The following is a 121,896-nucleotide window of genomic DNA, read 5'->3' as shown; positions in this document are numbered from 1 at the left end:
TACAGAACCAGAGCCACTGAGCACGACTCTTCATAGGACCAAATAGTTTCGATAACCATGATTCACGTTCACCACCTCACTTTTGGCACAAGCAAATTGTCTGATAATAATAATGATGTTGTCATTATTATTAATTTAAGTATTCTACACCTCAAGTGCCTCAAGTTATCGTAAAACAAAGGAGCTTTAAAACACTTCTCTGCCCATAGAACCGAGTCAAACAGGCATAAAACATATAGGCTAAATAAACAGTCATAACTGTCATAACAGCCCTGAAACATCAGAAGCATTTAAACCACCAAGCAGGAAGAAAAGGGTTATAACTAACATTTAATATGTATATGTATGCACATAAAACCTTGTTTTCAGTTTGTTTTGAGCTACATGAGCAAACACGCTCACAGCACATGAAAAACTTTGCTGATGAATTGGTAGACAGGTCAGCTGCAAACAGACTGGCCTAATCCAAGCAAGAGGATTACACCATACACCACAGCACTGTCTATCATCATTTAAAGAGACAAGAGGAAGTGATGGATGAGTGGATGAAATTTTATACCTCAGATTATTACTGCCGCTCTCACCCTTATTGCCATATTAAAAAACTCATCTATACTTGAAGCAAGGATTCCTTATAGACAAATCTAATTGGGGGGAGGGGGTGGCCATAACCAGTCTGAATGAGACTGAAAATCTCATGGCAGCAGGAATCTAGGTTAAGCTGAAGGTCTTTAAATCAGTAGATACAGGTCAGTGTGAGTCCGTATACATGTTATACATTGTATAGCTGCCAAAATATTTATGTAGACAACACAGGACTTTGCTATCAGGTTACACAACAGCTCCATCCACATCCACAGCTCCACACATTGTAAATAAACTGTTTGCCATTTATACTGCTGTTTACAGTAAATATTGCATCATACTACCTCTGCTCACTGTAAATACCAGATCCTTATTTATATTTATTTCTATCTTGTATTTAATATTTCAGCACCTGGAGGATGGCTTCAACAAAATTTCATTGCATTGTGCAATGACAAAGATATCTTCTGCCCAAAATGAAAACTACAAGAAGCAATGCAAAGATTCCTCTGAGAACAGAAGGCAAATATAGTCCTCATGGTGATTTACATGTATATCAGTGAGGATGAAAATCCTTCCTCTGTGAACCATAAACTGATATGAACAAATTCCATAAGAGGCCAAGCTGGATAATCCTATGAAATCCCAGTGGAACATTGTTTTGGGTCACCCATTTACTGGATCAGGTTTTGAAATATGTCCCACAAATTAAAGCAAGGGCTGAGACAGGTTACCCTGATGTGAGCTTGAAGCACCTACAAAGCAGGGGTTATTAGAGCATTTTTTTATTAGTCTACTAGTGCAATTAGGCACTAAAATAAGCAATATAGTCCTGATAAAAACATGATTTCCAGGTTAGAAGAAATGTGTGATCAAAGGTTTACAAAATACAAATTTCAATTTGATTAAATTTTTATCCCAGGAAAAATTTGTGCATTTAAAAAAAACAAAAATGATCCAGTCAGTCTGCATACTGATCAGATATGCACAGTGTGCCCTGTTAAACATGACATGCATTACTCCTGCACTTTTCAGTACGCCATTCCTAGCTCGAAAGGCACAAGATCAAATGTACAATGTACATGGAGTTTACGGAAATGCCTGCAATCTGAAAACTAACTGAGAGTGACACCTGGTGGAAGAAAGCTGACCACTAAGTTTTAAAATGGAACCAATACATTAAAAAAAAAAAAAAAAAAAAAAAACCAACTCCTGACTGCAAATGAGAAAAGTGTGTATTACGTGTAGCCGTTGACAATTCCAGTGAGTCACTAAACAGAGAGCGCAAATTATTTATTGACAGTTTATTACAGCCAGTAGTTTACGATACAAATCACCTTTCAAAATGCTCAGTTACCACCTTCTTAAAGTGGGTGGATATTGAGCACTGACACAGTAAAATGACATAAAACAGGAATGCATTCAAATTTAATCATCTCAATTTTCTCTATTTTGCTATTTTTTTTCAACAAATTTTTGTTTATAATCAAGGTCTAGTCAAACCATTCCTAGACCTGGCAAAGTCAATCGTTTTTCTTTTTTTTTAAGAAATAATTTATCATTTTGCAATGTTTTCAGAGTTTTAGGTTTTTCAATGTTTAAGTTTTTTTTTCTCTTTTTCCATCGGTGAAGCAGGTTTCAAAATGCTCGATCTGCAAAAGAGAAAAATAAAGGGCTTAAATTCACACACTGGCTGTATCATTTTCAGTTCTCTGAATTAGCCACAGTTTATGAATTTAGACAAAAACTCTCCTGAGCACACACCTTAGACGCTGGGAACACCAGCAGGGGTGGAGGACTTCTGAGCAGCCTCCTTGGCCTGGTGGGCCTGGAGCACAGCAACAGCCTCATCCACCTACAAAAACAAAAAACAAAAAATTCTGAAACTGATGTATATGCTGCAGTTTCCATTAAACACTGATGATAGAGTGCATAGATTATGTTAAGCACATTTAATCTTTGGTATGATGCCACCACATGTAAAGTCAGAGATACAAATATTTTATAATAACCTTTGAGCGCAGTGACTCAGGTGACTCAAGCATGTGAAGCAGCTCTGAGTTGTCAATCTCCAGAAGCATACCGGTGATCTTGCCAGCCAGGCTGGGGTGCATGTTCTGGATCAGGGGGAACAGACGCTCACCTAAAAAGGAGAAGAAGTCAAGAGAATATTAAATATTGAGTTCGATTACAAAATTTTTGTCAAATGACCTCATTAAAAATATTTTCCCTTGTTTTCTAAAATACTTTTGTTCCTTATAAATCTGAGCGGATGATTTACCCAGCATCTGCTTTTGTTCCTGAGGTGGGGCAGCAGCCAGCATGGAGGCAGTCAGAGGCTCCTGTCCTTGGACATGGACAGCCGGCTAAAGGAAAGGAAGAGAAGGGGGGACAAAACAAAAAAATGTTATTCACTTACACTTTTTGCAACTTGAAGCACACACACTTTTTTTTCCTCTCCTTTTTTTTTAAGCAGCATGGCACTGTGGCAGGTTCTGAAGCCTGAACCGAACTGGGCGCCAAAAAAACAAACAAAAAAAACCAAAACAGTAACACTGCATTTTTTGTTGAATTTTTTGAAATTGTAAATTTTGAAAGTTTGCTGTAAACATGTTTATGAATGGCATACACTGAGAAAGTGAACGTCAGCGGTATTCGTACCTGCTGCATTGTGACCTGTGGCTGGGAGGGCATGTGCTGCTGAGGATTGCGCACGCCAGCAGCATATTTGTACTGGGGCATGGCACGCACTGGGGCCGCAGCAGCTGAAGCGTTGGCAGGGCGCTGGCTGAGTGCCTGGGTAGCTGGAATGAGAAAAAGAAAAAAAAGCCTGATCAAAACAGTATCAATACATTATCAGCTCATGACAAAGGGACTAAATGCATCCAATTCTGTGAAGTGAATGATGAGATACTCACGCATACGTTGGGAAGCCATCATGCGAGGGACCTGGGTGTTGGTGGTGGCAGTTGCACGGATGGTGTTTAAGGTCTGGGGCCTGGGTGCTGATGGGCGCATAGCATTGGGCATGTTCTGGAAGTCTGAAGAAGAAAAAAAAGAAGCAACAGTCATTAGACATCAGTTCTTTTTAAGTATTTGGTTGCATACATACACAATCTACATGTAACCACTTACGCTGAGGACGCACTCCTTGAGTGGCCCAACGAGGGCTGGGGCGGAGCTGGGCCAGCTGGTTGGCAGAGTAGTATGCAGCACGGTTCTGGGCCTGAGAAGAATGAATATCTTTCATTAGTTACTACTACTACTCACATTACACAGCACAGTACACTGGTACAATTTACAGAATGACTGTAAGAAAGGTGACAACATGTTAAGTTTTATGTCACACACACACGGCAAACATGACGCTGTTGACTCACCTGTGGGATAGCCGCCATGAAATATCCTGAGGGTGGAGCAGGCTGGTATGGGTTAAGGACAGGGTTGGGAACAGCTCGGACAGTGGCCATCCTTTGCATGTACTGGTTGGTTAGATGAGCCTGACGTTCCTCTTTCCGCTGGGCAAGGGCCACATACAGTGGCTTTGTAGCCACAATACGCCCATTCATCTCTGTTACAGCTTTAGTGGCCTCCTCTGGGGAAGAGAAGCACACAAAGCCAAATCCTTTGCTGCGGCCACCCTCCATCATCACCTAGGGGAAAAGAAATCGATTAGCATTTAGCCGAATTAGTGTCTTGTTATGCATCATGAAATTGTAAGAAAATCTGATTTTTCATTTCAAGATCACAAATGAAGTCCTTGAGTTTTTACCTTAGCACTTGTTATGGTTCCAAATGGAGAGAACTCTTTGCGCAGACGCTCATCATCTAGGCCATCATCCAGGTTCTTCACATACAGATTGACACCCTGATACATTTACAATGACAATGAGATTGTTAATACACATTTTGGAGGAGAAAAGTAACATTTCAAGAAGAAGACATAACTTATTCTTGTAGAATCAGACAAAATGAACTAAGACTTTGGATGGCAGCTTAATATTGCTGCTAATATTCCTCCTAATTTGAAATACTGCACCAATTACATGCAAGACAGACAAACAAATCATTCCTGTGACGCAACATGATGTATGAAAATGCTCCAACAAACCTGATATCTGGTCATGCGATCCTGCTTCATCTGCTCAAATTTGCGCTTGAGCTCATTCTGCCGCTCCCCTTTTTTCTGTGCACGGCCCACATACACTTGCCTGCCGTTCAGTTCTTTACCATTCATGTCATCTACTGCCTACAACAAAGGAAACAAAAATCATGAGAAAAAAACGAAGAAAGAAGTGGAGTGAGTGATTTTTTCTTTTTTAAAGCCTCTGCAGAGATTTAACAAGAGCAAAAGTTCCCAAAAGAAAACTTGAGTCGCTGTTAACCTTCTGGGCATCTTCGTGCCTCTCGAAGCTGACAAAGCCAAATCCCTTGGATTTGCCACTCTCATCAGTCATAACCCGGATACTGAGGGCAGGCCCTAGAAAACACAAGAACTAATCAACACATAACACAGCAAATCATACCACTAACATGCTTAATTATTAAATGTTTGTCTCTAAAACCTTGCCATCTTACCATATTTGCTAAACAACTCCTTCAGCTTCTCATCATCCATGTCCTCGCCAAAGTTCTTGATATAAACGTTAGTAAACTCTCTGGCTCGTGCCCCAAGTTCAGCTTCCCGCTCTTTACGTGATTTGAAGCGTCCAACAAATCTGTTAATTATGGACAATATAATAAGAAATTACATTTCAAAATTGACATCTTAAAATAACTTTCTAACTGTATCTAAATATAGTGTGCATTATGAATTAAATGCAATGAGGTGATAGTCCTCCTGTGCTGGTAAAGTTCAAAGGAATATATTGGAAAATCGTACAAGCAAACAATATACAGCTTGTGTAATGGGGAAAGAGGTCTTTGCAGCTCCTACAATAAGTAAACTTCACTGCTTCAAACCAAAATATAATAAATCCTACCAGCTCATTTCTCTCAGATGTTCTTCATTTATAATTAAGCGTTATGACAAACAGAAAGTACATTAGGCAAAACAGAAGAACAAGATGCAGTCACACACAAAAACTTTGATCAGACTCCTCCAAACACTGACTCGTACAGCAGTAGCCACACTTACACTTTTCTGTCATTGAGCAACATGCCGTTCATTTTCTCAATGGCCCGCTCAGCAGCTTCATGGGTCTCAAAGTGCACAAAGCCGTAACCCTTTGAGCCATTTTCATCACAAACCACCTTGGAGAAGGGAGATTTTAGCAGGTCAAAACCATTCACAAACAACATGCGTTCCAAACACTTAAAACTCACCCAGCTTTAACTAGTACAATCATTAGTCATGCAAATTAGTCACTTTAATGTACAAAACACAGGCAGGAGAAATGCCATCACGGCATACCTTGCAGGACAAGATGTTTCCAAATGCAGAGAAGGTGTCATACAGGGCCTTGTTATCAATGGACTTGTCCAGATTCTTGATGAAGATATTTCCCACTCCACTCTTCCTCAGTGAAGGGTCACGCTGAGACCACATGATACGGAGAGGCCTGCCTTTGATTACATCAAAGTTCATGGTGTCCAGAGCTCTTTCAGCTAAAAACAAAAAAGATATGTTGCAATGCAACATATGCAATTACCTCTGGTTTCCTCATTTTCTATATTCTAATGTATGGTAATAATTTAACAAAGTACACGTTCAAAATTAATTGTTATCAACATACTGACTTGAGCACTAATTGTGTTCATAGAGAAAGTAAGATAAAACAGGCAATATGGTTCAAAATGGAGCCTGATGCTACCACACAACCTCTTACATACTCCTCTAGGATTGCAGTAAACTTACCATCAGCTGGCTGTTGAAAGTTCACATAGGCATAGCCTAGGGAACGGCGGGTGATCATGTCTCTGCATACTCTAATGGAGAGGATAGGCCCGGCCGGGCTGAATTTCTCGTACAGCATGGCTTCGGTAACGTCTGGATGCAGGTCCCCCACATACAGGGAGGCCATCGGGTAGCTAGGCGCGCTGGGATTCATGGCTGGCAAAGCGTGTTCTCGGACTACGGCTCAACTGCAAGTTCAATATTTTGAGGACAATCGTCAATCAAAATTAACCTTCTAAATGGAGAAGTTACTTTTCTCGGTCTCTATGTTGTCTACACCGGTGTAGACACAAATCTCTTAACTGCTAACAACGTGGGCTAGTCAGCGTGATTAGCAAAATGTCGGAGCGTGGCCTAACCGATGTGACTGGCCTACTTTGAAATTTCAACTTTCACACTCACTCAGAAAGCTGAAATGCTAGTAGTTTACGAAACAAATATTCTAATTTACAAATATATCTGAAAGGACAAATGCCTTAAGCGTAAAAGATAAGTGGTTAAGGATATACCTTGCTAACGTTAATCGCCCACGCTTTCAACAATGACGCTAACAGCTTAGCTTGCTAACGTTCTTCTCGTTCCGTCTTTCTTTCTTAACCGATGGCAGCGTCTTCTTCGCGTTGCTTGAGTTGGCAAATCAAATCCTGCTTCACCGATTTTTATTTTTCTTATAAAAATATGTCTGCGTGTGCTCTCTAGCTTTTGGTTTGTTTCATAATAAAATGTGTGCCGAGACTAGCCCCAGAGCACACCCTACGCAGACGGATTACGGGATTGAAAGAAAGGTCGGCGGAGGTTGTTTCCCTGTTCCACTCGAAACCACGGCGCGTTTGCCACTGAGTGTGACGTCAGACATCTCGCGATACTTGATATTTAATTTACTACGGTTTAAAAATTTTTTTTTAAATGTAATTAAAAATTTTTAACAGTCACTGTTTCCACATTTAGTTGTATGTTCCACATTGTGTGTTGTATTCCTGAACAGTGTGCATTCAAGAATTTGTTGTAATTATTCTTCTATGAAAACGAGAAAAGCAACTGGTATGCAGTTATTCCTGGACTCCATAGTTATGCTACAGGTGAACAAAATTTTACACGTGCTGATAGTCTGCTCATTCTCGCGACTGCCTGACTCTAGTCATTGGTTCTTATCCGCATGCATGCGGAACACTGCATGTCACGTATAGGGGGTGACAAAGAGCACAGACCATGGACGTTTCCGGCAGACTACCTTCCCTACCAAAGGACACTACTTCCATCATGAGCCAGACAGCTAATGTTGTTTGCTATTACTAGGGTAGTCCTGGAAAACACAGTAGTTATATCTAAAATATTTAGGGTAATCGCAGTATGCATTACATACAGCGAACATGTTACCTTTGTCAGTGTGCGGATAAAGTGAGGGAAAAGTCTAGAGAAACATTCCTGTCATTTACCGTACTTGTGTTGAATGGACGGTTTGGTCTACGAGAAGCCACAGCAGCAACATTCCTCTGACATCACTGTCAGAGTGCAGCAAAGGCAGCAGGGCTGCAGACACACCCAAGGAGCTGTGTACAACTACTTTCTCCTTTGTTTTTAATGGAAAATTTATTTTCCTTCAAGCCTTTTCAGTTTAACAATCTGAACAGCTTCTTGGTTTTGAATCTTGTGGCAGTGGTGCAGTGGGTAGGCACTCGCCTTGCAGCCGGAAGGTTGCTGGTTTGAGCCCCTGTCCTTGCGCTGCATTGTGTCCTTGGGCAAGACACTTAAACCACATTGCCTAACGGTAGCGCCTGTCTCTGGCTGCATGACCGCAGATGCTCGTCTCTAGATGAGTGATCTGGAACGATCATTTCATTGTGTGCACAGTGACAATGAGTTGAATCTAACATCTACACAAAAAAAAGCAAACTTTTGAGTCCCACAAACCTTTTAGATGTGTATGAGATGTTTTAACATTTGACTTTCCCAATCTCCAATTCCCAGATGTGATCCCTGTCCTATCCTGGTATCTTTAGCTAATCCACCAAAATATTCTGTGTAATGTAGTTCAGTGATGCTGCGTGGAACAAATAAGACTAGAGGACTTGTAACATCCCACTCTTTGGGGTGGGGGGGGGGGGAGTGTTGAGCCTCCAACTACAAATATAGCAACTGAAATGGACACATGAAACTTTTAAATTATTTTTTTATTCCACTTACATGAAATTACACATTTTCCCCCAAAATTACAGTTATGCTTGGGTGTTCTGTAAGAGAATTCAAAGACAGACAAAGCTAACCAGCCCAACAACAACCTTCTTTACACCTCCACAAACTACTTCTTACCACCATGCAGTATAGGCAAGTACTGAGGAAAAAAAAATCTTAATTTGAAAAAAAGCATTAACTAGATAAGCACATGGATTCATTTTTACTGCTGTGCTTACACAAAACAGCAACAAAACAATCTTGTGTGCTATCTTGTTCAAAGTTTTCTATACCTCATAATTGATGCATAAAAATACAAAAGCAGTTCACCCAAAAAAAAAAAAAAAAAAAAAAAAAAAAAAAAAAAAAAAGCAACAGAGTAGAAAGCTGAGCAACAGTATATGGAATGTAACCTTGTGTTCCAACTAAATCTTGCCTGCCTTCTCCCCATTACACCTCCACTGTCTCTACTGTTATTCCCCTTGAGACTACAAAAATCACAGTTGCAGTCCCCTCAGGTGTGAAGAGGCAGCTCCTCTTTTTGTCAAAGCACAGATGTGTCATCAAAAGATGGTGTTGGTCAAAAACAGCACCGTTAATGAGTAGTAATACACATAGCTTAAATATTTTCTTACTACTACAAACCTAACCTGCTGCATGTTTCAAGAGTTGTGAACTTGCCCTTTCACCCAGCACCTTAATAATGCAACACCCAAATAGCTCAGACACAGAAAAGAAGTCAACAGTTAGGCATCTAACCCCAAACGTGTTTACCCTCCCCACCACACCACTTAAAACTTCCCCTCCCCTCCCCATCCCCTTTCCCCACTGTTACTACAAAAGAAGGAATAGTAAACCGTTAGGAATGAGATGAGTACTGAGAGACCTTAGATAGAAAAAGATGGAGAGGTGCATGACAATGATCAAAATGAGGTGGTCTCAGTGTTGATGATTATGATGAAGATGTGCGAGAATGATGGCAGGACAACAGGGTTGACTATGGGGGTCTGGCTCAATCTCTTGGCTCCGAATCCTCGCCCTCACCCTGGTTATCCGAGGTCCACAGCTGTGGAAAGAGAAGTAACAGTGAGTGGAACGTGAGGGTTTAAAGACAGGGCAGAGGAGAGGTTTAATAAAAAAAAAAAAAAAAAACAGCAAAATGCATTAAATGCAGAGAATGAGTTTCCATACTGGGATCAATCAAGGATAACCTATCTTTTGCTGTGATAGTGGGAAAATCTGCAACAGAACACTTGTCTTCTGTTGCCTTTGCTCATGCAGTGGCTGATATCTGAAACAACTCTAAAAATGTTAAACCCTATCCCTAAGTTCTATGGTCACAGAGTGTGTAAGCATTTTAAGGGCCAACTGCGGAGGCAAACATTCCCAGAACTGTGAGATAACTGCTTTATATGTGGGTGCCACCTCAATGAGAGCATAGATCAGCCACAGGTCTAATTAGTGAGTCACAAGCAAAGTACTCTAAAATGACTGACAAATCTGCTGAGCTGCTCAAACGGTGAATATTTTCTGCCTTTCTTCCTCTTCTAGGGTCTTTTGATTTTGGACTAAAAATAAGATACTTAAAAAATATCACCATGGGAACACTGGGAAGCTGTGATTCACATTGTATAAACAAGAAAATTTAAATCAAGTCAGCTAATCATAAAAAATGGGTGTAAATTTTAGTTTCAGACATGAAAATAATTTTGTGAAAAAAAATGTGCAATTTCAGAAGCAAAAGATTTATGAAACAGTAACTTACTGTCAAGTTATCTCTCAATAGCTGCATGATTAGTGTGCTGTCTTTGTACGAGTCTTCACTCAGGGTGTCAAGCTCTGCAATGGCATCATCAAAGGCCTATAGGGTTCAAAGCACAGTTAAACAAGATTTTGATAGCCTGAAATAAGTAGATATGTATTTGCGTACACAGGTTTTTATTTGCGATGTTTCTAAATGTGGAGTTGTGAATTTACCTGTTTGGCAAGCTTGCAGGCTTCTTCAGGCGTATTGAGGATCTCATAGTAGAAAACAGAGAAATTAAGGGCAAGACCAAGACGGATTGGGTGCGTGGGCTGCATTTCTTTTTTGCTGATATCAAAGGCGGCTTGGTAGGCTTCCTGTGAACTTGAAATGATGCCTGAGAGGAAAGAAAGAGCATTGTAGCTGTGAAACTCACAAACTTTGGAAACATTACAATTGAGTCAGAGTGTAAGATTTGTTTTTAGTTTCACTACTGTACTCTCATGTATAGGTTACCTAAATATAGTCCTGCAATAAACCTGAAACCTATATAAATGACACTGACTGGTTTCTGCTGTTTTAGAGAAGCACTGAGTGGAGAGATGTTATGGCAACTTTGTAGACTTGCTGTTGAATTCACTTTTCATTATACTTACATCCATATTTATAGATTCTTAGTCAAGTGAAGTCAAGGCTGAATCAACCACATTTTTTGCTATGTTCTAGTTTTATATAAAGCTGTGATTCAAGAGGGGGGCACACTACCTAGGCTACTTTTGTGCTTAATTTGACTTCTGTGTGTCATTGGATATAATGTGTCATCATCATTGCACTAGAATGCTGCTGTTTCATTAGATTCACACACCAAATAGTGTCATGAATGACAGCAGCTAATTGGAAACGAAGGATGGAAATACTCTTCATTTACTTACACTTACATATGCTGCCATTAGAAAGCTGCAATAAAACATTTAGGTTTTCTTCTACATATCACCAGAAATATCACTTTAATTATCATGATAATTTTGAGGCTATATCTCCCACCCTTACTACAGATAGGCAATGCCTTACTGTGGCATTAAGACCTTTTTTGGATCCTGTTGGATGGTTGCATTTTGGACAACTCCTCTTACAATTCTCCTGTTCACTGACTGGTTTAATCCATGTGAAAAGACAACCCATCGCTGATTGAGATATCCTCCCGCGATTAATCAAAATATCAAATACATGTAAAAGTCAGGATAACATTACAGCCCCATTTCATAACAAAAGTCTTCAGCAGACATCTCATTACCTTCTGCAAAACTATTTTGCCCTAATTTGGAGGCCTTCCTCTAAATTTCTGTGGATAACAATTTCAAATGCAAGGGTACATAATATATAATACTACATAATGTCTAAGTATATCATCTATAACAATAATCCAGATACAATGCATAATTACAAGTTATTCACATCAGATACTGTACAGTTGACTTCTGTGAGAAAAATCAGCTTGACAGTGATACACACTGGCAAACTTCTTCATGCGTTTCAATAAGTCAAAGAACCTAAGACTGTCTAAAAGTATAAACTATAGGCTTCTGTGATGTTCCTAGTTTTTGTAGAGTTTAATAGTTGCAGAGGATCAGAGTGATAATGCTTCAGTCTCATTTGTAGACACCTGCACAGCTTCTTCTCCCCAACCACTAGGAGGCAACTGGGTCCATGAGGCACTTGTTATCTGATATATATCTGAGGAGACCACAATGATTTGATCCCAAGCAAAATATTCTTGTGGCTTAAGATGGTCACTACAGACCATAGACAAGTGTACACAAAGTGTACTTTAGAAAAATAAACTTCTAGGCTTAAATTTGACTTTTTTCAAAGTTGTTTACAAACTGACAGAGTATAAAACATCCTTTAGCACTCAAGTAGGTTTATCCTCTCTTTCTTTTAATATGATCTTATCTAATGTCTTTTCCAGTTCATCTAGCAACTGAACATACAAGCCAGTCTCTCAGTCAGCAAAGATTATATCACCAAAGCAAAGATGTTGACTTAAAATAAAGCTTACTTTTCTTGTCATCTCCTGTAGCCACCTCCGCTAAGTAGCGATAGTAATCTCCTTTCATTTTCAAGTAAAAGACTTTACTCTCTGCTGCTGTTGCATTTGGAATGAGATACTTGTCCAAGAGACCCTATTAACAAAAACCAAAACAGACATAGCACATTTTTAGGAAACAATTGAATATAAGAGAAAAATCAAAACTAAAAAATATAATATATAATTTTTTAAACTATGCACAGAAAATGCATACACGATTTATTGACAGAAGACATTTTTAAATGCTAATATTCCATTTGAAATCATCCCTTGCTCACTGACCTCACAGGAGCAGTTGAAGTTATTTCTGCCGAGCCAATAAAATTTACAGCCATCACTTTAAGGAGTAATTTGTCATCAGACCTAATTAAGGGTAGAGACATGCTGGCTACCTTCAGTAGCCTCTAGGCTTGAGCCTGACTTTGGCTGAGCAACATCACAGATGCTTCAGGGACCACTAATGGGAAAAGGGGTGGGGTGGGGGGGTAGATAACATGAAGAGCATGGGGGAGGAGAGGGATGGACTGAACAGGCAAGTGGGGAGTGAAGATAGTTGAGATGGGAAAATGGTGGCAGAGGAAAGGAAGATGTGGATGAAAAGCAATAGGGGTGAAGGAGGAGGAGAAAGCCAGGCTGCTGAACTCCTGATGAGCTTTTGCTTAGAAGTAGGTCACCGAGAACCCAGCTTGGCTCTTTACAACACAAGGATGCACCACTTGGTAGCCTATTTCTGTGGGGAACTTGAACACTAGCAGGCAAGGAACAGCATACCTTACTGTGGTGGGAGTGTGCTTCAACACATTAAATGTATTGTTAATCTGCTATATTAAAGAGCTATAAGCCAAAGAAGATTAAACATGAACTATAAATTAATGCTTCCTTTTTAGGAGCACATCTGATCTCTTCATAGCTTAACTGTTCATTTTAATGTAGTTTCCATTGGGCATTTGTGTTTCTCCCGAACAGCTATGGAAAAAGAGCTGTGCAATAAAGAGATGAACGATGTCAAAGAAGCAAAATTCCTTGTAGTATTGGTGACAATATGTTGAACCCCCCCTTAAAATAACAGAATCTTGATTTGTATGGTTTTATAGCATGATATATGGGCCTGAATAATGCTCTCCAAAAAAATGTGATGAGCTGAGGTTGGGTTCTCGGGAAGAATAAATGTTCCAAGTTGGAAAATTTGGGGTCTGGGCCACTGACAAAGCTAAAATCAAAACTACAAACATGGCAGGAATGTTGGGAGTAAATGAAACTTACATTTTCAGTAACTGTGGTTGCATTACATTTCTATCCTAATTTCTATCCTTAAGTTCAAAGAACAGAGTGACTAGTAAAATAAGGAATAATTTACTATTTCTAGAAATGGCCAAAATAGCCCAGCCAGAAACACACAGATTATGCTTGTATGGAGATTTCTCCCTGTTTCAGACATTGCTTCTGAAGGACACGTGATCTTATTCATGCCAGTCAGAGTGAGCATCAGGGTGTGTGCACACGTGTATGCACAAGCAGCATGGGGCAGCAACACTCACGCTGCTACAATTATATTATGTAACAAGTACTGAAACCACATTACTTAAAACTTACCTTAAAAGGAGAGATTTAAGTAAAATGTTTTGCATTTTTTTCCCCATAAGGAACATTATTAGAAGTCAGTACACACAATCTTGCTTCCAACAGGACTCATACCACAACCAAAGGAAACCCTATGCCTGCTGCTGGTTTGAACACTCAACAGGTCTCCCATTTTTCTGCAGCTATATCCCAGGTTTACCAAGGTGAGAAAGAAGGCCTTTTATTTTACTCAATGGTGTCCGGCCCTCTGTGTGTAAAGCCAAATGCAGCAGAGTGAATATCTTTGTACAAAGACTGACATGTTTGTTATCTCCATTTTATTTAAGTATGTTCCTTTCTCTCTGACAACAGCCTATTTGCCCTGCCATTAAGAACAGGAAGAAACTTGTCTTTAGACTTGGCCAGATGAAAGCTCACAAACTAATTCACTTAAAGTATACACTGCTATTGCACTTGTCCCACACCCCCCATCCGCCCATTTGGCTCTCTTGGTACCCATAAGGCTTTTGGCAGAAGTGAAGAGCAGCATTTGTAGCTCTGCCTCTGTCATTACAGGATTAGGACTCAATGAGTTGCCGGGCAGATAATGCGCAGGGTAAGAGACAAACAGAAGCAGAGATCCTACAGCGAGTACTTAATATACTCACAAAAATCTTTAAAAAATAACTATCAACACAAAAAACAACCTATTAAAGCAGTTAAACTAAAGATCAGTAGAAAAAGTGGCACCTCTGCATCTTGCTTTGCTGTGTGGTTAACACTAATCACTCCAAGCCATAATGGGTTTCAAAAAGCCTGTAACATTTCATCTGCCAACACAATGTGGATACAGCAGATAGATAGACAGAAGAGAGATAAGGACTTTTTAATCATCAGTTTCCAAACAGATAACCATATGTACTTTTACATGCATCCTCACTGTCACTATGCCGATACACTCAGCGGCCACCTATTACATTCATCGATGCAGTCTAATGCAAACAACTACTGCTGGCATGATCCTTAACAATAACTCAATTATGTTCTAGCACTGAGGTCACAGCAGGGTCAGCGTGCTGTTCGACTGAATTATGCTGACGTGTTTCTAATGTTTTTTTATCTGCAGTTTTTCCATTTATTAAAAGGAACAGTTCACCCAAATTTTTAAGCAATAAATTCCCATGATTTTTCTGTACCTTAGGAATATTTAATGGCCATACATAGTTTAAAAAAATAAATCACAGCCTTGACACTTATGATTAACACACTGTTGATTTAAGCACAATGATGCTCTTATCTCATCAACACATTATTAAACGTGTCTTAAACTATGACCTCAGTAATTAAATTTTTAACTGAATTTGAAAAATCAGTACTGTATGAGCTTCATAAAGACAGATGCTAGAGCGGGATCATATAGGACTGTGTTATATTGTAAAAATAGATCACTTGAAGAATTACCATAAGTCAGGCTGACTTAATAGGCTTAACACACTCACCACATACATACTGCTCCACAGTCTCAACAAGTCTTTTGACTATGAATAACGAAGCACAATAAAAGAACAGAAGCTGATTTAAAAGCCCAACATATTTGAAATATTCTCACCCTACTTAAAAAAACATTTTTCACAGACAGCTGGTAATCTTGTTCTTCTTTCGACTGCTACCTTTAGAGGTCGCCACAGTGGCCTCTGACTCACCCCTATCCCTAGAATCCTGTCATGCCAACCCTCTGCATGTCCTCCTTCACTAGATTAATGAACTTCCTCTGTGGTCTTCCTCTTTTCCTCCTGTATGGCAGCTCCATACTCAACAGTCTTTGTCCAATATATCTACTATCCCTCCTCTACACATGTCCAAACCCTCTCAGCCTTGCCTCTCTAAACAGCCAGTACTCTCAAAGGAAAAACGTCTACAATTAGTATTTAATCAACCATGATCAGTCTCACCAGCACATCATTGCAGATTTCTTTCAGCTCTTTCTCAATCTTCTCCCGGTACTCCTTGGCCATGGCTCCCTTCTTTTCAGACCCCTCGGTCTTCTGCTCAATGCTGGATATCACACGCCATGAGGACCGACGGGCGCCCACCACATTCTTGTAGGCCACTGACAACAGGTTGCGCTCCTCGTTTGACAGCTCCTGGCCTTCCTCTGTCACAGACTTCATCAGCGCAGCCATGTCGTCATAACGCTCAGCCTGCTCGGCTAGCTTGGCCTTTTGCACGAGTTCCTGCTGAGGTGCCTCCGACATGACTGTTCACTGGAGGATGGGAAACAAAGAAAAGACAGGCCGAGGTCAAGTAAGACAGCAGTGAGATAACATTTTCCTCCACTAGAAGATACAATTTCAAGGTCATTTAATGAGTCAGAGTGGAAATATATCAATGAATGTGGGCCCTAAATCAAACTCTACACTACGCTTAACATGTTTAACTGATGTTGTGACAACTATAGTTATGCTTCCCCTTATCTTTCAATACTTTTACAACAATGATGATGTATAACATAGCATGGCAGTTATGTTTCCCTGTCATTCATATATTATATATATATATATATATATATATATATATATATATATATATATATATATCTGAAAATTTTTGTTTTGAGCACATCTTTGGTTAAATGAGAAGAACAGCAACCAAAGATGTAACTCTATTTAGATAAAAGTATGCCAACGCAACCTGTATGCTTAGCAACACTACAAGTAGCCACCTAAGCATCGTCTTGTACAGTATAAGCCCTGCAAGTTACAGTGCAGTGTTGGGCCTGTAGGTTTATAATAGCAGCAGTAGTTTACAGCCTAAAGCACTCTATGTAGACTTTACACACAACACATAGGAATTCTCATTACCACGTCAATAGACTACATCCGTTTGACCCATCAAAAATAGCTAGTGGGCTTACACAAAAGTCAATTACTTTTTTCCATTCTAGAATGCATGTAGTGTGTTTCTGATGCATCCTTAGACACAGAAAATAATTCATTTCTTTTTTCAGTTCAAATCTTCGGGCAAACAAGCTAGGACATTTTTAAAATCATTATTTGTCGTGTTTAAAGTGTGTGGAGGAGGTTAGATAAATAAATGTGCAGCAGGGTGAATTTACACAAGAGATTATTCATTAGTCATTGTACTGATAAATATAATAAGAACTTGATCCTGTATTGCTGGCTCGCCTCCAGGACCGACTCTGCTGTGCCTCTGTCTCTCCGGTGGACACACCACACCCATCCCTGTACCTGTGGCTTGCCCAGAAAGCGGAAGCTAAAGTGCGCAAAGTAAAGCGTGTTCGGACATGTCATACTATGATTAAAGTCACTACTGTAGTCGACACTGGTCTAAAAACGATTCTCGTAAACTCAAATAGACAATCCCAGCTTAGAAACCCACTTCAGTAAATGAAAAACAACCGCTACACTCGGGGCCGCGTGACTCGTTTCAAGTATGGCTCCGGCTATTTCCTGACACAGAAACGCCAAGCAAACGGCTTTCGTAAACGTGACTAGTTGTTTATACCTATTTTCACTGTTAGCCTGCCATGTACATAATGTCTAACAACAAAATATATTCACAGTGTAAACTGCAAGATGAAAAACAGAAGACTGCTGGGTTAGGCGCGACGCCTTTAAAAAAGGTGTGTACCGCAGTGGAACTGAGCTAGCTACCCGCCTGGTGGAACACAAGAAAAAAAATCATTTACTTCGTTTTCAGCTTCGAATGTGCGAAATAATGGAAACTATTCATTTATTGTGACAAGCATGCAACAACTAACTAATAAATACCCCCATCTGAAAAAAAAAAATAGCGTTTGTAGTAAGTACCAACATTTCAGAGCTTAAACCTTCGACAGACACGCCTTCCCCGTCTGCCGTTTCCTTTTGAAACCAGGTATTAGCCATATCCCAAACTGTAACGTTAGCTAAGCTAGCCATTGTTCTTTAGATTGATGAGCGTCGCCGATACATGCCACCCTGCCGCCCACTGGAAACAATAAGCCTCTATAGCTACTCTACTTAATGATAAGTCAGAAGACCTTAAGATAATAAATACTAGGTTTAAAAAAAACGCACTTTTAAAAGCAGTAAGTCATTTCATACCTGAAAACTAGCAAATGTCAGCGTACCAAGCCACAGCTGATTCTCCCAGCCGTCCGACTGAAAGCAGTGCACGGGGTTTCCTTCCAATCGCAGCAGTCCAAGGCACGGCCGGAGAAAAGGAGCGCTGACGTCAAGCGTTACCAGGACAACCAAACGTGATGTACTATGGAAGTTGTAGTTTACCATTACTTCTCCATTCTTTGTGAGGCAAATGAGTGCATGCAATGTGGTCAAGAAAAGCAACCTTTGATGATTTTGTAGTTAATTATTTCACCACTATGTTACAGGCACTGTGATTCAGCTTATTTTCACTGCTTTAAGTAAACAGAGAAATCTAATAATTTCTCTTGATAAGAAAGTCAACATCAGTGGTAGATCCAACATGCAGACCTTTGTCTTGATGTATATCATCACTTTGTATAAGAGTGGACACTATGGATACCAAACACTGACAGGAAATGTCAGTCACTGAATGACACTCAAGCTATGGGGCTGTGGCACTGATCATTTATGATTTTTAATTGGAAGAACCACGTACCTTAATTACCTGTGTGATATTTCTACAAAATAAGAGTATTTGCTAAGGATGCTGATCGCGTCACAAACTAGAACACAGGACTCAGCTACAGCACATCTTGCCTAATAGAAACTACTATTTCTGCATTCTGGTTGGTTTCCAAGGGGAGAGAGTAAAGCTATTTTTACCCTGTCACATGTTTTCCCCTTGGGCTGAGATTTCAAGCTTGTAACCTATTTAAGGGCAGATCAGATAGTATTGGTTGTAGAAACTCATAGGCACCAGTGCAATGGGGAAAAAAAATCTTCACAGTTGTCAATGTGTCGTCCAGGAAGGGCGTAGCACCAAACCAGACACATTTCACCAAAGGGGAAAAAAAGATTAAACTGAGTGATCACTTATGTGTAACCGGTTGGGTGAGTTCTCGGTCCTTCGGCCTTATTCAGAGAACTTGAATGCACATGCACACACATGCATAAGTTCAATGGGTGTGCTGTGAAAATTCAGTTGTCTCAGAGCTGCTCAGCTTATGCAAAATAAGAAACCTTGACGTACTACAATAGGGTCAGTTGGATGTAATCAAGGAATACAAACTGATCTAAACTTAAAGGTAATTAGGAATAAGGGAATAAAAATACTTTCTTTGATCTTGAATCTGAATGTCATAGTGAACATAGATATTCCTAAAAGTCCTAGAGGGTATTTGGGCTTCATAACACTGAAATAGTCTTTCAAAGGTAAGCACATTGGAGGGGCAAAAAAAAAAAAAAAACACTGCTAAATGTATCAAGTCATATTATCAGCCTAAGACTTTTTTTTTTGATAATTCATAAATGATGGGAAAAATAATGCAAATGTCATTAAAGTCAAATGAGTGGATAAGCCCTTTTTTGTGGTTGTAGTGTGGGGAAGAAACAAGTGGGTATTTATGTTGAGTGTAGAAAAACAAAAACTATTGTGAGGGCCTGCTCACAAAACCTGTTGGTCCAGCAGAACGCCAATCTGACCCCAGTGTTTAACCTGCGGCAGTCACAAGTTAAGCAATAGCTTTCCTCATCATTCCAGAGTGTAAGAATACATACATGCAGAGAGAAAGAGCGCAAAGCAGGCGAGGTTGCCTGAAACACCATTTCACTGAGGTTCACTACGGCCTCGTAGAAACTACCCTGGAGTAAACCAATAACCAACCCCTCTTAGAGGAAACAAAGAGTATGAGCTGTAATAGCCTCCTCAATTTTCTAGTTCTAATATCCCACTGATATTTTCCACCTTCATTACCAACAGGATGTGAGCATTAACAAAGCAGTATTAATAAAAAATAAGAACAACCTGTTTGCCAATTTATCCAACATTCCCGCTAAGTGAGGAATTTATTACCCTTGTGCTACATTTCTGGCACATAAATATAGAATTAGTTTTACCATCAACAGTGCAGTTGAGCAGGTCTTTGACTCATAACATGGTATGAACTGACAAGTTAATGAAACTAATTATGCAGATTAAATTTATTGGTGTAATTTGAAAAGAACGGAAGAGCAGAGATAGATGAAGAACCGTTATTAAACTTGCTTTCCACCTACCTCACATGATTTTTAACTGGTGCATGTATGTTCACTGTAAGTAGTTTATTCAGACATACCAAATAGGCCACAGGATTAAAATAGTGGAAATTTCCCCACCATGCTGACTTTCCATAAGGCGAAAGTAATAGCAGCTAAGAAAAAGATGGTCCAGATGACACACCTGTGGAGGTATGGAGATGTCTAGGAGACAAGGCAGTATTGTTTGTGAGCTGATGGTTTAACACAATCTTGGGGAGTGAGAAGATGCCTGAGGAATGGAGACGTATACTGGTACCAATTTTCAGGAAAAACTGATGCGCAGAGCTGCAGTACCTACAGGGGGGTAAAGTTGATGAGCCATACTGTGAAGCTATGGGAAAGAGCTGTTGAAGCCAGGTTAAGAACAGAGGTGACGATCAGTGAGCAGCAGTACAGCTTCATGCTGAGAAAGAGCACTACAGATGCAATATTTGCTTTGAGTGTTCATGGAGAAGTATAGAGAAGTTCAGGAGGTGCAGTGTGTCTTTGTGGATCTAGAGAAAGCATGTGATAGGATGCCAAGAGCAGAACTGTGGTGCTGCATGAGGGAGTCTGAAGTGGCTGAGAAGTATGTGGTGCTGGTGCAGGACACATATGAGGACAACAAAATAGTGGTGAAGTGTGCAGTTGGAACAATAGATGGGTTCAAGGTGGGCGTGTGATTACATCAGAGATCTGCTCTGAGCCCAGAGAGAGCAGGTGGAAGCAAGCAGCTCTTCCACCTGCTCTGGAGAGCATACCTCCAGAGCCAGTGAGAGGGAGACAGATAAAAAGGTGATACTGCAAGGAGTGGTGGTAGTGAATGTAGACAGATTTAAATACCTGGGGTCAACCATCCAAAGCAACAGCAACAAAAGAGATGAAAAGAATACTGGCAGGGTGGAGTGGGTGGAAACAAGTGGTGATTTGTGAGAGGAAGATAGCAGCAAGTGAAAGTTTACAAGATGGTAGTAATGTATGATTTTGGAGACAGTGGCACTAACAAAAAGACAGGAGGCCGTGTGAGCGGAGGCAGAGTTGAATATTTAAGATTTTTATTGGGAGCAACCAGAATGAATAAGATTATTAATATCAGGGAGAGTTCAGTTGAGTGGTTTGGAGACAATGTTAGAGGCAAAGCTGACAGAGTTTGGAGATGTACAGGAGGAGGATAGTGGATGTACTGGACAAAGGATACTGCATATGGAGCTGTCAGTTAAAAGGAAAAGAGGAACCCCACAGAGGAGGAGGACATTCAGAGGGATGGTGTGACAGAAAAAGATGCAAGGGATAGGGTGAGATGAAGCAGATGATTTGCTGTAGGGGAGCAGCCAAAAGAAGAACAAACTAAGCTTCCAACAAGTTTCTGTGGGGAAATCTAGGGTAGATTTTAGTAACTTTCAGGAATAAAGTTAAAAACAACTTGGTAATGTTAATATAAAATACCTTTATTCAAAGGCTATACATTACATTTTGTGGTCAAAGATATGATTATTACAAAAAGTAAAAACATGGCTGGTTGTCAGTCCAGACAGCACAGTGATTCAATATCAGTGGTTAATGACCAGCAGGTCCAAATGTATTGAAAATAGTTCTGTCTTTGCACACTACGATGAAATCATAAAACAGGAACCAAAATTAACGTACAGCGTACTTTAGTTCAGACCTTGAATGCAGGTTCAGAGCTGAAATACTGCACCATAATAATGAGATAACACTACAGCGTGCAAGACTGCACTTCGGACTGTTTTCACATACGCCACAGAGATGGGAGTGAGAAGTTACACTGCAGAATAAATACTACAGCTGTGCACATTTATGCCACATGATTATTACAATGACAAACTTTTGACAGGAGTTCATTAGTGTTGACACTAATGAACACCCAGTGCAAACCCATTTTCAGCCCATGTACCTCTCACAATAGGATCAAAGGCAAAACGTAACTGTCCAGATGTTTGATGCAGCAGCAGAGCTGGAGTGTGGAAAGGTTTGTAGTGAGTAGACTTGCAGTGCCCTCTCTGGTCAACTTTTACAGATTTTGCACAACAAAAAATTCCTGGACATGAACAAAACCTGTTCAATGAAAATCTGAGGGGTAAATGTAATGCACAATTTAGCAACCATGCAGGACAGTGCATCTGACATTTTTCACAGCAATAAAAACATAAAAAATTATGGAGGCAAGCAAAAAAGAAAAAAAGTTAGCGCAGATTAGAAGTAAATCTGAATCTAATAAAAAGGACACAGCATTAGTCATTATGAATGTGCCTTTCTGAGCATGTTAATGAACTCCATTTTTGTTCTGCATAACTATTATTATGACATCAACCCTTCTGCATCACAAATTAGCCTCAGTCAAAAAAAAAAACATAATGGATTTCACATTGCGCTGAGTTTGGATGCAGATGACTTCCCATGATGATGCTGATCATCATCATCAACTTTGTTCATTTGAGCCAGTGCCAATTCATCTTTTATTTAAAGCTGGCAGTGAAACAGTGGGAGACCTGAGATGGAGTGGTGGTAGAGACCATGGACAAGATGGGTCTTGTGAGAATAACATTTTGAAATGATCAGATTTTGCAAATATTGCATACAATCAAAAGTGGAACATGTACATTTTGTTGGCACAAGGCCAAGAAAGGGTAGCCATCTTCAATCCAATCTGGAAAAATTGTGTAAAATCCCTACATAAACACATCCATACATCAGTTAATCAGCATGAGCAATAACTGAAGCTATACTGAAGATATTTTATCTGAAACACCTCAAAATGTAGAAGCCCGTCATGAGCCAGCTCCAACTGCCTTACAGAAAGAGAGGTTAATGCGTTACGCCTCCACACCAGCCAACTCTGGGGGCATTGGAGACTTCGGATGTTTGCTTTCAAAGTGCTGTTTAAAGGTCTTCGGGTCAGGCATTTGCGTCTGGGAAACAAAAAAGAAATAATGATGATATTAATGAGAATTACTCAGATGCATCAACAGCACATCAACAGGAGATGCACATATTGCCAAAAGTATTTGCTCGCCTGCCTTCAAACGCATATGAACTTAGTGACATCCCATTCTTAATCCATGGGGTTTAATATGATGTTGTCTCACCCTTTGCAGCTATAACAGCTTCAACTCTTCTTGGAAGGCTTTCCACAAGGTTTAAAAGTGATTATGGAAATTTTTGACCATTCTCCCAGAAGCCCATTTGTGAGGTCAGACACCGTTGTTGGATGAGGAGGCCTGGCTCACAGTCTCCACTCTAATTCATTCATATCTTTATGGACCTGCTTTGTGCACTGGTGTGCAGTCATGTTGGAACAGGAAGGGGCCATCCCCAAACTATTCCCACAAAGTTGCCATAAAATTGTCCAAAATGTCTTGGTATGCTGAAGCATTAAGAGTTCCGTTCACTGGAACTAAGGGGTCGAGCCCAACTCCTGAAAAACAACTCCACACATAATCCCCCCCCTCCACCAAACTTTACACTTGGCACAATGCAGTCAGACAAGTTCTATTCTCCTGGCAACTGCCAAACCCAGAATGATCCATCAGATTGCCAGACGGAGATTTGTCACTCCAGAGAACACGTCTCCACTGCTCTAGAGTCCAGTGGCGGTGTGCTTTACACCACTGCATCTGACACTCTGCATTGTGCTTGGTGATGTAAGGCTTGTTTGCAGCTGCTTGGCCATGGAAACCCATTCCATGAAGCTCTCTACACACTGTTCTTGAGCCAATCTGAAGGCCACATGAAGTTTGGAGGTCTGTAGCGATTGACTTTGCAGAAAGTTGCCGACCTCTGCGCACTATACGCCTTAGCATCCGCTGACCCCGCTCTGTGATTTTATGTGGCCTACCTCTTCCTGGCTAAGGCGCTAACAGTTGACTGTGGAATATTTAGCAACGAGGAAATTTCACAACTGGACTTGTTGCGCAGGTGGCATCCTATCATGGTACAATGCTGGAATTCTCTGAGCTCCTGAGAGCGACCCATTCTTTCACTAATGTTTGTAGCAGCAGTCTGCCTGGCTAGGTGATTGGTTTATACACATGTGGCCATGACTGGAACACCTGAATTCAATAATTTGGTTGGGTGAGTGAATACTTTTGGCAATATAGTGCATGTGGTGTTTCACAACATGATCTTGACTGACCAGGCACCAGATTACACTACAAATACCAGCTTGTTCTGTCAGAGCACCTTCCATCATTGGCAGAGTGTTGAACTCTGCTGTTCTACAATCACTTAGATAAGAGATACTGTAACTGGCTAAAGGAAATACAGCAACATATTTACAGGTAATACATAAAGTCACATTGCCTAGTGAGTATTCCAGTTAACAGGGTGTAGCATGAGACCTATCTAAACTTCAACCCAGTCAGGCAATTCAGCAGGAAACAGACAACAGTAAAGTGGTGAATGCATTTCTCAAAGCACCTTGAGTTCTGACAAACTTCAAAACTGTAATATAGACTCTAGAGAAATCACTGAAGAGAACATGACTGTGGCATGGTCTCAAAGATAGAAAATCCAAGGACACAGGTAACATTGTGGGAAAAGGTTGTCTAAAAAGCTGCATTCATAACTTCATTTCTCCTGAAGGAGCAGAAGCTAATGTCATTCATGCTGAACTTGGCAGTGCTGTGTCAACCAAGCAGCAATGCACGCCTCCACTTGAGTGTCAGATGGCGGAAGTGACAAGAAAATCTAAGTGCCCTTGGCACAGGCATGGAAAGAGAAGAAACAGTGCATGAAGGTTTCAAAAAGGGCTTTTAAACACTTTCAGAGTGTCCCTTCATCCATCACACAGATTTGGATGAATCTCAAAAGAGGAAAAAGGGGGAGCTCTAAGAGCACTGTGTTCTGTTAGCTTGGTATGAATGCAACAGTAGTTTACATTTTTAAGATGTCAATTATGAACCTGTACAATCCAATGCTGTCCTAGCCTTGGAATGAATCCTACCCTTATTGTGCCCTTCTTTCAGCTTTTGACTCAATTCTCAACTAAATGTTTTATGTTTGTTTGTTCACAAAATACAAGAAATACTGAGCAATTATAACTCAGTCCAAGACAGCCCAATGACCTAGACTTTACTGAATTAAGAATATACCTACCAACTACCCAGTTGGTGGCAATATGAGCACTAACTTCAGGGCTACAGTGTTTAGTGAGATCAGGTTTCGTCATTGGCAAACAATTTCATATTATCAAAACCACCCCAGTGATTTGTCAGCCTCCTATGTAGTGAGTTCCATCCTAACTCCATGGTTGAATGTTTGCTAATGCTGCTAATTTCTGCTTAAGCACATACCCGACACACAGTGCATGTGTATACTAAAGCAGCCTTAGCTGCAGCCTTCTGGTCATGGCCTTTACTCTTCTTGATCTCCGCCTGCTTTTTGGCATTTTTCTGCTGGGACTGGAACTTTTGGTGCCCACGGGCCATATCTGATGTTCCACCTGCATAAAATATACAATTTCATCAGCACAGCGCCAGGAAGAAGATGACCAAAGACTATGAAATCTACCTCTAATGCAATGACTTTTTGGAGAAGATGATGGAAATGCAAACCACCAAGGGAATCAAAGCCACACCACCAAGAAATGCAAAGTAGTGACACCAGTTGAGGGTTTGGATAAAGCACTATTGATTATTTACAATTTAAGAACACCTGTCTCCTAACAGAACTAGTATTTAAAATGTGCAAGCCAGCAGTGGCTGTGAAACACCTTTCAGAAGTAGGTTAATTGTCGCTTTTTGGGTCACACAGATGAGGCAATTATCTCGGCAATTTCCCCAAAGAAAATCAGACCGCAGATATTGAAAGTTATTAAGATCTAGGTCAGTGTTAGGGCTGTATAAACACAGTTTCTGAGTGACAGTGTCAAGGAGGGACTCATTCACTATCAGCACACTGTAATCAGTCAGCTATCCTCATTTTACACGTCACAAAGGAAGCATTAATGTCTCCGTTCACTCGCGACATTGTGTTATCTCACTCAGCAACTATTTACATCACAACATCGTCTACTGCTGACCACCGCGGGTGATGTGAGGGCAGTCCTCGCCATTCAGTGCCCACACAAGACCAGCACTATGTGAGAATGCCGCTTTGGCTTTAACATTAACTAACTTCAACTAGCCTTGAAAATTCTTACTTTGAAAGATGTCTTAATAACACCAAACAACATCTACAGAATAAAACTATAACTTACGCATAAATGTGACCATAAACGTCATTTCCCACTAATTCAGTGACACTAGCGTTCAGTTAGCCGGTTGCTATCGGTTAGCTCGTAGCTTGGATAATACATTGACAGATACAATGAATACGACTTTAAGTAAGACTTAAAACTTCACGTTTTGTAAACGCCTTACCAGTGGAAAAAAACCCACTCGGATTCGTGAAGACAGTCACTAAAATACAACTGAAGCAGCAATACGTTGAATCCCCTACTCTTCTCGCCGATCCTACTGATTTCCGTCACCGCGATACTGCGCATTCTCAAACCCATACACTATGATGCGTTCAAAGATGACAGAAAATCGTGTGAGTGCCAGTTTGGCATGGACCAAGGAGGGTTTTTCTGGCAGCATATCACGTTTTCCATCCTTCTGCGCTGCAGGAAAAGTTCCCAGACAGAAAAATAGACGTCTAAGCTGGTGTAATAAAGCGCAAAGTGGTAATTTATCCACAAAAACACATTTCTAAAAGAAACAAGGCGCATAGCCAACCGGATTTGAAGTCTGCATATACACAGCGTTTTCCTCAAGGTGCAATATTAAATGCGTGCCACAAGGTGTCGGGATACAACAACAAGGAACAGCCACCGTAGTTTTCCCCGACGTCAATTAGCAACTGAACCTGGAGAATAAAAAGATGTCCAAAAATATTCTCTTTAGCGTAGCTTGCGTAAATTACAGAGAATCTTCTCATTTCCACTGCGCGGTTTTATTAACGTGGATTACCTTTGAATAATCTGCCACTTTCACTATTACCAATAAAGCCAATTAAATTAGGCCCAATTGAGCCAGAAGAGCGTCTGTTGTTTTATTTTTTTTACTTTCCTGCTCACGGACTCTTTCTTAGCATAAAAACAGTATCTATAGTGCGACAAATATAATTTGACATTGGCGTGTCCACCTTTCCCCTCTTTTTCGAGTCCCGCCTTCCTGCTCTCCGTTCACCAATGGGAAAAGTCTGTGCTGCGACGCTTAGACGCGTTTCACCAATCACGACGTTAACTTTCGTTTCCTTATTTATCCTGCCTCTCCAGGTGCTGCACTACCTAACTCTTAATTGATCAGTTTTTCCAAACAAAATACACCTCTGGACCCGATCAGTTACAAGACTTTTTTTTTTTTTTAATGTTTTTATTTATTTATTTATTTACTTTTTGGACGGACATTTCCTCTTACCCTACGGACACCGGGAAATGTGTTAGTTCGTCATAATTTCACTGGCTGTTTTTTTTTTTTTTTTTTTAATAGCGAGAACTTAAATAGCGGCAACCTTTCACGCCCCCCCTCCCCCTTTCCAAGTATCCCACCCAAGCTTACCTGCATTAACTAGAAAATCCAGTTTCTCTAGCAATCCTAGAAAACAACAGAGACCTGAAGGCAACATGGACCTAGACAGGTAAGAAAACGTTATTAACATAAGTTTTAGTCTAATTCCTTTTAGATACATTTTTGTCTGCTTGCTATCGGCAGATGTGCAGATGCATTATAAAAACACAAATTACTAAGTTAATATAATTCCAGTATTATATTGCTTTTATTTTAGAATAATGTCATTCATGTACGTGCAGCTAAACTTTGCAGGTTTTGTATGTGCTTTCATTGTTGTGAAAGATTTCACAAAACTGTGAAAATTAGCAGCGGAGCTGTGTGAGCCCTTACAAAACTAAGATGTTGCACACAAATCTTCACACCTCATTTCCATTAGTGGATTTTGCTGGTTATTTTTGAAAGCTACACCAGCAGAAGTTAAATAAACATACTCCACATGGAGCAGGCAATTTGAGTGAAGTCTGGTGAGAAACAGCCTGGGGCACTTCCAGTGGCTTGGCACTCACTCCTGTTAATGAAAGGTTGGCTTTGCAGTGACAACATGGCTTGCTGTCTTTTTCCCATCGGTCGCCCTCAGTAAACGGCTGGTGGTGGTGGTTCCGAACGAAGTGTCGGTGGCCTCCCGCAGACCTCTCAGCAGTGAGGATGAGGCGTGGAAAATCTTCCTGGAGAACCCACTTACTGCTGCCACCAAGGCCATGATGAGCATCAATGGAGATGAGGACAGTGCAGCAGCTCTAGGAGTGCTGTATGACTACTATAGGGTATGAAAGCCATCAAGTTGAAACCAAAATAATAATAAACAGACATTTCCACAGAATATATTCTGATTTGTTACAAATTACTTCTGTACTTGTCGTAATCCTTTCAGGTTCCCAGAGAGAAGAGGCACACACCCAGTGCTGTTAAGCCCACAGAGCCTTCTGCTAATGGGTCCAGCAACTGTGGGAAGTTGGACACGCTGGATCAACAGTTTCAGGCTATGGTATCCATGCCCGTCAACCTCTCCTTAAACAACAGCACCACTACTGAACACCAGCAGGGCTTCAAATACGGAGCTGAGAACTTCGCAGGAGATTCCAGAGGAGATGGTAAAGGTGGAGGCAATGCACCGCTTGCTCTGGTCAAGACGGAGGGCCATACCTGCATGTCACGTTCTTTTTCTGGTGGCGCCTGTCAACAAGAACCTGGAGAGCAGATAAGGAGGCTATATGAGCAAAGCTCCTATGATTTGTCCCTCACTGGTTATTTGAGAGATGAGCAGAGAAGCAGTCCAGACAGCACATATGAGGAGCCAGTGGAAAAAGAGGTCAGACATAATCTGAATATAATGTTTTTGTACTTATACTTGATACAAACTGTTTTCCAGTGTTCTTTCTTTTAACATGCACAGTATGCTGAATAGTATCTCTTTTCACAGATGTCCCACAAAAGCTCTTCCTCGGCAGTTGATGAATTTCACCATAGTCTACCAGCGTAAGTTGAAAATGTGGAGAAACTGCAAAAAAAATTAGATTACATTTATGTGCACACATCATGTTCTGATAGAAAAGTTGACTATTAATATATGGTGCTTGTTTTTTGCCAACAAATCCCATGAAAACTCCCAAAAGAAGAGTGTCTCAGTCTGTCTACCAAGTCACTGTGAATGTTCTGTGGCTCTGTGAATCCACGACCCCATTCATTCCCACTGAAGAAGTAAATCTGTAAAAGTAAAAGTAAAAAAAAAAAAAAAGGCTCAGTGATTTCTTTCAGGAGTTAGGATTTTAGCAGACTTTAGCGTCAGGAAGGGCATCTGTTGTAAAACTCTGCCAAATCAAAGCATGCAGAGGCTGCCTGCTGTGGTGACCACTTGTGACAAGGGAACAGCCAAAAATACCTGTAATAGAAATCAGATTTAAATAAAAAAACCCACTCACTTCCCACTTTATGTATAAAGTGGCAATGCAATGTTCTGCTGCTTGGTAATAGAAATATCTGATCAGCCAATCACACAGCAGCATGCAGACATGGTCAAGATGACCTGCTTAAGTTTAAAGTGCGTATCTGAATGGGGAAGAAAAGTGATTTAGGTGACTTTGAACATGGCATGGTTGTTGGAACCTGATGTGCTGGTCTGAGTGTTTCAGAAACTGCTGATCTGCAGGGATTTTGCTGCACAGCCATCTCTATGGTTTACAGAGAATGACCTGAAAAACTGAAACTATCCAGTGAGCAGCAGTTCTCTGGGTGAAATTGCATCATTGATGCCAGAGGAGAATAGACAGACTGCTTTGAGCTGATAGGAAGGCAGCACCAGTAACTCAAATAACCACTCATTATAACTCAGATAGGCAGAAAAGCATCTCTGAACACACAACACATTGAGTCTTGAAGCAGATGGGCTACAACAGCAGAAGACCACGCTGGGTGCCGCTCTCTGTGCTCAAACGGCCTCCACAGTCACCAGATCTCAATCCAATAGAGCACCTTCAGGTGGTGGAACAGGAGATTCACATCATCCATGTGCAGCAGCCAACAAACCTGCAGCACCTGTGTGATAGAATAGAATAGAATGCCTTTATTGTCATTATACAGGATGTACAATGAGATTGATCCTGTCATGTAAACATGGATAAAAATCTCAGCGGAATGTTCCCAGCTCCTTGTTGATTCTGTGCCATGAAAAATGAATGCAGTTCTGAAAGCAAAGGGGAGGCTAGCAATAAAGTTTTTGGTGAGTGGCGCAAGATGCAGTTCCTGTTAAAAGGCTCAAGTCAAATATTCAGAGCCATTAAAGAATACAGTTTAATGGTCAAAAATGAAAGGACTTGGTTTGGATTTGGTTTTGAACATGAGGCACATTCAAACTTTTGGGGAATATGTATTTGACTTCCAGATTTATATATTGATATTCTTTGTTTTTAAATGGTTGTCTTAAGTCATTAATTTGATCAATTATTATTTTGAAATGCTGAAAAAAGCAAATGTGCAAAAGTTCAATGAATATAGTCAACTTTCCTTATTAGCACTCATGAGATTTAGACTTATAAGCCTTGGGAATAGTCTGTATTTAATAAAAATTCATAGTTTTAGATTTTCCCTTTACCAATAATTGTTTTAGTAATTGCAGCAATATGGCAATGGCAATAATGTAGCCTGTTGTAACTATGTAGCTGTATCTTTTTGGGAGTTGCCAGACATACCCATGTGTTTATGTCCTTACAGTGGCAGCTTTCTGTACAATCTGGAGGCCACTATGTCGCTCCGGCCCCGACAAGGGGAAGGACCCATGGCTTACCTGAACCGAGGCCAGTTCTACGCTTTGACACTCTCTGCAGCCGGCTTCAGATCATCACTACGTCAGCCCAGAGGCAAAGTTGGGGTGACTGGAGGGACAGCATCTCGTGGAGCTGACGGGAGTCCGTCCGGTAATGATCAGTGTGCCACAGGAGGCTCTGAGCTGCCACCAAACAGTATTGTGCAGGTGAGGGAGGGGAGATGGAAGAGGCTGAGGACTTCATCACTGAGTATTTGGTCTGATTATACTTTATATTTGCCTGCAGAGTGTTATCATGGTTGTCTTTGGGGAAGACAAGGGCAGAGATGAGCAGCTGAAGAATTGGAAGTACTGGCACTCACGGCAGCACACTGCCAAACAGAGAGTCCTGGACATTGGTAAGATGATCACTTTTCTCCTCACTAGCCCTGGATAAATGGTGCAGATGGGGGAAGAAGTATACACTTCTGCACTGCATAGCACACCTACGAGATATTTTCACCTAAGCCACTAAAAACCATTTGGGTAAGGAGAGAGTAAGTAGGCAGCAATCCTGCAGGAGGTTCCAGGAGAATCCTGTCACATGTCAGGAGGTGAAACCTGATAGAATTTGAATAACAGTCAAGTCTGAATTCCCACAGGAGCTCTGTGAAGAGACAGCTTATGGGTCTATGTTTGCAAAGACGTTAACAGGAGAAATAGGTGGGGGCTTGGACTGTAGCCATAGTGTGCAGGATCAGCAAAAGACAAGCCTCAACCTGTGGTTTAAAACTGAAAGGAATGATGCAGATGTCATAAACTGGTGAATTTTCATTGCAGGTATTGGCATGAACATGCCACAGAGATGGGGTGGGAAGGTGAAAATTAAGCATTTGGATTTGGAGTTAATGGTGGCCCTTGAACTGTTAGTTGAAAAGATGACTTACTGAGACAGATGCTGCATATTCTGGTTTTTAAAGACAAAATGCTGCTCTAGGAGATAAACAGCGGTGCAATGTTACCTGTTATTGTTCTGAAGTAATTTTTTAGTAATGCGACATTACACTTGCAATATAAACTTTATCTGGGGTAAGAGCAGAGAAAGGTGAAAACATGGACTACAGATTTGTATAGCACAGTGTCTTTACTGCTGCTTCTGTTTGTGAGGGGGCCGATCCCCCCCAAAAAATGTGCCTCTAGTGTGGCAGAATGTTAAAATGAGATCTGACACCAAACCTCTCCTGTTTCCTCTGTTTAGCTGACTACAAGGAGAGCTTCAACACGATTGGGAATGTGGAGGAAATTGCCTACAATGCTGTGTCTTTCACATGGGATGTCAGTGAAGAAGCCAAGGTGAGGGAGACTGTATGAGTCACAGCATGTAATCTAAACAGGCCAAAATGAGCACACACTCAGGCAAAATCTTGGCTCACTGTGGGGAGGATTGCTTAATAACAGCACAAGTTTTTGTCTTGAGGACTCCGTCTATGCTTAACCATGTCAGTGGACTGTTTACACCTCGTACTCTCACAATAGTCGAGGGATCGTATGGCAGGCCCTTCCATCCTCCTGGAGCCTTTTTGTCCTCATGACAAGAGGAGCGACTCCTGCTTTGTGTCAGGTTATTTGGGGTTGCAAAGATGTCGGGCATAGGGCAACAGACCAGGGGTGGGGGAGGGGAGGGGGGTGCACAAGCAGCATGTGAACACACTCACCAACACACTGAGCCAGGCTTTGGGCCCTGTGGTTCCCATTCAGCTCGAGTTTTAATGAGAACTTCTCAAACTGCCTCGTTGACAGACAGGTAATTGCAGCTTTGCAGGTTTGTGGCTAAATATTTACTGTTTGGCGCACACTTTCACAGCACCGTAATTGCTTTGAGTTTGTTCAGGCGGCACTGTGATGGGACTGCATCAAGCTGTGCATACTTGTACACCTGACCACAATCATGTAACACAGTGTACCATCATTCTGACAACAAGGAAAGCAACTGTACACATGGCACTTTTTTTTTTTTTTTTTTTTTTAAAGGTTTCATTAAAGCTGTTAGCTGCAGATATGAGCACTGACTACATGAGCATTTCAGAAAAGGGACTGAGCGGCTGTGCTGTCAGTTGTGAACTAGGTGATTATTATCAGCCTTAATGCTGCACTCTGACTCATGAGCCTCAAACACATGAGCAGGCCCCTCTGGGAAATGAGACAAAACAATAGGGTTACTGTGAGGAAATGCGCTCCCTCACGTCACTGCTGTAATTTCTTTTTGGAAATGTAGTTTTCCACAGATTCAACCAAATTTTTATATATATATATATATATATATATATATATATATACACATACACACACACAAAAAAAACCTAACATTCCCACCAAAAATAATTTTTGGTGGGAATGTTAGGTTTTGTTTCTACATGGTTTGGCTGTTGCCAGGTAACAATTGGCAACCTCCGTGTAATAGAGTGAAATGTGCTGTTTGTGGAGATGAGTGGCTTCCTGCTGCACAACTCTGTTTTTGTGTTTGTTTGTTTAGTGCCAGCCGCTCAACCAGCACAAACAGCCACTTTACCGTGCCCTCGTGAACTTTTCGCTTTTTAGGAAGGTATGCTTACACATGCTGTAAGCACAAACACAACAAGCCTCCCACACGTGCACAGATACACATGCTGCTAGCAGCAATGAGCCCAGCGCTTGCGGAGAAATTGAAATGGCTTGGGTCTGTGGAGGTGTGAATTTGTGGAGGTGTGTAGGAGGCTCATTTGTGCTGCAGGCTTTTCCAGCAATCAGCCCTCACCTCTGCAGGTTCAGACACGACGCTGTTGATGCTGCGTAGTGGGAAAATTGGTGTTTAGCCGCAATGATGAATGCACTGTTATCCGTCTCTGCCGACCTGTTGCTCAAGCTGCCCGTCCTGTTTAGCTGGAAGATTCAAGTGGAAATTCTGTCAGTTTAGATGATTTGGCAACAATCATGAGAATCTTTTCCATCATGCAATTAAATGTGTGAAGATAATGACATGTAGTATTGTTTAAAGAGCACACTGAATGATTAAAATAGCAGTAGGACTGTACTGTTACTTGGGTGACATTTTGTGAATTATTTTCACAGGCTTTTGGTAGGCAGCAGCTCTGCAACATCACTCAGCTCTGGGAAAGAGGGATTACTGGAGTAGAGCCACATATTTCTAAAATCTGGGCCAATTATATTATTCTGCTGATAATTTCTTTATGAAAATCCCGCTTTCTTGTAAATCTTCAGTCTATCTTTTGATCTCAATTGCATTTTAACTTGACTTGTGAATTTGAAGGTTTATGGGAATGGGATGCATGACTGAGTGTTGCTGTGGCCTGTGAACTGCTACTGCTGTTGTGATTCATGACTCTCCAACCTTTCAATCATTACCACACAGTTTGTGAGTCAGATTGAGCTTCATTAGAAAACAAACTGCTTAACCCCATGAATATAAATCTGCCTGAACTGAGCTGACCATGGCCACATGTGTATAAACCAAGCACCTAGGCATGCAGACTGCTGCTACAAACATTTGTGAAAGAATGGGTCGCTCTCAGGCACTCAGAATTCCAGCGTGGTACCGTGATAGGATCCCACCTGTGCAACAAGTCCAGTTGTGACATTTCCTGACTACTAAATATTCCACTGTCAACTGTTAGTGGTATTATAAAAAAGTGGAAGTGATTGGGATTAACAGCGACTCAGCTATAAAGTGGTAGACCACGTAAAATCACAGAGCAGGGTCAGCGGATGCTGAGGTGCATAGTGCGCAGAGGTCGCCAACTTTCTGCAGTCAGTCACCACAGACCTCCAAACTTCATGTGGCCTTCAGATTGGCTCAAGAACAGTGCATAGAGAGCTTCATGGAATGGGTTTCCATGGCCGAGCAGCTGCATCCAAGCCTTACATCACCAAGCACAATTCAAAGCATTGGATGCAGTGGTGTAAAGCACACCACCACTGGACTCTGGAGCAGTGGAGACGTGTTCTCTGGAGGGATGAATCACACTTCTCCATCTGGCAATCTTATGGGTGAGTCTGGGTTTGGTGGTTGCCAGGAAAACAATCCTTGTCTGACTGCACTGTGCCAAGTGTCAAGTTTGGTGGAGGGGGGGGATTATGGTGTGGGTGTGTTTTTCAGGAGCTGGGCTCGGCCCCTTAGTTCCAGTTCCACTCTTAATGCTTCAGCATACCGAGACATTTTGGACAATTTCATGCTCCCAACTTTGTGGGAACAGTTTGGGGATGACCCACGACTGCGCACCAGCGCACAAAGCAAGGTCCATAAAGACATGGATGAACAACTTTGGAATGAATTAGAGCAGAGACTGTGAGCCAGGCCTTCTCATCCAACATCAGTGTCTGACCTCACAAATGTGCAAAAATTGGGTGGACCAACATCATATTAAACCCTGTGGATTAAGAATGGGTGTCACTCAAGTTCATGAGAGTGTGTGTGTATTCAAAAGAAATTAAAAAAAAAATATATATATATATATATTTTCCTATTAATTCCTATTCCTATTAAATTTTTTTTCTTGTTAATTATTTTAATTGTTTGAATTGCTTCACACTAGATTCCAACTGCAGAATTACATGTAGCAGGGGAAGTCAGTGATTTATCAGTGTAATTTGATAGTCATCACTGCCTCATTTTAAGTCACAAAACTCAAAAATTGAGTCCCGTCTTCTGTTTTATTTCTGCTTCCTAGGTCTTTATCTCTGTCAACTGTCTGAGCACAGACTTCTCCTCTCAGAAAGGTGTGAAGGGGATGCCTCTGATTATTCAGATTGACACGTACAGTTACAACAACAGCTGCAGCAGCAGGCCAATCCACAGAGCCTTCACTCAGATTAAGGCCTTCTGTGACAAGGTTAGGAATGCTGCTGGCACAGTTGCTTTTCACATTTGGTCAGCAATGAGCTAATAACATGGACATATTTTACCCGGTCTTTAAACATATTCTGCCTTTTTTCTCTGTTTGCAGGGTGCTGAGAGGAAGCTTCGTGATGAGGAAAAAAAGCAGCTGAGGAAGAGTATGAAAGGTGAAAATCATTTTTGTTTTTCATTTTGGCTAAGTAATGATTAAAATTTATTTGCAGAAATAAAATGAGTCTAATTGGTTTAAAATCTACTGGAATGAGACTTAAAAGGCTATGCAAATGTAATCAGTTCTGTATTTGGGGTGGTCGCCTGTTGTGTTAAGTTCATATGACCTCTGGATTAGGGAAGAACGGCAGATCAGGGCCGACCACTCTGATTAAAAGGGCGGCGTTCAGAAGCATGGTAGACCTGGACTCCCAGCCTGTTCTCTTCATTCCAGACATTCACTTTGGAAACCTGCAGAGAGCGGGGCAGGTAAGGGACCCCCCCCCCCCCCCCCCGCCCACACACACACACACACACACACGAAACTTAATTTGTCTTGCATTACATGTTGCTTTTTAACATTTTGTTTGCAGGTGTTTGCTTTCAACACTGAAGAAGCTGATCGCAGTGGGTCAGTACCACAGTGGCTTTGTCTGAACTCTTTGTGTTACAGCTTAGACCTCGAGTGGTTTATTTTTGAGGGTGAAAATATTACAGAAGGTTGGAAAAAGGTTTAGGTGAATTTTGCTTTAGCCTCATTATACCTTAGAAGAAATAAATCTGGCTCTGTTGTTTGGAGAAATCACATGTCTGGGACCCTAGCATTCCCTTCAGTTGATGTGTTTCTGCGTGCGTGTTCTTCAGAAGTGTTTTGATGAAGAGGGTGTCATGTGTTGGCCAGGAAGACCTCTGTTCATCTCCACTAAAGAAGCCCAAAGCGGAACCAGAAAGGAAAGGTAACTTATTTCTCATTAAGAGTTCTTGTCCTTCTCATTATTTGACTGAATATTGTTTTCCTGTTCCGTGCTTCATCAGTTCTACTATATGTGAGGAAAGAGTGTGATGAAGTGTTTGATGCCCTAATGCTGCGCAGCCCAACCCTCAAAGCACTGATGGAGGCCGTGAGTACTGATAATGATAGCTGCTTGAGTAACCGTTTCCAAAAAATAGTTCAACAAATGTAAAACATCAGCTGTTCTTTGCAAAATAGCTTGTAGATGGGCATAGCTGTTGTGATCTATTGGTTTGCACAGTCCCATTTTTGAAGCCTTGACTTGAGCATGTTGGCTCTTAACCTTTTTACCTTTTCCAAACCAGATGCCACAAACAAGTGGTGAATCTGACAGTCGCAAGATAGACCTCTGCTAAATAAATATCTTGGTTTATTGTCTTTTTAGACAATGTCAGTCATGAATTACATAATAAACAAAATGTTGTGTTCTATAAGATGTGAAAGTAGGGACTGAGATCAAGAACTCATCAGGAAACTGTTTACTGAGATCGGAGATGATGTGAGCAGTAGTTATGTTCTCAGACTTCGTTCAGAAACCAGAGTAGTCGCCCCCTCCTGGCCATTAGAAAGAATTTAGGTTCAGGCCACTTCTGCTGAGGCTTCACTTGTTACACCTTAAAGAATCTCTGTGTACAGAGCAGGGAGTCAGTCCTGTTAACATGTGCTTTGTCTCCACAGATCTCTGAGAAATATGCAGTGCCAGTTGACAAGATAGCCAAAGTTTACCAAAAAAGCAAAAAGGGGTGAGTCAGACTCAATAAAAAGTAAACCGAGGAGGATTTCAGAGGCTAAAGAGTTTTTTTGGTTTTGTTTTGTTTGTTTTTAGAAAGGTGAGAGAAACATTCTCCAAATGCTGAAGTGATTTTAAAAAAATGAAATAAAAACACAGGTCACTGGAATCCAAAAATATGAGCCTCATGGTGACAGCATAAAAAAAAAAAATTACCAACATATTAAGGTGCATTATATGGGAATCATTACTTGGTTCCAATTCATGTAGCCTGTGCTGAAATATTTTCCTCTGCAATGGAAATGTGAGCTCAGATATCAGATGCTGCCATCAGCAGCAGCTCTCAAGACTATTACAAAATGTGTTTACTGACTTCCCCAGGCTCCTGGTGAACATGGATGACAATATCATCCAGCACTACTCCAACGAGGACACCTTCATCCTGGCTATCGAGAGCTCAGCAGACTGCTTGCGCGTGACACTCTCAGAGATCTAATGGCTGCTAGCCACGGCACTCATGATCCTCCGGACTGAGGTGATCGGTGCCTGGTGACGCTTTACCCCTTACCTGTGCAGAGATTCACGAACTCCGTTAGCAGCGTTGGGTGCTAGAGCCAAACTGTTCTTTGAAGTCACATGGGAGTCTCAACAGGCTTTGCTCTGCTGCATGGATCATTTTGAACATTGGCCTTGGCTCTAAGGTTGAAAACTTACGGATTTGTTTTTAGGTTGGGAAAAATCTTTTGATTTCTCCTAACTACCTTACTAGCTGGCAGGAATGCACTTCTGAACTCTTATTGCCCAACTTTCACTGAAAGAACTGGATTCATCTCGGTCACCACAAAGGCAGCCAGCCAGCTTCCTGTGGTTTCAGGATGGATTAACAGCACTTGGGGGCCTCTCCTTCCACCCCCATCCCATACGTCCTCATGTCATTGACACTTTGAAATGACTTGACTGGACTTTTTAAAAAGTGTGTTTTTAGATGTGTCTTGACTTTAATCTGAAATGATGGTACTTTAACTCTTATTGGTCATCCACGTTTTAATTGTTTTTGGATTGGTCATATTTTTAACTGCACACTAAATGTTTGTTATTGGTTCTAGTAAAATAATACTTATTTATCCCAGGTTGTGATTACACGAGGCACCATTATAGGACAGGGTTTCCGGTCTTCAGGTTAAATTGTTCTGCTTCCTCTGTGTGTGTTAATTGCTTTTCCTCTCACTAAAGAGACTGTAGTGAGAGGAAATTACAGTCTAATAATAAATACAGTAGTATTTATGACATTCATTAGGGGCTCACAGGACCCGGCCTCTCCATCCGATTAGTCCTCTTCTGAGGCTGCAGCAGACCATCAGAGCACAGCAGTGGAATGAGTTAATTCCAACTCAGTGCATCAGTCTGCACCTGATTTAGTAGCACCATCTGTGTCCTTCATATGCTTCACACGCAGTAAAGTACGGTCTTTAAAATGTGCTAATAAAAAATAGTTTTGTATGTAGCTACTTGTTTCTGGTCGTGTGCTGCAGCTTGCATTTTTATGCCTCAACACTGGCTACAACTGTCGCCAGAAGCGTGATGTTTTCAGGTTTTCTTGTCCCATTTTTGTGAATATAACATTCAGGAACTTCACCCAGACTCAATGACAAGTGCTCTGGTCATTCCATATAAAATCAAAGTATCCCAGACACTTGTGTTCAGTGCAGTGTTCTCATCTGCTGCGTCATAGTCAGATCATCCACTGATCCTGAGATCTTCTGTGATACTGGTACTTTGAGGAGTTGTAATTTGGAAAGTCAACAAATTGTGTAAATCCAGTCAGGTGGGAGGAGAGAAAAACATGACTTAAGTCTCCTGAAATTAAGAAGAGAACCTCTGTATGTTTATTCTGTATCCTATCAACAGCTTCATGGAGAACGTCACGTGAAACTTCAGCTGTTGCAGGTGGAATGTACACAAGTATTATGTCTGAATTCTCTAGGTACATAATATGGTCGTATACCAACTGCCAATAACATACAGTTGAGTAGTTATAGGTAGTATTGCTTCAGTACCAATCCTACCAATAGGTAGTTAACTTATATCACTTCCACTTTTACCCAGTGCTCTGTCTTGAGATAAACATTCCCAAGTTAGAAATTGAGGGAAAATGGAATATGTTTGATATATTTGTAACTGCAGGGGTGGGAATGTATTACTAAGCAAGTCAATAGCTAATATGTAAGCATGTGTAGCCAATTTATTACAATGCTGGGTTTACCATATACAATAGTTTTCACACTGAGCTGCCTAAAAGCCTTGTAGCATATTTCTGACAAAGTTAATATGCTAATTATGCTCAATGATGCGTTTTAGGAAAAAGGTCAACATCACTGTGGCACCGTAATGTTTTGTGAAAGCCTTTCTCTTGAACAGAAGGAGATTGTGACCATGTTTCATATTTGTTTGGATACTGAATTGGTGATACTAATCTTTGGGGTCCACCTTGTGAGTGTAATGAGCGAGCTTCTCTGGCACCGAGTTAAAGATGTGTGTGAGCTACCTGGATTTTAACATTTGCAGGTGCTTTGAGAACCACAAATATTTGAATTGCTGTCTTCAGTCATGGCTACAGAGTGCAGGAATGTGAGTGCATTAGATTTTTACATGCATCATTTGTCATTATAAATGTATTCCTTTTAAATATTCACATTTATCCTACATTCAAAAGAAGGCATTTTTATTGCCAGATTGTGAACCATTCTTTCAGTCAGCATTAATCCATTTTGTTTGGTAATAAAGCAGTTATAAAGGTTGGTATCTATATAAAAAGGCTGAATATTGCCCAAAATTGAAATATGAGGTCATGTACCTTAGCTTCCAGTAAGTCCAAGATTTTTAAAATGTAGCACAAATCCCCAACACCACAACATTGTTAGTGGCTTACACAGAACCCTTAATATTTCTATTATTAAGATGTGTGCAGTGGTTTCAAATAGCATTTAGCAGTTATCAGCAAAAACCTCAGACACAGACAGCTTGTATAGTGAGTCTCCCTGTGTACACAGACCAACACATCATTTAAGTATTGTTACCATAGCAGTATGAAAATGTCCTAATATTAAGAAAACATGTTGGATCTTTTTAACTTTTTTTTAATTTTGTTTCCTGGATTAATTAGTTCAAAATGTGATCTTCTTTAAATCATAAGCAAAGACAGTGTACTTGTAAACAAAGCCAGACAAATGTATACAGATTTATAAGATTTGCTTTAAAGTTTTTGTCAAAATTTTTCCCAAGTGTTATTTTCTTTTTAACACAGCATTTCTAAACATACTAGTTTTCTGTAGAAAACATAAATTATTTCTATTTGCACACAATGACAGAATTATTTCAGGTAAAAAAAACAAAAAACAAAAACAATTTACCAAGGTTGATATTATTAGCCCCTGAACTGACCTTTTTATTGAGCCACAGCACAACCCACTGCTGTGCAATGATCTGCTTTCAATTATAATGCTCAAAGATTGTAGCATCAAGTTAAAACTCAGGATTATCTTCCACTTTATACACCGCATTAAAAACAGCAATGATTTGAGCCGTCACTTGAGAAAACAAAAGAAATCAGTTTAGACTTTAGAAAAAGAATTTCTGATGCTCACAGAGCAGGAGATGGAGATACAAAGTTATCACAGCGTTTCCAAGTGCCAAGAACTGGAGGGAGAAATATCAAGTAATTCAAAGAGAGCCGCGCAGGATAGAACAAACCTGGCAAAGGAAAGAAGCGAAAGATTTCAAAGACCTTGGAAAGAGAACTAGTGAGAGATGCGTGTAACAACCCCAGGACAACTGCCAAGACACCAGTGAATAATCCAAGAGAGAGAGACAACCCAATAGTTAAAAATTAGAGAGAAAAAAAAAAGGATTGGGGGCTGGGGACAGATGGGGTAGTCTATTTTAAATCTGTGGTTCATCAAAAATAAAATGAAATCAACAAGTGGAACCCCCAAAATAGCAATGAAAGGGTCCATGTTTATCTGGGTCCCTTAAACAGTAAACATAATTATGAAGTAGTCAGTTCAAAGATTATGCATTATTAGAGCAGAAATCAAACACATGGCTCAGATTGCAAGAGGAGGCATGAAATCTGTCACACTGGTCAGTTATGTTGGAATAAATATTCGACAGTGGAGACTTACTGTTCCGTGTTATTTCAATCCTGGCGTCTTGGGCAGACCCTTGTCAAAGCCAAGGCTGTCTCATTGCGTTGTAGAGGCCATTCAGCATTTTCAGGTACCCTCCTTCCATCCAGAGTATGGGGCCACTCGACCCAAGCCTTGTGGAGGGCCATTTGTGCGGTTGCAACATGGTCATGTGAGTCCACATTTCCCAGATTTTACCGTCTCAAAGTGGGAGCAGTCCTTCCTTTGAAAAGCAGGTGCTGGGTGCATCTCAGTGGTAGCCAACTGGGCCTTGTCTCTACGGTTGATTGAGCGTCTTGTGGGTCAGTCAGAGCGGTCCCTCCATTATGGGTTTCCCTCTGCATCTTTGCAGGGTCTTCTTGGTGCCAGACTTGGATTTTGCAGAGTGATATCCCCTCTGCCTCTCAGGCTCGGCCTTGATGTGTTGCAGGGTCACAACCTGGTTGGCATGTAAATATGTACATTTGTAAATGGCTTGTTTACTTAAGCTGTGGAGGTTGGGATATTGGGCTGCACCGTCTCCTCTGGGGGTGTCTTAAAGAGTTCCCCCATACATATGGAATAAGTAATGGCGTTTCACATATCCTGACTAACAGGGGGTGCAAAATCCATCCACAGTAAGATATCACACATTCTGTCGCCCTATGGGGTGTTTTTTTGGTTTTTATTTTGTATCGTTGGTTAGCGACCATAATTAGTTAAATGGTTCAGTTCAGCTGTTTGTTTTGTATGAAGATCGTCCTGTTGTCCACTACAGTGGACATGATGAAAACATTAAAAACAAATTTTAAAAAGTCTAATTTGACCCCAAGGATGTAGAAAATTAGAAAGAAAAGAAATTTGATGACACTTATTTTTCTTGGGTTCCAGGAGGATGTAATATTATACTACAGTATATTGTTGCCAAGAAAAACAAAGGCAGCAGAATTTTAAGCACAGTTTTAAAGATAAAAGACATTTAATGAAAGTTTGACCTTGAAGAAGAGGTCAGAGGTCCAAAGTACCGCGATATTCAGAATCCCGTTATCATTCCCCAATATGCAAATATGCTGTCTATACATACAATAGCAGTAAGAAACATAGTTATAAATGGCTCTATATAGAATTATTATCACTTCGAGCTTCAGATGAATCTGCTGACCTTTAAGTAGAGGTCACAGGTCAAATGTGACATATTTTAAATCTTTATTTGGTGCTTACTATATGTTGGCAATACACACCACACTTGTAAGAATCATAGTTTCTAAGTTATGAAGCATTTGTCAGTTTTCAAACAATAAATCATGACATTGACCTTGAAGACCTCGGTGGACGTAAACCAAATGTTAATGGATTGTTAACATGACCCCACTCTACACCCCTTCATTGTGTTTACAGAGAGGATGACATGCATGCACACACTACCATGTCATGCGACGCACAACAGGCTAACACATGAAGACTGCAAAAATAATTTTTAACATGTTTATCAATCATATGATCAAAATTGCAACAAATCAGTTTAATAGATTTTTGACAGTGGAGACTTTGAGAACTGGACGCAGGGTGTACTTAAACTACGGACAGCTTTATCCCATCATTGATCCGTCATTACATTCTTCCTCCCACGTAGTTTTGTTGTTGACTGCAGTGTGAGTATCAAGGGTGTGTGTGTTTTTATATATATATATATACACACACACACAATTGTATACATCTTTCTACAGGTACATATTGTACTGCAATATTCATTTTCTGACATCTCCCACCTAAAGAGATTATGTAGACAGAAGGTTCATTTTTTCCTACCACAATGGCCAGAAGACCATGCCCTGGCTTTTCAGCAGGGAGCAAGAAAAACAAGGAAAAACAGGCCACATGTCTAACCTGAAAATAAAAAAAGCAAGTGGGAAGTAGGCAAATTAAAGTCAGAGGATAAGTTGGAAAAATGTGCAAATATAGAGATCTCTTATAACTTTAAAGCCTTTATTATGCCACAGAAGATAGGAGGCATTAGTGAGACAAGGGAGAGATATAAGATTATGGCACCCTTTTGAAAGGTGACAAAAACTTGAAATGATGCCTAAACTGGGACCAAATCTTGATTAAAGGACACTGCACACCATGTCAAGATATCCCAGGTTTTTGGCTAATAGCTCACTGGGAATCATCATGTTAGTGATCACCTTGTAATAATAATTAATAATTTTAAATTGGGGCAAATTACATGTTTTTGCAACAGGCTGCTTGTAACAAAGCACCTAAAGATTCATTTTAAACTTGGTTCTTTGTCAAGTTGTCTGTTATGCGTAGACACAACACTGGTTCATCCCTTGAGTCAGGTGCCTTTGTTGTGCTTTATGGTAGCTCAATGTTAAGCGGCTTAACAAACAAAGACATTCCTGTGAAAATGAGTGTACCTTTGAAAGACCTTCTGGCTCCTTGGAAGCAAAATCTAAAGAAATGAGGGTGGGCTCAAGACTTTTGCACAATACTGTAGATTTTAAAATTCTCCTTGGAGTGTTTGTCAGACAATAACAGTGTGACATTGTGTGGAGTGGGACATTTCACCATTTAAAATAGTGCCCTTGTCTCTGGTGGAGTAACTGCTGTGGTGACACAGTGTCTACTTTTCCATTTCTTGTCACTTATTAGCCAACATGTACACAGCTAGCAGTTTGTCTTTAATCAGCTAAATCCACAACATTCCACAATTAAACAAGCACCACATGATTACTCGCACACAATATATTGTAATTTAATTCTTGCCTTTGAAATTGACCAAGAAAACAGAATCCCGTGTTCCAAATCCGTAGTCACTAAATACAATATACCATACAAAACCTACAAAATGCAACAATTACAAACATTTTGTTCAACATTGAACAATTGTACAGTATAAATTTATACAATACTGTTTTTGATTTTATTTGGCACTTGACCACAAGATGCTTTCTTTACTTTTGAAACAGAAATCTTCCAACTGACAGCTTTTTCTTTAAAAAAAAAAAAAAAAAATCATAAAATCATAAAAGTGACACATTAGGACAGTATCATCGCAGTAGTTGTGATTCTGTTTGTTACTCTGCATCTTTTTTTTTCCTTTACATAAAAAAAAACAAACAGCAGTTATTATACTGAACATTCAAAGCTTTTCTAATTGGAACCCTTTGCAGTTACTGAGACGGCTCTGCTGAGGCCTGGAGGAGGGCTGGGTTACATTCAGGGGTGCATTATGCTGGAAAGGTTTTGGTTTTTCTCTTTTTGTGTTTTCTTTTAAAGCAGAGCGAAGAATAGAAAGACATAAAGGGGCGATCGTTTGAATTTAGCAGGCTCGCAGCACCTACACTGACTTTTAATCTGTATGTAAGACTTTAAACTGTGAGCTGCTGCTTGCAGTAAGCCATGTGAGGTCATGCGGGAGACACAATTGGATGGCGATTTAACGATGGAGCTCTCAGCTTTGATAACCCGGTGTCTTTACAGTTGCCTCGTTGATGTCGTGCACGGTCGCCGTCCCGAAGAGCTTCTTCCATAAACCTCGATGTGTCGGCTCTGCCAATAACACGGAGCACTGACGACACAGAAGCGAGCACAGAGCTGAATGACGCTACCGTCTGACATCCATAAACACACATTAAAAACACACACATGCGCATAAGTCACATGCATATGTGTTGTTAGTCTACGCACCCCGTACCCGACAACTGAATCAACATGCTGTCTTTAAAAAACACCGAAAAGTGAAGAAAAGTTTGTTCTTCACACAGTAGAAGTTAAAAAAAAAAAGAAAAAAAAAAAGAGGTTTGCATGCTTGATATCTCGCAACAGCTTAAATAAACAAACATTTTTTTTCAAATTATTATTATTATTTCACATTGTTTGTTCAGCACTGAGCGTTCCAGACTATGTGGGTTTGCTATACAAATGTAGGTGCACTTTAAAAATATCTACACAGTACTCAAATACATAAAGACTACTTTTCTATTTTTGCCTTAAGCTAAAGCGCCGCAACAGCCTCACTGTCGCCGCCGCTGCTGATGTGAAAACAGATGACGGATGGATGGAGGGATGCTTTTATCCTTCATTACATCAGTGAGACCTCACAAAATTAAAACTACCAATCAGGGTGCTTATGCATAGTAGCGTAATATCACATGCTCCTGTTGCCCCAGCGCAAAATGTGAAACAAAGTCTATCAAGTCTGCAAAAAAACAAAAAACAAAAAAAACCCCCACAAACACACGTACACATTCTCACAGTAGAAAAGAGGAAAAGCGGTACTCGTTCTGAGTGAAGGGCAAACTTCACAGGTCCTCTCTGCTGATAAAATGACCTTGCCTACAGTACTCAACACCATCATCTCTCTCATGGTCTTGTGCACACTCCGTCTATTATACATATTAGAGTGATGGAGGCTCTGTGCGGCCCTGGTCGGAGCCTCAGGGGGTACAGAGAGCCAAGCAAAGACACTGATACAGAGACTCCAGTTTATACTGTGTATATACAACCTACTGTAAACTTCTTTAAACTTGGACATGCCTATAGGAGAACTGAGGAATTCAATTACAATCAGTGGGGTTTAATAACCTTATTGGACATGAGTCTTAGTTGGAGTTTGGAGGGTTTTAGACAAACAGCTTGACGGGGGTGGTGGAAGGGGTGGGGGGTGGACTGGAGAATGTGGCTCCTGTGCCCATCTCCCGTGTGAAAGTCCTCAGTGCACACTGAAGGCCTGTCTTCTTCATCGTCGTCATCCTGTCAATCTTCATCATCAGTCTGCTCCATGGTGGAGAGTTGCGGGCATTTAGAGTCACCCCAAAGAAGCACTGTGGAGATACAAATGAAGAGCAACAGTCACAAACTGGTGTTGACATGTTAAAAAGTGAGGGGGCTTCTGCTAACTCATTTGCAGAATTGCCCACAGTGGACTACAACTACAGGCTGTACTCGGTCACAGTACATTTTGTGCTAAATTACTGCATTCTCTCAATGGTCAGTATAGAGAGCTGATCAGTTGGTTTGTTGGTCCAGTCCAGTTCTAATGCACTGCCACAGATGATGTGGTGTTTCGTATGGTGCTGAACCTGGAATGTTATTAACTGGCAATAGCACAGGAGTTCAGAGGCCGGGTGTATAAATGATACGCATACACAAAAAAAACCCCACAACAACAGCAGCATGTGCAGCAACATGTTTCTCACATGTTTCATTATGTATTTTTCTTGCAAACACACCTGCCTATGTTAACACGTACAATCTGCCATTCAAAAACCTGACTGCAAAAAAAAAAAAAGTATTGTCTCTGCATTTATTGGGCCTCTTATTATTGCTGGTAGCTGTGGGCGCTACAAAAAACTGCAGTCGTGTGTAATAGTCTGCTTTCTGAGTGGGAACTGATGTGCTTTTTTTTTTGCCTCTTATTTGCAGACTGAATTGTTACCCCAGCCAGCGCCTTTCGCTCTCATCTCCACGATTGATCCTCTGTTACTTTATTCCTTCAGTAATTTTTCTTCTGTTCACGACTCCAGACTGAGACCAACACGCTTCTTTTTCACCATTTTACGGCTGAGGCTAACAGCGCTTTCTTTCTTTTTGACGTCATCTTAATTGCCTTGTCTAATAACCTGATTTTGAGATGAAAATGACTCCTCTTCAGTTGTATGTCTCTGTCTTCAGGATTTCTTTGGCTTCAGTGCTCCATTTTGAGCTAATGTATCACAGTCAGTCATCAATCACAGCAACAACTACATTATGTCATTATAAACAACACTCAGTGTTCCTCCTTTTCATACTGACCCTGGTGAAATTTACACTTAAATTAATTTTCATCTGAGTGATTAAGATAAAGTCAACAGTCTCTATTCTGTGTAAAATACATTTTTAGCGTCTTTAGCATCTTTAGCTAATCTAACAACAACTTACTGCTTTTGGCATAAATAAATTCTGCTCCACAGCAGCTCAGTGAGGAAAGACTGTCCCAAATCCTCATCATCAGCAGCAGCTGTCAGCTACAGGGAAGAGCGCAGAGGTGATGGTGACCCGACAGTGATTCTTGCGGATGCTACACACATACACTGAGAACAGCCGGGGTTCTGTTTGCCTCTTTCTCCACTGATTTCAACAAACCACAACCTCATCTTGTGACACATTGCTGCCAGATTGCTGTTGTAACTGATTTGTTGACTCACAGATCTCCGGTCCGCATTATCTGATTTGCAGCTCTCGAAGTTACGAAAGGTTTATCTAGTAGCGCTGTGGCTCATAGTGAAAACTCAGAACCATCAAGACAGGAAAAAAAAAAAAAAAAAAAGCTTAAACACTAAAAAAAGGTGCTCGCAAAAATGTCAGAAACGGCCGTAGCTATCCTACGCATGGGGGCTTTAAAAAGAAGAAGCTTCTGAGAATCAGCACCTCCAAAATACCAGGCCACCTCCTACAAAGTCTCTCATATCAGTCCATGAATTACATACAGCCACAAAGCCAGTGACACTGTGGATGACCCATCCCACATGCTACACCGCGCACACGGCCTCAGAATAGATTCCCTCCAGCAGTCGTCTTCTCTGCCTGCGAGGCACAATCGTTCGTAGGAGAAGTGCATTTGTTCCTGAGGCTGAACCTCAACCCTCCACAACTACGCAGCAGCACTTTCAGAACGCCCAGCACGACTCTAAGCTGAGCACATGTTGTTGGACTGGTGTTTTTTTTTTTTTTTTTGACACTTTGAGGTTTAACTTCATTTACCTCAGCGACAAAGTTAGAGATAGAAGGGAACTTGAATGGGAGCCTTACAGATGGTGTTGATGCCTCAGGTTTAGAACTGTCCAGCACTGCTGGGGTCGCACTGCAACAGGCGCACGATGGAGGGGTCGCTCTTTGCTCCTTTGATGAACTCCTCCAGAGACAGTTTGCCTGAAAAACACCAGGAACAGAAATTAGCTTTTTATAAATTATATTTAGGTGCACAGCAGAAAGCTGTGATGAAGAAAAAAAGTGTATATATTAGGGCAGCTCAAGATAAAGTACTGCATTTCAAGTTACTGTTCATTGGAGAAGCAAAATACTTAAAATGGAAATGTACCAGTTTGCCTCAAATCTGGGGGTTAACGATAACTGGGATGTGTGACTGTGTTTTTAGTAACATTAAAATAATTTGAATAATTTGAATCTCATGATTCTTTGGCTGCATCTTAGAAGCTTCACAGCCTGAAACAGTGCATCCTAGTGATGTCCCACTTCTCACCAAAAGGTGGCAGTGTTGAGACAGGTCTTCTTTCCTCTGACCATTTAACAGAGACTGAAGCTGTCTCCCCAGGAGTTGCTCTCCACTTGTGATTCTCATTAAAAGAAGTAAACGACACTTACATGTTTTGGTCAGTACGCTCTGTTGCTCTCACTTTATCTTGCCATCTTTGTTCTGCTGTCACTTTTCTCTCTATTCCTCTCCTCCGATTTCTCCTCCAACCCACTCTATCACTACCCCACCCCACCTCAACAAAGTACTCACAAATTCATCATCAGCCAACTCTCTTTCTCCAGTCTTATTTGTGTCTTTCCTCTACTGAGGGATAATGACATAGAGCATTAGTGTTGTACCAGAGAGCTGCATGAGTGTCCATAGTCTGTGTGAAACCTGTGTGTTGTGTACAGTCAGGTCAGTTGTGAGCTGGCAGTGAATGGCTTCTTCAGGCTGGAGCATTGGGTAAAGGAGGACTATGATGGCAGCTAACAAGGTAGTAGTTATAAACTGTGTGCCTGTTGCTCTTCCTTTCATGGAATCAATCAATAAACTTTTGTAGCATGAGAAAATTTAAAAGCCTTTTCATTTCAAGTCAGATCACAAACATTTGGTTTATGTTGCGATAAGAAGGTATAACCTGCACACTAGTAGATTTAATACATATGGAACGAGGAGTTAACTTTTCATCCAGGGTTATAAACGTCTAAAAGCAATTATCAGTGAAAGAGAGCCATACACGCCATACAATACATTAAAATAGTCTTTGTGCACTTCACAGTATGTGTGAAGTATGGATCATTTCATCTACTGGGAGAGTACTTCCTGATGAGGCCAGCCTACCGTCTCTGTTGGTGTCCATCTGCCTGAAGATCTTCTCTGTTCTCTTCTCAGGCGTCGACTCGTCCTCAGGCATCTTCATCACGGAGGACACCATCTTATATATTGCCTACAGACAAAGGCACAGTGAGGTCAGATATATTTGGTGTGAATATCTGAGAGGTCACAGCTCAGCAGACTTTCACAGATATTTCAAACTCATGGTAGCTGACAGGCGTGACTCTGGCTATCATTTTTGTATTGGATGACTTTTCATTGTCACTGTAATTCTAATGAAACATCTTGTCTCCGTCTGCCTGCATGCATCTCAGATTATGTGATATGTTATGTGACTATAAAGGCCTTTACACACCGGACGCGTAAATTCCGTGCGAATGTTTCGTGCGTTAAAAATATTTTTCGGACTCGCCTGTTTTTAATGCAGCCATTCACACCAACCGCGTCATTTCACAGGACGATTTTGCGGCATTTATTTTTTTGGATCAAGTTCGATTTTTCTGACTTTTGCAAGCGAACAAACTCGTCTGACCAATCAGAGCGCTGCATTTAGTAACCTGTGCTCATAGCTCAAAATGTACTGAATATACAGTGATGTGGGAACAATAAACTCGTACTCTTTTACCTCAGACACACAGCTACACGCTGTTCTGAGTCAGTCGGCTCGCTGATATTATTCTCTGCCTCCTCACATGTGGTCCCAACTCTGCCAACAAGAGCTCAAACTGTCCACTGATAACCTGAAATATGCGTGAAAGCAGCCGTGATGCAGCTTCAACTCCGGGATCAAGCCATGAAACTCTGCCTGCTGCTGCTTTGTTATGAGTTGGATGAACCCAGAATCTCTGTTAATTCCTTCTCTTGTTTAACAACCTCATTACATCATCGTTTGATGTCGACTTCATTTCTTTCACCGTGAGTTTTATGAGGGCGATTTATTTGCAAAAACGCAACGCGTCCGCTGTGTATGTAGGTTACACGACAAGTTCGCATCCGAAAGATTCGGAATTTCGTGTCGTTTTTACGCAACGCATCCGGTGTGAAACGGCCACAATCTCTTCCTATTGACTATATTATGCATCTTTAGTCTCTTTTTTTATGATGATCGTATGTTTTATGCTCTGTATTCGTGTATTCACTCTCCACATTTCTTTTTAATGGGACCACATTTGCAACTACATTATCTTATTTTTGGACCGCACTAGAGTAGCTTTGCATGATTCACAGTTCATAATAATGCTTATTTATCTTAAACTGGACACTGGTGCAGTTCATCTATTCATTCAATGTCTGAAACAAGACATTTTTCTTGTGATTGGCTGATTGGCTGTCCCTCAGATATCTGCTCTCACTGACATAATATAGAACCAAGAGCAGAAAGAAACAGCCCAAAACCAACCTGAACCCTGAGCTTTTGGCTCACAGGGATTACTTTCATTTACGCTGGCAATGAGCACTCATGGCTGTAACACTGATTAAGGAACAACAGATGTCCACTTAAACCAATATCAGTTCTGATCCCACAGCCTCAACAAGTTTTTCCAACATTTTTAAAAACATTTTTTCCCCATGAATTTTCCCCATGACACATTTATGATGGTTTATCCATGATTCAGCTAGTTTTAACTATTTAACATCTGGACAGGCTGCCAGTCTGTCATACGGCATGTGTGTTAGGTAGACAAACCAATGTGTTTAATGTGGATCAGTCTCATCATCACTGATTCTGGATCAACTGAGTAAGGTCAGCAGCGTAAAGTCAGCAAAGAGTATTATTGGAAAATTCCCATAACATCACATCAGAAACACTGTGATTAGATAACAGAATACACAAACACACGTTACCTTTACCAGGCTGCAGGTAATCCCACCGGCTCATTATTTGTTTTATCATTTTTCTTTCTAAAGCTGAATTCTTAGGAAATGTTAGCAGTACTTTTCTTTTCAGCCTTCAGAATCTCTGCTGCTTTCCCTCTTATTATACTCAAGATCCATTCAGACCAAAATCAACAAGGTCCTCACTTTGCCCTGTTGCAGTGTGGCTTGACAGCAGTTAACAGAAATCACCGTTTGGAAACCACTCTCAAGGAGAGAGCACAAACCCTGAGGGATCCCGGAAAGCTCACACAGTTGCGTGTGAGGTTTTCTGCACACAGATTATGTAAAGAGTCCCCTGTGATATTTCGTTTATTGATATTAGGGACATTTATTCTGACAACCATATTTCTACAGTAAGTCCACCTGTTCAGAGCTGATTCCAATATGCCAGCTTGTTGCACTGCTTCACCGCTCTGCGACTGCATATTTGTGCTTTAGGTAGGGAAGCTTGGAGACAAACATGCACTCTATTTATCAGTGTTGTGTCTCCTCTGCTTTCTGTTGCATTGCAGGCTGTTTGGCAGTAAACAGTGAAATCACAGCCCACTCTATCTGTCTCTAATAAGGAGGCGGCTTTGAGGGGAATGGGAGCTGACATGTGAACAGAGGAGGGCTGATTGTGATTACAGTGCAGAGAGAGCTTTATATAGGTGCTGGGATGGCCGCCTATTACAAAGTGGCAGGGCATCTCAGTTTCCAGGTCACAGTGGAGCTCGGTGACAAGGAGCAGCCACTTTGGAGCTGGGCCTGGTATTAATTGACATCCTTCAAAGTGCTGTGAGTAAAGTTAGCTGGTTATTGCATGCTAGGGATTTAGCTGCTTCTCAAATCCAGCAGAGCAACATACAATAGAATAAGCTCACATTTCTAAATCCCCAAATTACAAGCAGCTGGTAAGAAGTGAAGCGATGACTATCCACTGTCAATATTCTAGTGGACAATCCTCTACTTGTTGTTTTAAAGGTTTAGTCACTGCTGACCAACAAGCCTCAGCCCTTCCTGTCTCGCTGACCAGTTCAATAATGAGGATATCATTCAGCAGCTCGAGTCTCTTAAGGTCCAACAATATGTGTGTTACTGGATGCTGCTAATGCCAAACTGCAGAATGAGGACTGCCGACAAGTGCTTAAGTGTTACTGGGTCTTTTAGCAATTACAAATTTGTGTTTAGTCACTGGTTCTGTCCTGACATATTTTAAACATTCAACTGTGCTTCCTCCTTAATCTTAACCCAAACGACCTGTCGGACTTTAGAGCAATCTCTACCCTACCTTTTTTTTTGTCTAAAGCTCTGTAGAAAGTCGTCTTCCAACAAGTGCAGTCTTATTTAAGATTGAATGGCACTGATGAGATTCTGCAGCCTGGATCTGAACCACATCATAGCACTGAATCAGCACTTTTATAAGGTTTTGATGCTCTTTTGTGTACTTCTGATGCTGGTCATTCACCCTGATTTGGACTACTTGAACTTACTGCTGCATTTGACACACTGGATCATGAAATACCGATTTCCCATCTTCAACATTATATTGCCCCGTGCAACGCCGAAGGTCAAATTCAAGTTGCTTTATATGAACAAACTTGACTTGAGAACTGCAGTCGGGCTCGTTCTGTGGGATGAAAGACTCAGCGGGGAGTCAGCTGATAATGTCTTGTTATTTATTTGTCACAATGTAAAAAGTTCGTAGATTTGTGCAATTTGTAGAGTATTTATCATCATGTGCCTCCTTTGGAACGCACTCATAGATCGTTTCAATAGGTTCACATTAAAAATTAGGAAGTGTGCCATCAGTGACAGTATAGCATTGGAAAAGAAGGATGGAAAAGGCCATACATTTACTTACACTTATAATTGTTGCACTAATAAAACATTGTCCAATACTTTTTCCCTATATTGTCAGAAATATCTTTAATTTTTTTTTTGAAATATTGTGAAATAATTTTGAGGCTATACTGTTAGTGTCCTAAACCAAAACTAAAGCCAACTCCTCCTTTCTTCCCCTGCATCCAAAGACAACAATCTTTGCCTTAATTAGTCGAGTCTTTCTGTGGTTTTCTCTTCACATATGACACTCTGCCAAATGCTGTATCCTCCCTACAGTAATTGTCTATCTCCATCTCAACTCTCACTTCCCACTCTCACTTTGGATTCTTGTTATATCTCCTGGATATTTTTTGTTTGTCTGCCAACAGTCTTCTCATAATTGATCTGTACCGCCCGTATAGGTTTTTCCATTTTAGACTCGAGCTTCAGCCATCTAAGTAGTCTACAACCTGAACGTCACAGGGAGAAGGAAGGCTCTTTCATAACTGTTGAGCAAGTACACAATATTGTCTCCCGTGAAGCCAGAAACAGAGTCACAGCTGTGTGAGGGCAAATAGAGAGAAAAAGCACTCCAAGCCAATGCTCTAGACCAGGGATCCTCAAATCCAGGCCTCGAGATCTGGTGTCAGGTCTTAGATGTGTCCCTGATCCAACACACCTGATTCAAATGGCTGAATTACCTCCTCAGTATGCAGTCAAGTTCTCCAGAGTCCTGCTAATGACTTCTATATTTGACTCAGGTGTGTTGGATCAGGGACACATCTAAAACCTGCATGTCACGGGACCTCGAGGCTGGATTTGAGGATCCCTGCTCTAGACTAAAACCTTATAAGTGTGAGGGAGAAAGAGAGCAGGATCACATCAGGATCTTGGTTTTTTCCATTCCCTCAGAAAGAGACCGATGTGGAAAAGCACCACTGACAGAGGAAGAAATGCAAAGAATGAAGGAGGGCTTCAACTTGGTGATTCGTATTTGCGGAACCAGCTGGGCATCGTTTGAGTTGTTCTGTAGTAAGTACACAAGCACAACGCAAAGTCTCTCGCCTCACCCTCACACCATAGTTGAATATGTTTCCCACGGCGACTTTATCCGCCCGAGCAGCGATCTATTAATGCACCCTGCTATTCTGTTCAATCCCCTAAATTACTAGTATGAATACTCTCTGCCATCTTCTTTTTTTTTGCCAGTTGAGACAATGGACTTCCCCGTGTGCCTGTCTGCTCTGCTGAAGGCACCGCATTTCAGATGAACAGTAGACAGAGGTTAGATATCCACTGTTCAGATTTTGTCATTATCTGAAAAGGATGATCCAGGCTGGCTGTGATCCACCCAATTACTCTGACAACAAAGCTAATTATGAGCATCACCAGCATTTACACACTCTCTGCAGGAGAGAGCATTAACTGGAAAAAGCCTGAGCTCCCAGTCACTATTGCAAATAGAGGTGAGCATGCACAGAAATCATGAAGACCACTATTGGAAGAATGACTCAGTGTGAAGCACTGGCAAGTCACACAAGATGATATGTAAGATTATTCTCTCACAGGAATGTAAAAGGAGAATATGAACTGCTTTGAAAAGACAGTAAGAAGAGCTCATTTGATTGTTGCACTAGTGTGAACAAGAAGTAAAAGACAAACACAGAAGTATTTACTGTACTCAAGTGCATAAAACGTTCTCTAGCTATGAGGATTGCTTCTATTCCTTAGACAATGCACTGGCTCTGTTAGGATGATGTTTAGCATGCAGTGTTTAGCATGTTTACTTAGTTTTAGTATGCTAACATTTGGATAAGTGAGGATGTCACAACTTTGGAGGTATTTGGTAAAGTATTAAACATTTAAAACTTGATAATAGCGCTAGATTCAGTCAGTGGACCAACAAGGCGATTGCAATTCATCCTCAGCTGGACATTCATGAATATAATAAACTAATACCAGGACATTTCACTCACACAGCAATACATGGGAGCAATATGGTGGTGCTGCAAGGAAATATCAGGTAATCAGAAAAGTCAGCAGACATTTGGAGCGATAAGGTCAGAGGAAGACTGCAGAGCTACTACTGTTAACCCGTCAGCATCATCAGAAAATGGTTGCATTCACCTTTAAGAGTCACCTGTCAGATCTGCCCTCTGATTCTTCTGGAAGCAGTGTGTAACTGTGATCACACTGATCTGTAGACTGTAGTCAGATTCAAGACCTTATCCTCAGGATTCTTTTTAACTTTCTTTTAAAGGTCTATCTGAAAACCGTTTTCTAAAGTAAAGAAAAGCTTTTAAAAGTAAAACGGGTGGCAGAGCCTTCAGCTTTCAGGCCCCTTTTCTGTTAAACCCTCCTTTAGTTATGCTGCAACATGCCTAGGCAGCGAGGGGCTTTCTATGATGCACCGAGTTTCTTCTTTACTCACCTCTTTTCACACTCTCTCTCTTTGTTTATACCCCACTCTGCATTTAATCATTAGTTATTATTAATCTCTAGCTCTGTCTCCCCCCTCACCACGAACAGGCTCAGGGAGTGGCAGATGACTGCCACTCCCTGAGCCTGGTTCTGCCGGAAGTTTCTTCCTATTAAAAGGGAGTTTTTCCTTCCCACTATCGCCACCGAGCACTTGCTCAGATGGTGTCGTCTGATTGTTGGGGTTTTCTCTGTAAGCAACTTGACGCAGCTGTTGTTGTGAATCACTGCTATAAATAAAATAAAATTAAACTGAATTAAAGCCAGCCTTTTCTCTGCTTTGAACCATAGTCCACAAGCCAAACATGAGCACAGATGAATACAGCGTGTATGCGTGTGGGTCTGAGACAGAGAAATTAAGATGGCACTGGGGTCTTCATAAACATGCACTTTAGCAAAGCATTACCTACTGCAACATACTTGCACTCACACACATTCCTTCAGCATTCTTTATATCTAACTCACTTCAGCTGAATAGATGTGAGCATCTGAGTCATTGCTTTCAGTTCTTTTGCCCTTGTGCACAGGGCCACCTTTTAATGGAAAGTGGGCAGACGGTTTATGGCGTCAGTCTGTAGAAAGAAGTGTCAGAGTGAATCAGAATCATGGTGGTCTTAAAGTAATGAGACTAATTTAGCCTCGAAGCAATTATAGGTGAAGCAACACACCCCGGCTCAGCTCAGGTCTAAACAGTGGTGCAGATTGTGGTGAGAGAATGTAATATTTAAACACAAATCAAAGCTCTGTGCATTGGTGAAAATAAAACCAATTATTTATTACTGTTAAAGCTGCTAAAATTGATATATTTTTTAGAGCGACTAAGGGTTAATCTACAGCATGTATTAGGGGATGACTCACAGCAACCACCCCAAACACATTAAACACTATTCAGACCATTTTAGCATCTTTCAATTTTTATTTGCTTACAATTATCCACCAGTATATCACTGCTTAATTCCTTTTAGTCACCTCCTCCTCAGTCGTATACACTCATAGTAACAGACATAGATGTGTACTAACATGCACACACACTTACACGCTGCATTCCTTTTGGCTTAATCTGCAAAAATAATTGCTTCTTCTCATTGCTTCCTGTTCCGTCTCCATCCCGCCTTCCCCTCATTATGAGCAGACTTCACAAAAATGGCCTGTTTTGAAAATGACTCCGATGCTGAAGATTTGACGAGTGTAATTTAAGTGGAACTATAGCAGGAGAAACTGGAAAGTACGTAAATGTGAAGGAAGTCAAATATAAACTGAGTTTGTGTGTGTGTGTACATGAAATAGTCTGTTTACACGAAAGGCTTTTGCAGGAAATGCCACCCACACTCGGCTTTTATCCTGGTTTTCTTTCTTAAAGGTGAGCTGTACCTGGCTCCACAGGAAGCAGAGAAAAAAATTATTCCAACTTATTAAAAAGAAAAAAAAATCCTTATTACAAAATGTGCAGAATTTAGATAGAGTTGTATATGTTTCTTTTCTTTTCTTTTTTGAAGGTTTGAAAGTCTGCCTAGTGTGCCGAGTTTTTCAGCCTGCCTTCATTATCTTAATAAATGACAACAGGTTAGCAAAGGCTTTTAACACAGAATGTGGATTAAAACAGTCGTACCTCCTCATCTGCCCAGCGTAGGGCAGTTTCTGGCAGCTATGAAAGAACCCGAGGACTTGCAAAAAATGTGCTTATGCCTATTTTGATAAAACATGCAAACGTGACAGGGGAAGAAATAAAAGAACCTGTGAGCCAACAGCATACAGTAGGTAGTTTAGCCAGTGTGGATTAGACTGAGCCTGAGTTGCATTTGTTCCTGTAAAAGGTGTGGAGCAGATGGAAAATCTGCTCTTTTTCTTTCATGATAGGGCTGAAAGCCACATTTAAGATGGAGTTGAGCTAATGAATCTCTGACTGTTTCCAAAACTGCTTTTACTTGGCAGGACAATGAATGTTTCCAATCAATCCAAATGCACCTTTTAAATACACTGACATTTTAATGTTGGCAATAAATAAGGCCCTGAATGTTGAATGACGTATATCTCTCAGAAATCATGTGAATGCGGAGGCACGTCCAGCTCCGTGTCTATATGAACTTCCTTTCACCCTGAAGCTGAGCTGTGGGTCCTGTTTTTAAAATGCCACCACAGTTTTTTTTCTAGCCACATGAAGAGTGTTATGGATTCAGTGGCAGCAATGTTAAGTAACGCTACAGTTAACGTTAACTATGCCACCTTGAGGATGTGATGTGAGATGTTCTTCCTGGTAGGGAAGATTTTCTGTATATTAGACCCTTATCCGTAATATAGACAGAACACTCACCTGCACGATCTCCAGCATCTCAGCTTTACTGATGTACCCGTTCCCGTCCAGGTCGTACATACTGAAGGCCCATTTCAGCTTCTGTTCCAGCTTGCCGCGTGACGTCACACTCAAAGCGATGATAAACTCCCGAAAATCTATTGTCCCATCACCGTTCGCATCAAATGTGCGAAAGACGTGCTCGGCAAACTTCGAAGCGTCTCCGTAGGGGAAGAAGTTACCGTAGATCTTCTTGAACTCCTCCATGGAGAGGTTCCCGCTGGGGCAGTCCCTGAGGAAGCCCTTGTACCACTCCTGGATCTCATGCTCTGTGAAGTCAGTGCTCTCCAGCAGATCCTGCATCACCTCAGGACGGAGCTTGCTGTTCTGCTTCCCCATGTCAGTCGGTCCTGTCAGTCACTTAGCTCACAGCTGGGAGACAGAGAAGACAGCGGGCATGATTTAGGATGTGACAAACATGAATAAACAATGTGCTGTGGTTTCCACTGGCACGCAAGTAATTTTCACTATTTTCTAGTGTTTCCAATGTTACCACTACAATTATCCCAGCTTTATGTTGTAATTTTGTGAGCCATGTTGGATATCCATGGAGGACAAATGTCTATTACTGTGAAGCATGCAGTGAAAGAAAGTTTTTCAAGGATGAGGATCACATACAAATTTTCCACTTAAAAGTCATTTTAATAGCTCAAATTCCACAAACCAAAAATGTTAATATATAAGAAACTCTGTGGTCAGTTTGGCCCTGCACTGTATCATTAACTGGTAAAATCATACGTGTCCTTACAAAACAAACAAAAACCTGTTAAATTCTGAAGTGGGAGTTCAGTATTTGGACACCACAAAGGAGCTAGCTGCTTTGCCTGATATGAAGTAATAATGTAAGCAAACCCCTCAGACATTATGTTGATCACTCCTTTTAAAAAAAAAAAAAAACTAATAGAACTTTCCATGGAAAATAGCTCTGTGTGCTCACAGCATCAAAAGTACATCACGGGTTTAATTACTCCATAAAATCTCTACAAATGTACTCAGCTAAGTATAGATGCACTAGAAGGAAAAGGTGGTGCAGTCAAATGATTTGAAGACTGATCTGCTCAACAAACATCATTCAGATTCATAATCTCTTGAGAGACACAATTTCTTTATTGCCTTCCTGGAACTGGTGGTATTAGTGTTTGCGGTGCAGATCTTTATGAAGCGGATAAAGCTTTATGATGCCCATCTGCAGGGTTTGCAGTTGAAATGTTCATGCAAAGTGAGAACATTTACTGAAAATAGTGACAATGGTGATTCATTAACTTTGTGCATAGAATAAATGGAACATTGTATTACTTTAAGACAGTGCTAATAAAAGTTGTTTGTCAGCTGTCTCATTTAGCTGAGACATTACAGGATGATGGACATTAATATCGTGAAGCATCTCAAGGAGCAGATGGTCATTTGTGTATTTACTTTATTTTATTTGACTACACCCAGTATCCCACTGTTATGTTGTTAGTGTACAAAAAATCAAAATGCCTTATTAACCTCATTCAAACACCTCAGCACACTGTTGCGTTCTTTTTAAAATGCTCTTTCTCAAACAAGGCATTGTTATATAACACCGCTTTACATCTTCTTTTGTATTGCCTGCTTTTATTTGCATGATTATTTCTCCCCTTATTTATTCTCTTTATTACTGTACTGGAGAGCCAGTAAGACATGGAAATACTAACAAGAGTTGCAGCAGTACAGTTAGGAGTTTTTTCTTGTTATCTGCCCTTTTGGTGACACAAACAGGAAGTGCTTGCTCCTAATTTCAGAGACTGTGCACTCATTACACTAACTATACTGTCAATGTATATGTGAGTGTACAATATGTACACAGGCCCATATTTCAGTATCAATGCAATCAAAACATGATTAAAAGAATCAAGATACGATGACCACATATGCTTGGAATTGATTTGTTGAGGCTGTGCACATTTGTGTACAGTATATATTCTGCTCTGTGCAATGTGCTGTTAGCCCTGCCTTGGCCTGCACTCTCAAAAGGAAATGAGTCACTTGTGTCCTCAGAACTACCACGAATAAAAGTATGCTGTAGGAAGCCATAGGAAATGAAAACAACTGCAGAAAGCCTTTTCTTTACATCATTATGAGCATATATACTTATACTATACTTAGCTGAATACCGCAATCTCAGAGATAATGAGAAGAAAAAAAGAGAAGGTGACTACCTGGCAGTCCAATCCACCAACATGTTCAAGTCATATCAAGGTTCAGCCAAGGAAAAATGTCCACAATTGTAAGCAAGGACATTTGAGAAGTGATAAGTTAACTGAGTGCTGGATTATCTGAGCTCCAGCCAGGCTCTAAATCACGGTACAATAACCAGGCAGGGGCTGCACAACAGCTCCCACTTCTCTTCAGTAAACACGGTGATGAAAAGGGCCCCGATGCCTGGGTGCTGCAGAATCATAATCAGCTACTTGAATAGCATGTGAATGATGACATTTTGACATTTTCCTTTGTTTACTTTTTATTGCAGACTTCTGTTAACGCAGACGCACACAGGGTACAACGAACCGCTCAACATTTAAAAAGAAGCACACTGAAAATATGGGATGGGGAGATAGCACAGAGCTAGAGAGTGGCTGCCCATACAGGATGCACACTATAATCCTAAAGAATGAATGCTGACAGAAGTCAAAGAGGACTGAATGGTCAAAAAGCTACAGAAATATGCCAACTTCTCAGCCATTTGCAGGGGTGAACGTACGCAGGGTTTGAACTTCTCTTTTTATTTGTGACTGAGCTGTTCCTGTTGCTTACATGTGAGCAACCAAATGCAGCACTACAAACGTCTACAGGGAGAGGCTGTCCCCATATCTAAACAATTATCATGTCTTGCCTCATGATGTTACAGCTGGACTTTTTCCTCGAGAGTGGCCAATATAAACACTGCATTTCCAACATGGTCAGACATCACAAATCTATTTTTTTCTTTCTCACTGCTCTGAAACAAAATCGCTGTACTTTGAGTTCAATTCTTAAGGTGAAAGGCTGACATGTTTACTATGCTAGGCTTATGGAAATATCATTAGATTTTCCAATATAAATTGGACAAATTGTTATCAAAGCGTTTTACAAACATGGGAAACACAACACTGCTGGCTTCGTCAGTCTGTTGAAGTGATGGCATTCTGTTGTCACTCAGACACACATCACTTTGTGTTAATGTTACTCACAGTTCCATTCAGACATTACCACAACATGAATGGAATGAGCCACAGTACTTGTGTGATATTATTATTATGTGATTTTTTTTTAACCCTTATTCAATCAGGAAGTGAACTTCAAGTGAAAAATATTGCAGGAGGTCAGAGTTTTTTGTGTTACTGTGAGAATTACAGAGGCTGTGTCCTTTATGTAGTTATGTATTCACATTTCAGCAAAACTGTCATTAAACTGTAATTTGCATGTAATGGCCAACTTGACCTCATTCAACTGCAAACTGATAGCAGATCGACTCGGTCTTACTGCCGTTTTATTTTAATGCAACAAAGTTGCTTTGGAGTTAGCAGCAGACCGCAAGTGGTTGCAGACCTGTTGCCCTTTTTCAAAACAACCATTTCGAAGGAAACAAGATAGCAAGCTTATTGCACACAGTCATAATAAATTTGACCGTGCCGCAGTTTCCAACCGCTCTAGTGTGACTGTAGCATTGTGAAAGTGACAGCCACAGAACCGTGCTTCTAATGCACCCAAATGTGGCTGCAAAGCTAGTATAGAATAAGGAGAATTAAGGTACTTGTCTCTACACCAAATCCTTTGTTATAATTTTTGACATTATTCAGAAACAAAAGTTAGGCAGTGCTTACTTTCAGGTGTTTTTGTCAATGCTTCATTGGGGCATTTTCATTTCAGTCTCCTTTTACTAGATGATTCATAAAGTAGACAAGAAAGAATTTCAAGGCCTTTAAAATTAAATGAAAGAAAATGAGTGTTGGCCGTGCAACAGATTGTCGACCTGTCCAGGGTGTAGCCTGGCTCTCACCCTATAAAACTGGTATAGCCTCAAGCACCCCCCCCCCCCCCCCCCCCACACACACACACACACCCCCGACCTGGATAAGTGGAAGAAGATGGATGGATGGAAAATGACGGACACTTATGTGATTTTCTCCTTCATTCTCTGAAGCTGAACAATTGAAGGTTTGGCTGAACAAGTTTCAAAAACTCTGACCTAATGCCAATTACCACACTGACCAAATGCTGAAGGTGCTTCTTCAGCAACTGACCCACAGTGATTACACCAGTCTGTCGCCAAGCATGTCAGCTAATGGAATCCACAGCCGTGACCCTGTCCACTGCTCTAACACCAGCCTGCGTACATACGCAAACACACACACACTTACAAATCTGTAATTAGTGACCCACTGTGCCCTGTCACCGGTTATTATACACTCTATTTCCAGTCTGTACAGATACGCTCACACAGCCCACACACCAAAGCAGCCATGGAACCCTCTGCCAGTCCTGATGACATGCTTAGCTAACCGAGGACGCTGCTGGCAACCCACTTGATGATGACATAGGTTTTCAGCTGAAGCCTGTATGTGTGTGTTTCTCCTGCAAGATTTTTTGGACCACTGGAAATTCTAGTTTTTGTGGCACTTAAATCTTTCACAGGGCTTTGACTATATGTATATTCTTTGCACATTTACAATCAGATAGGTAAACTTATTAAAACATGCAATAAATTGTGTCTCTGTATATTATGGAATGGAGGCATGAGAATGTGCCAAAGGCCACCAAATTTGGACTTTTATGACCAAAACGTTAATCCAGGAGAGAAAACCCCACAGCCATTGTGGCTACTTCTCCCCACAATGGCTGACCATCCTTCTGGAAAATATACAATTGATAGATTAACAGTTTTATTAAAAAGTGATTCTCTCTGTCTTTGGTAAAAATACACAACAGGAAGGTGAAACTCTGATCTAAGAGCCTGGGGGAGCTGGTGGGTAAAAGTGATCCTTTGGACACTGGGTGAAAAACACGGACAGAAATTAAGACAGACATGTCTCTGTGTGTTTATGTATTGAAAAAGAGAGCATGCATATGTACTGTACTGTAGCAGCATTAAAATGAGTAGGCACTGTTGAGTGACAGGACACGTGTCGTGCCTCTCAAGGCTGCCGCATGCTTCAGTGTGCTCTTCAGAATGTCAGATAATGGAAAAGCTGCTTTCTTGCATTTCAGGTTGGGGGTGGTAAGTACTCATAATATATCCTACATTCTTGGGTTAGGTGAGCTTAGATTAATAGGAAGTCAAATCTGAGATTTCTTTACATGCAGAAGCCGTCTGTACGGGGTTCTTGTAAGCTTTAATTTAAGCTGTAATTTTCAGCATGCCTGGCAAGCCATATTCATATTCATATACACTGTATAGTATTTCCCCCACTGTGTGGAAGCTGGTCCTGGATAGTGTATCCAGACTTTGGGCAATATTGGTGATTTTTGCTGGATTTGAGGAAGTTTACACTCTAGCAGAGACCCACAGTAGTCAACATTTTAATTCAGCTTTAATATTTACACAGGCATTTTTTTTTTAAATACAAATTTTAAAGCCAAACCCAGCTGACATTGGAGCAAGAAGCGAGGTGCCTATTGGACATAGTGTCCATCCAGACATTAGCACTCAAGCACAGACCTTTATACTCACAACCGCACCTATGCCAGATTCAGAATCACCAATTGACCTACCATTCATGTGTTTGGACTGTTTAAGGAAACTGGAGCACTTGGACATAAGCCACACAAACACAAAAAGTTCAAGTGAGTGCAGGACACTTTCACTGTTTCACTTTCATTGCTTTTGAGATTAGCTGCTGCTTCTGAAATGGACTTTTTTTTCTGTCACATTTGTCAGTTGACACATTTCAGTTGTTGTAAGGAGAGGGAGAAGCCAGCTGCAGAACCATTTAAACAGCAAACGGACCATCGCTCAAATTAAGCAGATAGTGAATCAGACTGAAATAAAATCTGGGCACATCTGGTTGTCTATGGCTTGCGTTCACATTCAGAATTTTACAGTCCAACCACTTAACTCGCTCACTTGCAATCACCATTTATGCTGAAGAGACTTTCTGGTCACTTCCCCAGTCGACAAAATAATTGTAAAACACAAGACTGCACTCATATCAAACTGTATGAATATATTTATGAGACAGTGATAGGAGAGAGGCAAGGACACTGAAGCAGTCAGAAGTGCAGACGTGGAGCAGGATGAATACACACAAAGAGAAGGCATGTCTCCTATTCCGTAAATATGTACTGCATAAATTTTAATAATATGAATTCACACACCTTTTTTTTCCACTCATCTTTCTACTTTTTGATTCATAAACTCATCACCTTTCTCATGCTCTTTGCTTTTTTCCCTTATTTCAGTACTCTTCATCCTCAGTTTTATTTCAACCTACACATGATCAGCTCTCTCTTACCAAGCAATTGCACTGCAGTTACCATGGCAACATTCAGCAAAATCTTAGAGCCATTGATGAGATTTCTGGCTGCATGCACCGCAGACACATGCACATGGGTGAATAATACACACACACACACACACACACACAGTTCTCTCAATCAAATACACTGCGCTGTGTGTGTAGGTGTATGGATAATGGTGGGGGTGCAGAAATGTAAGGTGCAGTACCAACTGCGGTTAACTGCTAAATAAATTCAGAAAGGTAATAAAATGGGAAAAGGCAGTCAAATAACCGCAATCACAAGTGAGATGCAAAATCGTTACAGTGATCTGCATGTAGCCTCTATTTGAAGCAGCCACTAGAGCCCAATAAGTTTTTTATATAGCGATCAGTTCCACATAGGGACATGCAATTTTCTAACTACAGTTCTTATAAGGCCTTAAGGGATGTAAACAGGAAGTTTAATGCTGCAACATCTTACTGCCAGATTTCTTTTTGTCTATTGCTGCGTCTCGTGTTTCATACGTACAATTTTGAGTGCATACTTGCATTCACACTAACACGTATTACTACATGCAAAGGGGCAAGAAATACCCGCAGGGTGGATTTAGAGCAGTCAAGAAGTTGAGCAGGGAAAGCTGTAGACTTTTCATCCTCACTGGTTGTAATCTTGGCTATGTAACAAAGGAGGACGGACCTCCTACTGTATATTAGAGACCAACAGATGAAGGATTTTTAAGACTGATGCCGATATCGATATTTTAAAAACCTGATATTCTGATGTATCAGCCAATACAGTCTTTTCTTTTAGACATTTGTTAGGTATAGTTATTTATGTACTCGTTTATGGTCTTCTGACTCTGCTCGGATCAGCTGCTTGTTGGATTTGTGGGATTCCAAACAGGTGTTGCCAACAGGGAAGATGCAGAGTATCCTCTGGTGGATAAACAACATGTCCTCCAATCAAAATGTAAGCATCCATTGTTTCTGCAGGGCCCCGAAATACGACCTATATTTACGTTTCCAAATGACCGCGCTTACCTCTGGCTTCGCGTGTGGTATGGACATGTCCTTGGGTAGAGGATAGAATAGTAATTTATCAATCGGAAGGTCCCAGGCTGCCATGTCAAACTATCCCACGGCAAAATAATGACTTCGTACATGAATAACAAATGTGACGAAATCGATACTTACATCTTCTTTTGGGGTCTGCCGGACAAAACTGAACACATTTTTTAAACGCACTTTCGTCTACGACCACTAGATGTCCCCCCCTTCCAAAACGTAAATATTGGTCGTAATAGGTGCCTGCAGAAACGAACAATACCTACATTTTCACTCTGAGGACAGGCTGTGGATAACCTATACAACACTCATAACATGGTTGAAGGGTATTTCTCCTGTTTCTCCTTTACTTTTAAAATTTTCATTTAATGGCCATTATAAATGAAGATGGTAATACTGGCCTGCTAATAAATAAATAAATAAATCATAATTTCTGATAGGTGAACACTTTGCTAGCTTTCAGACATGCTACCCTGTAAACAGTGTACATGGCGCACAACATGAATGTGTACTAGCAGAAAAATCCAAATTGAGGCACAGTGCTAACTTGTTTTCATTCAAAGTACCCAAAATCAGCTGGACGTTCTGAGCCCAGAAGCAAAAGACACATCACCAGCCCAGTGCACCAGATTCCTGTATGGAAGGAATCGTGGACGGAAAGGACTTGTAAAAAGATGTGTGTGGATTTCAAGACGGGGCTTGCAGTGAAATGAGAATGTGAACATATGGAATAAGCTGGTAGAATTGATAGTGTCATGAGAAATTGATGAGAAACAATAGCCGTCTTGCAAGCGAGGAAGTATATTTTTACAAGTCTACATTTTTCACCAAATATGCCACAAGATGTTTAGAGTTTCTTTTAAATTCGTTTTGAAAATTTCACATTTTTAACTGTAACTTCTGCTCCTTTCTTACACACGGACATTTGAGAACAACCTACAGGTAATGAACAAAATCCATCATTTAGTCAAAGTGTGTAGAGTACCTGACTGTAGACGAGGTTGCTGTTGTTTCCAAATTTGTGATAAAGTAGCAATTCTATTCCTCAATCCTGTACTGCGTTGGATGAGGTTTTGCTGTCCCTTCAGCACAATGTAGTTCTGTGCTCCTTTTTGAAAAAGAAAAGCCCACTCATGTATAGCATGCTTCCAATATAAAAGCCTTAAGGCTCATGGTATCCTAGAAACCATCAAATAAATGAAGAAATAAATAAAAAATGATGCAACAAACTGTCAGTTTCTCTGTGGCGATTAAGCTTAGCATCCTGATTATTTGGTAGAAAATAATTCAAACAATGAGGGGACACTAACCTCACTGCAGATGGTACCAGTTTATCCAGCTCCAACTTTTTGCTGAAGGTTTATCTGTTGCTGCTGTTGTGATGTTAGCCTAAAGATACCTCTGTGGCTAGTTATAGAGTACAGCTCATTATTATGTTAAGTGTCCTAACTACACTATTCTCCAAAATATCGCTATTTAGTTTGCATGATTTTTTAGTTGTGGACAAACTAGTTAGCTTACTACTAACCTCTAACTCTGCTCAGCCTTGTATGTGCTGTTTTTCATGGATGCTTGGGTGCTATAATTGATTGGAAAACAGGTACAATTACCAATGTGCTGGAGCTGGAAGAAATTGGACTGTAATTAAACTTCACTGGTACCTTGGTGCATGTTTCCCCAACATGAAGGGTACTGAATTAGTATTTGGGCTTGGAAATGGCTAATTACATCAGACTAGCACGAGCTCATAGTGTTTACTGTTTCATTCATTGACTGTCTCCAACAAGAGATTGGACTCCATAAAAGAAATTTAGAATCTCTGGAAGGTGCTGCTTCTTCCCCTCATGTTGGAATGAGAGAAGATTAATGTTTTAAATGGTTTTTAAACAAACTGCCTTACATGCACTTTCAGATCTTCACAGGTAAAAATTACAAACTGATCCGTAGTGGCAATTGGAGTCTCCCCTCTGACCTGTTTAGCTTTAATACAATGCTGAAATTTCTTTCTCTGGAGTAACACTGAAGCACTGCAAGGCAGCAAGTTTGTACAACTGGGGAATACACTGGGTACTTAAGTCCATGTATCTTCTATGCTTACAGAGCTAAGAGAAAAGTCCAGAAAAGTCCTTTTGACTCCTGCTGTGCTCTGATCTGCTCAGACTATAGCAGAAGGTCCTGTCTGTTTTACTCTCTATCTGACGGACACACTCGCCACAAAGCATACATACAGTATAACACATGGACTCAGTGATCATAAATGTAGAAATAAATGCAACAGTATATGATATAGAAAGCAGTTTTCAGCAAAAGGTTTTCAGTAGGTGCGGGTAGTACTTAATTTGGAATCCTTTCTTGTATTTGCTGAAGCACTTTGCACAACACTGCTAATTTCTAATATTCAATTATTTTATTTTGTTTATATGCAGCATACATCTGAATGGAAATCCAAGTGCAGATGCAAAATCTGCAAGGGAAAGCAGTTTGGGATGCAACCCTGAATAATCATTTATGTACTGATCGCATTTCCAAGGGACTGAGACGTGCAAAGATAAAGCAATCGTTTTGGTTTTTCTGGAGAGCGAATGAGAAAGAAATGCAGTTATTGTTAAAAAAAACAACAAAAAAAACAGAGAAAGTTTCCCATGTTTATTTTAGAAACATCTGTAGAAGCTTAAGTCTCTAGAACAATGGACAGCAGGAATGGGAGGGGAGGTAAGCCAGAGAAGGACACCCAAAAATAGAGATTAAAATAAGAAAGAAAATGCTGATGAATGGATGATTGCTGTTTCTGCCTACATCCTACTGGGCCTTAGGAAACCCGTCTCCTGTCCCAGCAGGAAAACTGTACAATTCAAATTATTCATCACTCAAGTCAACTCGTTTAAGGGGGGTAATTAAGGCTCAGTGTACATGTTTCAAATTCATTTTCTTTAACTACAGTAATAAGTCAAATTTCTAACCAGTGTGTAATATCCAACAGCACCAAAGAGGCCTCCAAAAAAAAAAAACCCCCAAAAACCCAAAACAAAACAAAAAAAAACCACATCAAAATTTCTTGGCAATGGGCTGGCACTGAGTCGAGGTGGCAAAACAGAGAGAAAGACACTGACAACTGGCTGGTCAGTAGCTGGATAGAAGGTGAGCCTAAAGGGAGGGGTGTATATGAGTTTACACTTCTTGGAGTGTAGCCAGCTTTTCTAGGATCTGCCTCCTTGTTTCGGCTCTGTTCGTTTGGCTCTTTCCCTTTAAATTACCACTAAACCAGAGATGGCATTTGAAGTCTTGTCACACTGATTGTTGCTGCTAGCTGGTTAGCTGCCCACAGTCGTTATTTTCAGCTGTTATACTTTTAAATGGCCTCCTTAGTCTTCATTAGGTTGCCATGGTAACAGACCTGATAGCGGGCGGATGAGCAGGCAACCACACATACTGTCGTGTTGATTCAGGAGAAAAAGGAGCGGACCAGTGAGATGGACAAGATGACACACTTCCTCAAGTCAATTTTATAATCAGCTTAAAGGTTACATAATTCAAGCTCTGAAGCTGCAGTGCAGAGATCTGTGGCCATGTTAAAGGTACTAAAAAAATGCTTACTACTATTTATACAGGTTTGTTTATTAGCTTTAAATATACTGATGTATAAAGGCTCTAGGAAACTGTAAAATAATCAACGTCTCAGGTAATTCAACTATTTTGGTTCTGGGAATCAGGTCTGGTTGCATGCCTGTGTGGAATCTCTTGTTCTTCTCTTCTGTGTCCAACAGAAAATGACCCCTGCCTTGTACTCCGAGGTCGTGTCTAATTTGTTTGCCTCCCCCATCTGAGTAGCCCTGGTGGGAGCTCCTCTGTCTGCCTGGCACTGGATCATTGGACCTGCTTAATTGGTTGGATGACTGACTCCTAGGGCCCAACAGGGGGAAATAGAATAGATGTGGTGACAATGTTTCTGAGATCTGCTGCTAAAATTCATACAAGTGCCTTTTCTCAAATCCCAAACAGACCCCATTTAGCTCAGTCACTAAGCTTGCCACTTTTGCGTAGCTCTGCGAGTCTTTAAGGGGATGGAGGTTGACTTTTTAACGAACTAGTTTAAAACTCTACGGTCATATTTCTATCTCACAGGTTGTATCAACTGAATGTTCTCAGGACTTTACAGAGGAGCTCTGCACTGGGGGATAATTCACAGCACAGGTTTCAGAGGAAGCAGTAAAGGATGACAAAATGGGACTTCCCGGGAGCGATCTAAGAATAGCAGCCAGAGGTGCACTAGAACATGAACTTGAAAGAGGAATCTCCCAAATTTCAAAGATTTATTGTATCACGGTTTTTGATTTTTATGGGCTGATTCCCAGAACTTGTACAGTTAAATGTGGTCAGTTTACACTGTCATAACTGGTGCAGACCGCCACATGTATCTGGGAAAAATCTGAACTAGATGTCAACCTCATACTCCAGGCAGAAAGAAGAGAACAGATGAAGCAACTTCAAAATTTTCCATCACTAATGTCAGCTGCTGCCTACATTACTCTTTTTTTTTTCCAAGTGAATTTTCCATACAAATTATGGCTAATGATAAAAAAGAATAGCCTCCCACGCAGTAACACCTGCTGAATACAAATTTTCATCAGCAGTGAAAAAGTGTCATGGTTGTAAACTGCGCAGAGCTGCAACTGATAAAAGCTGTTTGCAGAGTAACTATAAGAGCAGCTGGAGAATGTATGTCTGTTACTGGAATGAGGGCGCAGCCTGTAACAGTGTATGAATTAATGAGAGGCAGAGTAGAAAGAGAGAAAGTGTGATGCGGGCTGAGCCTGAGTCTGGAGATGATTGTGACTGAAGAATGCCCCTAGGGATGCAACAAAGCTGGCTCTGCTTCCTGTGGTCTAAGAAAATATAGAAACAGGATATAACATCACGGAAAATAACAAACAGCAGGGAAGTTACATCACAGCGTGGAGGTCAGGGGTCAGGATTAACCCAGGGAACTGGGCTGTGCTGAAGAGAGATTTTGGAGAATTAAGATTTCTGGATATTTAGACTGGCAGTCAGTTTGAATAAGTAATTTCTTTCTAACTGCCTGATGTAAACATAATAGGACATAAAATAAGTTGAGTTTCATTAGAGCCTAATTCTATACAGTTCAATCTGTTGACAAGTTGAGAAAACCTCAGCAATCCTCAGCACACAGAGAGACTTTAGGTTTCTGGGAGCAGTAATAACATCAACTAAGCACAGCAGCACAACACCAAAAAAAAAAAAAAGCCAGTATATTTATTATTCAAAGTAAAGCAACTGAAATGGTCTGCAAGGACAAACTGGTGATCTTCCAACAGTGAACATTTGAATCTAAGACTGAAAATAAAGACTGAAATGGATCCTTATTTTTAATTAAGGATGTTCTGTAAGTAGGTGAGATTAAAGGATTTAGGTACTGATAATAGTCTTGTAAATTAGGCACTAAAAGCACAAAGGTTTTGTTAAAAATCAAGAATATTTAGTTTACACTCTTTTTACATCAGTCACTTCTCACTGACAGTAAACCTTTACGTCGACCTCCTGGTTTCTTTCTTTCTTTCTTTCAGTGTGTTCCACGTGTCACTTAGATACGTTCACCTGTGTTTGTAGGCCAGACTGGGTTTTGTAAATGTCAAGTTTACTGTAACTTTTTCCCCCTTTTGCTATGACTGGTATGTGGCTTTGTAAATATTCACCCTCCCGTACTAATGTGAACATTGTGCGGGTTGCTTTCTTTGCAGAATGATGTCTTCCAGCCTAGAGTTCCAGTATCTTCATTTGCCATTTAGTTAAATGAAATAATAATGCTTTGTCACACACACACACACACACAAACACAAAGACACACACACACACACACACACACACACACACACACACACACACACACACACACACACACACACACACACACACACACACACACACACACACCTCTGTTTGTCTTTCAGTGAGAGATAAAAGCCGAGTAACCATCAAACGCACAAGGTTACCACCTGTGATGATGCGGCAGAACAAAGGAGACGCACGTTATTCAGCTGGGTGAGTGGGAAACAGCCACTGTGAACTGCATTAAGAGGTCTGCGTATCGTAAAGCGGTAACCACAATTGTGCTCAGTGTTGTTTGTTACTAGCAGTAAAAAGGTGCTACAACAAATGTGCTGATGGGCCTAAGTGATGGGGAAGAGTTTCAAAATGTATGTTTATTTATTTATTTTTTTCAAATTAAAAAACGTGCCACAACAAGTATCTAATGTATCTTACTAAAATGCTATTTTGAACAAAGGTCAAAATTGAACAATGAGGCAACACAAACCTGGACAGCTTACATCATGTCATCCCAAAGACATAGCAAACAAACAGATTACAATTACAACTGTGTTTACAGATGTAGTCTCAGACTGCCTGAACCTTTAACAAAGTGAAAATAGCTGAGAGCCACTTGTTTTATGCTGTGTTTCTTTGCGATAGGCACTGAAAGTTATGCACAAAACATGTCTCAGTGTTTCAGATTAAAAAAAAAAAAAAAAACCTAACTACCCAAAGACTTTTAAGGGAAAGACACTCATAATCTATGACACACTAATCTGAGTGAATTTACAGCAGTTCTATCTGTGTTGTGAACAGATGCACACACAGGCTTAAAACAACAAAAAAAGACACCAGTTCCTCTCCGTGATAGCATCTGCAGCTCTAACAGCTCACCTTAAACATACGGCTTCAGATCGGCTTTTCCGACCCGATACTGTATTCAGGTGAATTTTTTTAGTGACAATGTAGTTGACTCATTCCACCTCACATACCCTAGCAAGGCATGCATCCTGCCTGCCAAAGATCTCTGCAAGTGCTGACGCTGATTAGCCACACAGTTATTTGTACTGGTCTCAATGGAGAATAATTCACTTGCTATATTGTGAGTAATTCAGTACATTTCATGTGAAATTTAGAGAAACAAAACACTGTAAAGAGAATAACATAACATTATTATTAAGAACATTTTATTACACTATATAACAAATTTTACATTTTATTTATTTTTTGGATCGTTGGTAATAAGTATACATTTTTTATATCTCAAAGGGAGAGAAAATGCATGTTAGGCTGTTCAATTTTTTTTAAAAATCTAATTAAAAATTACTAATCACTTATTACCTAGGAACAAAAAATAAATAAAATATAAAACTTTGTTACATGGTGCAATAAAATTAAACATTAAATTAAATGTTACAAAATAAACATTAAATCAAAGAATTTACATTTGCCACAAATAACTGTCATGACCTCTGATAGCAAAATATCCTCTAAATGCTTATCATTGATCATGAGCTCATTCATGAACTCTTTTTTCTTGCTTATTTATGCCACGTGCTGTATTCACTGAGTTAAGTTCTCAACTTTTAAGTAACAAGTCTGACTGGCTTTTATTGTACTTTGTGTTATTTTAATACTCACTGTGTGGGTTTCTAAGGTTCTCATCTGAGTCAGGCCATCAGCTGGTAATATTTTGCTGTTTCTAATGTAATCTCTTGCACACGTTTTTGTAAATGACATCATCTCCATCTCGCTAACATAAAATGCTAACCTCGGGCACATAGCAAAAAATGAAAGCAGCATCACATGGATGGTTTTCGCTTTTGTCAACATCGAACGTCTCTTTGTAACAGAGAGAGAGAAAAAAAATGACAGATACACATGCAAATATTTAAATAACTCCAACACAATTGGAGTGAATGAGCAACCACAATTATGGAGAGTCTGGCCAGTGTTGCAGTTCTGCTGGCAAAAGTGGACTTCTCAATACTTCACAGTGTGAGAACTGAAACTCGGGGACACAAATATATTCAGGGAAGGAATGCCCAGACTGCTGAGCACACGTTTAGCTAAGGCCAGAAACTTACAAAGCTGATAACATACATGAGCAAGCTGCAGCAAATAAGATGATTAAAGACAAAACAGAAATGAAGTTCCTCTTGCTTTTACGTTGCTTTTCAACCTGACGATAATTAACAAAGGGTAAGCCGTGAGTGGAAGTGTGCAGGGTGGTGAAGAGAAACACTCACAGAGATGAATGCGTTCTCAGCAAAACGCCATCAAGTATTCTCTAGCAAGGACCTCCATCTTTTGTCTCCTGTATCCAGCATGACATGACAGCGTGCATGTGTGAATTCCATTCTGCAGCTAAAAATAGAACATCTGTTTCCCATAGTTCCTCTGAACCAACACATGGGAGCCTATAGACCAAGGCCATCCCTCAAAAATGATCTGTGAGTCTAACCTTATGTGGGACCTTTTAGCTGCAGGCGATCCTGGGGCTGGATTTCAGCTCAGTGACCTACGACCTCTTCATAAAGAAGCCCTTTGGAGAATGACAAAGAGCCTGACCAACCAGCTGTCCCTCTAAACCACCATGATCATGTGTCTGTCAGCAAACAGTCACTCAACATGTATATCACAGAGATGGATGCATTCACAGGGGATGGGAGCTTAAATTATATATGCTGCCCTGGAGCACTTTTTTTTGATACATTTATTCCCATTCCTGTTCTCTTTTGTCCAGTGTGTTCCGCATAAACAACAGATATAAACTGTAGTTAATCTTTTCCCTTTTCAATAAAATTCACAAGCTCCTCTTCCAAAATCCAAACTGAAGGCTGCCACACCAGCGCAGTTCTCAAAGCAATAAAAAATAATTACACAGCTCCATTAACAGATCTAAAGTCATAATTCTGATAATCTTTGAAAAGTCCCTGGCCTCAGTACTAAAAGCCCCTCTTCTCACACAGGCGGGCAGGTAACAATGTATCCTTCCTAATCCCAAAATTCACAAATAATCCAATGCAATAATGACAATAAACCGCAGAGCCTCTGCAAAGCTGGCATGCTTATGAAATGAAACATGTTCTGGATATGTTTGATATGTCAAGTCAGACTAAATTTTGCCTGTCTTTACAATGTGACTAACCAGAGTTTCCAACAACCACAGACGTGCACCTTCATGTAGCGGTGATAGCACAGACATAGACAGTAATGTTTGTTGACAGTGACGGTGTCACGGTGCAGGTTAAAGAAAGTTATATTATACTTCATTCACTGTAATGACAACAAAATACTGCTGTACCTAATGAATGTATGACACATCCATCTAGAGTGGTGGTGCTATGACAGTCAATGAGTAAGAGCGCTTCACCCAGCATGAACTTCAAACTCAAACCACAACGCCTCAGCAGAGAAGTGTAATTGTCTCGTAAGTAGCCCGGTCCTTTTTGTTTTGACCTTTACGGTGAGTGCACATAAAGTAGTGAAAAATGTCACAGCTGCCTAAGTGCAGTTATCAAAGCGACTGACATTTCCACACTCAAGTCAAATATGTTTCTCAGCACCTGCACCATGAGTACCATTGGGAATATACACTACACACATGCACACAAACACACAGAAACAAACTAATTCTGTTTGAGTAAAAGTGCAACTGTGAATATCTATATTAATATGCAAATCTTTTAGATTTTAGTAGTGATGTGAGTAGCACTCTTGCCATGCTTATGTGAGTGGGCCCGTACTTTAGAAGTGTTTCCACTTCAAATTAAAGCCACGTGCTACACAAAAGTATAAATAATACCATCACACTTTGTTTTGACGCCGTTAAATAAAACATATTGTGGCGCTGTATGTTTACATGAGGAGGCCTTTATTGATTCACTGGCATGCTTTGCTGTGTGTGCATGAAAGACATTTCAGCTGACTGCAGAATCAATTATGAAAACCGAAAACACCACTGTTTCCAATGAAACCTCTTCTATAGTAGACCCATTATGCTAATTTCTACCTTTATTCTCAGACTCGTGCAGCTTTTCATGATTAATGGATTAAAATAACCCTTCACTGTCTTAAACTGAGCCATCCTCAGCATCCTCCCAGGTTATTTAATGCCAAACATTTTAGCCCCTGTCCCTTTAAGGCCACCATTCCTCTAAGAAGAATGCTGCTCTAAACCAATGTTCTACTGATGGCGGCCTCTCTGCAAACAGAAAATGGTACTTGTGGGCACCATAGCTGATTGCAGGTGTGGAGGTTCCAAACATCTACCAAACACCATCATTTCTCATTCTTGATTGGCAATTATTCAAATTCATCATGTCTGAGTCAAAATCGGGTGCAGAAGATGAAAGGGGAACATCTGCAGGAACAAAGATTACAGCAGGACATCTCTGTTTGGTAGATATTACACCCTATGCCTGCACCTGTTTGGAAATAATAGTCGATAAAGTCTTTCAAATAATAAGCTGTCTAAAACTGTCTGTATGTGTCCCTGCTAGTATCAGTATACAAATGCCAGATGATGTGAAGATCTTGTGCTGTCAGGAAATACCAAAGGTCACATATCTCTGTATGCCATCACTTACAGCTGCTTTTACATTTACAAATACAGCATGCAGCAGTTATTTGAATTATAACGAGCAGCTTAGCTACATTTTATATATATTCATTGTCTCCACTTGAAAGCAATGCCTGACAAACTTTTAATGTCACTACAGTTTGTACTTCTGACTCCTCAATACTGCCTTTCATAAATGAAACAGCCATTTCTTTTATCTTTAGCCTAGCCGAGAAGCCGGCTTCATACTGTGCTCTGATAACGAAGGATTCCTCTGTGAATTGTGTGAACAAATATATATGATGGCCTTTAGCTGCTGATGGGCTGAAAAAAAACAAAACAAAATGTACCCACTGCTGTTTTGAGTTTTTTTTTTTTTTTTTTGGAAAAGCTAAGATAGCTTTCTTACACAACCGAGGGTTTAGAGCCGCCTGAAGCCTGAGCTTTGGCTCACGGGGATTACTCGTACATTCACTGACCTCATTATTTGAAACTTTTACCCTGGGTTATTCTACATCAAGACACCAAATGCTTCCAGCCCGACTATCTCTGCATTCCCTGAAATAATTACAGTGTAATGACACAATTATTAATGGGGAAACTGTCACATTTGAGCTTTCTACTGATATTAATTTGCTCTTAAAAAAAATCATATTGTGATGAAGTCAGGCGCATTTACAAGAATTTTATGAGCAGCATATTCTGTGTAGCTATTTTCAAATCTATATTTAGAAAACTACTTACACTATGTCGTAATAACAAGCTAAACCTATTCTAGAAAAGTCAAAGCCTATCCGAGCTGCCACAGAGTCCATCCTGGATAGGCTGCCAGTGCACAGAGAGAGAAAGAGGCCATCATGCACATCTACGGCCAATTTAGAACCACAATTAACCTGACATCTGTCTCTGGACCTTGGGAGGATGCCAGAGTACATGTAGAGAACCCACGCAGGCACAGGGACAACATGTAAACTCCACATAGGAAGGCCCCAGCCAGACGGTGGCATCAAACCCAGGACCTTCATGTTGTGAGGTAACAGTGCCAATGACTGCACCGCTGTCCCACCTGTAAACTAAATTTAATACCATCTAAAACCCTTTTTGAAATTCAACACTAAAGCGAGCACTGAATTAGTGTTCGAGGTCTTAAGAAAACAAAAATGATTTATTTTGTCAAAGCCAGAGTTCCTCATTCCTTGATACGGTCTCCTGGTTTTGGATCCAGTCTGCTACGTTACTTAACGCTCGGTAAAAAAGAGCCATCCACACAGGAAAAACATCTAACTGCCTTCCTAAGTGTCTGTCTGTTCTCTTATCTCTGAGTATATTTCTCACTTAAATTACTTTTTTTTCTATTTCTCCCTCCCTCTGGCCATAAATCAACAGTTACATAAACTGCATTCAAGTTAGTTTCCACCACTGTTACATGAGACTCCCTTAAGTACAAAACAGGATGTTATAGAAGCCTGGTTCATACAGTTCAGCTGAGCATGTGTGTAGCAGAATTAAACTTCTCCAGGTTTTTAAACGGATGTGGGCATAAACACATCGCTCAAACGTCTCTGTGTGAGAGTGGGCTTGGTTGCTAGAACACACGACGGGAGAAGGGGCAACTTTTTCCATGATATAACCGCATTAAATCAGCTGAGACCAAACACGTAAATACACACTTGTAGCGGCTACATTTATGCTCACCTGGGCTCAGATATAACTTTCCCATTCATGTGCACTGAATAGAAACACGGTCAGTGATGTGCATACAACCAACTGCCAAATTCTACTCCTGTCACCACCTGCAACCACACAAACACACACACATACTGTGCACGCTTGCAAACTCACACTTTTTCACAGGTGATGCAGCTGATCTGTGCACAGAGTTCTGTAGCTGCAGAGCAGATGAAACACACTGGCTGCCTCAGAACTACACAGCTTGAACAAATAATGAATGATTAGGTAATTCTCTTATATTGCATTGTCTGCTATAGTTTAAATGCAAAGCAATAATTAGTATTTAGTATGCCTGGGTACCTAAAAGTACATCAACAGTTATCATTTGATGACACATTTTTATGTATATGATGGTAAAGGGCAGCATACCTCCCCCAGTTTTGGAGGCTGCCATAAAACTGAACAGCTCTGTACTCGTAGTTTTCTCTATATTTTAATATGTGTATCCTTGCTGCAACGTGCTAGTATACTGTCAACATTCCCAGCTCGTTAAACAGATATGGAGACGTCACTTACCTAAACTTGAGATTGTATTTTTCATGCGGCTTATTTCACAACAAGGTGAGACCCTCACGCATGCGGGACATTAGGACCCCTTTACATAGATGCTACACTTAACGTAAAACGACATATACCTTCAACTGTAGCTTGCACAAATTATTAAGTGGGAAAATTCATTCAATTTCAGTGCTTCTGAGGTCAGTCTGGGAATAATCTCCTGCTGAAAGGGGGCATAAAAGCATGAGGGACTTACTGTTTACTTGCATAAACCATCTTATCTGATAATACTGACAGATAACAAAATCTTCTTTCTAAATGGACCATGTTTGGTATTGTGTCACAAAAACCTTTCCACAAACAGCACACTTCAAACTCAACGGACACACACAATTAGGCAAGAGTAAATTTGTGTCCTAATACTCTGTCCAGAGGCGGACATTTAATTAGATGACACTTCAGAAACAGTGATAGAAACCTGTTACATGCTTATGGCTGGTCTCCATTTCATTAAGTTGGGAGGAGGAGAGGAAGAGATAAAGTCTCACAGTTTAAGAGAAGCAGTGAGAACGCCAGAGAGAGGGACGACTGAGGATTGGATCCAAACCACTTGTTATCCACATTTCCCTTTCTTTCCGCCCTATTAGGGCTAAATACTAGCTGGCATGCTTTTGTGAGAGGCATGCAGAAGGGTGGGGGGCAGGGGCTGGGGTTGGGAGTGTTTGGTGGTAAAGAGGGGAGGGAAAGGCAGGGTGTTCTCAAGCTTGTCAAGAAAACAAAAAAACATTAAACTCTTCTGGAAGAAAAATGCTCTTCCATCACTCCATCATTTATTTGTTTAAAGAAAAACAAAAAACGGATGTTGAAATGGCAAGAATTTCATTTTTGCAGTGCATACCTCTGAGACTTTCCCATCCCCTTTGAGGGGGGCAGGTGGCAGTTGCTCTGCCCCCCTCCCTGCCTCCGACTCTAAGGCAGACAGAGCACGAAGCTCCAGCCCACACGACAGCCTCTAACATTATGGACGCTTTGAGGAAAACACCATGTGGAGCTGCACATCACGAAACACACACAGCCCCATGTAATGTTCACACTCTCCTTCCTTCTGTCTTCTATCATGCACTCACTTCCTGCAAGGGGTTTGAAAACAGATCTGTCTCTGTTTGCTGCAAAAGAAAGCAACTGGTCTTCGAGAGAAGACCCCGAGCAGGGATCTCCGTCGAAGCCCTCAAACATCACCAAGCATTTCTGCAGCTATTTATTTCTGAAGATCAGACTGAAAGGTGACAAAAAAAGAGAGCTCTGACACACACACAGAATGTCATTTGCCACTTCCCTTTTGCACAAGTACGTGCTTCAAGTACACAAAATGAAATGAAACCCATCCTTCATCCAGCGTTAACTTAACTGCACACTGTTCGAGAAGCAACCACTGGCCGATAAAGCACACGCACAAAAGAGAAAACACAGGAAGCTTACCTCACTTTGTAGCAATGTTCAAGCTGTTCAGCAGTCCATCACCCAGCACTTTTTTCTAGACTAACTTTATGGCACCAGCAGCAGCAGCAGCAACAGCAGGAGGAGGAGGAGGAGAAGCAACAGGCAAGAATAAAGGAGAGCACCAGAGAAAACAAATATGAAGCAAGAACGAGAGAGAGGAGGGGGGGAGAGAACAGTCGAGAGGGGGTAGGACGAGAAGAGTGACTGAGTGACTGAAACAGAGCTAACGGTGACTGACTCCCAGACTCTCCTAGTCTGAGAAGATTTATTCAAAGCCCACAAACTAATTGCTTCTCTGACTGCCTGCCTCCTGAGCCTGACGTCAGCACAGTCACATGACCTCGCTGTGGCGTGGAGGGGAAATGAAAAGGGGAGGGCAGACAGAGTCACAGAGGGAGAAATAACGAGACCAAGAGAAAGACAGAGAGGGAGAGAGAAGCCGGTGTTGCCTTGGTAACAGGACTACTGCACCACAATGATTTCAATAGGTCATCTGACACACAAACATGCGCGCACACATACACACACAGAATCTAACTGTTAAAACTCGGACTCATCTAGAGAAGTTGGAAAGAATGAAGAGATAACGGTAAAAAAGGAGAAGTGAAATTAGAAATTTTGGAGTTTCTCCAGAAATTATACGCAAATGCATTACGAAACAGAATCGCACAAACTGCACTGTTCTTTACAGCACTTCACCTGACCTCACGGTGCCTGATTACAAAGGGCAAGTATTGATAGTTAGCATAGATATTTTTCATTGGCTTCTGAAGGTAACAGCTCACTCTTGCTACAAAGCCTAACAATACTCAATTCCTGCAGGACGCCAGTGATTAATTCAAGACCTGACTAATAAAAGAAGTGTGTTTAGAGAGAGAGAAGAAATAAATAACTTATCCAAAGAAACTTAATAAGTTTCATTACGTTAGGGAGGAAGGGACTACAACAGCTTGAGTTTCAGTTGTGTTTCTGTTTTTATATCATAATACTGTAAAAATCAAACTGCAGAGACAAAACTAAATATGATTTTTTATTTTTTTTTTGTAATTCTGAATATTTTAGCCAGCAGCCTGTAAGACAGATTTAAGAACAGGGAAACAGCTCTGTCTAGAGGTAACAAAATCCATGTATATGCATCTGTACAGTCTGGATACAAAAGATGGATGTAAGTTTGGGTCTTAAAACCATAGCCAGTGTGGACGTGCATTAAACTTGCACTCTTTCTAATGGCCATACTGGGTGTGTCTCTTGTGACTGCTAAAACGCCTACCCCCAACAAAGGTATAACCACGTGCTGTTCAAAACTTCTGTTTATAGGAGCCAATCAGAAGTGTTATTAAGGGTATGGCAAAAGGAACTAAAACAGCTTGTTTCAGATAGCGAATGGACTGAGGGGCTGAACCAAAGCTCAGAACAAGATAAATTAGGATTATATGGAACTTACTGTAGTTTAATCATTAGTTATTATTAATCTCTGCCTCTCTTCCACAGCATGTCTTTTGTCATGTCTTTCTCCCCTCAGCCCCAACTGGTCTCTGAAAATGACTGCCCCGCCCTGATCCTGGTTCTGCTGGTTTCTTCCTGTAAAAAGGGAGTTTTCCCTTCCCACTGTTGCCAAGTGCTTGCTCATAGGGGTCATTTTGATTGCTGAGGGTTTTCTCTGTATTATTGTATTCAGTGTAAAACGGAATTGAATTGCAGTGAACTGAAGGACAAAAATATGGAGGTAGAAATGAGCAAAATAAGTGCAATAAAAATATTATTATATTATCTATTTGTTTTAATAGCAAGATGTTTAAAGCTGTTAAACTGTAAAAAATTGCATCTTTATGGGTTTAATTTTTAAAAAGATATATTAAAATGAGCTGCCTTGATGTGCAGTGCTGTTAAAAGTTTTGCCCCTTTTGTTTTTTTTTTTTTGTATATTTGTCACACTCACGTTTCAGATCATCAAAAAACTTTGAATATTAGACAAAGATAACTTGAGTAAATATCAAAAACACCACATCATGCCACGATATAAAGAAAGAGCTGAGAAACAAAGTCAGTGACATCTATCAATCTGGAAAGAGTTACAAAGCCATTTCTAAGGCTTTATGACTGGAGAACCACGGTGACAGCCATTATCAACAAATGGAGAAAACCTGAACAGCAGTGAACATTCCCACAAGTGGGCGTCCTACCAAAATTACTCCAAGATCACATCAACGACTCATCCAGGAGGTCACAAAAGAACCCAGAACAACATCTAAAGAACTGGAGGCCTCACTCATGCTGCAGCGTTCATGATTCAGCAATAAGAAAGAGACTGGGCAACAATGGCATCTACGGCAAACTGCTGACCCAAAAGAACAAAGGCTTGTCTCACATATGCCAAAAACCATCTTGATGATCCTCGAAACTTTTGGGAAAATATTCTGTGGACTGATGAGACAAAAGTTGAACTGTAAAACTAACACACCGTTTCATAAAAATAATCTCACACCAACCGTCAAACATGGTGGTGGTTTAGAGTGGCCTAGTCAAAGTCGACACTTAAATCCAATTGAGATGCTTTGTCATGAGCTTAAACAGGCCGTTCATCCAAAACAATTCTGGAGAGAAGAGTGGGCCCAAATTCCTCCAGTTATCACAAATGTTTGATTTCAGTTCTTGCTGCTAAGGGTGCCAAAACCAATTTTTGGTTTACAGAGCAATTACTTTTGCATATATGAATGAAATCAATATTTAAATCATTATTTAAAAACTACATTTTGTATTTCCTCAGGTTATTTTTGTCTAATATAATTTTTTTTTGGGTGTGTCAAATATGCAAAAACAACAACAAAAATACAAAATCAGAAATACAGCACTGAGAGGTGTGTGTATGTTCATAAATACTCCTTTTTGTACTAGTAATTTCAGCATTAGTATTACATAGCCATCTGTCATCACTCTACCATTTCCAAAATGTCACTTGCATTGTATTAAATGTAACTGGACCAGGGCCCTGTATGAGACAGTGGGACAAAAAATGGCCAAAGACCCTCCTTATCCCATCCTCCCCACACTTATCCAGTCTGTGAGTACAAACAGCTTTGGCACGATAACACCATTTGAATAGCATCTGCTGGCCAGTTGAATGGAGTGCAGTGGGGCCCAGAACGGGGTGGGGAAGTGTGAAGGGTGGGGATGAGGTCAGCCAAGAGAAAAGCACCCCCGGCTTGACTACTGTGAGTAAGGTTATGTATGACTGAGTGAGAGGCACAGGGAAAGAGATGAAAAAAAGAAATGCAAAACGGGGTGAAGAGAAGCTACAGAGTGCAAGGAAAAGTAATTTAATAAAGCCTGCAGCTAAGATAAGTATGATTGTGAAGATCCTGCTGAAGAGCAAAGCAGATATGAAAATGAAAGCTATCAGGACAGAGAGCAGCAACACAAAGAGCTGAGATGATGCAAGAAACTGAAATGAGAGTCTGTCAGGTTGGTAAAGTGGTTGAGAGATATATTAGAATAAAGTCTGAGACCTGGGATTAGTGGGCTGGCGATGCCTTAAGGTGAATACAAAGCCTGTCAGAATATGCTTGGGCAAAGCACTGTCTTCTATCTGAACAGGCAGGTGGGAGAATATGTTTTTTATTCCAGCTGTTGAATGATGATGATGATGATGATGATGATGATGGTGAAGTGTTTGTTAATGGAGGAAGGAAATAAACATGCTGCAGAAAACAAAAAACATCCGTCCAGGACTAAAAATTTCAGCCAGTGCCAAATACTTAAGTGGCACCAAAAGCTACAATCCCCAAAGACCCCCATTTCAAAATGTCCAACTTAATAGCATAAAACAGCATGTTTACAGCTGGTACATAAAATGGTTTGGGTTCTTATAGCTAATTTACTCCTTCACACTCATTCATAACAGTTGTTGTGGGGTGTGTGTGGATCTTTTTGAGAAAACAGTCAGAAAAGTTGAGGAGGGAAAAAAATGCCAGTGGCCTCCAACCTGTAAAACCATTCCCCTTTTGGGGGTTGTTTCATTGTTGCCTCTCTAGTGCATCTGTTGTTAATTTCATTAACACCAAAGCAGCTAAAACTGATAATCTGTCATAACCTAGGGAGAGGGTCTGTGTGTGTGTGTGTGTGTCTGTATACATGTGTGTTTGTCCTGCGGGCCACAGCGGAGGTTCCGGTGTCTCCGCCTCCCTAGGGCGGAGATCACCACACCTGCTACGGATCAAGTCATCAGGCAGAGTCTCTTTAAGCTGCCAGCAGACCATCACTCTTCGCTGGATCATTGACTACATTTCAGATCCCCGTGTCAGTTCCTGCTCGTCTTTTCGGAACCCCGGCTTTTCGTCATCCCGCCGTACCACAGCTGGCTCCTTTCCCTGACTCACTCACCTGCCTGACCTCCCCTCACCACCTGGGAATTCCTTCAGCCTCTCGACCCGCTTCAGCCGCCTCCACCCTCGCCTCCCTGGACCCCCTTGTCTTTGCACATTTCTCGATCACTGTAAATAAACTTGCACCTTGCTTTCATCAGCCACCGCTTGTGTGTCCTCTTCCTCCCCGGGTCCTGACATAATCAACTCCCTCTGATACTTAACTGACCAGATCAATATCCCAGAACTTTAACTGACTTGGTGCTATACTCAGATTAAAAGTGTTCCTTTAATTTTTTTGAGCAGTTTATATTTGAGAGTTACCTAAGCAGCTAGAGTCTGGAAAGTCCATAAGCCACCAGCTGTCAGCTTCAAAGCAATGTGTAACAAGCAAATTGCTTCCAGTGGACACAGCTTGACACATGAGCACACCAGTTTAAGTGAGTGAAATTCTAGTATTTTAATTGCACATGGCTTAGCACCACACCCATATAGTCTTTGCAGCTTCCTAACCAAACTTGCTAGCCTTAGCTGATAGCATCACCTTCCATCCTGATCATATCTGGTTTAAAAAAAAAAAACAAAAAACATGGCAGCGGATACATTTAAGCCTTCAAAATGAGGCTTCACAACCCAGTGGATGACTTCATTTATCTTTTATATACAGTCTATGAAAACACTTTGTCAAACACAGATTTATTACCTTATCTGAGCTCCTGAATTGCCTTTTAATTGCCTTCTGAGTAGCACTTCTACATGCATGCAACCAGTTTCTGTGTGTGTGTCTGTGTGTGTGTAACAGGCACTAGAGAATTCCTTCCTCCTGCAGACTCAGGAAGCAACAGCATGGGCGGAAGTGAAAACAACAACTCTTTCCAAGGCAAACCCTTCAGAAGTTCTTCCTTTGGAAACGGAAACACTCCCTGCACACTGTGTCAGTGTTTCAAACACATTTCTAAATAACTCCTTTATTATTTACAATGTGTTTCTAAAATCAGCTGAAGGCAGTAAAAAAAAACAACAAAAAAAACTAAGGTGAGAAACAATGAAAGTTCCCGAATTGGCAAATAAACCAAAACAGGAAATACAAAAATGAATTCTTCTGGGTGTGCTGCAGTTTTGGTGATGTTAACCTCAGCAGCTGGACTGCAGGTATTACATAATAACAGCTTATAAAATGGATAATCAGCTATCAGCTGGGGAAGGCCCATGCCTATACACAAGATTTGAGTTATACAGGGGCCCTAGTATTTCAGGTTTATTTCTATGCTACCAACAGAGAGAGCATTGATTATTACAGAAAAATCCATCAGTACACTGAGTGTCTGTAACAATTGATTTGGTATGAAAGCATTTAAAAACATTTATAACAAAAAGGAGTGAAATGGTAAATTCTATTATGGCTGTGGTGCCATTCCTGTATTGGCCTCTACAGTGACTAATTGTGATTAGAGCTTATGATGCATCAGTGTGAGTGGTTTGACAAAAATAAACAATGATCCAACAGCACAAAGACACAGAAAGGGTGAGGATGACAAGCTAAACATACTACTGTAGAATAACACATTTTTATTCTACAGCAATATTAATAAAAGGTTTAAAGAAAGTGGTGGCAAGGTGGTGCAGTGATTAGCACCGTTGCCTCACAGCAAGCAAGCTGAGGTCCAGTTTGAAAGCGGTTAAGAACATGTATGAATAGACTGGTTAGGAGAAAGGGAGAAAACAACAGAACTCATAAAGAACTGGGAGTAAAAAAACTGAAACGAGTGTTTAGAGGAGTCTGAACCTTTTGATTCACAAGAATTACATTTACATACGCTGACATGAATTTTGGCCTTGTTAAAAATGAGCCTCTACCACCGTACAGCCCTCACGTAGAGGGAAATAAATGCAGATTTCAGATGAACTGTTGCTCCACACTTATCAAGAACTGACTGGAATGGCATAAAGCATTTCTGTCATAGCAAGTTAGATACAGCTTGTTGGGACTACAGTGACAAAGAGAATGTGGTGTTGCACAATTACAAGCCTTGGATTTCTGTTCAAGTGCCAACTGAAACACGCATGTACAGGAATCAGCAGAAACCTGGCTGGCAGACTGGGAAATGAATTCATCTCCCACACACCATATGGTTATGAATGTAACAATGCACTGGCCTAAGAGGAGAGAGAAGACGTCCACATGCCCACCACCAACCACATAAATGTGCAGCCATGCAGGAATTCACACTGGGTAAAAATGACCTTCTGTAAGGCTGCAAGGAGATCACTTGACTGCAAATGCTCCTTCATCACATAGCAGTCAGAGAGTCTGTTACAAACCAGTGTACACACAGCTGTTCTTAAAGCTTTCCATTAGTGCCATACATTCAATTCACAAATCTCACTGCTATGAGCAGAAGCGCTCTGATCAAAAACAAATCTCTTCCTTGCGTGTTATGTAACCACCATACAAAGGGCAGGCAAGCTGATGCACCTCGCTGAACAGGCTAATCCAACACAACACAGTGTTTGCCAAAACACTGACGACAGCATCTCAGAGGTCTGTGTAGAGCAACAAAGCACAGACACAGTAATGCATATTCATTTAATATAAAAAACCAATTAATGATTAATAATGATTTGTCTATAAAGTTTAAAAAAAAAACTTAAAAGGGAGTGCAAAGTAAATTCACATCTTTGAGACTGATTGTAAATGTAACTTTTCTTATCTTTCAGACTTTATCAGATGATGGGTTTCAGATTGAAAACAGGGCTCACATACGGACACTGACAGCCAGAGAACACAGTGAACAATTGAGTACATATAGAGGATAACACACAGGAAAAAGGCAAACTGGGAATAGAGCAGTGTCACTAAGCAACAAATGAAAGTGACTTTAGCCATCCTAGCTGCTGTGTGAGGCTGCACTTGGTCACACTTCTGTTAAATGTTAACACTAACATGACTACAAGGATCTGAGTGGTAAGAACATTATTGTATCTGTCATTTGTAATTTCCAAGTCTGAGATATTGGCAACAATGGATGTTTCGACAAACTGTTGTCAGAGTGGCTGCAAATGTATCAAAAAAAAAAAAAGTGAAAACACTGTGATAATCAATGCATTTAAGTTTGTGTGTGTCAGATATCACTGAGTAATGAACTACTACAAATACTGATACAAAAGTAAAAACTAATTTAACTAATCTATTCAAGTGGTGTTACAATGAAATACTGTATGAAGAATCAGAGGTCAGAATAGTTTGTCTTTTCTTTCCATTCTGTACAAACTATGAAAATATAGCAACCAACCGAGAATTGAAACTTTCAACTGCTTGACCTGCATTTCATCCGTTCAGTTCATCCAACGCGCTGCAGCGAGACAACTAACAGAGACAGAGCTGTTGCTAGGCAAAGAGGTTTTGGTCACTAGCAGATTGTCGTGGTTGCCCGTAGTTTGCATGGATGACACTGACTCGTCTGCAAACATTAGCCAACTATTAGCTAAGTGATTGTGAAACTGTGTGATGAAAACTGGATATGTTCGCCTTCAAAGCAAAAGTTATGCCCCACCACTGAAACCAATGTGTTGCAAAAAAAATGCAACTTTTACTTTATTCTCTGTTTCTGCTTTACAGTACATTGCACTTTTTCAAGTTTCCACTTGGTGGTTAGTTGTATTTGCAAGCGTTTGCAGACAAGTCGACATCTTTCACATGGGCAACCACGTCATTCTGCTAACAACCAAAGCAATCACAAAATGGTTTTTGGTGCAGCACCCTCTTTGAGATTGATTTCACTCGGTGAAAGCCACGACTCGCCAACTGGTCGGGGAACACATATTTTACTTTAGTGACCGGAGGAATGGGAGGCAGAGCCTTCAGCTATCATGCTCCTCTGCTGTGGAACCAGCTCTCAATTTGACACCCCCTCTAGTCTGATGTGAAGCACAAAAACGACTCTGTCTTCTCTCCTGAAAATCATGTTCATTAATCATATTAATTGTGTAGGAGTCAAATGTTGATGTGTCTATATTTCATCATAATCCAAAGGGGTGAGAAATTTTTTGCTTACAGAATGTATTTATTTAATTCCATTTATAGCTAAGGAGGTGGGCTGTGAAGAAACAGGAAATTTGCAGTGAAAGAAAGGTTTGTTATACAATCGGCAAAGTGTCTCAAGAGTTACTCAACAGCATTACAACCCACTCTTTCCTAAATGATTCAGAAGGCTGAAGACAAGACTGATGACCAGTCTGTCCCATCCCATTGTTTTTTATGGCAGATGGCAGGCTGGTTGCAGAGAGAGGCTTAAGCGGAGCCCACTGTCTCAGTCTCTCTCTTATCAGAATGCAGCAGGTTGGGAGTCAGAAGCAAGAAAAAGAAACATCGCCACCTCCTCTATGAGTCACTCACTGGCCCCTGCTCACTATTACTTACAGCCAGCACACACGCAATGAATACATATGTAAAGACCCAGCATACAAACAGACACTCCCACAGCTGCATCAGTCTTACAGAAATAGAGCCGTTGTGCTCACATACTGATGACTGCCTGCTGGGGTGAAGGGACTGGACAGATGCAGCTCACCAATCAAATGTCAGACTCGATCAAATTCAAGAAGGAAGCTCAAAGCAGCAGCCAAGGCATTTTTATTTTTATTCACCCAGAACTTCCTGTGAGTCACGCAGACTATTATTTTTCTCCAACTTCGGAAAAACACAAAAGGGATGATGTATAATAGCTAAATCTGTTTGCTAGATCAAATTTGTTTGGATAATGAAGCAAAGCCTGCAAGCTAGCTCAGGCACGCAACTTCAGCTCCACCGCATCGTACACACTAAATTGCCTCACTGTGTTGACGTCCTAACACACCCTTCGAGCTTGGTGGTCTATTTCAGTTGAAACTTTTAGTGATGACTAACAGCTGTCCAGTAAGTGTAAATTAAGGGTCCCATCGTAAGTGACAGCTTAATGCAGACGGTTACACTATTTTAATCAACAGAATCTTAATAAATGGTTGCAAGTACACACTGTTTGATCTATGTTGGGAACCACTGTTACAGAGCAAAAGCCAAAAATTGTATCTTGATACGAATAAAACACTCAAAATCAAAACATCTTCTATGATTCGTTCTAAAGGAGCAGAAACCAATACACAACAATCAATTAGTATATGCAATCCGTGGAGTTATTGTGTAGTTCATGCTGTTTTAGTGGCATTATTAGTACTCAGGGGAGCTTACAAAATATTACGCAAGTGGCTGACTGGTGTATGTACTGTAGTAATTTAATAGGCAAGCACATAAATCCCCATTAAACCACAGCTGAAGCAACTTTGGGTTTTTTGTTTTTTGTCCAACTAATACATTATAGAGGCACATCTTTACAGGATAGTATTTCCTCCTGTTTCCAGTCTTTATGCTAGGCTTAGATAACGCTAGGCTGATTCCACTGCAGCTTCACAAAGATTTTAGATTCGTGGAAGTCATCAGAGGTTCCACGGACTGCAAGTGACCTCAAGTATGAGTGGGAGAGGCACAGATGCAGCCTGTCCTTGTTTTGTTGCGGTAGACCTCTTCGATGGACATGCTGCAGCTGTCTGGTACTGTGAAAGCCTCACATGTCAGTGTGTCTGTGTGTGTGTGTGTGTGCATGGCTAACAACTAAGAGTGAATATGTGTGTATCAAAGAGCAAAGGATGCTCGCCACTTATTTCTTTTAATGCCAGAAACACACACACACACACACACACACACACACACACACACACACACACACACACACACACACACACACACACACACACACACACACACACACACACACACACACACTTGTCCCTGACTTAACTGTGTGTATGCGTGACTGTGTAATGGCCTGTGTTTGGAGGGGGATCTGGGGGCCTGGGAACTGTGTCAAAATCACACTGCGCTTCCTCTGGCTCATCTTGGAGTCATGGGAATCAACACTGACTAAAAACAACAGGGCTCATGCATGCTGCAGAGTGACAACATTTCACCAGTTTAGACTGGACATAGTAAACCACGTTCACTGGGAATAAAAGGAACCAGAAATATGTGTGCCTCCAAAGTAGCTCAAAATCTCAAAGATTTTTTTAAGTGTTAGTGGAACACTGAGAATACCTGCTGCTTCACATTAATCCTAATCAAACTGATGAAGTAAAAGTCTCAAAAACTTACAAAAACTCACAAATCAAATACAATACTCTTGGCATTAAAGGGTTAAAAGCATTCAAGATGACTGCTATGACTGAGATGACAACTATTCATAGACTGTATAAAAAATAGACGTGTCTTAAAACTATATTCTTTGAAATTGCCGGCAGCGGGTGACTCCTTCAATTGCAGAAAGACTTGCAGTATCTCTCACTTCTGATCCACCCCTCACTTGTCATGATAGGCTAAAAAAAAAAGAAAAATCAGCAAAAGAAACACACCAAAAGTGTGATTATGAAAATTCCTGTGGCTATGCACCTATTTTATTTATAGTATAGGGTTTTGTAGCTTGGCATCTATAAAACAAGGCAAGAGTAATTTTCAGCACTTTTTAGTGGCTCAGTCTGAAATATTACAGGTAGTAATAGAGGATGAAGCAGCCACAGTGTGACAGGCAGCATGAGTCCAGCTTCTCCGTCAGATAACGGCTTTCACTGTGCCCTGGTAACCCAAACGCGTGCTTCATCAAAAATGATCAAGGTTACAAACAGAATGATGACAAAAAGCCAGTTCCTTTATTAAACTGACAATCATCTATTTCACACTGCATTGGTGTGGCCAAATCAAACAGAATTGAAATCTTCCAAACTGCCATTATTTTCATCAATTTACCTGAAAATATCTTGTTCAGTAATCTCATACATCTTTTTTTTTTTTAACAAAAATCTTATTGAAGCATTCAATTTGATAAGACTTTTTTTTCCCCCTATCTTGACTTAGTGTGCCATGTTCTTTGCCAATTATAAAAGTCTATATTTGTGTGGTTGAAATGCAGAGAAAAAGTTGGTAAGAACACAATGGAGCAATATGTCCCTCCTGATTGCCCCACAGGTTCACAGTGTACCGTGCTTTACTTTCTAAGGACTACCTCTCATGTTGGAGGCGTGATTTCCAAGGCAAAAAGAAACCTTTGATTTTTTTCTTTGATTGTGCAAACCTTTTGTGTCTTCCTCTGAGCTGTCAGAGTAACGTCTGGATTTTAGACCACAAGCTCGGTCAGATCTGTACAAAAAGAAAAAAAAAGAATTCAAAGTCAACACAAATTCGTTAACCCACAAAGACATTCATACACTAAGATGATTTATTATCTGTACACCTGAATGACCAACACTACCACACTACATACAGTCCTGTGAAAAAGAAAGTTTTCGAGTACATCCCACAATTCGGCAGCTTGTAGAACCACATTTAGCTGCAATAACTCAAAGTAATCCTGTTTTTTGCATGACTTTATTACTCTCTCATTGTTGTGAAGGACTTTAGAGCCACTTTTCTTTCCAGCATTGCTTCAGTTCATTGAGGTTTGCAGGTATTTGCTTATGCACAGACCTCTTGTGAAATGATTCATCTTTACATCACTGTAACTGTGGTGAAAAATCTAATATAGCTACTGTACATTTCACAAGGAAATAGCCTAATTAACTTGGAACTAGTGGAATTAAGCATGGCCATTAGGTCTTCTATATTTAGAACAGAGTAGGATAAAAAGCTGGAAAAATCCCACAGCTGAAATCTTCCTTCTGAACAACAAATGCCTCCAAACGTAAAGTAAAGACAGGCCAGCTGGGTGCTGATTACTTGAAAACTGAACAATAATTTATCCATCTAAACTTTGCTATTAGGTTTGCTGCCACACAGTGTTAATTATTTAAGTTGTAGATTTTTGATAGCCAGTGGACACTAATTAAGAAAGAGTTTAAAGACGTAATGAAATAGAAGATTAAAAGTTCATGGTCAAGAGTGCAGACAAGTTTTTGCAGCAGTGTCACACATGAAAAGCCTAGAAATTATCCTTTTTTTTTAACATGTAAAAGACTTGAAAGAAAACTACAACATGCAATGAGCAGTGAGTGGAGACTGAAAAAAATGACCGTGGAGTATTTCAGTTAATTATTATGCTTTTCACCACAGAAAAGAAGCATTTTATAATAACTACCCTTCAATTTTAGGTATCTATTTTAGAAACCCAGCTACACGACCTTCTCTTTTCAAGAGCAAAGTGTTTGTCTCGGCTGCAACAATAAGAGCTGAAGCCATTAAAGCTTTTTCCTGTTGGGTGGCTGCAGGGGAAAGTGTGAGGAAAGCCACCTTCCGCGTTGCAGCGGCTGAGGGAACAGAACAGCTCCTGAGGTTCCTGTCCTCTCTCCCCAGGCTTTCTCAAATAACACAACTCTGGCACAGCACAGTGTGGCAACCACAAACTCTGCGGGCAAACTGACAACTCTGCATGTGTGTGAGAGTGCGAGAGTGCGTTTGTGTGTCATTGGAAGTAAAAGGGCATATTCATCGTTGCACAACAAAGGAAGAAAAATTTAAACTTTTTTTGTTTACACAGACGCACAGATTTTCCTCTCTCTCGCACACACATATACTCAAACACACACGTTATATGCTTTGTGCTACATCCTGATAATTGTGGGAACATGTATTCTTAGTGTTAGACATGTAAAATGTTGAAAGACTACCACTGAATCTGCACAGCTTCAGATATCTATCACATACTGTGTCTGCACAGGAGGCAGTCAGGCACAGTTTTGAGCTGTAGGTCACCTGTGCTTTGACAGAGCCCAGTATACAATCACTGTAGTTACATGTCTTAAAAGAGGAGCATATCTGTTTCACCAAAGGACAAAATATAAAGCCATGTTGGCTGATTTGTGAGTCTGCATTTTCTGAAATAATGAGAGGTGGGAAAAATCTCACAATAAGATACTGTGATGATAATCTGTCCAGAATAACGATGGTCTTGCAAGACATCTATCCTGTGATACTTGATACAGCGCATATTGGTGGAGATGGTGGTGAGTGTGATCATTTGTTCTCTCTAAATCTATATAGAATATTTCTTGAAAATGAAAGTTTTTAAAGCTAATGCACGATTTTCTGTTTTGTGCGACTTAATGTACAAAAGGCCATCCAGCAGCTGTATGTGCATACAACCCATTCTCTGCACCAATCAGAAGACCCCGATTTCATTTCCTCACCAGGTAGATGTTTTGATGAAAGGAGTTCAACCAGAGCTGCTTGTGGGGACGATCAACCAGATCCTGGTCGATCACCTCAAGCTGGAAGATGCCCTCTTCATTGCAGACTCCTACAGCGAAAGCTGATACTCATACAGCCAAACCATGGCCTCCCTGATAGAGCTGTATAGCCAGCCTCACAAGCTGGCTCTGCAGCGAATCACCGATGTGCTGGCTGAGCCTCCCATCCGGAGTGGTGACAGCCGGGGATTCTGTCTTTTTGCCCTGAAGGTGAGGGATCTAGATGGAGCAGCTTGGGAGAGCAGAGCTGGAGTGTGGATCGCACGTCACCAGGCTGCTGTCCAAACTGCCACACAGTCTCCGAGCACAGTTTCCACAATCACCTTATGGATGTGTATTCCTGGACTAAGACTCCAGTTCAATAAAAGAGTGAACAACAACTTGGAAGTGGATTCATTTCAGATTGAGCAATCACCTGTTGAGATTGTGGACATACGAGTCAGCACCTTCTTATGCTTTATTCATTGTCACAGAGGTCAAGTCTTCCTGTCTTAAAGTGACATCCTCCATTACACTTAAAGTTCAGACAAAAAAAAAGTGTGCATTTTAAGCACGGATCTTAAATATACTTTTTTCAGCCACACATCATTTTACATGACATGAGGGGAGTAGTCAATGCCTTCTGCCTCGGTGCTTTGTGCAGTGGTAGTGAGTCTGAGTAGTAGTACTTTAGTGAGGTGGTGTTTTTTGGATGTTTCATCATAGCAATGCATTTTGTGTCTACAGCTTACTGGTGCATCTGTATTAATAAATATAAATTGAGCATAAATAATATATGTGTGGATGGATTGTGTTCCTCGTTGATGATGAAGTTCTGAATGGTATTTTGAAGCCACGAGAGCGTGAGGTTGATAACTGGTGTTCTTGGTGTGTATCACCGAGATAGTTTTACCTTCAGCTTCAGTTATGGGTGCCAGCTCTGCAAACCTACTTTTTAAATGTTTGATAATGATTTAAATAGCAGAAGCAATGCTAAAATTAACTAGCATTAGCCTACTTTTTGGGAAATAATTAGCAGCAACTTTGGTTTCTTGATAGTTAAACTGTGGATACAGGAGTGTAAATTGCTTGGTAACTTATTATTTTGTATTTTCCACATTAGTACCTATGCAGCAAAGTCAGGAAACTGCCTCTCTTTTTCCCAACTCCTATGCTATAGGATTTATAGCAGCTGATCCTCAGGAGTTAGCTTCTATCACAGATAAACATGAATGCTGTAGCAGCAAATGACTGATTTTGTCATATCCTAATATGTAATATTATTTGCTGCAATAAGTGACCTTCGTGGGTTTTTTAGAAAAAATATACCTAATTCGATATTGCAGAGTTTTCCCTATATTGCAGGATTTGGGGGTATATAGGTATTTATATAACACTCCATAACTATGTTCATCACTTGGACGAAGAGAAGTTACACCTATGCCTTTACCAGAAATAGAAGTTAGGGCTGAGGGTGAGAATACTGCACCATTGTCAGGTGCTATGTTTCCACCGCCGAGGTGCCAGTGCTCGTGCCAGTGCTGGTGTCGGTTTCGATGAACCGGCAAAACGCTTAAGAATGGGCCTGCTTTTCCACCGCACTTTGTGAACTGATCCTTTACGTATGAGTGTGGGCGGGTCCTCATCTGGACACGGAAGCCGAAGGGCCCAAAAGTGGGAGAACACGCTCCCCTTTCTTGTGCTGCGAACATATTTTACGGTCCAAACAAAACTACTGCAGCATCTGTGTGCAGCACAGAGGTAAACACAGACAGCGATTATGAGCAAGATGACAAGTACGCACTTTATTTGTGGAAAACTCCAGCAATAAAAGCTTTTTTTTTTAGTTTATTGTTTATTTACCTTATTTATTAAAATACCATTAGCTAATGTTAGCTAGTGGTGATGACTTACTGAGATACTTTCACAGTTCTCTGGGAAGACCGTTATCCCGGTCCTTGTCTCTTCCTGGTCTTTTGATGCCTAATAGGTTCTTAATTGTAACAGAGTTCAAATTACTGTTTGGCTCCATACTTCTTACAGCTGATATTGAAACAATGTGGCCTCATTCCCTCGTGTGATGTTACAGCTAACATCTGTGTATTTTGTGGAGAGCATAATTTCTTTTTATAAAAACAACTTGGTGCACATTTGTTTATTTCTTTATGAAAAATCTAGATATTGCTTCATTTTTCAGCAAGTTGCTTTTTAATCTATTTCCTCCCTTTGCCGTTAACTGTTTTTACACAGTTAAAAAAATGAATAAATACATGTTAAAAAGTTGAAAAAGGGAATACAGCACCAGGCAAATGACTCAGACCAACTATGACTTGTGCTAGTATAATGCATGTTAATGTATCTTCATGCTGGAATGCCCTCCTCTCTCCTGAGACCCAGGTTCATACTAAGGCTGCTGGCTTGTGGCTGTCTGATTAGGTTTGTTGTTATGAACGTTTTAGTAAACTTTGTTGAAGTTTACAACAGTGAAGCGCTTCAATGCTAAAAATATGTTAGCCTGTGGCTATGAGTGTGCATGCAACTAAGTTTCTGCACCACTGTGTGCATATTTTGCATGCATGAAACAGTCCAGCTCATAAATGCATGCAAAATATGGGAGGCTGACCGGCCGGTCATAATTGGACATATGGGCTGAGAACGCTGGAAATTTGCAGATTCCAGAGATTGGATGATGATTTGCAAATCATTCTGTATTTCTTTACATTTTACACAGTGTTCCAACTTTTTTCAGAATTGGGGTTGTATATGTTTGTGTGTATCAGTGTGTGTATTACCACTGTAGTAATGCTGTCAGTAAGCGACTTATGTGATTTCCCCCTGCTATCTGCACTACATTTCCCTTCTGTGAACTTCTTCCTTGCTTTTTTTTTTTTTTTTTTTTCCAAAAAAGCAACGGGTGACAAATTTTGCAACTATTTCCAATTAATTCGGTGACTGAAAATCCTCCGAAATCCTCTGCCATATTTCTTGTACACAAAGCGATCATACTGCATATCTTCGTATGCTTGGGCATCGCCCGGACCTTGCTTAGGTCAACCCCAAAGCTAATTAGCATGATAATTAAAGGGGTGAATAGCTGTAATGAATTAAGATAAATTTGGAGCGATTTTGATCCCTCACTTGGAGATAATAGGGCTTGTACCAGTGAATCAAAGTGAGATTAATGGGAGAATAAAATATGAATTATCCTTCAGTGATTATGATGGTGCAGTGTCACTGCTCTATTCTGTGGGGAGAGTGATATGAAAGGGCCTCCGTAACAGCTCCAACTATAACTCGAAACATGAGGTGTTGCTGCTGTGGCTTTCCCAGAATAGTTAATCAGTGGGAAGCATTTGCACTTTGGGAGATAAATAAAGACATAGCACATCATGTGATAACACTTTTTAGTGTTGGGTAATAATATTAGGGAGCTTCTCCATAAATATCTCAAAATAGGCTTGCTGATGTCAGAGATCGCTATCTGAGAAAAGATTTGTAGATGGATAACGGTCGATCTATCAAAACACATTCCAGCAACAATTCCTTCAATCCTCTGATGTCTTTGAATCGAGTGGCATTATTTGGCCTGGCTTTGTGAGATCTGGTTTGGCTCAAAGCAATTTTACCAGGCCTATGAGTGAAAGCAGAACCAGCAGTGTTTACTCACGTTCACGTTCTCCCTCTCACTTGCCGACTCTCTTACAGACAGAAACATATGTAGCACGTAGCTGTCCAGAGCTTGAGCATATTTCACACACCATTTGTGACTAAAACAAACATTAATGACCTGGTAGTTGGCCTGTCTGATGACCGTATATGGAATGCAACTCCTGGCTCAATAACAAAGTTAGTCAGAGGAAAAAGAGGAAAGGGCTGAAACACAACTAATAATAGCACTAAAAATCTATGACGGAGGCCAGTTTTTGCTTTCAAGACATGGTATTCAATGCCATTACATCATCTCTGAGCCATTTAAGCAGGCTAATAGGAGCTCACCGTAATGGGCCATTAACAATTACAGATATGTGGCTTTCTAATGTCATCCTTTTTGGCTTTTGTGAAATTCTCTTTTGTTTTTTTCCATTTCTAAAAGCCTGTGATGAAGGGGTACACACACACCCCCCACCCCCAGGAACATGTTTTCAGTCTGGAAAATCATGGAAGGAGACACAAATGAAGTAAATGCACTGAGATACAGACACACACACAGAGTGTGGGGCGCTAAGGTTGTCTTTAAACAAAATGCGACAATGGAGAGACCTCAGCCTTTCTCTGGTGCCATGGCAACATGTTCTATGCATATGGTAGGTAAGAGAAAGGAGCACAATCAGGTGTAAAAACTACAACGGCCATAGGGAGGGATCAAGCATTAAAACCTCCTCTGTGTGTATATTCATTCAAAACATCAACTACCAGCAACTGTGTCAAATGAGCAGAAAGACTATATTTCAAGGCATTAACATTTTATTAGCAGCAACCTCCTGGGCTCTATTTTACTTATATTCAGGAGGATAACGCACGCTTACAAATGACCAAACATCACTGACATCTCAAAAAGAAAATCATGGAATTGAACTTACACATGTTTATCTGACCTGCTGTGCTTAGTTTTAATGCGATAAAGTTGAGCCCCTGCTCTCTCTTCTCTAGTTTCTATGCATTCGTGCTGTTTCGTGCTGTTGTGGTCATGGCTGATGGGCACAGGGATCCCAGCCATATGGAAATCAAATCATCGAGTGGTGCATTTTATGAAAATTAATTACAAATTCATTCACCACAAAGGAAATCTATACTGCAGGTGGAAGGCATATTATAAAAAAAGACTGGATGTGGGACAGACGTTGCACAGTTTTGTGCCAAAGGGCATGACTTGCATATTCTGTCTCTAAAACTTTCCATAATCATCTGTTGTACTCATTAGGAATGGGGGGGTAAAGTTCAAGTCAAACTTTTAGTTTTTGAGCTCTTTAAATGTTTAAGGTAACCTACAGTAATAACCCTGTATAGCAAACAAGATTTTAAGGACCGAATGTGTAACAAAATGGCATTTAAAACAACATAATGCAGAGAAAGCCGTAACAATGTATTGCTAATCTCCTAGGACACCAGCCCAGGCAGTGTGGGTGTCTGGACGAGACACGCTTGCTTGCTCATTCGCTCATCTGCTCAATAAAACCGGGCTGCAGCTGCAACGTGTTGTCTCCCTACCATATTCGATGTGGTACACTCCCACATGTAACCCCCCTCCTCTTATTCACTCTTTCTCTCACCCTCCCCTACTCGCAGCAGACCGGCTGTCATGATTTGCAGCCCACTCGTGAACGTTTACCTCATATAACTGTCGCTCCAACAATCTTTCATCCTACTTCTCCCTCTGCTGCACGCTGGGTGGCTAACTGGAAGATTATATAAAGAGAATGTGGGCTAAACATGTGTGGATGTGTGGTTTATTCACCTGTAATAGTTACAAAATTCAGTTTGGGGAAATAGCATGGTTAATTCGGGTGAGTTTTAATAATAATGACTTGTGACTTAATTATGAAACTCTGCCCACAGTTTTACATGTGCTACAATCAAAATCTCATCCCAGATACAGTTCAGTATAGTCACTACAAATCTCTATAACTGAAAAACTATGTACCCACATCTTTACACTTGTCTGACAGCGACAGGCCTTCCAGCCACTACACCATTCTCACATAGTGGGAAAGCCCTGGACTAATTCAGGGCATGTCCATTGACTCCTGGCCAGCCAGAGTGTGAAGCCAAAGCCTGTCAGTGAGGCTTAGCAAGTCCTCTCAGTGATGCCATCACTTCTGACAATCTGTCTGGCCCTGGCACTGAGGTGTAATTGTGTAGCCGCTAAAGTAAAGAACAGTGTAGATTAACAGTGTTAGTGTAGTATGTCGTTTTTAGCACTTCAGCTGTCAGTAACTGCTTGAGTCTTATCTTGCTTTTTAGCAGTCACCAGTCTGGGTGTCCATCTATGCCTTGTTGTAGCTTTGTGTAGTTTCACCTATGTAATATTCAGTGTTTCCCACATACACCTTACTTGGCTATGTCACAGAGGTAGAGTCTTGTGAAAAAGAAAGTGCACCCTTTTTCAGTTCAAAGACAACAGCACATGACATATTACTGTGTCATTATTTATTTACAAAAACTAAGCCAAAATTCAGATGCGGTATGTGAAAAACTTTAGTATTCTCTATGATTCAGTAGCTTGAAAAGCTAGCTTTACCAGCAATAACCTGAAGTAATCATTTTCTGTATAACTTTATCAGTCTCTCACATTGTTGTGAAGGAATTTTGCTTTAAGTTCACTGAGATTTGTGGGCAAAAAAACCTCTATGAACTGAAGCAATGCTGCAAAAAACAAGAAATACAACAGCTGCTGTCTGTTAGGTCAGCTCATAAATGGATACACCATGATGTGTTACTGACTGGGGTAGATATTCCAACAACACCCTGAAAATCAACGTGAAAAAATGATGCAGCAGGCTAGTTCATTTTGTCAAAATTTCATTGCAATAACTCAAAATGCTACAAAATACCTTTTTTTTTAATGGACCCCACACGCAGGTATGCACGCCTGACAACATCGGGGCATGTTCCTAATGAGATGATGGTGTCCTGAGGGATCTCCTCCCAGATCTGAATTTCATCTTGATACCTAATGGCAGTCAGAATGCTGGTGCCTAGCCTGTAGAAGTCTGTGCGTCCCTCCATGGATATGCCACCCCAGACCATCACTGACCCACCACCAAGTCGGTCATGCTGAATGACCCTGAGCACATGTGACAGACGTGAAAGGGTCTGAAGAAGCTGTGGAGAACGTTATGCTGCCTGCTCTCATCTGTGAAAAGCACAGGACACCAGTGGTGGACCTGCCAATTCTGGTATTTTATGGCAAATGGCAATCAGGCTCCATGGTGCTGGGTACCATGAAGCCGGAGCACAGGGCAAACTAGAGGACCTCAGGCCACCCTCATGAAGTCTGGTTCTGATTGTTTGGTCAGAGACATTCACACTAGTGCCCTGCTGGAGGTCATTTTTTAGGGCTCTGGCAGTGCGCATCCTGTTCCTTCGTGCACAAAGGAGCAGATATCAGTCCTACTGATAGGTTAAGGACCTTCTACGGCCCTGTCCAGCTCTCCTAAAGTAACTGCCTGTCTCCTGAAATCTCCTCCATGCTCTTGAGACTGTGCTGAGTGACACTACAAACCTTCTGGCAATGGTATGTATTGATGTTGTCAGCCTGGAGGAGTTGGACTACTACCTGTGCAACCTCTGTAGGGTCCAGGTATCACCTCATGCTACCAGTAGTGACACTGACCCTAGCCAAATCCAAAACTAGTGAAAAAACAGTCAGAAAAGATGATGAGGGAAAAAATGTCAGTGGCCTCCACCTGTAAAACCATTCCTGTTTTGGGGGCTGTCTCATTGTTGCCCCTCTAGTGTACCTGTGCCCCTCTGCTACTAAACTGACCAGATCAATACAAAATAAAAACAGATTATCAATAACAAAAAAATATGCAGCCCTACACTCCATAAATATAAACAGACAAATGCAGTATAGACTCCACTGAAATCCTTTTCTGTCCCTGAAACACTAACATGTTTTTATTTAGGATCTTATTTAGATCTTGTGAAGCCTATCACAAGACTGCTAAGCCAGTGGCAGTTGGTCATCTCTAGCTGATAGAGAAGGTTTGCCAGACAGATATACACATAGACCGAGCAGAGAATGAAATATAACAGACAGCTGGTGTGTACAGTTGACATTTGAATTAAAGTCACAGAGGGATATGGCTTTCTAAAGGATGCAGTGCATATTCTCACAACTCCACTCTCCAAACAATTAAATTAACAGTTATTTGTGACTGTTACTGCCAAGAGGATTAAACTGTAAAGTGTGATGTCATGCTGTAAAGACAAACAATCTGGTGATAAGTCTTACACGTAGTGGCTGGTTTTAATCTCCCTCTGCTCCCCTTTAATAGAACAGTCTGAAATCAGCGTATATATTTAAAGTAAACATGTTTGAGAGATTGCAACTCTATTGTAATAAACCATTCCAGACACTAATTTCACTGAAGTCTATTATTATGTCTAATGTCACTGGTTCTCCTAACACAACAGACAGGCAGCGCATTGCTGTGATGACTCACAGGTCAGAGTTCTGCATCAAGCCAGTTGGGAGGCCAGGTGTCAGCGCTGTCATCTCTGACACACAAAATTACTCTGACACACACACACATGAGAGATACGCTGGGTTTCATTCTAGTAAGCCTTCTAAACATAAAAGGCCTCCTTTAACTACTTTCTGTAACATGGCAACAGATCTTAAGACAATGTGAAATCGTGTACTCAAACACATAACTGCGTCCATTAGAGCGGTGGTTTGATTATCTGACACAAATTAAGACCTAAGATAACGACTTCCAAATCTTTGGTGGATAAAAGACTCCAGAGTGATCAGCCTTTAATGAAACTAATTTTCACTACATTTGTATTCATATGTTGGTGTACTTTCACATGGATGCAATAATGTCATTAGCATTGCCTTTACTGTGAGCAACACATATTTTCCAAGTTGTGCCATGCAGAGCATTTACTGTCTGATATTAAATATTTGCTATGAATCCTCATGTTGCTTTCTGTTTCATTTCAGCTGAAATGATCTAATTCATCTGCTTCATGTATATCTGTATTTGCGGCAAATGGCAAAGATAAAGACGGATTTACTATTGTTCTTATTGTTGCAACGGTTTTCATTAGGTTTGTGCCAGAGTTAAACAGAGAAGCAGATCTATATTCAGTCTGTGATAACACAGGGGCTGTAAAAAAAAAAGGGGGCTTGCATGTAGTGGCAGTAACATCAATCGAAGATTTCTCCGAGGATTCTTTTAAAATTAGGTTTGTGTTTGCATCTCACTGCCATCTTTGTGAGTTGCTGCAGCCAGATGTCTAAATATGACATCTAAAATATGAGAACAACAGGCAGAAGAGAGAGTAGGGATTTTTTATTTTTGAAGTATTAAACAAACACTAGAATCCCAAATGTACCACAAATGAATGGATGGATAGGATGTAGGGTGCAGCTCTTCACCTGACAGTAGTGGACAGCACATCATGTTCTCTCCTGTCACCACCGTGTTTGTGCGAATCATAAAGCAGAGGGCTAATGATCCAGTTCGATCTCAGCCACACTCGTGTGGAGCAGAGCCACAGGAGAACAACTGCAGAGCTCTGTGTAGTACAGAGGTGAATTGTGATATTTGTCTACAGGTGCTGTGGTGGACTTTAGTTTTTCTTCTTCACAGTATATCATGGATATACTGTTTTGCCTTTTAGGTTTTTGTCATATGACTGCAGTCATGTGGGCTAAAAGGTGTTCCATTCTCTGTGATCTAAATATTTATAAATGAGCCATAAAAGAAAAATCCCAACAAAAACTGCCTGTAATTTGATTCGTTCACATCCTAATGGCAGTATTGAGCTCAGTGAGCTGCAGTGTAGCTGCGTCCTTGGTTTAAATGAGGAATGCCAACAATTCTAGCTATCCCTCCTGGGAAAACTGAAGGACAAACGTAGACATTGTTTCCCACACTGTGCTCATGTTTGATAGAGAAAATGAGCCAAAGAAAACCAAGCAACCGGCTCACAAGTGCTACCAGGCTGTCATAGCTGGCTAGATTTCTACATGTCAGTTGTCCCGTTACAGGGAACACGTCTACTCTTCTCATCCTGCTTGTTACATACAATTTTAATTTGTATATTTTGTTTAGTATTATTATAAGATCAATTGCCAAATACATACAACATACTACATTTATTTTGAGTTTTCTAATTACTGTAATAAAGTCAAAAAAATGAAAAAATAATAATAAAAAAAAAATAATAGCAGCATGTGCTAAATCCCACATCTGGCAATAACCCCCCCCCCCCCCCCCCCCCCAAAAAAAAAGCAGTCGAAAACAGAGTATCTTAAAAGAAAAATGACACATAAGAGAGGGGAAGCCAGCCAACGAGAGGTTCTGACTGAGATGCCATTGATACTGAAAGTGCAGGCAGGGATTGACTAAGTCAACAAAGAATGAAATGCAGTACGTGCAACTGAATGGGTACAACGGGAAAAACTGTGTTGTTCTGTGTATTATAAATTGATAAACAGTACTCGCGGATTCACGAGTGCTTCTTATGCTTTTCTTGTGTTTTTACTGTTTTGTAATTCAGCGTTGTGTGCACCAGCGATCCAACCTCATCGTCAGTCCACACAAAACCTCTCACATTGGCCGTTTTGTAAGTAATGAACAATTTGCCGCACTACCTACTGTGTCACTCCACGCATGCGCGTCTTGTGTAAACAAACCTTGCAAAGAGAAAACCAACGCCAACTTGTGGCCTGGCATGGGAACTACCGTATTTTCCGGAGTATAAGTCGCACTTTTTTTCATAGTTTGGCTGGGGGTGCGACCTATACTCCGGAGCGACGTATATGTGACATTTATAACACATGAACCAAAATACTCCAGCCACTTGACATCTCCGTGAGCTGCAGCTTTAAGGCAGTCTTGCGTAACCTGTGGGCGCAGTGGATGATGGATGGAGAGCACAGCTTAACGGCAACTGGGAGAATGCGCCACCCAACTTTCCTGGAAGTCATTGGATGGATCAAGAAAACATGGGCTTCAGTGACAAACCATCCTGTTGGGATTCAGAAAGGCTGGAATAATTGGAACTGCAGCTGACGACGAGTCTGACTAACGCGACACAGAAGAGGAAGCGGCGCTTCGTCTACGGAGTGTACAGAATTGTTTAGAAGTGACACCGAGGATGAAGAATTCAATGGATTGATGGTTTGGTTAACTTGTTAGTATGTTCTTTATGCTATGGTTATCTGAATAACTTAATGTTACGTTAACATACTGTAGCGATTCTCTTAGTTAGAGAGCGTGTTGATGTTGTGGGATTTCGGACTGTTCGGGAGGTTCGTGAAGGCAGCATGGAGAGAGAGAAAAAGACCGAGAGCTTGCCTGTGTGTGTGTTGCTGTTCCGCTGTTGTAGTTATGGTTGGCGTGGCTGTGGCCTACAGCAGCTGTTTTTCTGTTAATAAAGACGACCTTTGTTGTGAATATCGCCGACTTTGGAAGTGTGTTTACAACGTTACAATACCGAACACGTGTTCGTTGTGCGTCATGTAGCTGAATGTGCTACGTTAGCATAACGTAGGCGTAACCGTGTTCGTCCTGTTCTTTAATCCATTATTATTTTAAATTGCCGTTCAAGATGGAATTTCTGCTCTGGGTCTCGGATTCTATCACCCCCCCCCCAAAAAAAAAAGTGCGACTTATAGTCCAGTGCGACCTATATATGTTTTTTTCTTCTTTATTATGCATTTTTTGGCTGGTGCGACCTATACTCCGGAGCGACGTATAGTCCGAAAAATACGGTACATCGTTTTCATCGTTTCACACGTCATCGTGTAAATGCGGATCATTTCTGAAACGCTATCGTGCAAACGGAAGGCTGAAACGCATCAAAATGACACTGTTTCCAGTGAAAACGGCATCGTGTAAACGGGGTCTAATAACGTACAAAGAAGAGAGTGCGACCCAATCATGAGCTGGTACAACCACCTGTTAACACCACTGTTAATGGATAAGTTAGTCTAGAGCTAGTTTAGCACGCCATTTAATTTTGCTGTGAGATTCACATCATTTTTTTTTGCTAGCCTTTGGACTTTCTATTACAGTGCTAACAATAACAGAAATTCATACCAATAGCCAGTCAACGTAGTGTGGGAAAATAGGTTACACTGCCTGCTCTGAGATCACTAAGTAAACTATAACAAACAAACAAATATCCAAGATACAAGTACAATAATATAATAGTAACAGTATATAGATATATATAAATTAGGGATGCGCTGATCCGATATTCAGTATCAGTACCGGTCCGATCCTGACCTAAATTACTGGATCGTTTATCGGAAAGGAACAAAAAATGCAATCCAATCCGATCTGACCCACATTAGTTGCATTACAAGTAGCGGTCATCGTCTTCTTCTTGTGGGTTTGCGGTTGATCAAACCAGCTTAGAGCTGCATTACCGCCACCTACTGTGGTTGTAGCTCAGTAGGTAGAGCAGGTCACCTACTGATCGGAAGGTCAGCGGTTCGATTCCTGGCTACTCCAGGCTACATGCCAATGTATCCTTGGGCAAGATACTTAACCCCAAGTTGCTCTCCGACCATCCTGTCGGAGTATGAATGTGTGTGAATGCTAGTTAATTAAAGCACTTAGCTTAGTATAAACATGGAAGTGCTTGTATGAATGTGAGTGCATGGGTAAATGTAAACATGTTGTGTAAGCGCTTTGAGTGCTCTGACTGAGTAGAAAAGCGCTATATAAGAACTAGTCCATTTACCATTTACTGTAATGGAGTGGGGATCAGGAGCTTAAAAAAACCCCCTCAGATTCTAAAAAGTTCTCCGTCGCTGCGACGGATGGTGGATCATCGCTGACATGTTTTTCCATACCTCCACCGCTCACTACGGTGTTTGTGTGTTGTGCTCGCTGTGCTGAGAATTTCAGCTGTTATTTTTTTCCTCTACTTCAGCTTCCAGTTTAATTGCAGTTTGTTAGCGAGCGCAGCTATTAGCACTAGCGATCGTTCGGCACCGGAAGGACCCCTTCCCCGTCAAAATATTTTTTATACTTTAATCCCTGATTAGTGACTAAATCTTGACCTGCAGCAGAAACGCATTTAGGGGAATGCTTGTGAACAACATTACGCTCACACAGTCCCCAGTTTTTCAACATTAGCAAGGATGACGCAACAGCAGCAGTTAGCTGTTTTGCGTGCAGTCTGTCTGCACAAGCGCAAAGAGGCGGAGCCGGTGACGTGAGCTCAGGTGGAGTGGAAAGAAATGTTTTTCTAGCATCCTAAAGAAGCTTTTTCCCTGTAAGCACCATTAAACCTTTACTGGGGAAACAGCTGGAGGTCCTTCATCAACCACCTGATCAGTAAGTGAAGAAAAGAAAACTTTGCAGCTGCTCCATCCACCCTGTTTGTTTCACACAGGGAAAAACTGCAGTATGGAAGTTAAAATATGCAGATGAACTGTTAATACGAAAAAAGTATTTCTTATCCAGAAGTATTTCTTACCCAGTTACTTGGGTAATCGATGGAATAATCGATAGAATTCCCAGTTACTAAAATAATTGATAGTTGTAGCCCTAATGAAATTTGCAACATGCCATAAGCCAATGTATCACCTTCTCACATGGGAGCAACAGGATTCAGGTGATAGAGCGTTGTAAGTAAGTAAAATTTATTTATATAGAGTTTTCACAGACAAAATGTCACAAAGCGCTATACAATAATTAAAACACAATATCAAAAAAACAAACAAACAAAACAAAACATATAAAACACTATGTTAAAAACATATTAACATTATCATATTAAAAGAATAAAAATAAAGTCAACAGAAAGCCTGGTTAAACAGAAAAGTTTTCAACTTCTTTTTAAAAGACGCCACAGAGTCAGCTAAACGGAGCTGGTGTGGTAAACAGTTCCAGAGCTTTGGCGCCACTGCCTAAAAAGCTCTGTCCTCCCTGGTCCTAAGTCTTGTACGTGGGACAATGAAAAGACTTTTATTTTGTTGTGTGAGAGACTGTTGACGTGTATCTGGGCATTTAAAAACAATAGTTTTTAAATCGGTATCGGTAGATATCCAAATGTAAAATATTTATATCGGTATCGGACATAAAAAAGTGGTATCGTGCCATCCCTAATATAAATCTTCTTGTGCACAGACAGATGCACAAGAAGACTATCCCATCAACACTTGAACATTTGGTTGGTGTAGGAGCTTACCGACGAAGGTCTACTACTGTTTCTTCTTGTAAAGCTGTAGCCTCTTTAACTAATACTACAAAGAGTGAAGATTTTCCAGTATGTGCAAGTTTATAGAAAACATCAATTCATCCGTTCTCTTCCGCTCATCCTGTTCAGGGTCACTGGGGGGCTGGAGCCTATCCCAGCCTGTTGCAGGGCTAACGGAGAGTGAAAGTCAACTATTCAAGCTCACATTCATACCTCTGGGCAATTTAGAATCATCAATTAACCTAACACCAGTAACTGCATGTCTTTGGACTGTGGGAGAAAGCCCACACAGACATGGGGAGAAGATCCAATCTCCACACAGAAAAGCCCAGACCTTCTAGCTATGAGGCAACAGTGCTAACCACCGCACCACCATGCTGCCCCTTAAAGAAAAAAAAAAGCACTGTCTGAATTACTTCGCAATGACATACAAGCAGAGCAAACTTAAACATAAAAAAGAAAACCTTTTATAACACTGACTGAAGGCCCCTTCAAAATTTACCAGCAAACTAAAATAACACCTTTACCTCTGTACAGTATCACCTGGTGCAGGGCAGTACATGCAGTCCTTTGAAATGTGTACCTAGTGTGTAATACCATCTTTAGCAGTATTAATTTGAAGTAATTGTTTTCTGTATGACTTTATCAGCCTGTCATGTTGTTGTGGAGGAATGTTGGCCCACTCTTTACAATCCTGTTTCAGTTTAGTGAGGGTTGCGGGCATTCGTGTATGCACAGCTCTATTAAGGTCCTGCCACAGCATTTTAGTTCATGGTTGACTCAATGACTGCAAAGTGCTCAGGTCCTGTGGCTGCAAAACAAGCCCAAATTATCACCCCTCCTCCACCATGCGCAACAGCTGGTATGAGGTGTTTGTGCTGATATGCTGTGTTTGGTTTTCTCCGAATACTGTGCTGTGCATTATAGATGTGTCCCTCGTGCTTGTTCGTACTGCAGTGATGAAAATGCAACCACACTGTACGGAGTAAAAATGCTCACAGTTCCAAAAGAGCTCCCTGAAGGTATAAAAGAGTATAGTGAAGTCGTGTTATGTGTTGATGCATGGGCATTTCTTGGAACATTTTTGTCCTGAATATCCCGATTAAAAAACAACACAATGGCTATAAGTGGAGCTCATGGTACTGTTTGCGTAGGTATTTGACTACAGAGAGTGAAAGACTTTGGTATACAACCTACACAGATGTGTTTGCGTGCAGTCCTCCAAAAAAAAAAACAACAGTGCGTAGGCCAATGGAGATGATGACATGTATAGGTCCAATGCTGGTTGGTTGCAAAGTTCTCTTGAACAGGAAAAGAAACACTTCTTTCACAAATGGAAAGAGGTGTGAGAAAATAATCAAAAATCAAAATAGCAGGATGAGAAGAAGAGTGCTGCAGTGGGCAGTTTTTATTGTTTCCGACACTTGGTTTCACTTCAATATAAAGAGATTCCTGGTCTACTGTGGTTAAAGGACCAACAACAGCACAAACACCAGAAGGACACTTAGTAGAGTGCATACCTTGCCCACCCCACCTTTTCTGTGCCAGTACTACGCTATCAAAATTTAATCAATTGTTCCAACTTGAGAAATTTTCACCAAAATCTGTTCATAATTTTCCAGATTATCCCACTGACAGACAGACCAACCTGACCGAAAACATAACCTCACCCCACCTATCGGTGGGCAAGTTAATAAACAAGAGCAGCCCACAGAGCGCTTTTATTCACATTGCCCCGTGGTGGCAGTACACAGTAGTGATGGGAATTCTGGCTCTTTTCAGAGAGCCGGCTCTTTAGGCTCGGCTCCCAAATGGCTCCTTAGATTTTAATTTTTTTTAAAAAGTGTAAAATGAATTACTAATGTAAAAACATACATTAGGCCTATATCAAACATTTCTTTATATACTCAACATATAATAGAGTGCTCCAAATACAAATTATAAAACAAAAGACTGGAAATCAGAAAAAACAAAGGCCTTTGAGGAGTTGATCCTGTTTCTCCTGCCTGATGACCTGCCCTGTTTTGTTCTTCTAATTACACTGAGGGATGAACAATTCGTATATGCCTGTGCAGGTTGTTTGTGGAGCCTGCTCGATATTAAATTTGCAGTCTACACTCTGTCTATCACATTAATCCTTTAACGCCAGGTGATCGCTGCTGAATCGTGGGTTTCCGGACCTTACTAGCTGCGAACAGCTGATTAAGACATAGTGTCTCACCTTAGAGTCAGCTGGTCAAAGGAACTTGATCATCTGTCTTTTTACCGTAACTCCACGACCATTCGTACAATTGAAAAAATTCAAACGGTTCCTGAAAGCTCAGAAATTGCACTTCATAGTCATGTAGTGGTATTACGGTATTTGTTGCCGGAAGTCCGCAAATGCCGGCACTTTTGAAGTACGCTGTGTCTCATTCCACATGTTTGGAGGTATAAGGTTAAAATGTGTGTCCAGTCTTTACTACGTTTTCCGTCACTCATTTTCCTCACCGTTCCGCGTGTAGCCTCTATACGCGGATCTATTCCTCTAGCTCTTTCCTGTCTCAGAGCGAATTTTGCAGGAGCCCCTCCCTCTCTGGTGTTTGTTTACTCACTGCGCAGCGTGTCCGTGGACCCTCCCCTCCCGCTCAGTGTAGACGATCATATGCTACCATTCATCTTAACCAATCACGTGCGGCTTCCACAACCCCCCCCCCCCCCCCAAAAAAAGAACGAAAAGAAAAAAGAAACGGCTCACTACCAGGAGCCGGTTCCCGTCGTTCACTTCAGCCGGATCGTTCGCGACCGACCCATCACTAGTACACAGCCACAACATGTATGGTCTGCAAAGCTTTGTGTAGGACCAATGCACAATCTGCAAAGCTTTGTGTAGGACCAATGCACAATCATACTCATCCCTTTATACAACACATAAATACAAGCAACATACAAACTACAACCATTAAGCGAAATTTGTGGTTTAGTTGGTTAAAGCTCCTGTCTAGCAAAGAGGAGATCTGTGTTTGAATCCCAGCAGCACCTGGGGTTGTGTCAGGAAGAGCGTCTGGTGCAAATCTGCCAAATCAAACATTCGGAGCAACCCTCTGTGGCAAGGGAGCAGCCAAAAGTAGCTTGTCTTGGTATGACAATTAATTATCATAAACAAAAATAAATGCATGAAACATCAAGCTTGTACCCCCTAGAAATGATAACACAGTGCCAAAACTGAACAGAAATTCACACCTAGTTATGCTTTTTTTTTTGGGCTATGGCAGGAAACATGTTCCAGGCCATGCTCTGAAACCACAGTATCAACCACTGTGCTACCCAAATCAGAACAAAAATTCAGCCACTCACCAGGTGAGCTTTTTTCACAGTCACTCCTTCTGGTACATGAGTTTATACTTGTGTTCCTTATCCACCAATCACTTAATCTGAAAGTTCACAGCACCTGAGGAAAGATATAGAAAAATATCATTTTTAAACTTCAGTTTAATAGCAGGACTTTAACAGGAAAACAGCAAGCGGTTTATCTGCATTTAGTGCATTCAACATATGGACATGCATGTCTGTATGTAGGCATGTATGAGTCTCTGTTTGTTAAGAGTTCATGTGGGTTAATGATTTAGGGTCATCGACCCACACAAGTGTGAGAACTGGTTTGACTTCAGTGTTCAAACATGGGGGTCAGAAGAAACACTTAAGGGACAAAGCCTAGAAGCCTGGACCGGCTCTCATCGGAGCCTCAGGCTATTGATTTGATTAAAACTGCTCAGATACTTACAAGTTGCCATTTTCACTATTGTACATAGAAACATTTTGAGCCAGAGAACGCTACACTATACACAGTCACACACATGGACTGCCATGCAAAGGCTAGCCTCATCATCAGAAGCCATTTGGTTTTCAGTGTTTTGCCCACTGAAACAGAGGAAGTGGTGGACTGAACACTCCACAGTTTTAAGAAATGCAAAGGGGGACCTATTACACTCATCTCTAACACCATTTGTCTATTCGTGGACTCAACTAGAATACCTCTGCATGATTCACAGTTCAAAAGCATTCTTATTTATCCCATACTGGACCTTGACGTAACCACTCAGTTCAACCACTGTCTGAAACAAGTAGTTTTACCTTCTCTCCCTTTAAGGACACACAACTTTCTTGGGACTGGCTGCCCCTCGCAAGCAACAGATTTGAACAGAAGGCAGATGGGGTTTCTGTGCTGAGGTGACTGTATAAGGATATCCACTCTCACTGTCATCACACAGACCCAGAGTATAAAACTCTCTGAAACAGTGTTTAGAGCAGCCTGCATGCAGGAATTACTTAAAGGTTTACATGCAGCACCCTCATTAATTGTAACTTTGGCATCACCGCACCAGTATAAACATAAAATAAGGAAAAGCACATTTTAGGAGAGAATATATTAAGTCTTTGAGCAAGACATGCACTTGATCATATCAAATACAAAACAAAAACATACTTACATTAAGTAATATTTTACACTGTTGTAGCTCTCTCATATTTACGTTCAAATCTTCCGACCAGAGGCCATTTCTTTCTTCACAAAACATACGAGCCTTGACCCTCCTCCCACAGCCTAATGATGTGCAACCTTTCTCAGATGTCTCACCACACATGTAAAAACCTAACCACATGTAACCCAAACCACCATAAAAATATGAAGGACAAAGAGTAATCTACCTACCAGCTCCACAAGTTACACATTTTAAAAAATACTGGAACATATACAGATATGATACTGATAATGACACTGATATTTGGACGCTTAGAAAGTCAATGTACTAATAATTTGTTTGCACCATTTTAAAGCATTTTTCACTCTTAAAACAAATCAGCTTTGCAGTGCTCTCTGGTGGTCAAAATAACTTCATGGTTAATCACAGTTCGGTATATCTGTCATTCTTGCAGTCCCTTTTCCAGCCTGCTGTTCAGCTGTTGATCTAATACCGGTGTTCCTATCAGCACGTTTGATTTATCTGGTGCCTGATATCAGAGAAATGCACAGATTTAAACAGAGTTAGGGTTTGTTTATCCTTCACTTTCCTTCCACTGAGGCCTTACTGTGCGATAACAAGCCAGCTGGATCTTGGCCACCAGAGAAAAAAAAAAAATCTCTCTTACGCAGTGAAATGTGGGTGTGTACATCCAGACTAATCTTCAGTTTATATATGATGAAACCATCATGGCCTCGATAGCTCCCAGCTAAATAAGAGAAGGCTTCCCCCCCCGTCGAATCCCAACGTAAAACAAACTTTTCTAACTTCACAGACGTTACTCCGTCAGCACCGAGTTGTGATGCTGTGTGAATCTTTTCAAAGCCAGGTTCCCAACAAATACACGCTCAGCTTTCGTTGTCCAGCGCAACAGTGTGAAGTAAACACGAGCCAATCTTTACAGTATTTGCACATACAAACGGAATGCTAACAAACGTTAACAGACGGGATACGACAAATGTAATAACAGAGGGGGGGGGGGGGGGGGGGGGGGGGGGGGGAGCCCGCGGAGCCTTAAAACGGAGGCAATAAAGAAGTTAGTTTGTGCTAATAAAACCTCATTTAGCTAAGCTGTGTTTGGACACAGGGCCTGTTATGCGCTGAGCAAAAAAAAAAACAAAAAAGAAAAAAGAAAAGAAAAAGAAAAGAAGACTGCTTTCATTTTCAACCAAGGCTATAAAAAAGTCAGCCGCTTGATTCTGCTCGACAGTAACTGACCACAGCCGTTTACTGCGAGGAAACGAGCTCGCAGCCACACGCTGGCTATCTAACAGCGCGAAATTACCTCACCCTGGTGACTTACCGCAGCGTTACAATGAGTACCCGGGGAGCTGGCTTCTTCATCTGCCCGGTACCTGTGAGCCGAAACCGCGCAGACACAGGAACACATGTAGACCCCCCCACAAGTGTCACTGAGTTAGAGCAAAGACAGCACAGAAAAGATGCGCCGCCCCGGCTCCAAACATTTCCTTAAAAACGATCTACCTCAAGGCACTGCCTAACATTAAAGTGCAAACTTAATCATAGGATATGTTCCTTTTCTGCTTTGTTCCTACAAAATATATTTTCTTTGCACTGTGTGGAAGCCGTACCACAGTTCTGCTAGCAGGTGAATGAGCAGAGTGGGACCTCTGTACTTTTCCTCCTCTTTAGCCACCTCCAACTGAATTACATTAAACGGTCATTGTGTTTGACTCTGGCTCCATCTAGTGGATGACTAGACAATACGGCTACGCCGTTGCTAGCTGAAAACAACGACAGATATTCACAACTTCATCCATTCTCTTCCGCTTCTCCTTTTCAGGGTCGCAGGGGGCCTGGATGCCAGCTGTCATAGGGCGAAAGGCAGGATACACCCTGGACAGCTGGCGAGCCTTATAACATAGAAGCAGATAACCATTCACATTCACTCCTGTGGGCAATTTTGAATCACCAATTAACCTAACCCCACTAACTGCACATTTTTTGGACTGTGGGAGAAAACCCACGCAAACACGGGGGAGAACATGCAAACCCCACACAGAAGGGTCCCAGCCAAGATGGAGTCGAACCCAGGACCTTCTTGGCGTGAGGCAATACTGCTAACCACTGCTCTGTCATATGTTCGAGCCCTAGCTTAGTATATTGATGTCATGAGTGAAAAGATTCCTTGTACTAGACTTATGTACTACACATATCAGGGAATGCAGATGGAAAATAGATGGTTTGTGGCAGGTACACACACTATCAAATAAACTATAAAATATAAATTCATATTCAAGCTACTACAATATATACATGCAAATTCTGTGAAGATCTACTACTGTTTCTTGTTGTGATCAGTGATGGCATAGTTACCTTGAAAAAGTAATCTGATTACTAATTACTGATTACTGTTTTACAAAGTAACCTAGTTACTTTACTGATTACTTAAGTTTAGAAGTAACTAAGTTAGATTACAAGTTACTTTATTAGTTAAATTGAACAGCTGCCGGTGTTGTGCCAAAAAAGTGATCGTCTGCCATAAAGTGATTCCGATGTTTCTGTGTGCTTTAATGTGTAATGTTTTTGCTTATATTGGTAAATAGAGTGCAGTCAGCATGATTTATGAAGGGCTTGTATATAAAATGAAGAAATAACCTGTTTTTCAAGAATCTTTAGGAGTCTCTGTTATTGTACCGACATTATAATCAATCCAGTGCTTTTTGGCCACTTAGAATATCTTTATAGAACTGTGATGTTATATTTGTTGTGATTTCTGCAGCCTTCTTAGCCAGATTATATAATGTTGAAAAAAAAAAAAAAAGGCACAGTTTGAATCACTGCTCGGTTACCTACAAGCACAGCAAACCTGTGTAATGTGGTTTCAGAAAAAAATGAAACAAACAAACAAAAATGCCATAATGAAACATGACAAATACAGAAAAAAGATCCTTTATATCACTGACTCAAAGTCCATCAAGATTTACCAGTGAACTCAATTAACATCTTATCTCCTGTATAGTATCATCATTTTCTAAAGCTCTCTAAAACTTGGATGAATAACATTTATGGGTACTCGAGCAGTGCAGGGGAGGCCCAAAGGGTGTGGGCCTCGAGCAAACCAAAGTCAGCCCTTATCATTTCAAAATACAGCTGTGCAGCACACTAAGGGTGCAGAAATGTTTCACAAAAATAATATAAAATTAGGAAAGCAAATCAATTCAGAGCAGCAGAAGACTGAAGCTCATCTTTTAAGAAAACAGAAGCTGCATCGTTGCTGTTGCTTCAATGGTTTTTAGCCTATTTAGTGTCGTTTGCTGTAGTATTTAATGACCCAAGCAGAGGAGTGTCAGTGTGGATCTGCTGTGGCAGAACTAAAAGCACGGTCCAAAAGTGTTGGTTTGACAAAAATCATGGTATTTGTGGTTTCTGTGCATGGGCAGTGTGCACAGGAGCCACAATCGGTCCAGCGCTTCCATTTGACACGTTTAAACAAAGAAACACCACCAGGTGGCGATCAAGTGCTGCTCGCTGTAGTCCCCTGGTCCGTGTCTCACTTCGTCCTGTAAAGGGTACCAAAATACGACCCCTTGATTCAAGTCATTTCATTGTATTCCACTGACTGTGTGACTGCAGCTTCTTTAAGTCTGGCCTGGCTACTCACATTTGTAATTTGAAATGAAAGCAAGAAAAGTTTTCAGGTGGACTCTCAGATGCCATTAAAATTTCATGAGTCCTCGGGAGGTTACCCTGGATAACCTCTTGCTTCTGTTTAGCTCTAAATAAATCATGGCCATCATTAATCTCAGCCAAACTCCACTGGATCCCATCTAGATTTATCACCGCCTTGACCAGTATTTTTCCAACTCATACTCTTGCGTCAGTCAGATCTGTCCATAAATCTACTCTCCCTTTAATGAGTAGAGAGGTAATCAACACGAAGTGATGCCAGGCGTGGTAATAAATTCTGCAGGAATACTAATTGGGGTTTTGAAGGGTCAGAGGACTGTGCCACCAACATAAAGCACTCTGTCACATGTTTCTCACATTCTGCTTCTCATCTTATGCACCAGCGGTTGCTTTATTAAAGCTCTGCATGTTTGAATGATAGATTTTGAAAATATGTATTGTATTTCCTATATGAACTGATCTTATCCATCATGTGGAAACCACAGCAGCTAGTTATCATGGAACATACTGTCTCTGCCACTCATTGTTAGACTTAATTGAAACATTGTTTTGGGGTCTATCTCTGTCTGGTGTGGTGTGGAGGAGAAAAAGCAAAAAAAAAAAAAAAACAGTGCATCAGTCACTGTGTCTATTGTCCAAATCCACTTTTTGTTCTGCTCAGTCTTAATTACTGTTAATCACAATTAACTGTCCAAAAAAAGCAGATAGAATTAATGGACAACTGAGGGCCAAATAACAATTCTTCACTCCAACAAAAGCCACAGAATGAAGGCAGAAAATTCTCTAAGAAAGAAAGCCTGGTGATCAGAGGAAGAGCGTGAAAATGGCCTAAAAACAAAAGAACGTGTCCAGAGGGGAGGATTACATTTATCAGGACTGCAGAGCTGCCACGCAGACAGAGACGGGATCAGAGAAGGATAACTCACAGAAAGCAGGCTTAGAGAAAAGAGAGCAAACCGGGGAGCGGCCTGAATAATAAAAGAGTGAATGTGTGACGCAGGACACGGAAAACAAAAAAAAAAAAAAAAAAGTTTTTAATTATTTGGGCTGTATTTTGGGACATGAAATTGCTAATTGTGTCAACAATGATTCCGTAAAATTGTTATCTCCAGAAAAGATTTGCTCATGCCTTTTACGCCGTGCAGTATTTTTAAATGAATTAATTAGGCGATCACAGTAATTACTGTTTATATTGTTGTTAATGAGCCCAAAGGCAAGCGAGCTGCACTCATCCAAATTACACTCGTGAGGCACGGAGCCAAGAAAAGGTCCAAACTAGAGTGCCGCATGTTAAACATTCCCAGAGTCTTCCTGGCAAAGCGATAACCGAGAGCACACTGAATTACGCTGTAACCTTTCATTTCCTTTTGACCAAACATCTTCCTCATTAACATGTGTAATTAGTTTTGAGGCTCTAATAAAAAATTACAGACTTTACCCTCCCCCTTCCCCCAAATTAAAAAAAAAGCTGATATCTGACATCACCTGCTATTTAATATGCATATAAAACAGCCACGTGAGATCACAATCACTCTGTCATTTTACTTTATTTTTTTCTTCATTTTATTTATTTATTTATTTCCTCCCTGTCTGTCAAATTTGCTCTGACATTTAGCGGCTGCATTTTGCCCATGTTATATTTCTGCAGCTACCTGAGACACAATAGCTGAGTGTTATAATAGAAAAGGTCTTATTGTAAATATGATAATTCCATCAGGTGCTGTAATCAGGTTTGTGAGTGAGTGACACACACTGAAGGCAATCTGAAGATTTTTTGTCCTTTTTTTTTTTTTTTTTTTTCTAGAGAAAATGTCAGAGCAACAGAGTTTATACTGGAGTTGAGGGGTACTGGTGTTTATTCTCAACTGAGGTCAGAGCATTTCTTTCTTTCTTCGTGGCATTCACCGTCATTACTTTATCCTAACTTCAACTCATACAGGCCAATTTTGTGCTGCACATTTTAACTTGTGAAGTTAAGCATGTGCTTATCATAACAGCGATATCAGTTAATCATTTATATCTGTTAGGACATACTATATGCCGCTCTATTAGCTACTAGGTGAGTTTAAGAAACCCAGAGACAGAGCCTGAATGTGGCAGGGTGGGCACAATAAAGGCAAAGTATTAGATTTTTATTCCCTTTTTTATGTTCAAAGTTAATCTCAAAGAAAAGAAAAGAAAACATTGTAAGTCCAAAAATGTTAATATACTGAATCACTCCTCCAAATACGTTAGAAAAGAAAAGACATAAAAAGTAGTAGATGCAATATATAAATGATTCATCTTGAGGGTTATGAAAATACAAGTTTTCCCAACTCTGCAGCTTTTTGAAATACCCCCAGGCACTTAACTGGGAAGTTATTTGGGCTGTTGGAAGCATTAGCTAAATGAACTTTACTTTCTGTGGTCACTGGGACATAAAAATGACATGTATCAAATCTGGTTTTAATACATTTGACTGACAACTAATTTGGTTTCTAAATGTTTGTGAACAGATACCCTCATAACGTACACAGACCAGTATTACCAGATGCCCATTTTAAAGATATCAACATTGTACACGTATATCTACATTTTCGCTCTGTCTCATCTGTCTGCCTCACAGCCACCACCTCCTCGACCCCCGATGTCAGCATCATAAACCTGTGGGTGATCAGGTTGGATCAGTTAGCTCAGTAAGACAAGTCATGGACTTCAGAACTTGTGGTTTCTTCAATAACAGAAATTCTTCAACACAAACTTTCCCTTACTGGAAACAAGGGCATCCAGGCAACTTTCAAAGACAACATCCCCGAGGTCAGCACAACTTTCTGGAGCTGTTTCAAAACCAAGACTAGAAAAAATATCTGCTGGATGGTAACTTTGATTCTTCTTTTAGCCAAACTTAGATTATCTGGTGCTTCCACACTTACTGAAAGTATCCTCAAGCTGCAGCTTAACGGAGGGCATTTGGTAAGTGTGAACAACGTACACAGTACCCGAGACTGGGTGTCCTCTTGTGTAAAAGCTGCCTGCACCAAAATCAGGTACATCTGTTAAAAATTTGGCATCAACATTACTCAGATCAATTAGCCAAGCAGCCACCGATGATTACTTTAATGTAAGAGATGGAGCAGATACACCGAATAATGCAGAGATGAGGTAAAGCCAGTTTTATCAGGTCTATCTTATGCCTTCCATTTTTCCTACAATCATAACTAGTCTGCGAGTGCTCTCACATTGTCCAAACACACGATTATGAATATGATTATCATTTTATCTGACAAGCTGTTTATTATACTCCTTTTATTCTCTTACTGCTGTAAATCACCATAAAATTTGTTTGTACATCCATAACTAAATTAATATAGCTGAATATGCGGATTATTCCTAGTTATCTCAATCAATTGACGAACCATTTTATCTATAAAATGTTACAAACTAACAAAAGTGTCTCTCACAAACTTTACAAAGCCCAAGGTGCACAATAAAGTCCCAAACTCATCCCAACAACAGATCAAACTTCAGGCAGATGCAGATTAGAAAACCCCCTAAACTGATTAGCTACACCTATATCATTTTCTCCATCAACTGACCCGTTGATATACCGACCAACTGCTCAGCCTTATATGAAACAGTGCACTGCAGACAGCGTTAGTTGTTGGGTTTTGTGTCCACCTTTGTGTGTGAAAATGAAACGGAGAGACAGGGAAGATATTGCACCTGTGTTTCAGTGGAGGGGGGGGTGTCCCTCCAGTTCTGATGAAGTCTTCCTGCTGTAAAAGAACAAGAAAAAGATTTTACTGTTGCCTTGGTAACCATCACGCCATACCCCCTGCCAGACACACAAGTGCAGACATGAACCAAAAGATAAATAATTAAACAAAAAGAAAAGTGCACACATACATGCACGCGCACACACACACACACACACACACACACACACACACACACACACACACACACACACACACACACACACACACACACACACACACACACACACACACACACACACACACACTTTTCTTTACACACTGATGGCTGTTTTAAAATCTGCATTAAAGCAGGAGCAGCCTTAAAGTATGAACTCATACATATGATCTTTTGTGGCAGCTCTGAACAGTGCATTTCATTGCACTGTACTTGTGACACATGCAGTGACAATAAATTGAATCTAATCTATCTATCTATCTATAGATTATCTATCTATCTAAATTTACTATAGAAAAAGAGACCCCCCCCACCCCCACTCCAAACCCAGCCCTCAGTTTTCACTGTAAAAAGGCAACGAAGGATTAACCAAGACCAGAGGAAATAAATGTGTAACAGAAAATTCAATTATTAGGACACAAGTTTAGCTGTTCTTTTTTATCCCATTATATTTCTCCTCGGTGCCTACAGACAGGGAAGCGATAGGTGAAAAATCACTGTGCGCAAAAAGTGAATGTAAGTGAACAAGACGCTTTCTGCTGGGTGAGGTGAAAGGTGCGAGCATAGCTGATCCCAGGCTGTGTATCTGGGCTGAGGGCTGGGCAGGTGCAGCGCAGACAGGAGAGCAAACCCAATCAGCAGCTCTGATTGAGATGCTGCCTCAAATTGTTCTGACTGGGACCAGATGGATCATAGATCCCTATTTATGAGGGGTCTCTCTCTCTTTCACAAACACACACATGCACGTTTGCAGATGGACACAAAGCAGATCACACCCACTCAAACACCTACTGAAATCCCAGGTTGCTTGCAATTACATGTAGACCTACAATTAATGATAAACACACCTGAGACATAAAAGAGTGATGTGTTTCATGCGGGCACATCTTCAGAGAGGTACTGGATGTAACTCCGGTCCTATGTGTACATGCACAGCTTTCTGATGAATTTTGCTGTTGGTTAATGCATTTGGAGTCTTGCATCACCACCCTGAGACAGATCTTTTTACTCATCCAGTCAGGGGTTATTGATCACACATAACCTTCGCGTGCATGCTACCCTTTGGAACTCAGCAGCTAACTTGAGCAAACATAGGGGCACACGGTATGAAGGCATTGAACTTCAGTAGTGATCACCGCCGCAAACATGCTCAGTGTGGATGTCACTCAAGAACGCCCTGCGGTGGGCACGAGCAGTGGTTCGGTTCTCTCACAAGTCAATGAAAATACACCAGCTCATCCCACATGCTTTAATATGTGCAGGCCTTTAAGCATATTGGATCATGGATATGATCGCCTAGGGAGGACCAGCTTGTTCAACGTCTAACTCTCAATTGCCAGACTGTGAAGTCACTACATAGAATACATGGAGCATGAAAAACTTATCTCAAGTGAGCCAAGGTCTTGGGCAGGTTGTGGCTATGTTTTGGTAGACAAAGTCTAGGAAAAACTTGGCTCTGGCACACTGACACCACCAAAGAAGAAGGCACTCTGTCAGAGCCCTGTGCACCGGGTGGAGCCTAACCAACTGAGCAAACATGGATCCCTGGTCTGGGGACAGTGCTTGTTCTTTGAGAGAACCACACCTTAACATTACAAGGTCTCCATGCTGCAAACAAGTCAGCTACAGTTCAGACTGCTCCTCTGTTGCTTTAGTGGGACTCTCTGGACATCCTGTCCACCCCCGCACTTAAGGTCCCGATCATGTGACGAGCCCTTAAGGAGCAGAGGTGATCGGCTGCCCACATCAAAATCAATGGCTTCTTCTCAAGAAAAGACGAGTGATGGAGCTGTCAAAGTCAAAATCCTCATTTATTGTGATCTGAGACAGCTCAGTGCAGTCTTTATACATCTGCAGAGAGTGTGTGGCACAATGCAGCACAACACAACACAACACAACACAACACAACACAACACAACACAACACAATGTAACATGAGGCTACATGCCAAGACACAGGAATACTGCATGATAATAATAGTGATTAATATGACAAAAAACAAATGTAAATATACATCAACCTCAAAGAATATTACCTCCATAGACAAATAACCATGAAAAGAAACTGGCAAATACAGAGACACCATTTCAACATATTAAGAAAAAAAATGTGTAATTATTAATAAATTGCATATTAAAAACTTCCTTCACCCCCCACCCCTTGCTCCCTCTCTTAGACGTTTATCTAAATAGATGCTCTCTAATTAACATGTCTGGCGGCCTTATTATTCTTTGAGGGTGATATTTTCCCCTGATGAAAGGCAGAGAAGGTCAATTTTA

General features: G+C 40.8%; 5 protein-coding genes across 13 annotated transcripts; 1 reads left to right on the top strand and 4 right to left on the bottom strand.

The window, feature by feature from the left end:
- Window positions 1–2,121: 2,121 nt before the first annotated feature.
- LOC115794090 (polyadenylate-binding protein 1-like) lies at window positions 2,122–7,282 on the bottom strand. Of its 2 annotated transcripts, none has more exons than XM_030749357.1 (15): window positions 6,443–6,635; window positions 5,999–6,192; window positions 5,723–5,838; window positions 5,164–5,303; window positions 4,971–5,065; window positions 4,697–4,834; window positions 4,358–4,453; window positions 3,966–4,238; window positions 3,721–3,811; window positions 3,504–3,626; window positions 3,247–3,389; window positions 2,867–2,951; window positions 2,598–2,728; window positions 2,350–2,440; window positions 2,122–2,237 (listed from the first exon to the last, which is right to left on the bottom strand). In XM_030749357.1, exons 1-14 carry the CDS (start codon window positions 6,633–6,635, stop codon window positions 2,351–2,353), a joined length of 1,908 nt encoding a protein of 635 aa, XP_030605217.1. In that variant the 3' UTR covers window positions 2,122–2,237; window position 2,350. The 2 variants fall into 2 exon arrangements, with proteins under 2 accessions (XP_030605217.1, XP_030605218.1); XM_030749358.1 differs by lacking the exon at window positions 2,122–2,237 and adding an exon at window positions 6,991–7,282 and having other exon boundaries at window positions 2,351–2,440; window positions 6,443–6,669.
- Window positions 7,283–8,633: 1,351 nt separating this feature from the next.
- LOC115794189 (14-3-3 protein zeta/delta-like) lies at window positions 8,634–18,288 on the bottom strand. 2 transcript variants are annotated; one of them, XM_030749542.1, is made up of 6 exons: window positions 18,153–18,288; window positions 15,999–16,310; window positions 12,457–12,580; window positions 10,631–10,794; window positions 10,419–10,514; window positions 8,634–9,719 (listed from the first exon to the last, which is right to left on the bottom strand). In XM_030749542.1, the coding sequence occupies exons 2-6, from the start codon at window positions 16,299–16,301 to the stop codon at window positions 9,666–9,668; spliced, it is 741 nt and encodes a 246-aa protein (XP_030605402.1). In that variant the 5' UTR covers window positions 16,302–16,310; window positions 18,153–18,288; the 3' UTR covers window positions 8,634–9,665. The 2 variants fall into 2 exon arrangements, with proteins under 2 accessions (XP_030605402.1, XP_030605403.1); XM_030749543.1 differs by having other exon boundaries at window positions 18,179–18,234.
- A 3,424-nt stretch (window positions 18,289–21,712) lies between these two features.
- On the bottom strand, window positions 21,713–26,748 carry LOC115795140 (zinc finger protein 706). Its single transcript, XM_030750942.1, has 3 exons — window positions 26,630–26,748; window positions 25,562–25,710; window positions 21,713–23,179 (listed from the first exon to the last, which is right to left on the bottom strand). Exons 2-3 carry the CDS (start codon window positions 25,694–25,696, stop codon window positions 23,084–23,086), a joined length of 231 nt encoding a protein of 76 aa, XP_030606802.1. The 5' UTR covers window positions 25,697–25,710; window positions 26,630–26,748; the 3' UTR covers window positions 21,713–23,083.
- An 830-nt stretch (window positions 26,749–27,578) lies between these two features.
- On the top strand, window positions 27,579–40,899 carry LOC115794381 (grainyhead-like protein 2 homolog). The gene is made up of 15 exons (XM_030749860.1): window positions 27,579–27,890; window positions 28,401–28,587; window positions 28,695–29,132; window positions 29,244–29,299; window positions 31,031–31,289; window positions 31,369–31,480; window positions 32,320–32,414; window positions 35,786–35,947; window positions 36,062–36,119; window positions 36,302–36,432; window positions 36,537–36,574; window positions 36,808–36,899; window positions 36,979–37,064; window positions 37,634–37,698; window positions 38,067–40,899. The coding sequence occupies exons 1-15, from the start codon at window positions 27,877–27,879 to the stop codon at window positions 38,179–38,181; spliced, it is 1,908 nt and encodes a 635-aa protein (XP_030605720.1). The 5' UTR covers window positions 27,579–27,876; the 3' UTR covers window positions 38,182–40,899.
- Window positions 40,900–44,519: 3,620 nt separating this feature from the next.
- ncalda (neurocalcin delta a) lies at window positions 44,520–113,735 on the bottom strand. Of its 7 annotated transcripts, none has more exons than XM_030749620.1 (7): window positions 113,647–113,735; window positions 110,892–110,985; window positions 91,577–91,641; window positions 58,396–58,806; window positions 49,932–50,037; window positions 48,644–48,763; window positions 44,520–46,677 (listed from the first exon to the last, which is right to left on the bottom strand). In XM_030749620.1, the coding sequence occupies exons 4-6, from the start codon at window positions 58,771–58,773 to the stop codon at window positions 48,666–48,668; spliced, it is 582 nt and encodes a 193-aa protein (XP_030605480.1). In that variant the 5' UTR covers window positions 58,774–58,806; window positions 91,577–91,641; window positions 110,892–110,985; window positions 113,647–113,735; the 3' UTR covers window positions 44,520–46,677; window positions 48,644–48,665. The 7 variants fall into 7 exon arrangements, with proteins under 7 accessions (XP_030605480.1, XP_030605479.1, XP_030605483.1 ...); XM_030749619.1 differs by lacking the exon at window positions 113,647–113,735 and adding an exon at window positions 113,358–113,630; XM_030749623.1 differs by lacking the exon at window positions 113,647–113,735 and adding an exon at window positions 112,683–112,967.
- Between the last annotated feature and the right edge of the window lie 8,161 nt (window positions 113,736–121,896).

Source organism: Archocentrus centrarchus, chromosome 16 (assembly GCF_007364275.1).
Source record: "Archocentrus centrarchus isolate MPI-CPG fArcCen1 chromosome 16, fArcCen1, whole genome shotgun sequence".
In the NCBI taxonomy this organism is placed as follows: domain Eukaryota; kingdom Metazoa; phylum Chordata; class Actinopteri; order Cichliformes; family Cichlidae; genus Archocentrus; species Archocentrus centrarchus.
The sequence above is the reverse complement of the archived record's forward strand: the minus strand, read 5'-3'. Positions and strand labels throughout refer to the sequence as shown.

What these genes read in the sequence shown, in the direction of transcription:
- LOC115794090 (XM_030749358.1), bottom strand. Translation starts at nt 6,635, where the DNA reads ATGAATCCCAGCGCGCCTAGCTACCCGATGGCCTCCCTGTATGTGGGG. An exon ending in GGAGTTGTTTAGCAAATATG is followed by an intron (nt 5,066 to 5,163) that starts GTAAGATGGCAA and finishes TGTGTTTTCTAG; the next exon opens with GGCCTGCCCTCAGTATCCGG. An exon ending in TCATGGCGGCTATCCCACAG is followed by an intron (nt 3,812 to 3,965) that starts GTGAGTCAACAG and finishes CATTCTTCTCAG; the next exon opens with GCCCAGAACCGTGCTGCATA.
- LOC115794189 (XM_030749542.1), bottom strand. Translation starts at nt 16,301, where the DNA reads ATGTCGGAGGCACCTCAGCAGGAACTCGTGCAAAAGGCCAAGCTAGCC. An exon ending in AAATCTGCAATGATGTGCTG is followed by an intron (nt 12,581 to 15,998) that starts GTGAGACTGATC and finishes TTTTGTTAATAG; the next exon opens with GGTCTCTTGGACAAGTATCT. An exon ending in CCTGCAAGCTTGCCAAACAG is followed by an intron (nt 10,515 to 10,630) that starts GTAAATTCACAA and finishes TGAACCCTATAG; the next exon opens with GCCTTTGATGATGCCATTGC.
- LOC115795140 (XM_030750942.1), bottom strand. Translation starts at nt 25,696, where the DNA reads ATGGCCCGTGGGCACCAAAAGTTCCAGTCCCAGCAGAAAAATGCCAAA. An exon ending in ACACATGCACTGTGTGTCGG is followed by an intron (nt 23,180 to 25,561) that starts GTATGTGCTTAA and finishes TTTGTTTCCCAG; the next exon opens with ACGCAAATGCCTGACCCGAA.
- LOC115794381 (XM_030749860.1), top strand. An exon ending in TGCTGTATGACTACTATAGG is followed by an intron (nt 28,588 to 28,694) that starts GTATGAAAGCCA and finishes TAATCCTTTCAG; the next exon opens with GTTCCCAGAGAGAAGAGGCA. An exon ending in ATGTCAGTGAAGAAGCCAAG is followed by an intron (nt 32,415 to 35,785) that starts GTGAGGGAGACT and finishes TCTGCTTCCTAG; the next exon opens with GTCTTTATCTCTGTCAACTG.
- ncalda (XM_030749620.1), bottom strand. Translation starts at nt 58,773, where the DNA reads ATGGGGAAGCAGAACAGCAAGCTCCGTCCTGAGGTGATGCAGGATCTG. An exon ending in AGATGCTGGAGATCGTGCAG is followed by an intron (nt 50,038 to 58,395) that starts GTGAGTGTTCTG and finishes CTTTGTCTGTAG; the next exon opens with GCAATATATAAGATGGTGTC. An exon ending in GATGGACACCAACAGAGACG is followed by an intron (nt 48,764 to 49,931) that starts GTAGGCTGGCCT and finishes GGTGTTTTTCAG; the next exon opens with GCAAACTGTCTCTGGAGGAG.